The sequence below is a fragment of the Hemibagrus wyckioides genome, linkage group LG11, assembly GCF_019097595.1.
Source record: "Hemibagrus wyckioides isolate EC202008001 linkage group LG11, SWU_Hwy_1.0, whole genome shotgun sequence".
In the NCBI taxonomy this organism is placed as follows: Eukaryota; Metazoa; Chordata; class Actinopteri; order Siluriformes; family Bagridae; genus Hemibagrus; species Hemibagrus wyckioides.
The window spans coordinates 12,861,212-12,968,351 of NC_080720.1; the positions used below are offsets into that span (position 1 = coordinate 12,861,212).

Genomic DNA, 107,140 nt, shown 5'->3' on the forward strand with positions numbered 1-107,140 from the left:
AACTTTAAAACATTTAGCTGTGAAGTATTTTTTTTATTTTTATTATTGTTTAGTGGTGTAGAAACTAATTTGGTGTCAAGGAAACCATAAGAAACAAATATATAAACCTAGGAAGCCACACCTGAGGCATAATCACAAGATCATTCTTCACTTTTATAGGGCTGTTAGCAGGCATGGTTCTTGTGATTTCAGTGACTCTGAGTTGATAGGATGTTTACAGATTAGGAAAAGGAGCACCAAAATGACCATGGTGGGGGAGCCGGTGTCCACTGTAACTTCAGATTCCAGCTCTTGGCTTTACAGTTGTTACCTAACGAGCTCTTCTGCCTAAAGATTTGGCAAGCTAAGTTAAGTAGCTTTTATTTGTCACATATACATTACTGCACCATGAAATTCTTTCATCACATATCCCATCCTTGGAGGGTTGGGGTCAGAGCACATTGTCAACCATAATGCAGTGCCCCTGGAGCAGGGGGTGGGGTGGGGTATTATCAGGGCTGGGGGGCCTTGTTCAAGGGCCCAATAGTGGCAGCACTGGGTCATGAATCCTGATCTTCCAATCAACAACCCAGACGCTTAACCACTTGAGCTACCAAAGAGTGGCCAGGCAGGTTTATACCAGTGCTTTGAGCTCTGTTCTTTGTGAATTAAGCCATAATGCTAACCTATACATCTATTGGTCCTGTGTTGTGAACACTGTAAAGCTTGTCTAAGTGGGTGTTTCACTTTCAGTTCCTGTCCAGTTCATTTCTTTTTACTGGTGTATCTAGTTTGACAGAACTCCCTTTCAGGACAGCAGGATGAACTGCTTTCCTTACTTAAAATTATTTGAATAAATTATTGCCCAGTATGACACCACCACTAGGTAGTTCTGACACATGTGTTGTGTGGTTATGCACTGCATTAATATTCCTACATTAAGTCCAAAGGTTCAGCATTTTTCCTCATTACGCCACACGTGGCATTATCAACTTCCCTTAAAATTATACATCATGTTCTTTTTAAATGCATTTTAAATTGTACATAAGACAATGCTACAGTTAACCTCATAGAATCCAGAGAGAAAAGACAAAATTCCTTATTTTATACACGCCACATCCTACAGAGTTCTATCCCTGAATGTTTTATAATGATATACGTCAGATTAGGGTGAATTCTCGCATCTATTGCTGCCATTATGATTGCACTGGAGGGTTTATGTACAGAGAACAAAGTCAAAGTGCCATAAATGACTGCTGTTTGCAGGGAAACGCCTAATCTCACCACCTGATCCTCACTGGGAGTACAAGGTAACAACCAGAGGCTTTTTCCCCCTTGGATAATCTGTCAGTAAATACAGGTAAAGTGGCTTTTTAAAAAAAAAAAAAGTTTATTATAAGAATATGTATAGACCAAGATTCTGAATTGTAAGTATTTGGACCAGTATGTGAGAATTAATGTATATGTGTCATTTTTAGCTCTATTCTGCTTTGGATGTTTATGACAGGAGTGGTTCTGGTTAGGTGAAAATATTGTCTATGCCGTGTAAATAAATATCTAATGATTTCTATGGGATTTGTCAGTATGGATACAACAGATTTCAGATTGATGATTTGTCTTAATGTCCTTGTTTAAAAGCCTTTTTTTGTTATTTGTTCTTGTATATCACTTAGCCAGGGGGAAAAGAACTCAGTCATGGTGGTCTTAAGACAGGTAATTATTTCAACACAACTGCTTTTAAATGTAATTATTTGGAAATGTAAGTTTGTCAATGAGTACTATTAATATTAATTAAAGTAATATGTTTATATACATTTTCAAAATTACAATTTTATGTCCTTATTGTTTAGGATAACTATAAGAAGTTTTGCTTGATAGAATATTTTGTAGTAGTAAGCTAGTCAACTCAACATTTCGGCCTTGAATGAATGGTGAAAAATGTTTAACATTACACCACATGTCCTGTTGCTTCCACTGCTACTTACTTTTACATCATTTGGTTAAAATGACCAAATGATGTAAAACCTTCACATATACTGTGCATAATATGTATGACATTTTACGTTTTCTTTTCTATTTCCAATTTTGCTTCAGGGAGATTATGTGTGGGTGGACACCAGCATAGGTGTGCCGATCGGTGCTGAGGTCAGAATCTCAGAATCGGGCCAAATTCAGCTGATAGATGATGAAGGAAAGGTAATATCACCCAACAGACCTCTATTGATTCAAAGTGTCAGATGTGTGATAAAGCTGAACATTTTATATTATAATGTAAATCTTAGGAGCACAAGGTCAAGAAACAGGACAGCTCCCTGAAGCACATGCACGCCTCGTCCATTAATGGCGTAGATGACATGATTCGGCTGGGCGACCTCAACGAGGCTGGTCTGCTCAGGAACCTTCTGATTCGCCACAGGGAAGGAATCATCTATGTGAGTGACTCTGACGTGTACAAATGTAGCAAGACAGTATATTAAAAGCAGTGTGCAGCTCAACTGATAACTGAATGAAAGTTTCTGTTGGACCAGAGCCCTGCTTGTCACAGACTTTGCCCTTAGTGGTTAATAGCAGGTCTTTTTATCTCCATAGGAACGAATATGCCTCTGTTTGTTCAGAGGCTGACCCTGGTTACGTGAGCACTGCAGGATATATCTGTGTAGCCACCGGTCATATTTCTATAAAGTTAATTTCCCAGCAAGAGAGGGAGTGTCATATCAGTTTCATATCAGAGGAAGTGTTTGTTGAGTTTATTCAGGATTCACTGCAATAAAAAAAAAAATTCTGATGAATATGACTTCTTAAAACACACTTTCACAAAATTATGGTAAAGATTTTGGCATTTTCTTTCTGTCATAATGGAATCTAAAGACATTTGGAAAACACACACACACACACACACACAAACCTGACCCCTACAATGAAAAACACAATGGTTCAAACAAATCAAATTACCTGACATAACTACACAAATTTAGTCTGGGCTACAAAGAAATCAGCCCAAACACCACTTCAAACCATAATGTGTATTTTTTTTAAGACCATTGGTGGTGCTCTTGTGCATGGTTTCACAAAAAATCCAAAACAATCTGCTTTAAAACTTTTATCAATAACAAATAATCAAACATTGAGGCCAGAAACATTAAACCTAACGCTGATGTGACTTAATCTATGAAATGCAAGACGGGTTTGTCCGGCAGTTTATAATACTAACGTCCCCTGTGTATAGGTGATAATATGCTTTTGTGACATTCTGGCTTCACTTTCTCTTTTCTCAGACATACACAGGGTCAATTCTGGTGGCAGTAAACCCATACCAGCTGCTGCCCATCTACACTCCAGAGCAGGTGCAGATGTACACAAACCGTCGTCTAGGTGAATTGCCCCCTCATGTGTTCGCCATTGCAGACAGCTGCTTCTTTAACATGCGCCGCAGTCGCCAAGACCAGTGCTGCATCATCAGGTCAGTCAAACACAATCGTATCTCTGTGCATAGTCTGAAAGGTGCATCCTCAAAAGTGCTTGGGTGCCAGGGGGCAGTTTGTTTCTGCTTATTCACTATGTAGTAAATTGGTAATGCAATAGTTCTCTTTTACACCTATATCCACCAGGTGTGATATCACCCACCTGTAGTGTATCTGCACTTGCATGTATAGACCTTCGCCAATTCATGAAATGACAGTAATATGACATTTGCTATAAATATGTTCACATCTCTTCACTGTGTATTTTGTTATTGACAAAGTTTTTTTTTTGTTATTTTACTCTAACAGTATATAGAAATGAAATAATGAATATAAGGTCAAAGTGCATGTGAACAGTGTAGGAATTACAGCGCTTTTATATGCCCTTTTAGAGAGAGAACAAAAAATAGGTGTGACCAAATCAACTATTTAGTACATTCTTTAAAAGCAATAATGTACTAGTGAACTTAGGAACAACAAAAGACCGAAATTGTTCCAGAAAACATCTGTTGTGAATGACAGGGGAATTCTTTCCCTGCTGAAGACAAACCCTTTCACAACACTTATCCGTGTCAAAGTCAACAATCAAGAGAAGTCTTTACCAGAGTAAATACAGAAGGTTTTCCAAAAGATATATGCCATCGGTAACATTGGATTGTGTACTAGAACAACATCCTATGGACTGATGAGACAAATATGGACTTGTACCAGAATATTAGGAAGAGAAGAGTATGGACAAAGCAAGCTGCAGTGGCATACAACTGGCCTACTCCTACATCCATTTTTACTGCGATGTACTATTTTACAAGGTATGCTTAGTTCTCACAGGCACGATTACAAGGTGTGCCAATGCAGGAATATGCACTGTAGCAATGTGCATCTGGGCATAACCATGTTCCTCACACATCCTAGTGGTCTGAGCATAGTAATCAAATCTGAACACCGTTCCAGTTAGCCGTAGGTGAGTCAGTTATTCCTTACTGACCTTGTGGCATAGGTGAGAGATACCCCTATGGATCCTTTCAGAGTTAAGAAAACCATAGCAAGATCCCTAACTAGCGTTTAGTGCTGTTCAGCTGTGCAAATAAGCTGGTTGAACTTGAGTCTCTACATTTCAGACTTTAAATGTAAGGTATCTTGCATATTTATGTTCTATTCTCAGTATGTGTTCTGTGTATTTGTGTATGTCAGTGGGGAGTCTGGTGCAGGGAAGACAGAGAGCACCAAACTGATGCTGCAGTTCCTGGCAGCAGTAAGTGGACAGCGATCGTGGATAGAGCAACAGATCCTTGAAGCCAATCCCATCCTGGAAGGTAGCTCAGTCAAACCTTTACACTGGATTTAGTGTTAAAAAGGGAGAAATTATATTATGTATCATAATTATATTATGTATAGTGAATTTTTTTTAATTGCAGTGTAAATTCTGGACTAAAAATGATCATTTGTGTGTCTAGCCTTTGGTAATGCAAAGACCATTCGCAATGATAACTCAAGCCGCTTTGGGAAGTACATCGATATCCAGTTCAGTAAGGGGGGAGTGATTGAAGGAGCCCGCATTGATCAGTATCTGCTGGAGAAATCACGTGTCTGTCGACAGGTAGACCATGACAGTTTAACACGAGGTTTAAAGAAGTTGTTTGTTGTTAAATTGAGAGATGTCTAAATAACACTGAAATCCTTCCCAGGCTGAAGAGGAGAGGAACTACCATATTTTCTACTACATGCTAATGGGCATGCAGGCTGAACAGAAGAAGATTTTGTCTTTGGGTAATGCCGTGGAGTACAATTACCTGACCATGGTATGGTTCTATCATACCTCAGTTTTCATATCTCCAATGACAATAGTTTGAATAATGGCTTACCAAGACATTGTAAATTTTATATCAGGGCAAATGCACTTCCTGCGAAGGGCGGGATGATATAAAGGAATACGCCCACTTCCGCTCAGCCATGAAGATCTTAACATTCACAGAGAATGATTCCTGGGAAATTCACAAGCTGCTTGCTGCCATCCTCCATCTAGGCAACATGGATTTTGAAGGTGAGGAGGCGTTTAGTGGTTAAGTGGTGGTTAAGTAGTAGTAGTGGATCATCATGTCATCGGTTATTCGCTGTGATAAAACATTACAGTAGCGTTTATATTCAGGATTTCTGTTTTCATTTCTTTTTAAGGCACCATTTCAAATAATTTGGAAGGCTGTGATATTATCTCCTCTAAGCATTTCAACATGGCTGCTCAGTTGTTGGAGGTATTTTTTTTTTTTTGAAAGAACTTTTATTAGCAGTATTCATTGTAGTGAAAAGACTTTGTCATAAAGAACCTAACTGATTTTTATATGTTTCTATGCAGGTGGACCTTAAGACTCTAGATGTAAGTTTGACTCAGAGGTCCTTCATGACTAACAAAGAGAGTGTATCTAAACCTCTTTCCTCAGACCAAGCAAGTGATGGCAGGGATGCCTTTGTAAAGGTAACCTTTAAAACCTTAATATACAATACATTTAAAAAGAGAAGTCCCTATATTACTGATAGCCTTAAATGAAATCTTTTAGCTCTGCTAAGCATGAGGGTAATGTTTCTGCACAGGCTATCTATGGAAGACTGTTTGTGTGGATTGTGGAGAAAATCAACAGTGCCATATTCAAGCCACCATCTGAAGGTTCCAGTGATACCCGTCACTCAATAGGCTTGCTGGACATCTTTGGATTTGAAAACTTCACACAAAACAGGTTCTGTGAAAATTTTAGACATGCACTGATGATATCTGACCGTTATTATATTCTTCAATTCTTATTTGTGTGGTTCTTTCTTTCAGCTTTGAACAGCTGTGCATTAACTATGCCAATGAGCAGCTACAGCAGTTCTTTGTGAAGCATGTCTTTAAGATGGAGCAGGAGGAGTACACCCATGAGAACATTGTCTGGAAACACATCGACTACATCGACAACCAGGGAACCCTCGATGTGCTGGCCAGCAAACCTCTCAACATTCTTTCTCTTATTGATGAGGAGAGTCACTTCCCTAAGGTGCAAATATACATTATCTTATGTGTACAATACAGACACCATCTTCTACTCTAGGCATGAATGGTTAAGCTAGTTAAGAAAAGGAACAAAGACATAAGTTCAGCATATAACTTTACAAAGAAAGCAGAATGCATCAGGTATCCATATGACAGAAAATTTACAATGAGTGCTACACAGCATTGAAATCCAAGTCTCTGACCATTAAATTTAAATAATGTAATAATTTCCATTAAAAACATAATCACATCAATAATCACATGTTAAAATATGACTTTTTTCAATCCTTCTATTATTAGATTATACAGATCATATGTCATATAAGTCCCTGTAGATGAGCTGTTAATATAGAAATGATAGCATTAGAACAAGTTCATTAATAGAAACTCAATATCAATTACAGCTATAGCTGCTATGGGAGCTTCTGCTTGACACATTTTAATCAACGTCCGAGAAATCAAATTTCAGAGTTAAAGTACTGTGGTATCACTAGAATATAGAGTATAATTAAATGTTATGTAATGACATTAAACAGAGTTTGCTTTGCAGTTATAAAGTATGTGTAATCTCAATATGTGTACTGGTGTGATTTTCTTTAATGCCAGGGCACAGACACCACCTTGCTGCAAAAGATGCAGAAGTATCATGAGAAAAGCAAAGTCTACATCCCTCCAAGGAACAGTCATGTTACAAATTTTGGAATCGAACATTTTGCCGGGGCAGTTTATTATGACTCAAAAGGTAAATGGAAATCAGTAATCCATTACAAATAATAAATAAATAAATCTTTGGCAGGAAGTGTTGAGAATGATTTAATTCTGCTCCTTTGTTAGGTTTTCTGGAAAAGAACCGGGATGCTCTTAGTTCAGATCTCATCATATTGGTGGAAAGTTCTACCAATAAGCTCCTAAAACAGATCTTCCAGAGTGATCTCTCCACTAATGGGAAGAGCAGTGCCAACCCCAAAATGATGATGTCTTCAACGAGCTCTATGAGGGTAACTTTAGATTAGATCTTGTGTGTTAAGTGTATGAATATATTGATAGAAGCTTTGGTACTAATGGTATTACACTTACAGCAAGTGACAGACACTAAGAAGCGAGTGCCCACTTTATGTGGACAGTTTCGTCAGTCCTTGGACTCCTTGATGAAAACTCTGACTGCATGCCAGCCTTACTTCATTCGCTGCATCAAACCGAATGACTTTAAGAAACCCATGGTAACGTCACTGCAAAATCATCCAGTTATTCCTCTGTGTTCACTAATGAAATAATTTTGTTTTGCTGGAGATATGGGATCAATCCATTATTATCTCTGTCAATTTCTGTATAATCCAGCTGTTCGACAGAGAGCTGTGTCTGCGTCAGCTGCGCTATTCGGGTATGATGGAGACCATTCGCATCAGGAAAGCTGGCTACCCCATCCGTCACACCTTCCAACAATTTCTGGATCGATATCGTGTCCTGCTCAACTCTGTCATCTGTGACCCAAAAACTGTGAGAAATACTTCTTTTAAATCTAGAGAACAGTCCTTGTTAAAGTTTAATGAGTCCAGCAAAGATCTATTGTTTTTAATAGCAATGTTGATTTTTGTTCATTTAAAAAACACTGTTCTCTGTTCTAGGAGAGTGCCAAGGCATGCTGTGAGAGTATCTGTAAGAATACACTTGGTGCTGGTGATGACTGGAAAATTGGCAAAACCAAAGTGTTTTTGAAGGTAAGGTATTGTAACATGTCATGACTGATAACTGTAGAATGTGAATTATTACCCAATTCTTGAATAATCCAAACCCTATTTTTTATAGGATTTCCATGATACCATGTTGGAGCTGAAACGAGACAAGGCCTTGAACGAGAAAGCACTTATCATCCAGAAAGTTCTAAGAGGATGCAAGCACAGGTTAGCTATGCTTATAATGATGAGTACGTATACATTTTTATTGTCTTATTCATATTATGTTAACCTCCCTGATTGCAGGAAACAGTTTCTTAAACAAAGGTCTGCTGCTGTGGTTGTGCAGAAGTACTGGCGCGGACACCAAGGCAGAAAACTCTATAAAGTGGTGAGTCAGGAGATGGGTTAAAAATTTGGCTTGAAAGGTTCTTAGACATTCATATTTTTTTAGTCTTTGGATAGGCATGCAATTATACAGTGTAGTGATTCTCCCGGTGATCTTATGCACAGGTCCAGTTGGGATATGCTCGTCTTCAGGCTATTGTCCACTCTCGGCAGTTAGCTCGACAGTATGAACTAGAGCGCAAGGCAGCCTTGCTACTGCAGGCACAGATCCACACCTACTTTGCTAGGAAGGAGTGGAAACGAAAGAGAGCTGCTGTCATCCTTCTACAGGCTCACGTCAGAGGCATGCGTGCCCGGAAAATTGTTCAGAAGATGAAGAATGATGTATGTCATTAACTTTATTGCTATGCACTAGAGATCTATCCATAAGTATTATTTACACTGTATGTTCGGTATTCATTACCTTTCTATACATGGTATGCAGACATCTTCCTGTGTCTTAATGATGTTATGCTGGCTTTTATGATGAAAAAATCATACTCATCATCACTGTGGTTTGTAGGAATTTTTGTCACTGCAAGAGCGCAGGGCAGAAGAGCTAGCTGCTCTGGAGAGACAGAGGAAGTTAGAGGAAATTCTCCGTCAGAAAAGAGAAAAAGAGGCTGCTGAACAGTCTGAGTTAATCAATGATCAGGAAATGGTGGATACGATCTTTGGCTTCCTGCCCAACATGGTGGGAGGGCAAGAGGGCCAGGCACCTTCAGGCTTTGAGGTCAGAAGCAAATATTTTCGATTGAACTGTATCTCAATGTTATCTATAGTTAATCACATTTTTATAAGCAAAATAATATTTTATAGTAAAATAATCAATATGTTCGTTCCTAGGATTTGGATAGAAAGCGGACTGTGATGGAGGAAGTAGACCTGGATGATGCACCTATGGTGGAAGAGCTTCCTGAGGAAGATTATGATGATCTAGATGAATACTCATTCTCCAAGTTTGCATCGATGTACTTCCAGGGTGCTGCAACCCCCACCCACATCCGCCAGAGACTGCGCCAACCACTGTTGTACCATGAAGAGGAAAATGATGTGTTGGTAAATCAAGCTTTTGGTTCATGAACCATGCAGCAGTTTGGAAGTGTTGCTGAACTTGCTGTAGCACAACACTAAAAATAAAATATATACTAAATTGAGATGTTCTTTTTAGGCTTCTCTAACAGTATGGTGGCTCATCCTGAGGTTTATGGGAGATCTTCCTGAACCAAAAGCTCAGAAAGTCCCTACAAGCAGATCAGCATTTGCTGATTACTCTCTACAGCAGGATGTGGCATCCAGGCAAGACAGACGTCTCAGCCATATGGTTGGCCTGGACCAGGTATGTTGAAGCTCTAAATGTGACCAGGGGACTTGTTTTCAGACTAAACAATTTAATTGTTATTTAATATTGTATTCAATTAAACTTCATTCTATTTGATTTGTATAGTTCTTTTAACTAACAAGCATCCCCTCAAAGTAGCTTTCCAGAAATGTGGATGTAGCTTTTAGATTCCTAGATAACACATTGTATTTTTCTTTCTTTTTCTTTTTCATTCATTCATTCTTTTTTTTTTTTTTTAACAGAAAGTGTTGAGGAGCAAAAACTTAAGGAAAGATTCTTCAGTCCCAGAAGTGCAGTCTCAGAGAAAGTCCTCAACATTTACAGACCTGCTGTCAGGAAAAAGAAAAACATCATCCATGACAGAGGACGCTGTACTACCTCGGAAAGCTTCAGCCATACCATTGGAAGGTGGCAAAAACAGGAAGTCATCTACCTTTGTTGATCTGCTGACCCGGAACAGAAAGACGTCCACAATTCCTGAGGAAGGGTCATCAATTAGGAAGACTTCCCGGAAACCATCCATCATTGAGGAAGAGGTAATGCATATAAAACTGGGTAACTGACCTCTTAGTGTGCAATACCTAGTTTTTTTAAGTATGTTATAAAAGTATTGAATGTGTCCTAACTGACTTATTTCTGCATAAACAGCCAGAGGATGGCTCTGAGGTTTCCAGACCACCCACTGTACAAACTATTAGTGAGGAAGATGAGAATAGAATTGATGAAGGTCTCACCCTGGACCGTCCACTCTCAGCTCTTGAAAAGTTGCAGATCATTGTAGGATATGGCATTGTAAGACGAGACCTTAGGTGGGAGACTTCAAAGAATAGTCTAATAGTTAGAAACGAGCCAAATTTTTGGTTTATACACATTTATAAATATTGGGTTTCTATTTCTTAGAGATGAGATCTTCTGTCAGATTTGTAAGCAGCTCCAAGAGAATGGGAATCGCAGCAGCTTCTACCGAGGGTGGATCCTTCTTTCTCTGTGCCTGGGCATCTTCCCTCCCACTGAGCGCTTCATTAAGGTGAGGCAAGCATTCCCACCTCATGACTGTAACTTTGTTATGTTACAAGCTCCTCATTCGATAATTTTCCTCCTTTTAGTACCTGCAAAGCTTTATTCGTCTTGGCCCAGTTGGATATGCTCCATACTGTGCAGAAAGACTGAGGCGCACTGTGGCCAATGGTGTACGTGGAGAGCCTCCCAGCTGGCTTGAGCTACAGGTAAATAGAGTTACCAGTAAATCACTTTTTATTAATTTATTTTTAAAATTAAAATATGTACTCTTAAAGAACCTTACTAAGTCCTTGAAAAGTTACACTTTCTTAGCATTACCTAAATGTCTCACTTGGACCTTTAAAACTACTTGGATCTTTAAAAAGGAAACTCTTTTGTATGACACTACATCATATCATATCCTGAATAACAGTTTGTATACAGTCAGTATTTAGTTTATTCTGAGTGCCACAAAAACATTGTCCTATCATCAGAAGATTTTGTGAGTTTAAATCCTGAACACTGCTAGAATCCTGGGTTTGTCCAAAACATAATTTGCAGTGACTAGGGAGGCATTACACTCTTCTGTCTATTCGAGTACCACTAGCCAATCATGGACATCTGTAAGTACATATATATGAACAAGAGGGGTTACTGCTTTCTTCAGTTTGTGTGTTTAGTTGCGGTGGCAAACCTATGAATGTCTTTGAGGAAAAAACTAATCTAATAAAATTTACTGCTATAGATTATATAATTATTGGAATTTCTTGTGTGATTATTGATTTTAATATCCCATCGTGTTTAGTGTTATGCCTCTAAATAATCTCACAATTAACTTATGATTATTTTTGGCATCTGAAAATTTCTAAAAGATTTTCTTTTAGGTTCCAAACATTTGAGTACTGTAATGACTCAGACCCTGTAATGACTTGTGTTCAATTAGGCAACTAAAACTAAAAAACCCATGGTCATCTCTGTGACTCTTATGGATGGGCGAACCCTCAGTCTGCCTGTGGACTCAGCATCAACTTCTAAAGAGGTCTGCCAGATTCTCTCACAAAAAGTTAAACTACAAGACACATTTGGCTTCTCTCTTTATGTAGCAGTTTTTGACAAGGTATGTTTTCTCTTCTGGTCCTTAGTATTAAGTATTAGAACTAATCTTATCCTGACCAGGCTGCTCATAAAAAGTATAATCTTGTATGCCCCAAGGTTTGGTCTCTCGGTAGTGGACGTGAGCATGTGATGGATGCTATATCACAGTGTGAGCAGGAGGTGAAGAGGAAGGGTGGGCAGGAGCAGCATGCCCCCTGGCGTCTCTACTTCCGCAAAGAGATATTCACACCCTGGCATGACTGCAGCCTGGACAGCACCAGCACAGATCTCATCTACAGACAGGTCATTAGAGGACTGAAGAATGGCGAGTTCCAGGGTGAGAAGGTAATTGAGCAAGCCACTGACACTGTTTGATGAAGCACAGATGGCTAGGACAAGTTTAGTTAGTGTGACATCATTGTTCCTTGACCTAAATGTGTTCATTTTTAAGATTTTCTTTCTGCATTATTACTTCATCCAAGAGCTTTGTTGATGTGAAATATTGCAATAAGACTATAAAAGATGATGCATTTTCTTAGCAGTCATTTTGGAACATCGAATTATTCTTAGTAGAACAGATCTATGAAATTAATCAAACTGTAGCAAATGCAATAATAGGGACTAATTACTGTGTTTTACTATCTTTCACAGGAGGATGTAATTGTCCAGCTGGCAGCGAAGCATTTCTTTGTGCAGCATCGCTCAGACGACAGTATGGAGAGGGCAAAGAGTGTTGTTCAGGATTGTGTTACCTCCAAACTACTGGAAGACAAATCAGAGGACAAATGGATTCAGATGGTCCACACTGCACATGTCAAGGTATGGCCAATATGTGCTCATAGTTTTCAAGTTAAGTTGTCCTAAAGCAAAACTTTGCCTGAAAAATAGGAAGTTGCACAGTCACTGCTTAGATTTTCCTCTTCTCTATCAGGGTCCATATATAAATTCAGAGATCAAAGTTGATCACGTGAAAGCAGAGGTGGTGGAATATGTACGGCAGAAGTGGCCATTGTTCTTCTCAAGGTTCTTTGAAGTTTCCAGGATTTCAGGTAAAAAAAAGTCTTGTAAATAATGTTTTGTTGTGAAGAAAATTGTGGAAAGGTTATTTGAATCACATTTGATATTAAACATTACCAGGTCCTTCCCTACCCAAGAACAAATTTATCTTGGCTATCAACTGGACTGGAATAACCTTCCTGGATGAACGTGAGAGGAAGCTTCTAGAACTCTCCTACCCAATGGTGAATGCCATAAACACAAAGAGGTAGCTTGCTCTCCAAATAATTTAAGACTGTGTCTTTAACAATTACAAAAAATTACTCTGCTCAATTAACAGCTCCTTCTCTTCCTCATCCTAGAAGCCAGACAGTATGTCTGCTTTCTCTGAAAGGAGATTTCATGCTAAGCGCAGGTAATGCTGAAGAAATTGTTGAGCTGATAGTTCTCTTCCAGGCTGGCCTAACAGAGCGCTCTCAGTATGCTGTGGCTTTGCAGGAGGTCAACAGACAAGGTCAGCCACCTCTAAGGTCCCAGAACCTCATTAGAAAGCTTTTAGGACTGTTAAAATGATGTCTGAATGCCAAACCATGCAGAATATGTCCAGAATATGAAGCACAGCTTCAAGTAGTTCTCATTCTCAGATACGCCTTCATATTGTAGTGGTGCCTAGCATTTAAAAGGGTATATGAACTAACTGTCTGACTAGATTTCCTTGGTTCCACAAAGTTACACTCTTGTGTCTTTGTATTACCCCTAAGACAGAACCTGCAAGAATTAGTTAGGGAATTATTATCACCTAATTTCTTGAATCAAAATGCTTTTTAATTTTTTTTTAAAGCAGCAGTATTTTTGTAGCAATAATTCCAGGGGATTGTTTTTTAATTAAAAGGGTTTTTTCCTCTTTCAGATGATCCTACTTTTCTCAGTTTCAAAAAAGCAGAACTTATCCTCCTCATTAAGGACAATGAATTTTCTTCCAACCGTGGCTGGGTGAAGGGACAGAATGAGCGAACTGGACAAAAAGGGGCAGTACCTATGGATGCCATCTACATTATACCTACTTTGACCAAACCTTCTGATGAAGTTTTGGTAAGGATGTTAACTATACCACAAAGACACCAAACAAATGATTTTCTTTTTGGGTTTCAACATCCTACATGATGACCTGTGTATTATTATTATAACCTTTTTTAATAACCGTTTCTAAAACTGGGATGCTGTTCCAATGAATTGAATAGAATCAGCAGACCATGAATGCTTGTAAACATGTAAACAATTTATTGGACATTATTCAGTGATTGTAGCTTATTTGTGTGTCCAGTCTTTGCTCAGCATGTCCCCAGATCAGAGAAAGAATATCGTTAATGACACTATAAAAGGAACCATTACAGACAGAGTACCTCTTGCGACGCTTAAAGAGTTCTCCATTGAGTACTTCAGGTATCTCCAGAAACTACTCTCTATTATTCATTATTTTTTGGTAAAGGGTTAATTCGCTTGTAATTAGATTATTATTTATTATTATTATTAACATGCTGCTTTTTATATTAACAGACAATTTTGTTACAATAATCATACACATAAATTGTTTCTTTTTCTACAGACCTCCCACTAAAGATGTGAACAGGCAGGTGATTTCTAAAAATGTGGCACCTGAAAGGCTATGGGCAAACTCCAGGGAGCCCATAAGACAGCCCCTACTTAAGAGATTGCTGGGAAACCCAGAGCTCAGCCATCAGGCCTGCCAGGCCTTCATTGATATCCTTTACTTATCAAAGATGTACACATTCTGGACCTTAGATTAAAAAAAAAACTGTATGGCATAATGGCCTAGGTGCTATTCAGAAACATTGTCACCATTTTTAAACTTAGAAATGAAAGTTCACCTGCTGCTTTAAAAACATAAGTAAACTCAACTTGAAGATAACTTTTCATTCAACTCACAAGTAGTTCAAATTAGTTCACATAACTTAAATTAATTAGGGAATGCCTAAATTCTGTCTAAATAGCTGAGTGACTCCATCTCAACCATCTCAGTTTGTAGTTAAAATGCCATCCCTTTAAACAGTAGTGAAGCAGTGAGTTAAATTCTTTTTGATTTGCTTCGGTTACACAATATATGAATAATAATCTGCATTTAAACAGCTATTGATATGTACATGCCTAGAGTTAGGATGATAAGCCAGACATCAGTAGCATTATTTATGCTTTGGTAGGAGTAATAGTACATTTCTGCAGTTGTTAAAAGTTCCTTTACGGATCCTGTGTGTACCAATCTTAAAGTACATGGGCGACTATCCCACCAGACAAATTCAGAGTCCGTTGGAGCTCACAGACCAAATCTTTGAACCTGCCACTCAGAATGAAGCACTCAGAGATGAGATCTACTGCCAGATCATGAAGCAGATGACAAGCAACAACAACCGGTAAGAAAAACTACATGTTCATGGAGAACAGATGTAATGTCTGGCTCTTTTAATGTTCTAAAATGTTGGTATACAAACTGAATGAAAACCTTGGAACATGCTCTGTTTAAATTGCACATTTGCTGTTATGAAAGGGCAGTTGCACAAGATTAAGCTCTGTCACAGCCAGCCTGGTGAACTTGTATCAGGAATCTTGCTTGGTACAAACAGTCTTTAAACTTTAGCCTGGTTCAAATCTATCTACAGCTCTTTGTGACACATTTCTTCATTATTAGAAATTATTAAAGTTTTTTTTTTTTTTCTGAAGCAGTGGTGAATACATATACTTGTCAGTTTGCAATGTCAGTCAAACTGCCTCTTCCTTTATAAGATGGCTGGTTCATGGCCTTGTACAGTGATGAAAAGGCACGTTATATCACTTTATAGTTAATATTATACCAGTTAATGGATTTTAATTTGAGTATATGTTGTATGTTTTGATTCTCAGACACAGCCTGGATCAGGGTTGGCAGCTGCTGTGGCTGTGTTGTGGTTTGTTTTCCCCCAGTAATTCACTGCTGAAACATGCACAGCGCTTTCTGGAAACCCGGCGGCGTGAGCCACTGGCTTCTGAATGCCTGCGACGGCTGCAGGGTGCTCTGAGGTACACACACCTTCCTGTCACACCTTGCACAGTGTAGGAGAACAAACTGAGACCTGTTTGTGTTTACGTTGAAGTCATGATTAAATCACTTTGACTGTGTCTATAGCTGAATAGCTGACTATTCGACTAAATACACATATCAGAGAAAATATATAGAAGACATGATTGTGATAAAACCCTACAAACGTTGTTAAATTCCACACTAGGAAGTTTAGAATGCTTTTTTCAGGCTGTGAACTCTGACAAAGTGTCCTTAGACCTCTGGGCTACATCCCTAAGAGCATGTTTGTTATGTTCCTCAGCCACTGCCTATTAAAAAGGTGAACAAATAGTTTCGCAATTTTAGCCTGAACACATTAATTCAGCTGAAATAAAAATCGAGAACAATGTAAAAATAATTTGTGCTTCCACAGAATTATCTGTCAGAGACTATAACACTATTATTAACCTCAAACTGGTCAGTCTTTAAACATGACATCATTGTAATGACATATAAACATATTGGTGTAACATTCAGAACTTGTGTGAGTACCAGGAAAATGTCAATGGGGCATGATATCCAATGTTAAGTGCTTGACATGCAGCCCAACCCAACACTCCAGTCATGCAAGGCTAAATATAATGAGACATGAATTAAATGTTTGATATTTATATATTTGATATTATGTACACACTATCTATAATGCATATCTTATGATCACTGTGTGTGTGTGTGTGTGTGTGTGTGTGTGTTTGTGTGTGTATTCTTTCTCTAGAATGGAACCCAGGAAGCTTCCTCCTCACCAGGTTGAGCTGGATGCCATTCAACACAACCGTGTTAAAATCTTCCACAATGTCTTTTTCCCTAATGACACAGCGGAGGTAATACAACACAAACTCTCACATTATTACATAAACTAACGAATGGAAACTTGGCACTGTGTGTAAATCTGACACCCACTGATGTCGAACTCCCTCTTTTCTACACAGACATTTGAAGTCGCAACTAATACTAAGATCCGAGATCTGATCAAATCTATTGCTGATAAACTCGGGCTGATCTCAGATGTTGGCTTCAGCATCTTTGTCAAAACACCAGACAAGGTGTGTGCCAAGACCACTACAATGATGAGCTACTTCCATAAAGTTTAATAATCACCTTGCATGTTAACTGGTAGTTGGTTTCCTTTTTTTTGGGTCAGGTTCTGAGTTTGAATGAGGTAGACTACTTCTTTGACAGTCTGAGACAGATCACTAACTGGTCCAGAAAAAATAAGATGGCGAAGGATGGTGAGTTCATGGTAGTATAAGCTCTGCTATAAGTTATTCAACTAAAATTTGGAGGTGAAGGTGAAGTTTCTTTAAATATCTTTTTACTTTTTTCCTTAGCCAAAGCTCTGGAGAACATGACTGAATGAACACAACTGTTACTTATTAATGCTGAACCATTAGTGATCAGTTCATGGCTATAAATAAGACTCACAAATTTGAAGTAGTATTTTTTCCCTTGGCTTCATGTTACTGCAATTTACCAGTGCCATGGACTCTGTTATTGAATAAGCTGAAACAGAGGATCTGCTACACATCCATGCTGGCTCATGTTTGGAGTTACTTGAATCGCTAAATTAAGGCCAATTTTTCATACATCGAATGCTCTTCCACATATTATTTTCATTTGATCCCCTAGAACACATTCAGATCGTAGTGCACCAGTTGCTGAACCCAGTTTAGGTTACAGTGGATCATTTGAATGGATTTATTATGCATAGTGTTTGATTCTTCTTCATTTGCTGTACAAAGTCAACCGGCAACAGTCTAATCTCAATTTTTTTTTGGATAATATTAATCGTTAACTTTTTGTACTATATTTTTTCTGTTCTGTAAAGCTGCTTTGAGACAATGTTCATTGTTAAAGGCACTATACAAATAAAATTGAATTGAATTAAATAGAAAAATAAAAGCACAATAACAAGTCATAGCTGCAGTAATTAAATGCACTGTGTTTCTATGTTTGGCTTAAACTGTAGGAGGACCGGTGAATATTTCTTATAAGGTATATTTCATGAGGAAATTGTGGTTCAATGTAATCCCTGGCAGAGATCTGGAAGCAGATTGCATTTTCCACTATCCTCAGGTGAACTCAGTTTTTTTCTTCCCCATTTTTTTCCCAACCTAGGGTATCAATCAGGTTGATTATGTTACTCATTATCTAACACAAGTCCTCTTTTCACATAGGAGTTCCCCAAGTATCTGCGTGGATACCACCGCTGCACTAAAGAGGAAATGGTGCAGCTGGCCGCTCTCCTCTTCAGGGTTAAAGTGAAAGATGATAAGACTCAGTTTGTTATGATCCCTAAGATGCTGAAAGAGCTTGTTCCAAATGATCAACTAAAAGCCATGTCAGCAGAGGACTGGAAAAAGGTAAGAACTGTTGCTTTTATGTATCTCATTATCTCGTATTATTCCACAGTGAATGATGATAAATGCTCATCACTGATTGGAGAGGGCGTTCATGTTCTTTGTTCATTTTCTGTAACATCAGCTGCAGGGCAAATCATTCCTTCAGTGTTCATTCTAATATGTAGTAGCAACTGATAAAGGGAATTGTATGGTGTACCTCATACACTGATTAAAATACGTTTATTTGTTGATATAGCGAATTTTTTTGAGCAGATGTTTATCTTTGGAAGGGGTCTTCTGTTTCAGTGTTGGAACAGTCAAGATTTCCAAGACAGGATAGGCCAAGCTGCACTTTTGTCTTAGTTACTTAAGAAAGAATAAAGCTAGGCTAGAGAGGGAACAAATGTTTATAGCTATTGTAACATAAATAATAGCAGCAACTGGTTTTGCACAACATTTAATGTAACTGTAAACAGATAAATTATGGAAATATACTGTATCAAATATTAATAGTGTTGGTTGTGCTGCTCTTACTGCATTTTATTCCTTACTTATCTACCTCATTTATCATTATTTTTAGTTCACTTTGCAATATATTTTTTATGTGTATTTCAGTAGTGCACACAAATTATATGTAATATGCTGTTCTCTAATCCCTCTACTATAGAGCATTATTGCTACGTACAACAAGCAGGCAAACATGACAGCAGAGGATGCCATGGTGGCCTTCCTGAAGGTCATCTTTAAGTGGCCCACATTTGGCTGTGCCTTCTTTGAAGTGAAGGTAATGAAACATGACCCTACTAATTCAGATGCCAGTTCTCATTTGCATGTTGTGCATTAATAGATGCTTGTGTATTTGTTTTTCTTACAATGCAGCAAACATCTGAGCCTAATTTCCCTGATATTGTGAGGCTTGCCATCAGCAAACTGGGGGTCACAATCATACATCCTAAAACCAAAGTAAATATATTTTGTATTGCTTTAATTCATGCAAGGTTAAGTTTCAATAGCCAAAAAGTTGTGTTTGTTTTCAGACATATTTTGTTTCTTTGTTTTTTCCTAAACTATCAGATAGCTACTTGAACAAAAATATATTTTTTTAATTTTTAGAAGAATGTAAACAATGTATTATTATTAATAAATAAATCTAAATATAAAACATGCACAATATATGGATCAGTGGCAACAGTGCTGTCCAGAAATTTAGCTGAGGTAAAGGTTATTGTGCAGAAAAGTCCAAGCTCCAGTTCTATGATCTAATGACTTAGATATTATGTACTTTTTGCATTTGTATTCTTTTTTTAAATAAATCTTTACTGCTCATTTTTAAGGAAGTCCTAGCAAAACACCCGTTGAATATGATTGCAAACTGGTGCAGTGGGAGCACATACTTCCACATGACTGTAGGCAATCTGGTCAAAGGAAACAAGATTCTCTGTGAAACCTCCCTGGTGAGTAAAACAAAACACTTGCTTGAATGCCTTCAGTCCCACAGCTTATATTTTTCAAATTTGAACTAATTATTCTCTCTCTCTCTCTCTCTCTCTCTCTTTTGTAAACTTCATAAGGGCTACAAAATCGATGATCTGTTGACGTCCTACGTCAACATGTATCTGAATGAAAGCAGAGCACCAAGAACCAGGAATCGGCGCTAGCTAAAACCTGAACTGAGTCGGGAAAATGATGAATTTCTTTTATTCTGCCTTAAACATACACACTTTCACTTTCCATCTTTATATTTGCAAACAAGCTTGATGTGAATGTTAAAGGATAGCTTTAGTAATTAAAAGCCTCTGATTCATGCATGACATTTTAGAGCTTTTAGATACAAACTTTTCTTCTTCTGTTTATTGATAAGATGTTTAAATTGAGTTTATTGGGGTTTTTTTCCTGATCATTTATTTATTTATTTCCAAATGTAAAGAACGAAGTATCGCTATACTTTCTTTGTCACTCCAAAAATGATTATATCATATAAATTTGCTTAGACCATGAACATATAGACCGTGAAAAAAAGTAGTGATCATTTTGTTTCTTTTGTTTTGTTTCTTTTTGCACTGTTCATTACAATGTACTTGCAATTTTATTTTAATGAAAGAGTTGCATGGTAAAAATGGCCAAATAAAAAGAACATGACTCACTGTTTATGGAGTATATTGGTGCTTATTTATAGAATCATACATCAAGTGAAGGATCATTTATGTGATGTCTGAGGAGTTTATTTAACTTCATTCATAAATAGACCTTTATTATTAAGTGTTTGGGAACATTGAGAAGTTTGTCATTTACTAAAAGTAGACTTGTCAGCACTTCTGCTTTTGTGTGACTCTTATTTATTCTGGTTTAAATGGACCCATCACACTGTTTTGCTTCAGAGCAAAAACATAGGCACAGTATACAGAGGGGGGTGTGTAAAATGTAGAGGCTTGGATCTAGCCCAATTAAGACTTGGCAGAGTATTATTAGCCAAAGCCTAGAGGCGGACAGGGAGCCTAAATAGTGGCATTATTCAGAGGAGTGAACTGTATTTGAATATCGATGAGGACACGCGTGATTAGAGCAGAAAGAGACGATGTGTGTCCTACACAGCTGTGGCGCTCCAGAATGAAAGACAGATTATTAGCACTGTCGGGCCTCTTTTACACATCTGTCTCAAGATCATGTGATGAGATTATTTTTGCTCTCTGTTGCCCCAGTCTCTGATGCTCCCCCAACACACAGCAGGCCCCAAAGCAACAAGGCCCCCAGCCTATCTATGCACACTTGTTTTCTCTCAGCCTGTAGGCATTCCTTTACCATGAAGTGAGCTCTGGGGGGCTTTCTGTCTAGTTTGAGACTTTAACAGAATGGATCATCTCATCAGCTTTATCCATATACAGACCTGTAAAATGCTGACTCTGTCTTCAGTGTATTGATATGCTCGAAGGCTAATTCGTTTTGGAAGGTTTTTTTTCAGTAGCAGCAGCAGGACTTTGGAGCATGGATCTAGTCTCTGTTGCCATGGCACTGTGTCCGACCTCACATTGTAAAGGCATGCCATTATTCTGTCTCAGCCGAAATGCATCGCATCTTCTGACTCAAGCCTTTGTGGCATGCACAAGTGGCTCTCAGAGGAGAATGGCATTGCGAAAAAAGGCTGGGGTCAGAGGTCACACCAGAGCCTTCCCATTGGGCTTGCTTTTGTGTAATCAAATTTGTTGCGGGCACAAAAAGAGCCACAGTAAAGTATCTGGAAAACATTGCAGTGCAGGGACTGTGCAGTTCATTCGTTTATTAGCCTTGTCCTCCACATGGTCTTGAGTACTCCACAAATGCTTCATGTAGAAGAAGCTGCTGGATAACCTTGTGCTCTCTCAGCAGCTGTTAACAAACCCATGTACAGAGCCAAACTACACCCTCTCTACTTCACGCTGCTACACTCATTCTAGGCTGCACTGCTCAACAGACTTGAGAGGAACTAACACGGGTGAGTGCTCATCTCTTTCTCACTGGTAGAGTGTGATACTTGATTTAGTTTTTAATTTATTTTCAGCACAGCTTTCTTGAATTTTTTAATAATATGATTAAAGTTTCCATCGCTAAACAAATTGTGACTGATCATAACAATACAAAAAAAGATTACAGAATTGAATGCAAATTTACACCTTCAGTTATTTATTCACTTTCTAAATTATGTTTTCATGAGTGTGTATACCTAAATTTGCCAATATTTCTATGATCCTAAAATCTGTTTGAAATATAATAATAAGATGTCCTGGACTACCTGTAAAATCTTTTTAAAAATGATATAAAAAAGATAGTTCTGTTTATTTTTTTCAAACTCATTTTCATATAAAGCTGAAAACCGATGATTGCATGAGTAGCATGGACACACAGAATCACAACTATCTCTTAATCTCTTAATGAATTTGAATCCAAGACTCCCTCATTCCCTTTTATTTGTGCTGACATTCTTGCACATCTGTGGCAAAGTTCTCTCTGCTTTCCTTTAATCATGTCCTTAAAAGCATTTCAACTCTGAAATTCAGAAGTCAGAGATCCGTACGGAAGGTGTTTTTTAGACAGGCAGCAGGCAGGTGGATGGCGGTCTCACTCTCGGATACTGTACTTTACCTACCATTAATGCACTTTCCCCTGAGAAAATGGCTTAGCACAGAGTCCCACAGATTGCTTTAGGACTATTTTATAATGCGCCCATGGGCAAGAACTATTTCCATGTACACAGAGCTCAGCTCACATACTCAGCCTACCCTGTTCACAAGAAGCCTTTCCGCTGAAGCAAAAAAAAAGAAAGAAAAGTAGAATCCGGTGTAACCTTTCCCCCAACAGCAGAGTTTTGTAACAGTCTGCCTTAATTTGTCTCAATTACTGAAGGGCTTGGATGGTTTAGGAGTTCGGACACCCACCCAATTACTATCGACCTACTCAACATCTTTACGTCTTTACTGCACAGACCCCAAGGACATGAACACTCCTTAACACACCCATTTCACATTTTTTTGGATGTTTTGAAAATATTGATGCTTAGTCTCCCTATTCTTTTCTTAAACCAGCAATAAATCAATTTTGAGTATTTCTTGGCAAGAGTCTTATTACTGGATGAAATTATTTTTTGCTTTACGCCTATTTGATTTATTTTCTACTTATTAGGCAAATAAAATATTTCACATGTAATTAATCTAAAATAGTTGAGCTGAATTGTGAAATGATATCAAAGCAATGATCACCTTCAATGCCAAAGTGCAGGCATTATCAGGAACTCTTGGATATAACATTTTGTCTTGTTTTCCAACTTTAACAATCCCTTCATCTTTATCAGTAAATCTGTTTTGTACTTGTTAAAGAAAATAAAATGTGCAAAATGTGTTTCCATCATTATTAAATATTACAGTTAGGTCTTGGGGAAAGTTCAGCAGCGGTAAATTCTTGCACAAATTTCTTTCACAAAATCTCAATCACTATAAATTCTACATGGGATTAGGTTGCGTGGACACATCTAATGTGGAGCTGTAAAATATAGCAGGGTGTAGCACTGGAGTCCCATGACAAAGGTGCGGCCGTCATATATAACCCACTATTTGCCAACAGCCATCTGCCTGCATCTGCACATTCTCCTGAGACCACATCTCCTGTTTCTCAGGGCTGTTGCATTGCCAAATGCCCAAACAACTCCCTAGTATACTCTGCAAAATGCACTGAACGCCAAAACTTTCACTCCTTTCAGAAACATGTTGTGAGCGCTGCTTGCACTGGCGCTGAATCTTTAAGCTTGACCTTGAAGAGGATCCTGTTGTTTTTAAGTATAAGATGTTCCCAGTGTGCCAAAAAGTGACCTTAATTTTTTTCAATGTTGAGAAAGAATGAGAACAATTCGAATGTAGTAAAATTTTAAAGTTTATTCAGACCTTGGCTTTCTATAATGATCTACTAAATGTGACATTTTAATGAAAACTAATTATTTATTACACCAAATGTCTAATTTCCAAAGCAGCATGAGGTTATTGTTAAGTTCATATATATCACATATATATATATTGGTTTAAGCAATAATTTTTCTTTATTCTCTCTCTTTTTTCCCTAGTAATGGCCATGGAGTTCTCTCCCACTGTGCTTCCCACACTGCTGCCCAATCAGACAACTGAGAGCTGTGAGCCTGTAGACAACACAGTGGAGAATCTCTTCTTTGGCCTCTACTACATTATTGTCTTTCTTCTTGCCCTGAATGGCAACAGCCTTGCCCTGTGGATCTTCTCACGTCAAAGAGGAGCCTCCTCCCCAGCTAACGTCTTCTTGATGCACCTTGCCATAGCTGACCTTTCTTATGTTATTATTTTGCCACTAAGAGCCACATACCACTTGACAGGAGGTCACTGGCCATTTGGAGAGGTTCCTTGCCGTGTAGCTGGCTTCCTTTTCTATGTTAACATGTATGCCAGTCTTTACTTCCTGGCTTGTGTAGCTGGTGATCGATACCTTGCTGTGGTGCATGCTGTTAGCTCATTGAAAGTCCGCCATGCCCGCTTTGCCCACATAACCAGCTTTGCTCTGTGGGCTCTAGTAATTGTAGCCATGGCTCCTCTGTTGGTGACCAAGCAGACTATAGAAGCCAATGGCTCCACAGTGTGCTTGCAGTTGTATAGAGAGAAAGCTTCCCGCCGAGCCTTAGTCTCCCTTATTGTTGCATTCACACCTCCTTTCCTGGCAACACTCTCGTGCTACCTGCTCATAGTGAACAGTCTGAGGAAGGGTTTGAGGATGGAGCCTGTGCTGAAGATGCGAGCATTACGTACAATCGGACTGGTCATGCTCATCTATGTGGTGTGCTTCCTGCCATACCATGTGAGCCGGGCCACGTTTATCCTGGGTTATGGGCATCCAGATCTGTCCTGCCAAACACAGCGAGGTCTAGCCCTGGCTAACCGCCTCACCTCCTCTCTTACCTGTCTGAATGGAGCTCTGGACCCATTGGTATACCTTTTTGGAGCAGAGAAATTCAGAGGTACTGTGCAAAGACTCCTGTGCAGGGATAAATCAGGTGGATCTGCAGCTACAAGTGGAGATCTTAAAGGGACACATGAGAGTTCCCTGAGCGCAAAATCAGAGCTCTGAGAATCATTTCTCAGTCACCTATAAGCCAGGCTACATGTCCTGTTTGGCCAATTGAAAACTGTGAAGGTCTTTATATAATGAAGTACACAGAGGCTGGGTTTGGGGTGTGTAGACATTCTGAACATAATTAAAAATGTTGGCTAGCTGGTGTGTGATTTTCTTAACCGGAAGTGAAAAAGGGAAGTTATGCAAATGCCAAAGACGTCAGCCAGTTGATTTAGTCTTATGGTTTATCTGAGAGTACCTGAGCCAAAAAAGGGAAATGTTTCTTTACTTATTTTACACAATTTTACACCATTCTGACAAAGCAAAAGTTACAGTTAAAGTTTTTTAAAAGTTACCATCCAGGGTACAGCATCATGCCCAGTTTTCGTGGTATAGGCTCTGGATCCACTGTGACACTGACCAGGATAAAGCTTTCTGAAAGGAAGGAATAAAAGTAACATATGTGATCAGAGGACACACTTCATCCAACTATTCATTTGTTTTACTAACAACAAATTGCTGACAAATTATATTCAAAGTTCATCTGAATCGCCTTCTTGGAGTTGACTTATACTTAAAATCTAACACATTTGATTAATGGCATAGAAATGTTTCTAATCAACAGTTGCTCAAAAACCATGTGTGGGAGAAAAAGTATATACAAGTATAGCAAAACCTATAATGTTTTTGTTTTATTAGCCAATTTTTACAGTTGTTATTATCCATTATTTTAATTTTTTGATCTGTTTGCCAATGTTTAACTCACAGTCATGTGTCATGTTAAGAAAATCATCACTAAGCAAAGGATGTTCAAATGTTATAACAGATGCTTTTAAGAATAACTAAGTGCATATACAGGTCTTCATATTTTCTGAGCTGATATGTGTTCAGAATGTTTTTTGTTTTTTTTATTTTTATTAGCAATACTGTTGTACTCCAGTAAGCCTTTTTATACTCTGCAGTACTTATGTGGCTATGCAATTCACGTATGCATTGCATTGTGTAACACTTTTTACCTCTTTTTCTTTGATATATCTAATCACCATTATGTGCTTATTTCTCACTCAGTGACTATGAAGCGAATATGAAGCTATTTATTATTCCATTTCTTTGGATGTGATGTTTGGGCACTTATATCTCTATATTTTAATATTGCTGTATAAAGTGTGCTAGATGCACCATTTTATAATCATGTGTAAATTAAACTCTTTGCTATTTTTAGTTTTTGGAGAGTTTTTTTTAATCACACTAACAAACCAGCAGTAGTTCCCTATTGTTAATACAGTCATCAATATGTACAACTCAGTACCATTAGAGGGCGGAGGCAGCGAGCACGGAATGGAGGCTGAATATTGTTTGCGTGATGCATCACATGAGCTGAAAGCACACTGCAGTTTCATTTCTTATAGAGCTTTCAAAGAACTCAAACATTTTCCATCTTTGTTTCATCAAAGGTGATGTGACTATTTTGGAGTAACAGTAGAAAGCAGTGTTACAGTGGGTGAAAGATGAACGTGAGACCGTCATTTATTAACAGCATGTGGGCTTTCACATGCACTCTCACACATTCTTATTGCTACTGTGTGCTCATGAAAGCTGAGAGAGAGAGAGAGAAGCAGTAGAAGCAGTATGGTAACCCCCATTGCAGTATGTGCATTTGGGTTCTCTTTTCATATCATGTGACTATATTGTCAGCAGAAGCTTCGTTCTTTCTTCCCTTCTTTCTCACTTTCTCACAGATTGAGGCATCCTCTGCTGTCACCACTGATAGAGTAGAAGGGGAGTAAGATTTGTGTGGGTTGCCCACTCCGGCCTATCTCATGATCCCTCATGAATAAGAGCTTGTAGACAACAGTAAGACTAATGACACTGTTGTAAGAAACAAGAAAGTGCTCAGAAAAAAGCCCAAATCTCATTTACATTCCCACTCAGTGATGACCAGTCCCAATTTTAAAATGGGTAGAAAACAAATTATACTTAATATCAGTAAAAACTATTAAGATTTTGAAAACATTATGAACAAGTCTTATAACATGAGGCCTCATCATAGGCATAAAACCTTTAGGCATACAAATTGGAATACTCTCATTTAAAGGCAGACAGGTCACTAATGATCACTATTTTAAGTCTCTCTGTGTCTGCTAAAAAGCAACTGTACTAAACAGAAAAGTCATACTTGCTTTCATTCAAATCACACAAAAATTATGGTTTTTATTTACTTTTAGTTTCTCCTTCAAAGATATTTTAACACATGAGCAATCAAGAAAATAAGGCACATCCTTCCTGTTCAAGATACCTGTTGTTTTCACATAGGATGAAATATATCAGTCCAAATGGATATCCAATCTACGGGGCACTTCAGCCTGTCTAAAACACCTGACACAACTGTCAGCAAAATTCTGCATCAATCTACAGTCTGAGCTAGAAAGAAATCAGCACATATACTATTCTGTGTATTTTCACTCATGACTGTCGGTGGCGCTGTTGTTCTTAGTTCCGCAGGAGTCCATTTACTTCAGTGACCTTTGATTTATTTATAAGTGTTTGGTATCACAGTAAATGTATAGTAGTAACCATAATGTCTGCCTCAGTTGTTACTTTTTGTTGCTGTCCATTTAAGTCAATATAATAAGATTATTTACGTTGTGTGCACATGATTAGAACTCATTCACAAGTACCGATTAGTTTTTTGGTCAATAATTTCAAAACTTTTACTAGATCCAGATTTCTTATCTGTGATTTAAGACTTGGGTTTAACATAGTTTATGCAATAAATATTATTACTTCCTCATAATGCCAGTGATACTCAAACTATACCTTCTTTCTCTAAACTACTACATGTATATATATATCATATCATTGCCTAGTGATTCACTTGCCCTTTCCCCTCATGACTCCATGAATGACTTGGATTTGACTCAATAGCAGGTTAACATTTGAGCATGATGATTTAAATGTGAGCTGCTGGTTTTAGACTTGGACTTGGATGATACAAAAATGAAAAAATCCCTAACAGCTACAGGGGAAGGTCCAGCGTAAAGCTGCTTTGAGACAATGCTCTTTGTTAAAAGCGCTATACAAATAAAATTGAATTGAATTGAATTGAATTGAAAATGTATTGGTGTTTCAGTCTGTGTATGTGGCTGTCTAGTTACTCAAGATTGCACAATATTTCCAAAAAAAGAGAAGCTTTGGAGAAATAGTGAAAGGTTGAGAATTTGTGTTGGTATATATCACTTATTTAAAAGGGGAGTACACTGATAAATGGTTTCCTGTTCCCATTGTGTATGTATTTGCATTCTTTTCTCTGTGAAGCTTATGTCTTACTATATTAACATAACGCTCATATGCATGACCTGTGCAAGTAAACACTACTGTAGGTCAGATTATATTGTCATAAATTAGTACTCTATTGCACAACCTGTATAAATAAGCACACAGCTATACAGAATGTCTTACTATATAAGTATAGACTAGCATGCTCATGCATGAGCAATGTCAGGCACACTGCTGCAGATGCAACTTTAGCTTCTTTCACTACCTTCTGCACCACCGTGTTGCGTGTATGCACTTATCACAGCTCATAACAACTGCAAGTATCAAAACCTCTGCCCTGTGCATTTCTATATAGTTTGTGTTACATTATGCTTTGATATCATGGAGACACATTCATTCAGTTTAGAGTAATATGGTTATGTAAAAGTACATGTACCCAGCATTTTCTACTAATATAGTTTATTTCTGCTGTACTGTGTCTGTCTAAACCACTCTGCTCTCTGGCCCTTCTCTCTCTCACTTGTGCACACAGAATGAGGAAGTTCACCATTGCGTTTGTGATAGCTTCCTTTTTGCAGCTTTCGCCTCTTTAACAGGAAGAGAGACAGAAAGAGCCAGTGTGTGTGTGTGTGTGTGTGTCTATGTGTGTGTGTGAAAGAGAGAGAAAGAACAAGCGGCACTCTGACGCAAATAACGCCATGAAACAGGCCTTGGAGGGACGCTGAATCTGACCTCAAGTTTTGCTTAGCAAGATTGCAAGTTTTGCTAATCCAGTGATCTGAGGAGTAAGTGCTGAGGGAAGGGGTCACTGGACAGGATGTCGTCCCATCAGCCTTGGTACCACGGCAATATCACTCGTTCTAGGGCAGAGGACTTGCTCTCCAAAAGTGCCAAGGATGGGAGCTTCCTCCTTAGAGACAGCGAGTCCATACAAGGAGCTTATGCCCTCTGCGTGCTGTGAGTACACAACTCTGGTCAACAAGCTTGGTCATTTCTGCTGGGCCGGCTAAACATGCCACAATTCTAATGTGTACCAAAATACTATCCCAAATCAAGCTAGTAAATCTAGGTGGATTAGTTTGTGGTTAAATCTTAAAGTTGTGTTACATTTTGCGTTTTATATCGAAGTGTTTCTTTGTTCTGGTTTTCAGTCTGTTTGCGGAATGTACTGGGATTTTGCTGTGTTTTCATTTGAAGACTTAGTCACCTCAATTTCCATTGCTGTCATGTGTGGAATACAACTCATAAAAAGCTTTGGGGGGAAAAAAGACAGTATTATATCACAAGTCATGTATGATACCTTTCAACACTGGAAAAGAAAACAAACCATTATTATTGACAGAGTGCTTATGCTTTTTGCATGCAGTGACATTTATGTAAAGCGGTGTATGACAGCTAACAAGGGCTGTTCTGTGCCTTTTGTCCACTACCTGAGTTTTGCTAAGGCGTAAAGGATTTGTCACGAACCTAATAGCTACTGGTATAACTAATTACTACTTCTTATGTGAAAAAATGACTAAACTATGTAGAAGTTGTTTCCAAGAAATGATGCATGACAGCAATGATCTTCAGAGGCATTGAAACAAACAAAATGTTTGATTGCAAGTTGCTTGATTGTGAAGGTCCACACTGGGTATAGAATCAGTCGTAGCTAGCACACTGAACTGAAAAACTCTTTCAGTGTTGTAGTTTTGTAAGCCACACAAAAATATGCTTGTGCTGCAACCTGGTCTGCTAAATATGTTCATGCAAAATGTGTATACTAATAGAGACCAGGAAGCATTAAAATAAAAAAGAGCTTATTTTCTTCGTACCTGGGAAATGGCAATGTAACTGTTGAAAAGTTTGAAAAACAAATTGAAAAGTAGACTTTAATAGAGAACTCTATATATAGAAGTGACTGGTTAAACTGCTAATGCTTGCACATATACAAAAGTGCACCATTTCCTGTTCCTTTCAGCCCAAATCATGCACAAATTATAAACTCATTACATTCGGATTTTAGATTAATAACTTGAATTATCACTGCCATTCATAAGTTTGTGCACCTTAACTGAAACCGCATTATGTTTGTGCATGTGCAGGTACCAGAACTGTGTATATACCTATAGAATCCTACCCAATGAAGAGAAAAAGCTTTCTGTGCAGGTAAGAGAGACATTACCCTAACAAGTCTGAGTTCAGGTCTTAAAATGAGCTGAACTGAAACCAAAAATTATGCGAGTAAAATGCTGTTTTAAGAACTGAATCTGATGCATCACAACTATTTGAGGATATTTTTCTTTTTTTTCCATTAACACGGAGTGTTCCATCCTGATAGATAGATAGATAGATAGATAGATAGATAGATAGATAGATAGATAGATAGATAGATAGATAGATAGATAGATAGATAGATAGATAGATAGATAGATGTATATTTATGAATTCATTCTAATACACTATCGTTTCTATAGTAACCATTAAATCACAGGACTTGCATGGCAGGTTATACACACACATACACAGTGTCTCAACTTTGTAAGTTCTCCACCAAACAGGGTTAAATAGTATGACATGACATTTACTAAAAATTGAATAGTTGGCAAATTGCTGTGATCATTCAGGATGTACTGTTAATAGAAACTAACACTACTGAGGTGGTAACATATCACACCAGCATGTCGTTGATTATTTTCCTGTCACAGCATACACTGGTGTTTTATTCCTTACTAAACAAATTGCCCTGTGTTTATCTAAAGTGTATTATAAGTCAGATAGGATAAAATATTGGTGAATGGTTATATCAAATACAGCAGACATTTCTAATAGACTTAATATGATGATGATGTCTGATGTAGTATTCTGAGTTATGCCTATATTATTTTGTGGATTGTTCTAGAAACAGCCAAAGAAAAAGACTATTGTTTACTTATTGTTTTTACATCAGTAACTGGAATGTTATGAGTTTGAGACGCTGGAGGTTTCCTATCGCTACTTTGGGCAACACCTTTAAACCTGAATGCTCAACTCTGTGTTTGGGTCAGATTTCACCTCATTTCAAAGTTCATTTTTGTTTTTTGCTGCTGGATGTAATACTCTTAAACATTATGAATCTGTCAGTGCCACATCTGTGATTAATATTTAATATTTAACTTTAGTATTTTTAGCATGTCACCTGCTGTAGACTCACAAGTTGCTTGTTAACGCTGCTCAGTTTCACAGCAAGTATCTACAGACATCTAACATTTAACATCTAAACTTTTGAGGGTTTGGTTAATGGTGTTTTTAGTTTTTCTCTGAACATGTGGCCTCATGGCAGCTGTCTGCTCAGCTGCTGTGGACACCCTGCCTCTGGTGTGTGGGTGTCTTGTCTCGTAAGGCAACTTCTATTCTTGCCTCTACACTGCAGACACTGGGCTAACAGCACTCCACTGCAGCTGCAACACCACTTGTTGCTTTTATTGTGTGTTGGGTGATACAGTGCAAAACTGTACTGACCAAGAAAGGTCCATTTAGTGCCAACAAGACACAAAAGAATCATATTAAAATGGACATTTTTTTTAATACTTAGCTCCCAGAAACATGCTTGTGTTCTTGTAGAACTTGGCATTGCATACAATAGGTGCTCTCTCATGTGCAAAACTGTAGAATAATCTTTAATATCTGTCTGTGTCGTGTTTCTTCCTCTTTTAAAACTATAGCGAAGCTACAGTTTTAAATTATCCTTTAGTGTGGGCGTAAAGCAAGCCACAATGTTCCTCTTGCACTGGGCCCTGAATGGAAAGTTTCTGAAATGCAAGTTTTTCATCTCTCATTAGAGTTGATAAGAAGTGGTTTGCAGGGCATGTTGAAATGTATGAAATGTGTGTAGGAGACTCTCTTCTACTACAGATAGCATTTCTCCTGATGGCCATGTTGTGACCAAAAACACTAAAATATTCCCTCACTTAGTGTTTTGATAATGACGGTGTTGGTTGAGAGCAACGTCTTAATATGCCGTTCCAAAATCTCCCATAGGTGTTCAATCTGGTTGAAATCTGTTGACTGAGAAGGCCATAGCATATGATCGTTTTCATCATCAGTACACCATTAAGGTCCTTCTCTTGGGCTAAGGTTGAAATCCTTTGCTATAATGGGGCAAGTGGATCCAATCCATGCCAGAATAATCCTCTACACAGCATATCAGAGTTACCAGTTTATAATTAAATTTGTCACCTTGCTCTATATATTTCTCTGCTATAGTTTAATGTTTAGTTCCGATCTTCATACCAGATTACTCATAACCCCTTGAGAGAACTGTTCATGCTTTGAGGCCAGGTACCACACCCTAACACTGTTTTTTTTTTTTTCCATTACTCATTGCAGAATGAAACTGAATCGTAAAATTACACAGTAAAACAAAAAATAACGTTTTATTTATAAGCTGTATATAAAGAAATAAAGCAATAGATATAAAGTTATTTAAAATTATATTAAATATTTTTAATATAAATAAATAAATAAATATATTTAATCACTTTTATTGAATCAGTTTTTTTTTTTTCAGGTAGGACTTTTTAGTTTTATGGTGATAACCAACATATAATAGTTTATTGCCCAATTAGCAAATATTTTATTAAATGACATTTAAATTCAGCCAACGTAATCTTAAAAGGCCCTTTACATTAAGATTCCCTTAACAAGCATTTACTTGATTTAGTTAAGCTAATAATGTTCGCTAAACACAAAGTAAGATAACATGTCATTTGACAATTGTTCATATGTTAACAAAATATGTTTATCCAACTTTTGACTTAAAATAAGCCTACATAAATCAGGTAAAATAAATTACAGCATGAACTCGGATCTCTAGCTGTAAATGTTGGAAGTTTCAGCCGCAAAACTGTTCATTTGGGTGTTGTTCATACTGATCATTAGGAACTTAATTTTACTCACTGATGTAATTTATCTTATTTGACTTTATTTTTGGAAAAAGAGGAAATAACTATACAGTACATGAACTATAAAACATTTTGTTTTGGATATACATTCATTTCACATTCAGATGTTTTAAAACACTTGGTGAACTTCTGCCTAAGTGAACTGTCGCTTTCAGTTATTGGAGTTGAAGTATAAAAGTCAGTTAGAGCTTTTACATTCAATTTCATTTTAAGTATTTGAAACCAAAGAAGATAAAAACTTTTGCATTTAGCTGTATGTGCTGAAAATGCACTAAAATGCCTTTGCTCTCCTTCCCCTGTGTTTTCAGGCATCAGAAGGTGTCCCCATTCGGTTCTTCTCTGTGCTCTCAGACCTGGTAGAAGCATACTATAAGGAGAACATGGGTTTAGTTACACATCTGCAGTATCCTGTACAGAAGGAGGAGGAGCAAGATGATGAACCAGGTAGGAAACAGGATTGCTAAGAAGCGCTTGATGAGATTGCCTTGTCATACATTGAAAAGCTTGAAAAAAGGTACTAAAGTGTAGTATTGCTTAATAGTGAGGTGGCACCCTCTTTCTTACTTCCTGTAACTTCAGGCATGGTGTAGCTTTAAAGCTCACTAATGATACAACAGTGGATGTTTAGACCTAATTAGCATGTTGTTTTAAATCTAAATCTAATCTTCATCTGATCTGTTGCTTTACATATAGTAATAAAGATACAAAATACCAGCAAAGGTCTGACTTCAGACTTTGCATGAACTGGAGCTTAGAGTTACAGTTTAATTCATGCATGCAAGAACCATGTGTGCATAACCAGAGGTGGATGCTTTATAATTTGGTTCTGTTCATTTCAATTCCCACAGAGCATTTCATTTCACCTCCTCAGCTACCACCACGAAACATCACAGCCGATTCCCACGCTGAGCCTGTAAAGACGATAGAGCAAAGCCGCGTGTCAGTCATAGACACTTACCTTCAGCGGCTGCAGCTTGTCGACATGTCACAGTATGCATGACTTATACCATAAAATGATTTATAATGCATGATCTTTTCTAACAGTACTTTAAGATATTACTTATAACAATTATGATTATCTGTTAAATATGTTTGTAAAAACAATTTCTGATTTAAAACTTTTTGCTTGTCTGGTGTAGTGTTATTCTGCTATCAGTTACCAACTGACTTGTTTAACATGCAGCATCGCTGAAGAACATCAAAAGGCAATCCAGGATTACTTCAGTTCAGCTGTGGGTCTGGATGTGGAGCAGGTACACAATGGGAACCCCACTCTCCCTAACCTAAAGAAGCTGTTCAAGACCATCTGCAAGAGCCTCAACAGGTAGAGATTTCTTCAAACAGCTTGATGCTAAAGGAAATGAAAACACAAATAACTTCATGGGCAAATTCCTATTAAATTCATTTGATATTTCAATCAACATTTCTGATATTTTTTGCTTTTTGTAGTGAGATCTCACGTACACTCCCAACTATGGAGGCCTTACAGAAAATTGTAGATCAGCCTATGTCACCTGGAGCTGGGAGACTCAGAGGACAGGTTACTGTGCTTTACTGACTAAATTTTTTTTACGTGTAAAAAAGAAACTCAAATCTCTGTCTCTGGTGATTTCTACTCACTAACTACATATATGTTTTAGCTTTCACTTGATGCCAGCCAGTCTGTGGGTTTTAGGCTTGAGCAACTGACCAAGCTTTTGTATTCAATTGAAGACAAGGTATTATTTTTTTCTGTTCTGTATGATTCATGCTAAATGTCGTTTTTTTTTTTTTCCTTTTTTTTCTTGATAGTACAAAAACTCTGTTTTTATGATATCTTTGCAAGGTTTTACTGACAAACAAGTTTTCTTCTGTATTTCCCAGGCTAAAAATACAGTATTTGAATCTGCTGGATATGATGGAGGCCACAGGAAGTCACTTATTCCACCTGTAACATTCGAAGTAAGCATTTAATGTTATGAAACAGTCCCTGTTATCAAATACGTCATAGTATTAATTACATTATTACATTAAGCCTCCCGTTTTCTCTCTCGTGAAGTTAATAAGACACGACAAATGCAGCTTGTCTCGTCCACTGTCCCATATATTTTTTTCCATGCTAAATTTTTTTTTTTACAACTGATTAATACTCTAACGATCTATCAAAAAATGCTAAATACATAGATATCTCCTCGGGCAAATCTTCACCATATCAACAATTATGTACATATGTTTCATATATCATTAATTGCCTTGCAGCCAGAACTATTAGAACTAGCTGCTGTTGTAGAAAATTAATCAACACCTACTTAATCTAACCAGTCAGAATAGAGAATTCAACATCTCTGTAGTAAAAGCGTTTACCACAGTTTACATTACAAGCATTTTAAGATTGGCCTTATAGCTGACGTATCATATTATGTTACAGCGGTGAAAATGTTCCATATATTCCTCTAGTAGTTTGCCTTTGACAACCACATGCAAATTAGGGAGAGTCATGTTTGCCTATTCACTAGGTTTTTGTAACGTTTCATCCGAGCGGTTGTGAATTTAGCTCTGTTTCTCTACAGAATTGTTTCAAAACATTTCATAAGACAAACTATTTATATTCTGTGTTTCCTGTTTTCTGTTCTATAACAGGTCAAATCTGACTCCCTTGGCATTTCAAACAAAATGTTCCTAAAGGTTGATGTAGAAAGTGGGAAAGTTTACTTCAAGAAGTCCAAAGATGGACCTGAGGACAAATACTATGTGCACAATAAAAGTATGTCTTTGCTCTTTTATGAAAAGGATGAAAGGTGTGAAAGGGCTCACTGGTTTAGTAACCATAAAGAGGAAATGACTTTTCATTGGCCTATGTAGTTCTCTCATTAACAGCAACATGTTAATGTGTGCAAGATGTCGTTTTTTTTATTCAGAGGATCTTTCAAAAGACTTTTCTGATCTGCAGACATGCTGTATACAGTCACAATTTCCTTAAGAGTATTTAGGGAAGTCTTATGCATAAAAATGACTTAACTTGGAACTTAAGTAAGAAGAAATGACTATGAATCTGTTTGTCATCGTATAGTCTTACAGTTGGTGAAGTCCAAGAAAATGCACACCAAACTGGAAATAATGGTGGAGACCGAGAAGGAGAAGATCCAGCGTAAAGAATTTGTCTTTAATGACAGAAAGGTGAAGCTGCACTATGAATACATTTGTTTCATCAGAATGTCCCAGCACATCTGGGTCTTTTTTGCTTTGAACATACAAATTACAAATATGGATATCAAAGTCAAGAAATCAGGGGATTCAGGTCTCACATGCATCTATGTATCTGTGTTTTCAGAAGAGAGAAGGTTTCTGTCAATTACTTCAGCAGATGAAAAACAAACATTCAGATAAGCCTGAGCCGGATATGATCAGCTTGTTTGTTGGAACGTGGAACATGGGTAAGTGTGTCATCAGCACTGTTCTCAGGGTTGCACCACTAATTGCTCCAGACCAAGTTTCTACTTGAACAGCCTTTACCCAATGTTATACCCAACCGAGAAAGTCTCACCCTTGCTTCAATTAATAATCTCATCTGGATACTGGAAACTGGATCAGAACTGCTGTTGTAATCATAACCCTGTCTTAGGCTCATCCTTGTCCCATTCACAATTTGTAAAAAAAATTTTTTTAACATATTTAGTACTGTCGAATGATAATGATTTTAATCTCATAATGCTGGTTTACCCACAAGTTTTGAGTTCCTCCAATGGTTTCTTGAAACCTCAACCTATATCCAGATTTCTTTAAAGCCAATAAAACCATGTATTACATGTGTACAGTTTGATCTCAGTGCATTGAATTTAGTGTTCTTTTGTTTCCAGGAAATGCCAGCCCACCATCCCATATTACCTCATGGTTTCAATCCAAGGGGCTTGGGAAGACCCGGGATGACACAGCCAGTCAGATCCCACATGATATCTATGTCATTGGAACACAGGAAGACCCACAGGGAGAGAAGGATTGGATAGATATAGTGAGGGGAACCCTCAGGGATATCACAAACATCAGCTTTAAACAGGTACAACAACATTTAAATATTCCATATATCAATATTCCATACTGACTTTATCTGTATCCCGGCTTAATTTAATTTGTTGCTTAATTTGTTGCTAGCATGTAAAATGTCTAAATTCATTCAAATTCACATCTGAAGTTCATGGGTCTTTCTTGTAAGGGTTAATATTTTATCATTCTACAAGAACATGCCCTAAATAATACACTAAAAACAGGGGTCATTTTACTGAAAGTGCCAAAAATGATTCATAATGCAACAAAGACTGAGAAAGTGAGTCACAATCATCAGTTACTCACTTGACATTTGTTAGAAGTGTCAGAATGAAATATATAGTGTTACCCTAATTGTAAAAATAAGGTGTGAAACTATACTCAGCTATGCCATTTTAGTTTCCTCCAAAGTACCTCTCGCCATTGCGTTATGCAATAATTATAATGCACTGTCACACACGTTTGGAACAGAAGAGACAGAATGCAAATGCATAACTGCAATATATTTTATATTGGGAGAAATCCAAGAAACATAACCAATGGCCATAGCAGAGGTCAAAACACAGGCAGATGTTGTCAAATAAGGACATATCTTAATCAGAATAGTGGTACTAAAGCTTGGATCAAAACAAAGCAAACTGCAGAACTAGGATAGACTTAACAACACTGAAAACTACAGGGCTACAAGAACAGAGCAGGGTATCCATAGAGAACCTAGTCAAGGACTAACACAGAACAGGTGAACCCAGCTGGACAACAAACCAGTGTCAATAAAGAGTGTGATATTAATACAAGCATGTGGCATTTGTCACCATGGGAATTAGGAAAATGTAAAGGGGCACCCACTCACTAATCAAACATTCATACATATAAAATAATCCTTCCTAAAGGCTAGGTTTGATTTAAAAAGGGATAAAGAAGAGGCATATTTGTTGTCTTCTAGTAAAATGATTCAGGTAGAATTCAGAGTGACAGCAAACGCAAAATCACTCTCATTCAGTTTTAGCTAAGATCATGAAAAAGTCAGCAATAACTGTGGGGAGGCACTCAAAGAACTAATTTCACATGAAATACCACATAAATGTTAGAATAAGGTGCATCACTTCCCTTTAGTAAAAAAAAATGTTAAGTCTTCTGATGAGTACTGATTTTTGATTGTAATTTCCTAATTTCTCACCAGATAGCTACTCAGACACTGTGGAATATAAGAATCGTTGTTCTCGCCAAGCCAGAACACGAGAACCGCATATCCCACGTCTTCTGCGACAGTGTTAAGACTGGAATAGCTAATGCCCTGGGTCAGTTCATCTCCACACTAACAAATAAGACACACAAATTCACAAGGGAACATTTGACTTCCATCTTTAATTGTGTGTTTGTGTTTGCATTGTTCAGGAAATAAAGGAGCAGTGGGAGTATCGTTTATGTTTAATGACACTTCATTTGGGTTTGTTAACAGCCATTTGACCTCAGGGAGTGAAAAGAAGATCAGGTAAAGCTGCGTTCATTTCAGTTCATGAAACAAAAATCCTGTATTATAATATACTGTAATATAACCAAAGATTTTAAAAGATAAGTAAAAGTTTGATAGAACATTTGCTATTTTATTAACTTTTTTCTTGCTATATCAATTTTATTAACTTTTTATATTCTTGCCAGACGGAATCAGAACTATGTCAGCATCCTGCGCTTTTTGAACCTAGGAGATAAGAAACTTAATCTGTTCGACATTACACATCGCTTCACACACCTCTTTTGGTTGGGGGATCTGAACTACCGTATTGACCTTCCACCAACGGTATATATACTGTGTATAATTTTAATTATAACACACACACACGTGTATAAATCATGTATATATATGTATGCAGTTAAATACAGCAAGCTAACATTAGCAGACAGGAAGAGACACTGCCTATTGTACTGTTGTTTTGCATTTTCCAGGAAGCAGAGAACATTGTGATGAAGATCAAACAGCAGCAGTATCAGGAACTGTTAAGCAGAGATCAGCTCAACATGGAAAGGGCAGATGAAAAGGTTTTTCTGTACTATGGTGAGACCCAAGCCTTTTCTTACTTTTCTAATCTCACTCGGCACCATACACAAGAAATTCGGTTCTGATCCAAACTTACTCAAACTTTCTCTGGTCTACACCACAAATGAAATCCAGTTCTGTACCAGACTTACTCATTAGTGCACTACATACATACACAGTATACACTATACAAAAATAATACAAATTCTAGTCCTTCTACACTCGATCAAAAAAAAAAATTCACTTCTGGCCAAAACTTCCTTTAGACTAGACAACATGAATAATTCAGTTCTGGCCCAAACTCCCTCTATACATTTAGGGTATTTGGCAGACACCCTTATCCAGAGCAACTTCCAAATTTCTCATTTTATAGAAGTGAGCAATTGAGGGTTAAGGGCCTTGCTCAGGAGCCCAATAACAGCAGCTTTGTGGACCTGAGACTCAAACTCACAACCTTCCAATCAGTAGCCCAACACCTTAGCCACTAAGCTACCACATCCCACTAGAAAGTAACTAGGAGTTCAGTTCTGGTCTAAAGTTACTCATAATTATATGATTTATAAGTATTGGCCCAGATTCCTTCTACATTGACTAAACTACTTATTCACTTATGGCCTGACCAAGGTGTGAAAGTCAGTTATGTCCCAATCTCACTCATAACACTGCAGCTTAAAAATCAACTTTTGACCCAAAATCCCTCCACAAAAGATAAAAAATTCAGTTTTGGCCCTAATCACAAATCACTATGCATTTTGAAAAGAAAATCAAACTTCTGAGCCAAACGCCCTCTACATCAGGCCCCATGAGAAGTTCTGTATGAAACTCACTGTGCATAGTACAGTATGAGAAGTTAAGCTCTGGCCCAAATTCCATCTCCATTGCAAAATCTGAAAAGTCAACACTCTCCAATACTGTTCAGAGGTCCAGTTTGCTCAAAAGCCTTCTGAAAACTGATTACCTTTGAGTCCTTTGCATGACCCTCATTAATGTGTATGCCTCGTGGACAAAAGTATTCAAATTATACAGATAAAAAGGCTATATTAAAAACTTAAACCTATTTTTTTATGTGCATGTAGCATATATTGCAGTGTTTGTGAGTGAACTTTGGCCTATAACTGAACGGTCTGTAAATTCAATATTTTATAAGCCTTAATATGTTTTTCAATTAAACTTTACTCATGACCATTCTTGAAAAGCAAAATAAAGTGTCAGCTTTTTGTTGACATGGATGTGTTATGTCACTTTCCGGGTTGATTATGCAGTTTATTAATTAATCATTTATGTCCTGACTTGGTGTTTGACAAATTAATAACAAAATTAACAAGTGACAAAGTCAGTCCTTATGACAGCTAAAGCCTGTTGTATTAGACATTTCTAAATACTTTATGTAGGTTCATGTCAGTTTTCCTAATCAAAGATTGCCATAAAATTCGCACTATTTCTCATTCTATCTACATTTCCTTTTACATTTACAGAAGAAGAAGAAATCACGTTTCCCCCAACATATCGTTTGGAGAAAGATACACATGAAAAATATGTCTACACCAAAGCCAAAGCAACAGGGGTACTTTTTTTTACATTTGTTGTCATTGATTCTGAAATGGTTTAAAGGAAAAATAGTTATCTATTTTTTGCTAACTAATTTCAGTTTTGAGTTATCTATTAAGATGGACCTAGGTGTTAGAAAGTCTGAATGGTATTTTTTCTTTCTCACACAAAATCATTTTAGGTTTTCTTTTCTAGGGTATGGTTTTAAATGACCTTGGTTAAAATATTCTAGGCCACTTGCTTTACATCTCTTTATCTCACCAACAGACTAAATATAACTTGCCTTCCTGGTGTGACCGTGTGCTTCGCAAATCCTACCCTCATGTTCATGTGGCATGCCACTCATATGGTTAGTAATTAAAAGATTGAAAGTTGATGATTTTGTACCGTGGAAACATACAGCTTGGTGCAACAGTACATTTTAACAATTATAATATTGTTTAACTTGCATTTTTCCTATCCATTTCAGGATGCACAAATGACATCACAACAAGCGATCACTGTCCTGTATTTGCTACATTTGATGTTGGAGTGACTTCACAGTTTGTCTCTAAGAATGGTATGCTGTTTTTGCTATGCACTCTATGACCAAAAAGATTTGTCAGATGCTCTTCTCCAGAGCAATTTACGTTTATCTCATTTTATTCAACTGGGTAAATTGAGGCCCAGCAGTGGCAGATTGGTGGTCCTGGGATTTTAACTCACAACCTCTGATCAGTAGACTGACACTTGACACACCCACATGTGCCTTTTGAACGTCCCACTACAGATATAGTCGCTTTCTAATAACCTCCTCTGTTATAACAAGGTCTACTCTTTGGGGAAGGCTTTTCACTAGATTTTGGAGAGCGGCTATGGAGATTTGTTTTACTAAAATGGTAATGAAATAATGGGCATTAAGAGCTACAACAAAGTCCGTGACTGTAGCGTTTATTTTCACTGATTAGTGAAAATAAAGTGAAGTGCTAGGATAAAATCGATCACTCCATATCAGATGCACATTTCTAGTCAGTTAAGAAATTAAGCAATACCAGCATTGTAACTCATCTGAAATTCACACAGTTAAAACCCAGGGGATTATAAGTATCTTGACATTATACCATCCGTATCTCTCCCCTCTATATGGTATGATATAAATAGCTGTATATCAAACCATATAAAGAGCAGAGATAAGGACGGATTGGTATGACCTGGAAACCAATTCTGGACAGAGCACAATAATCAACCGACTTTTAGTAATACTGCTGTCTTGCCTTTTTTTTTTTTTTTTTTATCTTGATCATGCTCCAGCCATTGAATTTTATCTCTGCAACTTAATGGATGCTGAATTTTGTCTTTGATTTCTTGTAGATCCAACAAAGGAGTCTCAGGGTGCAATTAAGTTTATGAACTGTGTTGCCACTCTTAGGACTAAGTCCAAGACAAGGTTTTTCATTGAATACCACTCAAGCTGCTTGGAAAGTAAGTGCACTTCTGTTTTAGAGAGAGTCTCTTTGTCATCGAATCGACACATCTTAATGACAGTGTTTTTTCTTCTGTGAAACGTTATATTCATAGAATTTGTCAAGAGTTCTGAAATAGATAATCAAGAGAGTGCAGAGGGTACCATAAAGGTTCGCTTTACAGCACATGTAGAGGTAATCTGCTTTGTATTATTTATAACATGTGAAACTAAACCCTGGAACAATATAATAAATGTTTTTTTATCCATTCTACAGCTTACACCCATCATTTCAGACCCAGAATACTTACTAGATCAGCATATACTCATCAGTATAACATCCACAGACAGCGATGAGTCCTACGGTACGTGTGTTTATAATATGTACATGGTTTGACCATATACTAATTTGGGATATTCTTTTATACTAACAGCACTGTTGAATACTCAGAACTGGTTATAAGGTATTGGTTAAATTCTATAGCAGAAGATCTGACAGTAGCTTTGTTTGTAATTCAAATCGCAGTTATATTAAAGCACCCGTTATAATACTTTATTATTTTCTGTAGTAATATAGACACTTCACATAATCTAAGGCTAATAATACATAAATTAAAAAAAAAAACATTTTTAAATAAAGAAAAATATAGATAAAGTGAATGCTTGTGTAAATGTTGTATTTAACATTTACAGGGTGATTGTGTGTGTCAGGACTATATGTATATCGTTTCTGAGTGACATCAATTTGCTTTATTTTTTGGTTTATTGCCTTATTAACAAAAAAGAAAGAAACAAAGACAGGCTGATGAAGGAATGAATGTTTATAGCTGCTATAGTTTAAGTGTTAACAGGAACTAACTTTTCTCATTATTAAATGTAACTATAATTGGTTAGAACTGTGATGTGCAGTTTAATATTATAATTGTTGGCAAACTGCTTAAGAAATAAAATAGTGTTTAACATCGTGTTCAGCTGTCTACTGTAGGTTGAGAACAGTAACTCCTCTTGTGTCAGGCTGCATCACCCCACCCTGTTGTTGATTATTTTCTTATAACAATTTAATCCTTTGTGTTTTACTACTTACAAAAAGTTGCACCATTTGATGAAGTCAGGTAATGGTTTTTCAGCTTTTAGCTTTGAAAACCCAACCAGGTTTGCTAAGTTGCTTAAATCCATTGCAGTCTCTTGTGCTCGATGTAGTTTAGGTCCATTTTAAATTAAGAAGGTAGAGAATCGAGGGAGCTTAAAGAGTCTATTTAAACAGGATGGACCATTAAACATGTAATTTTGAACATTTGTATTTGTAAATGAAATTACTTATGAATGCACTTTTTTTTTGCCTAATTTGCATGCAGGTGAGACATGTGTGGCTCTGCGGGCTGCAGAGACAGATTACACAGAGTTTGCTGTCCCACTTACACATCATGGAGAGCAGACAGGTATGCTATCAGGAGGCATACAACTACGCACATCAGAGGGGAAACTGACAGAGAAACTGTATGGTAAGTGAAGCCACAAATGTTTGCACAACTTTTACAAAGTATGAATGTGTATGCTTAGACCCCTACACTCTTTTAGCTCCTGCAATTTTATATTAAATACTCTTAATTATTATTACTATTAATACTAAACACTGCCAGTTTTTTTTATAACAATTACTGACAATAGCTCATTACACCTTCCATACAATGAGAATATTAATAATGAAAAATATTTATATACATTTATTTACGTCACATATAAATTCTTATATTTATACTTGCTGGATTAAATGAATGTGGCAATAGATTGTACGTGAGCCTTTTAATATTAGTTTTAAGCCAACAAATTTAATTTAACAAAAATTTGTTTTGCTTTTTTTCTCTGCAGATTTCATTAAGGTTGGTGATGACTCAGGAACTGGTAAAGCCAAGTCAGGAGATCATAGCAACAAGTAAGGCCTTTTATTTTAGTTTCAAATTCCCATATTTAGTAGATGGTTCAATAAAATGTAACTAACAACAGCCTGGAAGATTGTCTGCCAAAAGGTTTTAGAGCATTTCCTAATGTCTAACCTGCTCAATCTTTGAATACCCAAGCTTATTATTCTGCTTTTGATGTTAAAGCTTATTCTTTATTATAATGAAGTAATTAATAATTAATTGTTTACTGTGGATTATTTAGAAAACTACAGTGAGATTTTGTATAACCTGCAGGTCTTTGGCCCTTCCCACTGATATTACCAATCCTAATTATATGGATGTCGGCTACAAAAATAACAGTCAGACAGGTTGGAGCTATACAATGCAGTCTAGCAGACCAGGAGCTAAAGACACAGCTACTGGCAACACCTCACCAAAAAAGGCTGCATATGATCATTCTGTGTGCAGTCCCACAGGAAAAATGTCCAGTCCAACGTGAGTACAACAGGACATTTCCTTAACCTATACATTTGCATGTTTTACAGAAATGTTCAAACATTTACTATTGAATCTTCTACCAAGAACTTGAAGAATGAAAAACAACTACACCTACAGGATTTAGTAGAGATATAAAGTATGTTATAGGCAAAAAAGTGCGTTTTTGTTAAAAACCACTTCATGCAGGTTTTCCCAGGCTACCAGAAAGGTTTTTATTTTAAATACTGTGTGAACAGGATTTTACATGTATCTCAAATTTTATTAAAGCTTTCTCAAACAGCTCTTATAAAATTAAATCTTGTTTGTTGACTTTCAAAAACAGTGACTCTGTTTTATAAATAGAAATAAAAAAGATTCTGTTTTAAATAAAAGAAAAGGTTCATCAGACATTGTATCAAGCCACCAATAATGTATTACGTTTGTGTTTTAAAAAATAACCTTGTCAGATCTGAAGATGGGAAACCAGCTGAGATGTTTGACAATCCACTTTATGGATCCATGGGGATGTCACGATCTGGCAAGGATCAAGAAACATCCAGAAAAGAGCATTTGGTAATCCCTGAGATTTTTGCCTTTCCAAAAGGCTGTGAGTCTGACAGTGATCGTGCACCTCCAGTCCCGACCCCTCGCGCTCGCTCCTTCACCTGCTCAGAAAGCAAAGGCCAGAATCCTTCTTCCACTTCCAGCAGCAACACAAACAGCAGCAACCAAAGCAGCAATAGCAGTCTACAGCCACAGTCCTACAGCAAGAAGCCTGTGGTGCCCTCTCGTTCTGATGGAGGAGGGATGATGTCTGGAAAGCCACCACTGCCTATAAAATCTCGCCCAGGTCCAATACCAGAGTCCCAGTCAAAGCCCAGAGACTACAGAGACTCTTCAGAGTTACCAGGCAAATTGCGCCCTCATGTCAGACCATCCCAGCCACTCCCCAAAGATGGTATGACATGTAACACAACTGGTGGTGAAACATATAATTTATTTCATAATTACTGACTGCTGTTGATTTGAATGTTCTAAAAAAGAAATGTTTTCTCTGTTCCCAGTGCATCCTGAGACAGCACCAAGTCCAAAGGCAGGTCGCCCTTTGAAATGAGCCTACATTTAAGTTCTCCAGAGACACACCAGTTGTGATCAGAGACAATTTTAAGGCGCATTAAAAAGCAAGACAATCTTTCGCCTTGTGTGTAGCATTCTTCAAGATGGAAAAAAAATGGAAAGATACAGCAGCAGTGCCATGATCTTGCACAAATGAACTCTTGCGTTCCAACACAAATGAATGTACAGTGCACAAGTTTTAGCAGCATTTAGAGACTATGCATAACGATCATTCAGCAGAAGAAATTCAACATTACAAATCTTATCACAATTTCATTCTTTTCTTATGTGGATGGCTGATATTTACTCATCTACATACACCTCCTAGTGCTTTTTCGTTTCTTTGCTACATTTTCTGGTCATTTCTGGCTAACCTGATCCAAAATTCAGTACGATTGACACTGTAATTTCCCCGGATGCTGTGCTGAGATAACTGGAGAGTAATTTATGAAGCATAATAAGAATAATAAATAATTGAATAATATGAATAATAAATGAATGAATGTAAAGCTATAAGAATAGCAATTTGCAATGCTCGTATGATTTTTGAGTTTCGGTAATCCATGCAGTTAGGCAGCCATTTACATTTATGGGTGTAAGAAAAGCATCTGTATATGATGAGCTGTGATCAGCCAATCATCAGTTACATTTTGTGCATTTACCCCATTGCATTAAACTCATCTCAGATGTGTCTTTGACCATGCTGTTTCAATTTCTCTTTTTCATCCAGCTTTCTGCTTATGCCAGCTGTTGTCACTGAAGAAGAGAGAAACACATAAACACCTGTTCAAATCTGTGTACACTGACCAGGCTTAAAATGATGACCACCTGCCTAATATTGTGTTGGTCCCCCTTTTGCTGCCAAAACAGCCTTAACCGTCATGCACTGTGTATTCTGACACCTTTGTATCAGACCCAGCATTAACTTATTCAGCAATTTGAGCAACAGTAGCTCGTCTGTTGGATCGGATCACACGGGCCAGCCTTCACACCCCACGTGCATCAATGAGTCTTGGCCGCCTATGACCCTGTTCACCACTGTTCCTTCCTTGGCCCACTTTTTATAAATACTGACCACTGCAGAACGGGAACACCCCACAAGAGCTGCAGTTTTGGAGATTCAAATTCTGATCCAGTCATCTAGCCATCACACTTTGGCTCTTGTCAAACTCACTCAAATCCTTACTCTTGCCCATTTTTCCTGCTTCTTACACATCAACGTCGAGGACAAAATGTTCACTTGCTGCCTAATATATCCCACCCACTAACAGGTGCCATGAAGAGGAGATAATCAGTGTTATTCACTTCACCTGACAGTGCTCATAATGTTATGCCTGATCAGTGTAGTCTCAGCAGCTTATTTAGCATATCTCAAATCTAGGAGGATGAAAATCTATGGAGGTAAAGCAGAGATTCTTTGAGGTTGTTGAATGTACCTAAAATTGATGAAAATTGCATTAATGCAGCAAATCACTAATTATTAGAGTTAAAAGGATGAGATGTTATCCAGCTCTACAGATGTATGGATCCATGCAACTGAATACACTTGAGTTAGTATTACTATAAGCTACTACAAAAATGTGTAGCTGGAGATACAGTAATATTATCATTTTGAGGTCTTCTACAGCAAAATGTTTTATTTGTCTTACTGTACAGTGGGCAGGGGTGGCTCAAGTGTTTAAGGCTCTGGGTTGTTTATTGGAAGATCGGGGTTCAAGCCCAGGGGTGCTGTATCATAGCTGCCCCTGTGCTCTGACCCCAACTCAGCTGGGATATGTGAAGGAAAGAATTACACTGTGCTGTAATGTATGTGTGGTGATAAAGGCTTCTTACTGATTCAAACTGTAGATATCAGTTCAGCTCATCCTGTTTTTCCCCCTACATGAATGAAAAAAAGGAAAGATGTGGTAAGTTGATTGATCATCAGTGCAATGTCTTCCTCTGTGTTTACCATTTTAATGAAACTGTTGTTATGATGCAAAATAATATAATACCTACACAAATGTTATAACTATCTAATGCCAAACAAAGAGATGCATGGATATGCAACTATTTAATTGTGGGAACAAATTGGAAACATTCAAATACGTAATTCCCCCTATTGACACTATTTTATTTGGTATGCTTTCGCTTTCCTTTTGAATAAAACCTAGCCTGTGGGTGCGCGAGCTCTCGAGCATGAGCCCTAACGTTTTTTTGAGCGCTTTTCTCTTCCGAGACATAGCATCACCTCTGAAGTAATTGTGACATTTACAACCACATACTATTTTATAGCTACATAAAAGTGTTTCTTTCTTCATGATTTTAAGATAGTTTGTTTGTCTTCATTTAAAAAAAAACAAACAAAAAAAAAAACCCACGAAGTCTTCAGTTTATTTGTCAACGCTGCCATCTAGTGTTCAGGGTGCTAATGCGTTTCCGGCACTATAGACTTTTATTTTGAAATGCACTATAATACATGTAATTTGTAGTACAATAAAACTAAATCAATTTTTAAATCGCTTGCAGCACAACGTTTACAATTATAATAATATATATAATAATATAATATATGTTTTTTTTTTTTTTTTTTAAAGTTTGAAATGCAAGGCTGTGGACATGAAACAGAACCATAATCAAGTTGAATTAAAAATCGTTAACGTTTTAAACCATGTGTCTCACATTCATGACGACTTCAAAACAAAACCAATCGGTAGGACGAATAAAGTAGCACTGACCAATGGGAAAGTGGTTTGGTTGCTCTCCGTCCGTATTTGATGACGTAAGCTTGTTCACAAAACAGCGCGTGAAAATGGTGAGTTCGTGTATTTATATATGTTCACGTCTTTGTTTTCGGGCTTCTCGTCGTAGGGTGTTGGCTGTTCACAAAATCTTTAGAATTGGGAAAACGCACACCTTGTTTAAATTGCATTAGTTTTCTTTCATGCTTAAACTTGGTGCGTGAGCTAGCTTAGCTCGTTAGCTTACCCTTAATACGCTACATAAGCTGGCTTGCTCCTTAATACACATAACTATGTAGGAATGCGCGAATAAATAGAAACCCTTATCAGATATGGGTCCGTTTGAGATATTTGTGGGTTTTAGTTGAAATTAAATGAAATATTCGGTCATGGAGGAACTTGATCTTTACTGTTATTCGCCTGATTCATTTACTCCGTCAGTGTGCTGCAGATGGATGATGTTGGTAGCATCTTCTTTCATGCACTATCTTCCTCCAGTACAACCATTTAACCCCACATAAAGCTGTCAGTGTGAGCGAGAACAGAACAGAACAGAAAAGAAATACTTAACTCTTTAGTACTGAGAAAAAAAAACAATAGAAGCACCCAAGAAGCAGTGATGTTTATCTAGGGGGATTCTGATAGTCACAAAACAGTGATGGAGATTACTATCTAGTAATATCATGTCACTTTATGCCTTGCAGTAATACAAATTGGTGGCATGGTGGTGCCTCACCGCTCCTGAGCAATCCTGATCTCAGGTTATAGCCGGTTAAACGTATTTTCATCCCATGCAGCATGGGTTTCTTCCAGGTTCGCCAGTTTCCTCCCATCACTTGACAACAAGCGAGCAGGTGGCTTGGCTACTCTAAAATGTAAATTTGTGTTGCTTGTGTCCAGTGTTTCCAGGATAAGGTCCGGATCCACTGCAGTCTTGACCAGGATAATATACTGATTAATACAGTATACAGAGCTGCAGGATAATATATAAAATGAATGAAAAATAGTATTATTATTATCCCTGTTGAGAGCTTTATAATAAAAAAAAATCACAATCATATATCTTCAGCTTTATAATAAAAAAGGTCTACAGAACCTGTGCTATAGATTATTAGGCTTAATTTAAGTCTGCTGGCATGAATACCATATCCATGTCTAATTGTATGCTGTTGTTATAATTGTTCTACAGCTTTTTTACTCATTCTTCAAGTCCTTGGTGGGTAAAGACGTGGTGGTGGAGTTAAAAAATGACTTGAGGTGGGTTGGGTTTTTTTCTTCTATTAGTAAATCATGTTGTTTATAACTATTGTGATTGTACTGAGAAGCTGTATTAACTACATGTACACATACAGCTGTTTTAAGAATCTGCCACAGGGTGTACACTAACGTCAGTCTTTTTATATTGCAGCATATGCGGAACCCTACACTCGGTAGATCAGGTTTGTTTCTAGAATGTCTTTCATATCTCTTTCTGTGTTGCCTATTGGTTTCTGTAGGCATCTATATTTAATGCTATGTTTTCTTCTCACAGTATCTGAACATCAAACTCACAGATATCAGCGTCACCGACCCTGAAAAGTATCCTCACATGGTTAGTAAGAGTTCAAATGCACCCCAGAAATGTCTCTTATAAAGTGAATCCTACTTAATCTGACCCTGTCCTTACCATCATTAGTTGTCTGTGAAGAACTGCTTCATCCGGGGGTCAGTGGTGCGGTACGTGCAGCTCCCGGCCGACGAGGTGGACACGCAGCTACTACAGGATGCAGCACGCAAAGAAGCCATGCAGCAGAAACAATGATTCATCTTGTTTTGTTCTTTTGCTTTTTGGTGGACTTTTGAAGAGCATTGGTTTACCTTTTTGTTTTAAGCTCAAATTTTGTACAATTTTCATGATCTAAGGGAATGTTGTATGTTTCTCAGTACAAGTTCAGATACGAGTGACAGATACTCAGACAATGAGGGTTCCCTCCTCACGTTTCTGGCTTTATTAACGTTATTGAAATACACATGGGGTTACCTGGGTTTTGACTTTTTCTGATTATTGTTGTACTTAGACTGTACATGCATAATGTTTATATGTTAAACATTTTATTACATTTAGGTTTTGTTTTTTGTTTTTTCTGAATCAGAAAACAAGAACCCCAAAACAATTAGTCATATTCAGACACAGTAGTGTCCCCCTTCTGTTTTGTTAAAATGACAATAAACCCAATACAAGATTGAATATTTGTGGTAATGCTTATGATGTTTTATTTCTGGCTTCCCTTCAAATTGCTAACCTTTTTAGATATCTACCATGGCACTCTGCATGTGCACTTTTCCACAGCAGACTGTGGAAGCTCTAGAAGTCTTTCAGAACAGAGTTTCTCTTATGAAATGTTTAGGATTATCATTATAATATGTTTCATAAATATGTGTCCATGTGGGTTATCGTCCATTTACCAGAAACATGTCAGCAGGTGAATAGAAATTGTGCCTTGGAGTGAATAAATGTGTGTGCATTTGCATGGTGCTTTGTGATAGACCGGTGTCCCATCTAAGGTGTAGTCTGTGTTTCTACCTGCTGTTTGCAGTAAATGCTCTAGATTTGATTAGGGTTGAATAAATCAATGAATAGTGTTTTGGGAGCCACAATGCAACACAAAACCTGGTATAACTTGTTTCTAGCGTTGTCTCTGGTTCAGGGAAAACCACTCTCCTACAATTTTTATATCAGATGTTTAAATCAGACTTTATTGTGAGATTCAGAAGACTTATTACAGGTATTTGTTCACATTTTACAGCATGGAAGTACATGTATTTCAGCTGGACAAAAAGACTGCAGTTTATGGTTCACTTACTCATGTCCATACATTTACACAATTTTACCCATCAACAAAATTTGTTTCCTTCTTCCTATTTGTTTCTTATTTTCCTTTGTCTTTTTAGTTCACATACAATCTGTTGATAGAGATTCATTTTGCGTGCCGTTTTCTAATTAACATTTTTATCTCACTAAGATTTCATAATTACCAATACTTATAATGAACCAGTTAAATTTCTTCAGGTTTTTTTTGGCAGATTTATGGCAGGGTTTTCTTTTCCAGAAAAAAAAGCCATATTATTATTGACTTTTCATTCATGGTTATATCTAAACATAACCTTTTCATTTTGTGCCATATTTCTACCAAGTTAAGTGGTTTTACATGCCTTCAACATATCTGATTTGAATAATCAGCTAATTAATAGTCCTTGTTAAGTTGAAGTGGGTGTGTTAGAACGGAAAATGCTAAAATATGCAGGACAAGGGATAACTCAAGGACCAGGGCTTTGAGGCTGTTTTGCTTAATCCTGGTCCTGGAGCTGCCAGTGCACATTTTCATGTTTTCCCTAATTTAACACACCAGACTTGACTTATTCATCAAATCCTTTCTTCATTACATCCTTTATGAGTTTCGTATGGATTTGTTAAAGCAGTAAAACAACCACACAACTGATGATTATATCAAACTTGCTTATCTTTACAATTTTTGTGGCTAATCATTTGGAATATTAATGGTGGATGCTGAGAAGCTGATTTCTTTGTAGTGAAACATACGTGTGTGTGAGTAATATATCCTAGTAATGAATAAATGATGTCATGTTAGTGCCATTTTGGAGAGAAGTGACCTCTCATTAACAGCTCACGTCCAAGAGTACTTGTTTTCCAGTGGTGTCAGTGTTATTGTTTAGGAGTAAAAGGTTTAAAGCTAGCTGTTACTGATGTTGTATGTTGAATCCTTGTTCAGAAATAAATCTTTCTGTTTAGAGTTGCCCTGTCTGGAAACAAATGTTTCAATTTTTCACTTCAGGTTTCAGTAACACTGCCATTATAAACAGAAAGTGTTGGGTGAATTTCTCACAGATAATCTCTCCCACAGGCTGCTGTAGAAATCCAGCTAACTGAGCCTTAGACTTTGTTCTTAATGAAATGGAAGAGAAATGATTGGTCTATTTGTGGTAATTCACCTACATTACACAATTGTGTAGACCAAGGGTTAAAGTTCTCTGCTAGATGTGTCAAACCAGCATGCCCTGGTCTGGCTATAGCTATTTAAGAGTGTTTAACATTTTTGTTCTCCGTATGAAATTTTATCCTAAACTTATAATGTGCTTTATATCTGCAAGGTGTGTGGGTGTGTGTGTGTTTATTTATTTATTTGTATACATAGCCTTCAGCTAGTTTGCACACAATACTGATTCTGTGGCTTAAGGTTCATATGATGACTTTTTTATAATTTGATATGGTTTTCAGTGTACAAGGGAATTCATTGTGTCCTTTTTTTTTCTTCACCTTGTAGGAAAGATATCCTCATGGAGTGCATTATCCAAAATCCACAGTATGTTCCAGAAACCAGTGTGAATGAAGACCAGGTGAGTGCTGTGCATATTTATATACTTGTACTTCCATACTGATGATTATTCTACTTTAAACTAAATTTTGTTATTGATGTTAGCCATTGGTTTTGACTTCTTTAGATGGAAGGATATTTCAGTGACATCCCTATGTTCAATTCCTCCGTCTGTGACTTCTCAGATGAAGAGGTATGAATAATATCATCTGGACATTCATGAGCTTGTATGTTTTGTGGCTGTTTGCTGGTAACGTGTGTGTGTGTGTGTGTGTGTGTGTGTGTGTGTGTTAAGATTTCTACAAAGAAAGAGGAGCACTTGAGGCTTGGCCCTGAAGACCTCAGTGACACCCTTCCCTATGACTGAATTATAGTGTCCTGTCAGTAAGGGTGCATGTACTGGACTTTTAGTGTTAAAAATGCTATGGATTGTTTTTATTTAACCTCATTAAATTAAATATTTATAATAAAATGTTATGGTGATATTCAGGCTTGGGGATTTTTGTGGACATTATTATGCTAAAGAATTGTAGCCCTTTTTTTGGTTTCCAGTGAGGACTTCAGACAAGAATGGTGATGCCCTAAAGGGGGAAATGTAAACCATCACAACTACCCTTACAGTAAACCTAAAGGGATATGGTGCCTTTTGTGGTATTGGGCATACAATATCTTTCTGAAAAGGCTCTTACTGAAATGCTCCACTGACTTCAATTCAAGCTGTTATCACAGGGCTACTTTGTCATGTGCCAGCACTTTCTCTCTCCCCCCCCACCCATCATTTGAATGCAGTGTTTATTGTATAATCATTAAACTTCATTTTAAGGCACAAATAAAATAATGGAAATTTGCATTTTAAGCTCTTGGGCTTATGGTTTAATTCACTGCATCATTTTATTTAGCAGCTGATTTTATTCATTGAAGTTGAATTTGAAAGTGAAGCAAGATTGAAACATGAAGCAGAAGACTCCTTGTAGGTGAAAGCTTTTAGAATTTGAGGAGCAGTTTATGTAATCTTTTTCGTTTCCTTATAACATGCAGTGCAACATCTTTTTGTTCACAATACAAAAAATATCTACCTCTGTGTGTATGATTGACACAACTGGCTGCAGGTGTACTCTTGCTGTCTGTATTTATTCATAGTTAACCCCTATACACCATATTGCAGTTGAATTCATACAATTGATTGTTGATTTTTAATTTTCTATAAAGTCAGTTCTGCTTAGATTAATGTGCATGTTCTAATGTGTTATGTTTCCATACTAACCAATGCAGTGAAGCCTTTCTCCAACATAACTGTCTATAGCTGCTAACATGCAAGTAATAAACAGGACTTGGTGTTCTGTGGCTGTTCCGCATAATTAAATATAATGGATGTAAATGGCTGAAAGCAACAATTCATTCTTTAATAAATAAATTGTTGGTGAGTGGCTGTGGTGTAAGAGGAATAAACCTCTTCAGGTCATTGGAAAATGATTACACCACACTGCTGTTGATTATTTTCCTATAACTACAGTGTTCGTAAAAGGGAAATGAGAAGTTGGTGGTACATAGTTTCTCTTATGGGTTTTCACTACCTCCTGGATGTGCAGGTTTAGTTCCTTACTCTCATCTTTTTTTGTTGCGACTCTCTAACAACTCCACTATTGTTGCTGCTTGCATGTGGCTTTTCCATTGCATGTACTTTCATGACCATTCAGTCCTGGTTCCTCAAAATCCAGTCCTGGAAGACCACACCTATGTCATGCCTCTATTCAGTGTCACATGAAGTGTTTTTGAGCCATACAGTATATAAAAAGGCTGGGAACTCTGACACTTTTGTTATAATAATGTCCTGTATATGATTACAAAAACAGTGAGTGAATTATTTTTCTTGTGTGGAGAAATGAAGACATTTTTTTCCCCTATAAAAGAATAGGAGAGCACTGAGTTCATGATAGTGAGAATGTACTTTTAGGGAAATGCAGTCCTCGACATCATTCGGTGTGTTCCTCTTTTTCTAAAGCTTTTCTCTGTGACCATTTACATTTATTTTAAAAATGCATTTAAACACAGGTAATCAAAGATTTTCAAAAAAGAAAAAATCCCAGTCATGAAAGTGAGATGGGAAAAATCCAAATCCGACTAACCATTAAATGATTTTAATGATTCCATTTTTTCCCCCCTATAAACCTCTGTTTCTTTTCTGTTCTGTGAGGTTTTTCCCATTAAGAAATCCCATATAGTCACTTTAACCATTTTTTTTATTAAAGTGAGAATGAAAGATTTTTGTAAGTATTTATTCCCAATTTAATTGTAAATATTCTGTAATGGTGTGCAAAAAAAAATTGTGTCTATTACCTCCACTGATACAGACTCCAAAACACTTTTGTATGTGACTCTGGATAAGGGCAGATGTAAATCTAATACATTTACCAAGCTTGTGTGAGAGAATACTATCCTTTTAAAAACGAGTATCTAAATGAACTCATTGCTTGTTGGTTTCATGGGTTTTTTTTATTGATTGTTTTATTTATGTTTTTATACAAGGACCCCAGTAAGAGAATAACTTTTAAATACTTTACTGGGGTCCTTGTATAAATTAATATTTTTGTTTTAAAGACTAAGCTTGCTTAGTCTGTGCTTTTTGACCACACTGATCACAGGCTTTGTGTTGATGATGAAAAAAAAACAAGAGTGAGGGTGGTAGTGTAGTTTCTCTACTCCCACATGTTCTCTCAGCTTTTTTAACAGTAAAATGGTCCTGCAATACTGCTTCTGATTTAGTTTCAGGCTTGCTTTCTGTCCTACTCAAGCTGACTACACCTGAAACAGGCTGTGTGTACCTTCACCCTCCTATGGGACATGATGCAGAATAGTCTTCACTTTCAAAATCATGATTTGTTACATGCTGTAATTGGCTACACTTCAGTTTAACTGACCTCTAAACCTCTTTCTGACCGCTCATTTAACACGCTGCAACTTTGTGCATGTTCTCGTTATTCGTTCAGCGTTTTGTGTTTTGTATTTTGGCCCTTGACAGTTTTCACAAACTTCAAACACTAATACTTGTATTATCCCAGAAATTTTGATTCCTCTCAACAAAAGCAATGTCCGTAAATCTTACTGGTAATTTTTCTATTGCTATTAGACTATTCCGTGATAACCAGATGAAGAGGGAATCCATTTTGAATCTCAATTCCCCTCAGGATTTTTTTGTTTTATGTTCTTATTGCCTTTGACTTGCTGGGTAGAGATGTAAAGCAGTGTTGTGACATATGTTAAAACTGTAATGAAAGTAAGAAAGAACTGGAAAATAAACTCTTGTGCACATCATTTAACTCTGAAGGCCTTGCTTCTAGTAAATGCAAATGGGTTCATAACAAAATTTGGGATCTCTATTATTTAAATATCTGAATTCTTCATATTGTCAAACATCTGAGCTTAATTATACATGGGAAATGCAAATGTACAATCTAATAAGGGGTATTTATGTGAGAATGGTGTCAGAATTGTGGAAATCGTAGGGGTGTTAAAACAATGAGGCATTGCGCCAGAGTTGTACATAGAAATTCAATACTTTTATTTTACATTCATACACATATACAGTTAGCTTAATGCATTTTAGAAAAAGCCCAATCCCAAAGAGTCCTAAAGATGCACAGCTCAAGCAATAATGATTTTTTTTCCTCTTTGAAAGTTGAACTGGTGAAAAGCATGTAAAAAACATTTACACACATGAAATGGGATGGGGGGGTGCTGGACAAGTGCTGTCTTTCAATTGTACCTTAGCAGAGTAACAGAAAGCAATTCAGTCACCACTGAGAAAGGCACCTTAAATACACAGTGTGTATACATAAAGAGGGCAAAAAGCGCAGTAATACCTTTTACTGTAGCTTCTAGAACAATGACAAAAATGTAAACCTTCACTTGCTAACAAAGTCACATTTCTATACAAACACAACTGAAGTGAAATAACTGTCGTACCATAGCAGTATCTGTTTTTAATGCATATTTTAATATTTAATCAAAGATTGGTTCTGCCAGCAGAGTGCAATCTTGGGGGAAAAAAAAAACAAAACTATGCATCATGTCCTTCTTTTGCGGTTTCTTACGTTAATGAATGTCGACCAGTAGCAACCCACCTCATGCAATGCTTATACTTTGAGAGCAACCATTATTCTCATATACAAATAAACCCAATTATAGGCACAGCCAAGATGTAATTTTTTTTTGTAAAGGATGCCATTCTAGTGTGGTGTATCCTGTACACAAAATCTCTGGACACAAGTCTTTACACTGCCATAAAATATACCGACCTTCAATTAAAATTCCAATACTTTCCAAAAAGTAACTTCTTGTTATAAAATACTGTAATCTCAAAAACTGGATTTAATTTTTTTTTTTTTTTTTTTTTTTTACATTCCATCCTCATTTTTCTCAACAAAATAAAGCTTTTTTTTGAATAACTGAAAGCTTAAAAACACTCAACATTACTGTATATTTCTATGCAAATATAAACAATAAAGTGACAAGAGACCTTATGTGGTTCTATGTTCACATATAGAGGAAACCCGTAGAACGGCATTAAATGCCTCGATTTTTTTTTTTTTCTTCTTCTTCTTCTTCTTCTTGTCTGATCAACACAGTGTGGCACTACAGTTTCAAATGATTGTCCAAGTAGGGCTCAGAGAATGCTGTGGTTTGGCCCTTGTGTGTTTGTGTCTTTTCAGCAGGCCTTGGTCAAATCCGGCAGATCTGCTGTGGACACACGGTACTGGATCTTGGTGTTGGTGATGGCACCGTGCTTCTGTCGCAAGTGCAGCCGAAGCTGGCTCTTATGGCGAAAGTGCAAGTTACATTTCTCACACTGCAAAACAAAAATAAATAAATAAATAAATAAATAAATAAATAAATAAATAAATGTCAAGCCATCAGAATTCTGAAACTTATTCATAATGCAATTTCACTCTAGTTTGAGGCGTGCTTTTCCCCTGTACTCACATGGTAAGGTTTTTCTCCTGTGTGTATGCGCAGATGACTCTTGAGCGTCTGCAGGTGCCGGAATCGTGTGCCACAGATTTCGCAGGGATATGGCTTCTCTCCCGTGTGGATCAGGACATGGGCACGCAGGTGAGCCACCTGGACATAAAATATATAAATAGGTTCTGAAATCTGATTGACGTTGTAAAATCCTTGATACGTGCGTACCTTTGACCCAGTCACAATAATTAAAACCTGTATTTAATGCACTATTTTAACACAAGTAATGAAGTTCTTAGATACGTCATTTCTAATGATGTCACTTAAACTTAGAGGCTTTTTGCTTAACTTTAGATTTTACGCCAGCACTGAGTGAATTAACACAACTGCTAGACCTTTATTGCCACCCTAACCTGACTATCAGATTATTTCTACAAATTACATCTGAATACAAGTGGTATTATGAAGTACCTGAACGAATCGAGCCCCGCAGGTCTCACACTTGTATGGCTTTTCTCCAGAGTGGATGCGCGTGTGGGTCTTGAGGTTAGCTGGTCGATTGAACTGTGCGCCGCAGATGTTGCATCGATACGGCTTCTCTCCTGTAACGTGAACAGGAGCATTAGAGGGATGGATCTATAAAAATGCAGGAGAAAGCCATTGAGATTAGTGCTTCTCTCTCCCCCTTCCTATTCCTTACCTGTGTGTACCGTCTTGTGGCTAGCGAGATTTCCCTTGTAGCGGAATGCTGCTTGGCAACGGTCACATTTGTATGGCTTGTCGCTGTGCACCTGAAGCATGTGCCGTTTTAAGCCTTCCTCTTCTGCAAATTTGGAGTCGCATTCGTTACAAAAGTAGGTACCATTTTCTGTGGATTAAATGAAAAGATACAGAGCTCAAGCAAACAGATTAGCAATGTCTAAATGTTTGGAAAAAAAATATAATGAGGAAAGTTTATAGTTTCTAAATATTGGAAAAATTGTATGGAGTGTTGTGGCTGAACTGTTCCTTTATTCAATGAATAAACAGACAAAAAGAAAGACGTACCACAGCTGGAGTCGGAATACTCAGAGTGCAGCTCGGCCATCTCCTCATTAAGGTGCGAGCCAGGAGTGTTGGGACAAACATCTGAGTGTTGTGGGGACTGTGAGCCACAGGATGTGCACTTTAAGTGGCTCATATAAAGAGAAGAGTGGCAGTCACTGTTCCTCTGTGAACCCTCCAGACTTCTGCCAAAAGAATAATGTGAAGTTTTACTTTAGATTTTTTTTTTTTTTCCTCCCCCCTCTTTTTTTTGCTTTTCACACAGCCACTTCTGGCACAGTCACACACTCTTAGATATGTAATGCTGACAAATCCTGGCTACGGAGGTAAACAGTCATTGGGTGTGCTGTAAAATGAATGAAAGTAAATTCATTCTGTGTTTGTAGAAAGGCAGTGAGGATAAAAGGGTCTCAAAACACTGCTGAAGACTTTTACACAGTTGGTCCCATTGTTATTCATCCAAAATCCTAAGAAATAGTACAGAATGTACTAACTTTGCTTAATGATTTCACTAAACCCATAGAGCTTATTAGTAACGTCATCAATTGTTCACAATGACATGCACTATAGTGTTGTGTGCATGTCAAGATATTCAGTAGATACAATAAGATTTTACATGCACCGATTTAGTTCTCTCTCATTGTATGGTTCATGTACTAGATGCTTTGAATTGTGCCACTGTGTAAATAAGAAAGCTAATGCACTTACCTGTTAATGATATTGTTGAGGCGGCTGGCTTGGGGCACAGTAAAGTCATCTCCGTGATCGGTGATCTTTGTGCTGGCAGGCTGCATGTCTGGCTGCTCGGATTCAGACGAGGGATGAAACGCCAGCCTCTGAGGCGAGCGCATCTCAGGCTCATGAGTGCCACTCTCTTCCTCCTTGGTGCTCTGATTGAGCACAATGAATTTATATTTTTTCCAGTTGCGAGCCTTTGGGTCCTGCATGCCCTGTGGAGTCAGAGGCTGAGAGGTGTGCGAGAGTGCAGCGTTCTTGCTGCTGCTCGACTCTGTGGGTGAATTGGGCTGGCAGTCGGATTTTAAAGGGCTCTGAGGGCTGCCAATGAGAGCCTTGCGCCCACTGGAGGCCATACCCACAGAATAGGGCCGCTGGCTCAGCTCGTCTCCAGCCAGAGGAGCCTGCTCTTTGCCCACATCTCTCTGATGCTCCTGGGCCAGGCCAGCGAGTCCATGTTTTCTAGAACTTGTACCAATGGACTGAGCCATACCTTGCAGGTTGTCCCTTTTCATGTCATCGTTTCTTCCCAGCACCCGGGAAGAGTAGGCGTCAGTGTGGCATAAGCTGGAGAGGCTGGCATTGGAGCTACGAGTGAAGTCTTCGCCTGGCGGGCAGTGTTTGTGTTGGAGGACGCCTCCTTTGGCAAAGTCAGGGAAAGGGTTTTTGGCGTCTGTCAGCTTACAGATAGGGAAAGGGAAAGCCTGCATGGGGAGCTGGCTATAAACATGATATGCACTGCTGGGAGGGTTCACGACATTAAACATGCCACTACATGACCTTCCATCACGGAAAGAGCCAGACCGTGCTGCCATGTTCTCCACAACCTCATGTGGTCTGTAACCATGAACATCTTGAGGTATAAGCAAAGGGCTGATCAAGAAATCCTCTCTGGGCAGTTTGATAGAAGAGTCACTGTAAAGAAATTTATACACATGATATAAAAAAATAAAATCTAGACGTCATAAAATAAAAATAAATAAAATAAAATCTAGAATGTCATATACTTAACAGTTTACAGTATACATTTCATCAGAAACAATGCCAAAAATCAATGGCTAGAATGGTAAAGGCATCACTAACAAGACTACTGAGGGGAAGTTTTCCAGCCCTATATACACACTCGAAACAGATGAACCTACATTCAGGTTCTAAAACACATGTGAAGGACATACCTGGATTTAATAAATCTGTGGCAGGTGTCGACAACGTGATCCATCTGCAGGTAGATGGCTGTATTCATGACGGACACGATGAGGCTTTCCTTCAGAGTGAGACGAGAGGTGTACATGAAGTCCAGGAGGACTGCAAAGCCTTCTGGGTCAACCTTCGGGTCCAGATTGATGGCGTTCATGTTGCATTTTAGAGAGTCAGTGAATATTGAATAAAAGAGCCCACTGGAAAAAGGTGACAGATGTACACAGCTTTAGAAGAGAGTTTCCATCAAGTCTTATGTTAATATTTAATATAGAATTTAAATAGTTTGTATTAAATCTGCAGTTGAAAAAACAACAACTATGTATCAGCGTACCTGCATGCCATAAGGACAGTCTTGTGAGCACGAAACTGCTGTCTGTTTACCAGAATGGTTACGTCTGTGAGGATGTCTCTGCTGCGCAGCCGGTTCAGGTTGAGCAGGACGTCGCTGGCATGGCGTGTGAACTGGATGCAGCTGTCTGCTGCGCAAGACATTTTGTCAAAATCTGTAACAAAATATCGGACGATGAGTTTTGGTGTCCCTTTCACATATGCACACTACCTACTGGAAAGTGAAACACTGGAATGTGGGCTCCACGTCATAACACGTGTGAAATTAACAATGAAGGAAGTGTGACAGACTCATCACTATGAAGGTCTTGTAGAGCTTGATAAAAATTAAAATCTTAAAATTCATTCATAATTTCATTTCACAAACACTTCATTTGCATTAGAGAATCGTAGTAAACAATGGGTTATCACCACAAATTTTACTTTCCACAAGTAATAACATTAAAATTCAAGTTCATAGCTAGCTGAAGATTGTAACCTCAAATATCGAGAGTCAGCTTACGTTAACTCACTACTTTATTTATCAAGTTAATAAACAGATAATAACCGATTTATTACCATTTAATATTTAAGCGATGCTGTAGTTCGCACTCAGCACCACTGGGTGGCGCCACAGACCGGATAAAGAGGAACAGCTTGTCGCTGAGAACGCTGCTTCTCGCGCACAGTAAGAAACGTTTCGTCCAAGTAACTTTATGATGTTTAAGTATATAAAAGCTTTGTATGCGAATTCTGTATTTTAGGAATTGAAATTAAATCAGGAATAAGTGCTCCAACATCACAATAAACCAGCGAAACCAAGCGCTGAGACCCGTTTCACAACGTCAAGTTGCTACTGAGAAGTTTACAGACATGAAAGTTGACGTTTTAAATAAACAATTACATTAGATGTTGTCTCCCCTGTAGCACTGTTTGGGCTAAACAGTGAGAAATAAATAGAGCTAGTCTTTATTTTCTGCTGTTACGTGGTTAAAGACATTGTGTATCCGCTTCATGAGAAATTCCGCTTCAGTGTCCTAGCAACACTCAAACTCAGAAGAGGTGCGCGCGCGCCCGTGTGTAAAGAGAGAGAAGATGAACAAAAATAAGACAGGTCTTTAATGCCATTATCAAAACATACAGAATTGCTTAAGTATATGTAACATTCTACATGCCAGACTTTCTCAAACATGTACACACAAAAAGCACAGATAGATAGATAGATAGATAGATAGATAGATAGATAGATAGATAGATAGATAGATAGATAGATAGATAGATAGATACTTTATTCATCCCAAAGGGAAATTCACAAAAGGACGACTGACCTCAAGATTTTCATTATACAGCTACCAAAACACAAGCTAAAGTGATCAACAAATGAGATTTCCTGATTGCTTATGTGTTGTGCCATTTTATTTAATCTGTTGCATTAGTACAAGTAATTTAGTAACAGTTTCCATGCCCCAGGTGGCACAGACGGTCTACCAGCTTGACCCGTCCTCTGGCAGCTGCTCAGACTAAGCTGGATTGTTCAGCAGAGAAGTGTTTAGGCACATTGATGTACACACTATACACTAGTTGCTGCATCCAAGAGGTTATCATGGCACTTGTATAAAAAATAATAATCTTCACATTTGCACATTTAATGCACAGTCTCACACGTGCACCTTGTCCAATTCACTACTTTCAGTGCAGTCTGTGTTAATGCAGCAATTTGCCAAGTTTTTTGGCAAATTTCTTGCCATTAAAACTTTGATTTGTGTCTAAGGAGAAAACGACACCGTGGATGATCAAAACAGAACTGGACCACGCGTTACCATGGTTTCCACAGGCGGCATTCTATTCCGACAGACCGTGCACTTTGGGTTGCATGCGGTTTGGGACGCAGCCAAAGGCGAGATGAAGTCATGGCGCTTTCAGTCCAAAACTCACCGTGCTTTGGTCAAAGCCACTGCACACAGTCTGTCCCAAATCAGCACACTCACTTTTCTGTCGTTTCTAATTCACGTTCTGCTGTTTTGCGACCACAAGATGTCACCAAGTGTTTAATATCGAACTAACCGCTTAGTAACGAACCACCGACAATTAACTCCCAGCTTCCCGACCCTGATCCTGGAGTACCTACCCCAAGTCCCGCACATCAGTGTGTTTATTTCCCCTGCTCCAACACACCCACTTTGAACTGATTTGCTGAAGTAATCTGTTCAGCGGAGTAAACATTAAAATCTACAAGTCAGGGGATCCGCCAGAACCTGGGCTGGGAACCTGTCAATTAACTCACTAAATACAATAAAAAAAAACTTTAATGGGAATGCAGCCAGATGGCTTACTAATGTTGAACTGTTTCGCGAGATATTCATATTTATTCATTCATACATCATGCATTTATACAACAACTCTGCGCGCGTGCGTGTATAGCAGATTTCTACACCGGAATTATTCCAAACTCTACATATAAATATATTAGTGCCCAAGTGTTTGCTGAACACAAGCCGCAGGTTTGCTAGTTCTGCTCCAGAAATAGCAAGCATGTGCGGCGCCTTCACCAACACTGATTTATGACCCCCATGCTAAATGCCAAAGTCTAGTGCACGACCTGTTTGCAAACGATTCAATCCCACGCTAAAGAACGATACAGCCCCAAAACACAAATCTCCACCTTATGCTTTTGTCAATGGAGTAAAAAAAAAATCTAAGATTCTCCGAGTAATACACATATGTAATCGAATAAGCAATACAGAACGCATGCTTCTTACTTAGCATAAAGCGCGCTACTTAAAGTCCATTATCTAACAGACAAGCGCAGCCTAAGTGGGGAGCGCGAGACGTTCGGATTGCGACCAAGTGAACTTAAAAACAGTTGTGGAACACCGCGCGAGCCGAGCAGTGTCAGGGGACCGGCTCCGCTCCTTCAGACAAACCCGTTACCTCTATAACTTTTTTTTTTAGACGTGTTCACTTCGGCAACAGGTTGAGCTAAAGAGTTTTATGAAAGGCGTGTTTGCGGCGCGTGAGGTGGAAACTGGCAAAGTGGAGTGTTAAAAAAAAACAAAGAAAAGCTCAACCGTGTGGTTGCGACGGCTAAACGGCGCTGTTAGCTGTGTGAGCGCTGAGCTCGCTACCAAATTAGTAACGTGAATCGTCTGCTTCGGACAACATTGACAGCTCCACTGTGAGCCATTATTTAACCCAAAACAGATGTACAGAAAAGTAAAAACAAAAACACCACAAACGCACTGACTGTAAAATCTCCAACAGGATCAGAAAGAGAGAGAGAGAGAGAGAGAAAAACAGCCGTCAAACTGCCCGAAAAGGCAGAGCGCGAGACTGACACGGCCCTAATTCAAACATTTAATAAAAAAAACACACACACACACACACACACACACACACACACACATTTCAGCGACTTTTAAGTTCTGGCGTTACTTTAGTTAGCTAAGCCTCCTGGCCGTCAACATTTTCCCCCCATGTTCAAACACAGAGACACAAACGCGCGCGCGCACACACACACACACACACACACACACACACACACACACTCTCTCGCGCGCACTCGCGCCGCAGCCCACGACACAGCGCGAGCTCAAGCCGTAACAGTGTCTCGTGCTGCCTGCTGAATCGGTCAAGGGCAAATACCACTATAGCGTCCTGACAAAACCTTAACACTGACCCGCACTTCAACTACTTCACAACAGCCATGGCAATAAAACACGAAATAAGGTTTTTAGAAGAAGGAAAAAACAACACTATCCTACAGAACATATTTAACAAACACCAGCGTGGATGAACAGTAGCACAGAACAAGCGGCACATTACTGAGAGAAAAAAAATAATTTAAAAAAATCATCACCTGGTAGTGCTTTCCTAGAAACTTCTTGCATCACCACTTCTAAGAACCCCTGTTCTAAGAATCAGCAGAGCTCAATTCTCGGAATTTGAGCTTGTGACCGTACCATTTTTACAGGGCGGGGGTGTGCGTGATTTTAACATACCTCGCGATTTCGTGAACAATGACCGTAAGTTTTCACTCCTACCACGAATTGAGGTGAATTAACTCCGTTGACGTTTAAACGGCATTGTAAATGTTCCGAAAAATGAAGAAAATCCCTCCAATTTAGTGGGACAAAGTGGTCTGGAGTGTATGTTGCCACCTCTGACATGGACTCTTCCAGACTCAGACAGTCATGTGATCCAAGGAGAGAAAAAAACCTGGCAACGTAAGCCGTGGAGGCTACGTCCAAAGCGGCATACTACCGTACTAAGTAGTATGCCTAACGCTATGGAGACACACTGTTTAGTATGGTAGCACAGCCCGCGTGTTTAAGCCCAGCCTCAAAATTCTCAGAACTAATTTGCTATTCCGAGTCCATTCGCTGCCGTGTTAAAACCTCAACAGCCATATCCACTATACCCGAGTGTACACGGAGCTCCTATTCACCCGGACCGAGGTGTTTCAGCCTGTCGCTATACATATATTTACTTTACTTTCTTTTTCTTTATTTTTTTTTAGAAATACTTTCGGTGCGGACTGCGGCTAAAGAATGAGCAGGGCTTTATTTGTGTTTTTGTTTTGAGCAGGATTAGACATTATATATTTGACAAAAACTGATCTTTTTTTTTCCGCTCACGTCTTGGATCTTATTATACTGAATCCGTGTGGTTTCTCTCTGCCTGCTTTTGTCCTTGTCGAGCTTTATGTGTCAGAAACGTGCATGGCATTGCTGTAAGTAACGGGTTAATATGCTGGTGTACATGTTAAATGTGTGAAAGTTTTCTGTTTCAACATAATTTACCTTCTACAGCAACTAGAGGAAATGTGTATTGTTCATCTGACTGCATTAGTTTTTGCTCCTGTTGTGTTTAATGACACTGTTTCCATGTGAGCTGTGCAACATTAACGCGACGAATTAAATTAAACCGCTGTGGAAATAATCCAGGTGTACTTTTATTCACCACGTAAATAGGTTTAAGTGTTGGTTGTACTCTTTAATATTTAAAAAAGTGTATATATATATATATATATATATATATATATATATATATATACATATATGCCTTTTTGCTTTCTGACGAAAGTTTGTAATATTCAGCAGTTAAAGCCTTGTTTATATATATATATATATATATATATATATATATATATATATATATATATATATATTATTATAGTCTTATACTGTTACACATTCAAAATACGTGTATGTAACACATACACACATAGATCACTTCGCATACTGAATGCAACCAACTAAACAAAGTAAAATGTACAGCCTGACTTGTACCAGACGTCTAAAGTGACACAGTGGCTGTGTCTTTAAGAGAATCGCCCAACAACGAGGTAAAATCTGCAGCCATTTTGGTGTGATTTTACTCTAAAGACAGTAATACTTCCTCTCACACCGTGCACTGAGCAGGCAGTAAGTGACAGGTTAGCTCGTGCAGCCTGTAGGGTGAGTGTGTGTGTGTGTGTGAGAGAGAGCAACGTGTGTCAGCAACAGCAGCTGATAATGCATGCAGGAAAACTTTTAGAATAATTGACGGGGGAGGGGGTGGATTTTAAAATCTTTTGGGCTTTTAATCAGAGAATTAAACTGAATTCATTTCCACTTGTTTCCACTTAGTGATGGAGGAACTGGTTTTAAAGTGGCTGCATGGAGAAACACCGTTGTTTAAGAAACACAGATGAAAAAAGAACAGGTGGCCTGTTGGAGAAAGTGGCCTAACTGTGTCCAAACTAAACACGCTGTCCTGTGGGGTAAAGGGCAAGCACGTCTTATCTGTAACACTGCTAAAGCAGTTACACTACAGACAGCTTTAGTTCACATAGGGTGCCTTATTATTATTATTATTTATTTTTTATTTTGTTGTTGTTGTATAATAATGTTGTTAATATGATATTAAATGTACACAACGTTTTAGTAAGATAGATGATATTAGTCTCCTTTTCCTTCCAGGTGTTAATGCATAATTCAGATTCCTGGAGCTTCATTATTGTGTTTCATGAAAAGATACTACATTTTCTTGCCAGCCCCATTCTACATGCATCACTGTCACTGAACTGGAAAGGTCTAAACAAGTGTGCTAAGGCACAAAATGTTCTAGATAAACCTGGCCCAGCATTTAACCCACAATAGAGCATGTTTAGCTTGGTGACCGAGTTGGGCGAGATTCTGCCACACAACAGCATGTTCACCTGTCCTTATTTGATTTGTGTTTCTGTATTACTTATCTATGCAGTCAATTTGAAATATGTCACCGAAAAATGTAATCGATCTAAGTTGACTGTGAATTTGATTTGATTTGAATATTTAGCTCTGTTCAGTTTGTAGAGTCTGTGGGAAAAGAGCACACCATATGCCTGCATGCTTTCACAGCGCAGCGAGTGTGTGCTGTTTGGGCAGGCTTGCATATTTTTCAACCTGAGACCTGTTGCTGACATGGCAGAGCAGCAACGTCTGATATGAACAGTATGTCATTTTTGCCCGTAGGTTTGCACGTATTTGTGTATGCATGCACCGTGTGCTGCTACAGGTCCATTTCATGTAATCCTCAGGCTGTGAGTATTTTACAAAACAAGCTTTTTTTATTTTATTTTTTTTTACATTTTCAGTAATGAAAAGGCCTTGACCAATGACAGCTTATTTCCCCAAATGTCCCAAAGTGCAGCTTGTTTATGTACTTCTGTGTTTTGTACTTGTTTGCATAGAATTGAATGTGAATTTCTTATCTTTGTTGTGTAAATATAACTTGTGCAAGTGCAATAAAAAGAGAGATTCAGTGCGTAACTCTGATTTCAGCTCTTTAATTTACATGCTGTCACAGAACAAGGATATTTCAAGGGAGACATATGTTACATTTGAAATGTATTGCCTTTCAGGGAAAATGTAAAGTCTAGTTAATACTTGTAATCTATAATGTGACATTTAACACACTAATAATTACACATATATACATATACATATAGATATATATATATATATATATGTATGTATATATATATATATATATATGTATGTATATATATATATATATATATATATATATATATATATATATATATATATATATATATATATATATATCTATCATGTGTATTCACGATCAAGCTTTATTTAAGAAAAATCAGTGTTATTATCATTTTTGTTAGAATTTTAAAATTAAACTAATTTTATTTTGTTTGCAAATAAGGTATTAAAATAACTTTTCTATGTGTGTGTATATCTGTGTATAATATGAGTAAAACAGGATACTAGTGGGTTATCGTCATCTCGCTGTGTGTAGGAGCTACTGTATTAAAGCAGCTTGAGGTACGACAGTGTCCTTGGTGGCTTGATGGTGAGTAACCACTTAGAATTGAGTTTTGCCTCGGACATACGCAATTTATCTTTACATTACCTCTTATTCGTCACATGTAGAAAATAGGTATATGACAATAATCCATTATACGGCAAGATGTTGAACAAGGTACAGCAGTTTCTAAGCAATGAATAAGTTTTGCCTAATCTGTGCATAGAGAAGCATTCCCAGGAAGAATTCTCTTCACTTCCATGGAATTGACTGGTGTTATATAATATCAATACACATGATGTCAATATGGCTATGGATGAATTTCATGGGATCCAGTCAGAGCCACCTGAGGACTTGTGATAGAGATCTGATGGTTGCTGTGAGCTGATAGTTTAGCAGAGAAACTAGTGATTAGAAGAATAGGTAACATGTCGTTACTACATACCATGGATACTTTTATTTTCAAATCAAATCTCTAGTAATTAGGGGAAAAGTCAGCTGTTTTGACATGTAGTAGTATTCTGTCTGTGCTCATGCACTTTTGTGAGAAAAAAATGTCCTGTGGGAAAGTACAAGAGTTCTGTTCTGTTTTCTTTCACTCGAAATAAGACCTCAGTATTAAGCAGAGCCCGATGCCGTACTGAGCAATAAATATCTTTAAATATCAAAATGACACACACATTCAATCAATTACACACATCACACTCCACCCTGTAGGCATTTCATAACACAAATATAAAAGACACGTTTCCCAAAAAAAAAAAAAAAAACAATTACAAAAGAACTGTAGCAAACACACACACATACACACACACACACACACAAAACTACTACTAAACCTACTAAACTAAATTTAGTGTGCTGTAGTAGACTTTCGATGGCTGACGACGATGATGGTGGTGGTCTTGGTGCTCCAGCTGAATTATTACTTTGACCCTTATTGATGTTGATTTGCTTCCATCACCTCTTGTATTTTTAAACTAGAGCTATTTCAACTATTAGTATTTAAAATTATTTACATTTTTAAGCCATATTGTATTATACACCATGCCAAGCCAGCATAAAAAAAATTCAAATTGCAAGGAAATAAACAACATACTGTAATTGACTAAAACCACAATTAGGAATCATTCTGCTGTGAAGTAATGATGTAAAAAATACTTTCTGTAAAACATTTCTTTTACTATTGCTTAACAATGTATTTTTGAAGGTGACATATTGTCACCTATCATAGTTTAAAGGCCTGGGCAGGTAGGAAAGTAAACATGTAGTTTAATTACTTTTTATTACTGTTTTCGGATATCATAAACAACGATAAAAGCAATTATTGTGAGGTGAAAATGTAATATGACTATATGCTCTATAATAAAATAGAGGGACAACCTGTTAGATCTCTGACTAGTCTTCTGTCCCGGCTTTTCCTTTCATTCATGCTGTTTCTGATTCAAGTTTCTCAGGAGAGTCAGGCTAAACGAGACAATGTGAAGAAATTGACGTAGATAGCACAGTTTGGGGCTCACATTTAGCTCATTTTGGAAAATTAAAAAGCGAGCATTGCTTAAAAGGCCTCCATAGGCTTAAATGATCTCTTTCTAATCTGCCACTACTTATCTTATTCTCTGAGTGTCTATTTACAAAGAGGATCATATATTTAACTTGGGTTAAATGATTTGTGGACAGACGTTGTTTGAACAGTCTGGTGTATCTCACAATCTACTGCATGGTTTGCCGAGTTTTGTCTAGGAAGTCAGGGAAATCAGTCAGTAAATAATTTGTGCTTCTCTGTATGCAGCTGCTTTGCTATGAGCAGGATGTCCCTTCAGTCTGTGAGCGTGTCACAGCGACACAGGAGCCTCGAGTGTGTAGTGTGAGTGGTGTCTTTGAGTTTAGTGTGTTGCAACATGTAGTAAATATCCCCAGGGTAAACATGGCGATCATGTATGTGGCACCATCTGGGGAAGAGACTTTGATGCTTTTCATACATTAAGTGCTTTTTTCCCTGCTTACACATCCACAACTACTCTGAAAGGCTCATTTTTCAGTTTAAATAAACAACATTAAAATTGCCAATACTACTGAGGACCTATGGTTAGTTTGGGAAAAATATCTGTTCTTGTGAAGATACAGAGCATGACTCAGTCATGCATAGAGACTTGAAGAGAACAATGTAGAGAACTAAAAAGAGTCTCTTATGTTTAATATATTTTGAAGGTCACTATATTAAGAATATATTTAAATTGAGTATATATATACACACAGTATGTATATAAACATTCATACACTCACACACGGTCATTTATAAAATGTGCTTAATTCAGATGGTTTTTAATTTTTTGAATTATAATTAATATGTAGATATTAATCATTCACTTTTTAAAACTAATTTGAATAACTTTTTGTCTATCTTATCTCTCCTTATGCCTCTAAATGGTATATGCTGTTTTTGCTCGTGTATTAGTCATCTCATCTTTGCGCTGTCACAGGGCTATTAAGGGAAGAATGTGTGAAACTTTTGTACAGCATCTGAACTTTTATAACCCCACAAGATAAGAAGTTGAAGATCAAACCAGCCATGTGGGAAATTCAGCCTTCGCAAAACTGCCAAACTTTATGTGGCTTTTTTTTTTCACTTCTTACTCAGGTCTTCTTTTCTTGTCGGTCTAAAACGCGATATTCTGAAACAGACAAAAATATTGTTGCCCAGTTCGAGGAATTTTTTCGAGTCTCTGAAACTGAAATTTTTACAGTTCCATCGTGAGATCAGGAAAGAAAAGGGCATGCATGCTCTAGTCAGATTTATGAGGCAGTTACTTTATAATATTGCACTTGCTTTCCCTCCTGTTTATTGAATTGGCACACACACCCACACTCTTGCAAATTAGGACTTCATTACCTCAACATTGATCCTCTGACCTTAAATTGATAACTTTTTGGATCAGATAACTGAACCATGGGGATGATTCATGCTATTTGATTCCAGAACATTTCTTCACATGCACGTGTCCTTTTTTATACAATCCTAGACCAATAAAAAGTAAAACAACATTTCTCATGCTGTATGCTGCACGTTTTTTATGCTATGATATTGCTTGAACTTCATTTTCATTTGGCATACCAGAGTACACATGTTGCCAGCATTGAGGTAAGAAAGACAGGAAGACGTGTTCCAAAAATAGTATGCTTCTGTGCTACCTTGGCTAGCTGCACCTCAGATTGTGTGGGTTGATATACAGCGGCGTTAAAGCAGACGTGCGCAATACCACTCTCGAGTCCTTTCTTTTTCCCATCATTGTTCGGTGTGTTACAGCAGAAGCACTGTTTGACATGTTGAATATCAGCGATGACAGTACACCGTGTGCACGGTAATTTTACCAGAAAACCACACAAAATGCTATGAGCATTGTGAAGTTAAAGAACTTACTCACAATCTTCCGCCTTTACACCAACTGACCTACTTTGTGAAAAAAAAAAGTGTCTTGCCTGAAGGGGGAAACTGATTCAACTTTATAAATTGACTGAAATATGTTTTGTGTGTTTTCAGTGATCGCTTTGAGTATTTCATTATGGAGACAAGAGTGTTAAAATGTCAATATAAATGGTGTCATCTCACTATTAAACTCGAAACATTCAAATAAAAGTATTTTCATTGCCATATTATAAAATGTAAAGCCATCAAAACATTGCATTGACAAGTAAAACAGTATAATAAAAATGTATAGTAACAGAATACTTAATAATCCTTCTAAACACATATTTCATCAGGTGCGGCAAACATATCACATGCTACACATATTACAGAGTGTTAATATCTATTATTAATTATTGCTTGTTTTTTTTTCTACACATATATATGTGTCTGATCGATCTATCTCTCTCTCTTTATGTATATAGATAGATAGATAGATAGATAGATAGATAGATAGATAGATAGATAGATAGATAGATAGATAGATAGATAGATAGATAGATAGACTATAAGTATGCAAATGAAAAATCTTGACATCTAAATCAATATTATAAAATACTGTAAAAAAAACTATATAGGGAAAATTACTCTAAATTCCTTAATAATGGAAATTAAATTGAATGAGATAAATTGTACATGAGATATATTTCATGGGTTTAATGAGTATAAAGTTGTTCCTGTCATTTGATTGGACTCACTTTAACCTTGCTTTTCATGTCCCTTGTAAAGCAGGAAACGTTTTTCTCTCTGCTATCTGCCTGCTTAGATCCGGCAACCTGGATAAACCCACCCCAGGTATTCTCAAACCAGCAGGGAGAAGCATCTCTGAAATAATTAAGGCTCTGATTCAGCACTGCCAAATAAAGAGCTTGTTGAGCTCCAAAACAAAGAGCGGCGTCAACTTTATCTCAACACACTCGGGGGATGTTTTAGGGCACAGCGATGAGGCTGTGCATAATACCCGGCTGTAAAGCATCCAAGAGATTTAGTGGGGAAACGTGTAATTTACGGCAGCCCCCTACAGTGCCCAGCAACATCCGAATAAGATAATTACTGCGAAACCTTGGCAAACTTCTTCACAAAAATAAGTGACCCACTTAGATAAAAAAAAGAAAAAAAAGGGAGGGTACAGTGATAAAGGAGCCTCGATCAATGCTTAGTGAAATTTCGTCTCATTAGACACGGTCTGATTGGTACCTCTGGGTCAGATTTGCCACGTGGCAAAAATGCTCCATCCTGAGGGCAACAGGGTGATTCCTTTTTTATTTCGACTCCTTCTTGTGCCATTTATCATTACGTTCCTGTTTGAATAAAATACTCCTTATATAAAAGCAGACGAGCTTCACACACAGTGCTGCTGTTTGAGTTGTTAATACAGACCCAAATGTGTGTCAGGACTCATGAAACAAGAGTCTGTTTGTGCTAAATTGGTTGCTGTTTTGCACGGTTAACAAAAGCTTTAGCACTGGGAGCTTCTCCACGCTTTTTTTCGTACATGAATGGCAAAAATTTCCCCCGTCTCAGAGCAAAAATTTTTCGCCAGCTTCAGCTCTCGTTGTCAGCGAAGACTGGAGCCGGCCTGGTTGTCAGTGGAATGATGCAACTATGCTGTAACATCTGCTGCTAGCGCGTACGGCAAGACCCTCTCAGTTCCTCTTTAAAAAAAAAAAGCCACTTTTTTGTGTTATGAAGTTTGCAGGAGGTTTTGCCTCCTTCTGTGTCCGTGGAGGACTAAGCTCTTAGCTCCTTTTTTCATGTCAGCAATTTACTGCTCATTTTGAACTAGAACTGTTGTCCCTTTATTGCTGAGCTCCTTGCATGGATAGCTGCCTTTTGTGGTTTAATGTTTGGGTTAGACATTTTGAAAAGCCGGCTGTTACAGCTGAAATGTTGCTTTTGGATGATGCGAGTCCTATTAACCTGATCAAAATAGGCTTGGAAAAGAACAACATGTGAGCATGAACTAAGAAACATTAAAGGATGCCTAATTCAAGGATGGATTTATTATTAACATAACGTCACAGAGGATAGAAAGATGGTTGTCTTAGATGTAAGGTGGGAATGAGAATGAAGTTTTAATGTGGTGTTATTGTACTACATTGAAATGATCATGAGCTTTAAACTGAAGCATATAAATTTATAATACCACAGAGTTGTAGCTGAGCTTATTGTATCTGACATTGTATATGTATCTTATACAAAATACACTTACATATATTAAAACTTCTTATCATTTCGAACAGCTCACTCACAGAGACGTGTGACAGATGCTCCTTGTCATTCTAAGGCTAATAATAGTAATAATAATAATAATAATAGAAATGTGTAATTAATTGTTGGAATAAAAGATGGTGGTGTAAAGCGTGGTATAAGACGAATAAAAACACATTGTTTTGTGTTGTTATTGGTATACAAGAGTAGTATCATATCACACCACCCCACACCACACTACATCATATCACATCACATCTTCGTGGATTTTTCTATAGCAACAGACCCTGTTGTGTTTTATTCCTCACTAATTAATATGTGCTTACTATATAATCTCCACAATTTCTAAAATGACCACAATGATCGAGGCATTTTCAGCAGATTTTTTGTCGGTTCATATCTGAGCTTTTTGACCACTTGTGTTGAAATTATGAAGTCAGTCCCTTCTAGATGAAATTGTGTTCAAATTTTCAAAAAAACATGTGCTGACATGAAGCATTCTCAGCACCCTGATCGATAAAATCTATTTCCCCGATAGCGAAAGTGCACTTTGTACACTCATAGAAGGGCAGATTGCTTTCAGTGATGAAAGGAAGCTGCGAGTGTCAGTATTGTTATCAGTCAGGTTTGAGCCTGTTTTTGTCACAGTGGCATGACTTGATGCATGTGTAGTAGAGGTGGGGGGGCTATTTCAGTGCTTCTTACTTCTCTATTCATCACATCATGGTTTTTCTTTCTTTTCTGAGCAGATTAATACACAGCATCTACTTGAATGCAATTCCCACCCGTGGAGATTTAGTAGATCTGTGGCTTAGTATCAAGTAAATGTCAGCATATTGTCTTTTCTATTTTGTAATAAATGATATTTAAAAAAAAATAAATAAAAAAAAAACAAACAGCAAGAGAGACTATTTATTTATTTTAGACATGAAAATGTGCATAGTATGCATAGAATGTGTCTAGAGAGCATCGACTCTGGAAAGAGCCGTAGGAGTGTCAGCATGAGTCATGGTCAGACGACTGAAGAGACACAATCTCACCCATGCACTTCTCACCTCTACACAGTGTTCTTAGGGTTAAAGTTTCTATTGACATCAATGTTATTTTTTTTATATTGACTTTTTTTTATCTAATACACAAATTCCTTATATATACGTATAAGGAATTCATCTGTTTTTGTATGTATCTTTCACCAGTATATTACTATCACTGTCCAATATGTAACCAATATTGCTGTAACATTTTTTTTTTTTGTGCCAGTGCTGTTATTTACAATCAGATTTCAACGTTCACAGTATGCAGTGTTTTAATTTCATCCCTAAAACCCTTGTCAGACAGCAGATTGTGGTGGGGGGGTGCTAGCAGTTGGAGACTCGGCGAGACCACACTGCAATTCTTCAAATCAGACAAAGCTTTGACAAGGAGGTAAAGCTGGTGTGTTCCAGCCACCTACAGTGTAGCAGTCATGACACTCCGTTTCTGTGGTGAGATCGCGAGGCTCTCTGCGGTTTGGCTCTGCATTTTTCTCCATCTCAATGTATCAGTTCAGCCATTTAGTTTTTTTCTTCTTCTTCTTCTTCTTCTTCTTCTTTTCACACGCAAGCAATTGCTTGAATGAAAACACAACTTGAGATTTCATTAATCAACCTCTGTAAAGGTTACTGCAGGATGCTCCAGTTTGAAGTGGAATTAGATCGGGACCGTAGTGTGGGCCACTCGGTGTCAGGGTGCATGTGCACACAACAGCACAGGATGTCACAGGTTCGAGGTGCACTGCTGGGGAGTGTTGCAAGTATGAGCATTGTGACATTATAGAGGAGTGGGAACATTGATGCTGAACCCTGAGAGTGGGTGGTGTGTATGTGTGCATGTGTGAGGAGGGGGGTGTCAGTGCACACAGCTGTCCTGCTGACGTTAAAAGCATCACACGACTTCCTCAAGCAAACAGCTATAACCATACTTCTGACATATTTTATCAGGAAGTCTTTAGTTGTATACTTGTGGAACAGGTTGGATATTTTAATGCATGCTCAGAGCAACAAAACATGTCTAACATAAACTTCTTTATTAATTAATTGCAAGACAAGACAAAGGTTTCTTGCATTTCTATTAAGCAGTTTACTATGAGATCCACAAAGAAGAATATATTCATAGGCAACTAACTAATGCTGATGAACTAAGATGAGCTAATCCGTAACATATCAGGCTATAACAAAGCACATATATTGCCTTGCATAAATATTCACCTCCCCTTGAAATTTAAATTCTATTGAAACTCCCTGCAAGTGACATGAACTAATTGTTTAGGAACATTTTCTAATATATTCCAAGGATTTATAAGGTATTTATATCGACACTATATATATAATGTGACACTTTAATTGCTCACTTTGTCAGCTTCAAGTGTTCAAGTAAATATGTGAATTCTGATCCCATCTGGCTACACCAGTACGACTCATTTAGGGCTTTCACAGCAATCTGGGTGAAAGCTTATTTCATCACAAACACTTTTTTTTTTCCTTTTACCAAATTATAGTGATTCCTCCTAGTAATATTATAGGCCATTTTGTGTGCAAACATGACAAATAATTCCAAATAAATCGATCACAGTTCCAGTTTGTAACACTACAAAATGTGTGACTGTGCATTATTAATAAATATCTTTTTCCGTTATAAGGATGTCACATAACCTGACTGCCTAAGCTTTAGGCTATTATAAAAGTAATATTATTTATTTATTTATTTATTTATTTATTTTTTTTATAGCTAAATGAAACCCTAAACCTCCCTGGTTGCTAGATCAGTACTAATTTACCCCAGGTTTAGCCCAATGGTTTCCTACTTTCTAGTTTCAGTGAGTCTGTGCCCACTGTAGCCTCAGATTCCTGTTCTTGGCTGAGATGAGTGGAACTTCTGTTGTTGTAGCCCATCAGCCTCAATGTGTGACATGTTGTGTGTTCTAAGGTGCTTTCTGCTCACCACAATTGTAAAGACTGGTTATTTGAGCCACTATAGCCTTCCTCTCAGCTTTAACCTGTCAGGCCATTCTCCCCTAACTGCTCTCATCAACAAAATGTTTCTGCCCACAGAATTTCTCCACACTGGATGTTTTTTGTTTTTCACACTATTCTGTGCAAACTCTAGAGACTCTTCTATGAAATACAGTAAATGCCAGGAGATCAGCAGTTCCGAAAATATTCAAACCAACCCAATCCTTCACAGACACTCGAAGTTAGGGGCTTAAAAACAACATTTATTTTTATATAGCACAATCCATACTGTGTGCTTAATGGATCAGCTTCCTGTGAGAGCTTTGCCACCTCTATTTACATAGCATTTCTTTGGATTTGATTCTGTTGTCTCAAAGCAACTTGTTAGCAGAGCTGGCTTTTAAGTGTGAATTGTGTGTGAGAAGTAATTACACTAAATTTATCCCATCCCAAATTACCTGAACTCACTCTACAGTAGAGTAGTTACCGTATTAAGTCACAGTATTAATTAACACAATGAGTTAACATGATTGCCATTAGTAATATTTAGATATACGACTCACTTGGCATGTATACGTTTCATTACTTCCTGATGCGCTGAGGATTAGTGCTTGAATAAGGAAGTCGTGTAACAGTTCTGTTCAGGCATAGTAGCCTCTTGTTTCAAGGTGGAATGAAACTGAGATTAAGAGGTTAGGCTGCCTAGCAGTTTTGCTGTTTTGTTTGCAGAGGATCTTATCATACAGGATGACCTAATGTGCTGCAGCTTATCTTCTTGTCCTCGAATGCAAACTCATAAATGCGTACAGCCCGGGCCATCACTAATGAACAGAAAGTAGCAAGGGGTTCACAGCAGGAGGGAGGGCACAAAATTCACTGTCTGATATTCTGATAACCTGATAATTATATTATATTTAATATTATCCAATAATATTCAAAATTCACATTTCATTTTGATATTTATTCGAAATTCCGATGGTTTCACTCACTGTTGTTGAATCTTTTGTGTTTTCAATACAGTACATCATACAGTGCCAAGCCTCAGTGTTGATCTCTTGAACAAGGTCCATGGATCACATGGTTCTAAGTATGTACGTATGCAAGTATGTAAGTGTTTTTAACTTAAACTCAAGCTACCCAAGATTCTTTTCAAATCACAGTGGAATTGAAAGAGAGTTTGTTTAGCCCAATCTCATTTAATCTTCCTCCACTGCTGTTGTGGCATATCTGCCTGAACACCTTCCGAGGAATCAGCCAGGGCTTTTGAGGAAAATGTACTGTGACAACTTGTTTGCTGACCCCTCACAACTTTGTGAAAAAATAACTCATGGAGTAGGAGTAGGGAAATAGGTATAAACATCCAATCCATTTTTCTGGTCTTGGAATAGGTGCAGTTCGGATAATCAGAATAAGATAATCAGGAATTTCAGTGGCGCAAAACATTTGGCTGACTATTATGTATGACTGACAGAAAGAGAGAGAGATAAACAGACAGACAGACAGACAGGGGGTGTGGAGAGGTGTGTTTGGAAATTACCCAGGAATGTAGTCAGAGGGCTGGGTGTTTGAGAATTTTGTCCTTTTTTTCCCAGAAGTTCCCATCAAAACTGTGCCACCTGGTGGATAGCAGGCAACTGTGAGTATCACAATTCTATGCTCAATTCTCAAATCACACTTCAGCTCAAGACAGTGATTTTCCCAAATCAAGTTGGTTTTTTTGTAATATATCACATGCTTAAATTGCACCTCTCATGTGTCTTCATTACTCAGCTATGATTCATACTGAACTTTTGAAGAGGTGGCTTTGGGTTCTCTGAAACTTTCCATACTCCCCTACTTTGCTGTGTTATGGGTGCAGATGAGAGATTAGCATGCAGGTGGCAGAAAAGTGACTGTATACAAACTAGTGTCTCCTTTTCGTGCCATTTCTGTATACAGTACTCACTACTCACATATGCTAATAGTAGAAGATTGGGTGTACAATATGTCTGTGTGTGTGTGTGTGTGTGTGTTGTTTGCATATATAAATCAACAATATTTAATTACTATCAACAAAAAATGTGAACAGTAATGGGTTTCACCTACTAAACTTCCTACTAAAGCATGACTTAAAGTACGACTTCCATTTGAATCCTGCTGTTGCTGCTGTTATTTATTAACAGGATATTAACACTATTTAACTGTAGATATACTAGCAATATTTGTGCAAAAATGACTAACAAGTCACTATCAAAACCAAATGAGTAGATATGGCTTTCTGATTGCGTTTGGAAGTGAAAATGCTTTAATCTGTTGACATATCTGACAAACAAGTGCTCATCAAACTCCCCAAAATTGACTACTTAGAAATTGTTTTCAGGTGGAAAAGATAGCAAAAGTTATACAACTGGCAAACAAATCCTTAAGCAAGATTACAGTCACAAAACAGAGAAGGTTTGGTCAGTATACAAACGTACTAAATTAGGCAAGGCAGGAGAATTGAAAACCAGAAAACCAGAAACCAGAACAAAAACTCAAATAACAGCACATGGCATATAAGGCTTGGTAACATCAGGCAAGAACACACTGAGCAGAAAACTGTGGATTTGAGTCCAGGTTTGTGTTATTTGTATGAGAATGTGTGTATTGGGTAGTCCACAACACCCATCTTTGTAGGCCATGATGCATAAGAGTAGCTGGCAAAAATTAGGGGATTTGATTGGCTAATTCCCTGTTTACTTGAGCAGTTTGTTCTAGTTATTAAAGCAGGGTGACTGAATGGTGGAGAGAGTTATGGTTTACTCAGCCCAGGGTAGGAACCGGGCCCAGTCTTCTTGGTTCTCAGTGCAGACAGTGTATAATTTTTTTTTATTCATCATTGCTATCTCTACTTGCCTGTTAGATGAACAGATGGTTCTCTCTACTTGTCTGTTAGATGGATACCCCCAGCTTTTCCATGAAGCTCCTCCAAACTCGTCATATGAATTGGACCCCCATCACACACACAATATGGTCAGTGTAGTGTGGGCACTGAGAGTAGTTTTCAGGCTGGCAAAGTGTTGCAAACTTTGGCTTGAGCACAGGCTGTACATGCGGGCCATGAGTTTATAAATATCAGAGAACATGTGGGAACACCAGTATTTACACTGTAGAAGCTGAGGAGTTCTGTTGGTGCCTGGATCTCCAGGAGCTGCAGAAGTGTTTGTACATGTCTGTGAGTTTGTCTCTGAAATGGGCTGGACAGTAAGTGGGGATTCTCGGTTAGTTGTCGAATTCGAATTCCCAGGTCAAATCCCTCACAAAGCATGACTATGACAAGATGATTTCTTCGTGTTCACTTTGGAAGGGGCAAGAGATAAGTGTGAGAATGAATATGATTTGGTGTTCTTTGATAAAATTCAAGGTATTATGGTCAGTATACATTATGAATGGGTGAAGTGCTCCCTCCAATCAGCGACGCCACTCCTCCAGGACAGTGTGACAGCAAGAAGGTCCAATGTTTCTTTTATCATAGTTCTATCCTGCTGAAGATAGTTTCCTAGATGGAGGTTGGAAGGTGTCCTCTTCGACAATGGATGGGTGCTTGAGAGACTCAAAGGCTTGGTGAAAAAAAGTGTTCCAGTGGAGTCTTTTGACCACCTTCTTAAACAGTGATGTGAGTGGTGCAGTGATGGAACTAAAGCCCTTCATGAAGCTGCTTTAAAAGTTGGCAAACCCCTTGATGGTGGGGGGACTAGGCCAGATATTGACTTCTGTGAACTTTCTTGGTCAATGACAGTTCCCTCTGGGCTGATAATGTATCCACAGATAATGTTGTCATTCCACAGAGGTTAGCCTGGCTTGTCCAAATGGCATGGGATCTAAAAATTGCATTCATCGATGGGATTCAGCTCAGTTTTGCATCCCCCTTTGTTCTTCAGCAGGTAGCCTAGGTGAACAGACAGGTCATTGAGCAAGTCTAGGGATACTTGATCATCACAGCATGCCAGCTCTGTGAGAATGTCCTGGTTTAAACCCTGAAGATAAGCTGCCTTAAGTTCTGTTTCGTTTCAGGTGCTGCCAGCGGCTAGGGTACAGAAGGTGAGTGCAAACTCAATGGCACTCTGCTTACCTTGTCGATGGGACAGGAGTCACTCTCCAAACTCTTTGCCCTCTGGAGAGTGATTGAATAGGCATTGGCTTGAGAAATACAGCAAACATTGTACCTTGCATACTGGATCACCTGAATACTTCAGGTCAAGGCGAGTGATGAGCAGACCATCACGATTAATAGTTCTCTCTTGCTGATACGTCAGCCTTGAGCTGCTATAGCCTGTCACCAGTTTAACATACCTGCTGCCTCCATGTGATGGCAAAATATTCCATCAGGCAGCAGACACGGTGGCAGCTGCAGCTTAGAATGCTTTACAAACAGACTAAATCAGACATTCTAGCATTGACTGACCTTAAGTAGTTTAAGGCAGAAAGATTGTACTGAAATTATATAAAATGTCTTTTTTTTTTTTACTACCTTTTATACTTCACACCACTAATCCAACTGACTTTATCTTCCTATCCCATACCTTTCTGTGATCCTTCATTCACCCAGGTAGAAAGTGAAGGAGGGTTCACATGTAGGGTCTTAGTCTGTGTGTATAGCTGATTAGCAGAATGATCTACAATCAGCTAAAATAAGCTGAGGAGTTTAGTGGTTTAGTGAAGAGTAGTTCGGTCCCCCGTGTGCTTTTTTCCTTGGTTCCTATGCTAGTTCTAGTCCGAGTTACTGCTCCCATTTAGATTTTGTTTTGGAGACGCTACAGTCTCTCCAGGAAATGAGGTTGTGGTAAAAATGTCTTCTGGGTTTGAAAGAGTCTCAAGAGTCTTTCCCTTGGAGACTTGGGAGGAGGTGTGGGAAATGAGACAAATAATTTCCAAGTTGAAAGTAATGAAGCAAGTGGATATGAACCAGGATATATGTTGAGCATAATGATGAAAATGTGTAAAATACATTGCTATCATAAAGATCACCACAGGGCTTAATGGCAGCGGATGCAATCGGACTTAATACCAGTAACCTAGTGCAAATATGGAGATTTGAGCGGAAACAGGAAGAGATTATTATGAACAGGCCTTATAGTGCAAGCATAATTCAATTTAAAGGACAAATTTAAATCCACTTAAATCCACAATTTTATATATCATACAGCAGAGAGTGAAGGGGAGTAGAAACCACAGCAGGTAAAGGAGATGACATACTTGAAGTTTTAATGAGAAATTAAAGTGCAAGGCTACATTTTTGTTGATGTCTGATGGATCCCCTTTGCGATGTGAACAGACCTTCCTGCCTCCTGTTTATGCCTATCTCATTAATTTGATATCGGCAAAAAGGTAGAGTAATAAAGGTAAATATTTTGCTAAGATATTCATCTGGCACATTTCACATTGCCAGGAAAAGAGAGCAGTCAGGTTCTCTACCAGAAAAAAAATTACTTTCTTATATCAGTTATTTCCTGAAGAGTGTAAGGATTGTGTGACATTACAGAATGGATTACACCACATGAGCGGAGGAAAGTGGGTGACATAGATAAAGTAAAAGGTTATCAGCATACAACCATACCCTGTGTTGAATCCTATATAATTTGGGGAAGAATTTTTTAATAAATGACAAACAGCAAAGGCAACAACAACATTGACTTGCACAGCAAATACTTTAGTGAGAATTTTCTGCTTACTGCAGAATAAGCTGATTGGTCATTATGAGGAGAGACAGGAAATTCTATTTTATTTAAGAAAGCATTCATTGCCTAATGGTTCAGATTTGTTTAGTGAACAATATAGGTCTACAAATCATCCAGCTAAAAGCATTTATCTTTTGCAAAAGCTTCTTGTTTGCTTGTGTAAGTGCTGAGTCTTATTTCCTGTTTCTGTCTTTTGTGATCCATGTTTCTTGTTAATTTATCCCCAGACTTTTTCACAATTTGTGCAGATGGAGATTATTATCCTAATACTGCCGGTCTGTGTGTTGACTCCTGATATGAACTATGGTTATAATATTTGGCTTCACACCAAGGTTCACGCTAACTAAATATTACAAGAAGAAAAATATTAATGTGTGATAATGTTTGGCCAACATGACAGAAGAAAATAAAATAAAAAACAGCAGGGAGCCACTGTTTTTCAACATGCTTAAGAAAAAAAACTTTAGCAATTATTTCGAATAAAGGCTATTACTGTTGTTAAGTAACCTCCAGAAATAAAATTTGTTTGTCTGATAAAAGACAGAACAGTAATTCTTTTTAACAAACATACACTGGTCTGATTTATCTTCTAAAGGCAAATTATTTGCAGGAATATTATATGGGCTTTAAGATTGTTCCGATGAAGAAAAACCTTACAACATACAGCCTTACAAGTCCCCCTAAAATGGCCTTATTCATTTTAATGGGAAACAGGTCCATTTGAAGCAGCATCATTCTGGAACCTGTGCCAGCTCTGTGTCAATAACCTGTGCAACTCGTGAGAATCACTTTAGTAGGATCTGAAGCATGATAAGCAGAGGTCAACCTATCAGGAGTATTCATTCAGAAAAATTTGTTTTCAACCTCTGTAAAGACACAAATCTCAGACAGATCCTGACATGTTCATGACATCCTACTGACACTTGACTTCACACTTATAAAGGATGACACTGCTGCACTACCCACATAGCTTTGATATTTCGACACCAAACATGTTTTTCCACGTTTTTTTTTTCATTCTCACTTTTTTCTCTTCCACTCTTCTCCAATCAAATATTTCACTATTTGCACAGAGAAAATGTGCACAGGACCAACTTCTCAATCTTCAGACATTCTACTGACACAGTGTTTGTGACATGGCTAACAGATTTTGAGCATTCAGCCTGACAACAGAATTCTGCAAATGGGTTATATCTAGCTACTGACACGATTTCATGGCTACATCCATGAATGAAGTAGCGCTAGGTCTTCTAAAAAATTGTCAAGTAGTTCTTTTCATAATTGACTTTGTAGTCAGGCACATCACCGACTTACTGGAGAATGCCTGTTGCAGAGGCTCTGGTAACTCACACACTTTTTATGAACACCCAAGATGCTAGAGCTAACCCAAAGCCAAGGGGACAACCCTCAGGCCTGATGTAAAAGCAAAGCAATTTTAGATCCAGAATGGGACAGATACTGTTGCTTCTTGTTTTGTTTTGTATCAGAAAATATCTTTACAAGAACCTGACAGGTGCCTTGGCCACCATTAGTAGGGAATGCACCACAGCTAGTCACAGCTAATCTTACAGTTTTTTCTGGGCCAGACCCCTGTGTTTGGTATTTTCCAGTATTTCACCACAAACAACAGTATTTTTGGACTTTATGATCAGGCGCCACATTTGGGCAAATCCAGCAACTGAACAAATCATTTAACGGACTGGAGTGAAATCCCTCGGGTTGAATAAAATGGCTCATGAATAACAACTCAAAATATGGCAGACAGGGGCTGTGATAACTGGTTGTGGTCTTGAATAGAAAAGAAAAAAAATCAACTAGCTTTCAGTCACTTTCTATTAAACCATAGGGTTAGCTTCTGTCTTGCCCTCTACAGGAAAACCCACAAATCAGACTGTAGTGGTGAAGTCACATGAATCATTAGTGAATGTGTGAAAGATGCTGGGCGTAGACGAGAGCTGAAGTGAGCTGACTGAGGATTGATAAATTGCAGTGCACTCGAATAGCGTGCTTTCTATGAATGCTCTTTTTTTTTTTTTGCAAAAACAAAGAAAAAAAATCAAGCAAATAAATAATCTTTTCTTGTCATAAACTTGTCACTTTCCACCTCACTCCATCTCTATTTCAGTGAATTTGAATGAGTTTGATTTAAAAATCTCAAACCACATACCATGGATTACTATGGTACTATGCAGCAGCATTGTACTGTCATTACTATCGATATTTAACTTATAATTATAATAGGAGATTTCATATTACATCATTTCAGTTGTCACACCTCCAGTTATACCAAGAACTTACTAATTTAAGACTAAAAATGGGAACATAATACCACTGTGTATCACAGCCTCTCCAAATCAGTCACATCATATCTTTCGACATTAATGTTTTCTGCATAATTGACATAATGGCTTTAGCCACTTCATGTTACTGCTCGTAGGTAATGTGTAATGTGGTCCAGTATATGGTAAGCCTCAGTCTGCAGTGACCCTCAAGGATAACTTAGTGCTAACAGCACAAGATGTTTCACAGGCTGACGACAGACTTGTGCCATTGCACTTCACATGCAAATGAATATATTAAACTTGACAGTAGCCAGACATATCCTTTCCATTCAGGTTGAGCTGTGGATGTTGGCATGTTTATATATATAGTGTTTAATTTAATAGACTTTTCCTCAAGCTTTTTGTGGTATCCCAAGATTCGGTTTGGTAAAATGCCCAAATATATGTGTATGTATTCAAATATTCACCAGTTTTCAAAACTCAAAAATGAGTGCAAACTTTCAGTCCAGGAATTGGAGTGAAGAAACTTATCACACCCTGCTTTGCCCATCCCTTTGAACTTCTAATATGGCTTGACTGGACCCACCATCTCTCAATACACAATGATGTATGTCAAGACTTTTCTCTGTCCTGGTACCCCAGCTTCCCCTGGCTGTTCGGAATAGCTAAATCCCTGTATATCTTTTAAGAAAGACTAAAGACCTCCCAATTCACCAAGTACGTAATTAGCGCTTATTTAATTAAAATATTTTTTGACTTGTTTATTATTGCAAACAGAGTTTGATAATGATCTATAAACCTATCAGTAGGGTGTGTTTTGAAAGATACTACCAAACCTCTCTGGTAAATGGTGTAAATGTAAATAGGCTCCTACTAAAAAGTAAAATCATGTGGACATCTGACCATTACAACAATGTGCTTGTTTCAAATGTCCACATTTGAAAGTTAGGCCATTTGTTGCTGTAAGGGCTTTCAATCATCTGGGAAGGCTTTTTACTAGATTTTAGAGCATAGCAGTGGGGGTTTCTGCCTATTCAGGCACAAGAGCAAAAGTGAGATCAGGCACTGATGGCATGCAGTCAGTTTTCCAGTTCATCTCAAAGGGCACTCAAGTTTGTCTACTCCAATCTTTGTGCACCATGTCTTCATGGAGCTTGCTTTGTGCACAGGGGCATTGTCATGCTGGAACAGGTTTGAGCATCTTTGTTCCAGTAAACAGTAATACTACAGCATACAAAGACCTTAAATACAATTGTGTGCTTTCAACTTTTGTTTGTGGGAGAACCTCATAGAGGTCTGAACATCAGGTGTCCACATATTTTTGACAATATTGTATATGTATTGCCAAGGAAGAGTTAGTATGTGTGTTCTTTTTTGAATTATGTCTAATACCTTCAAAACATGCCAGAAAAAGCAAAGGAGTTAAAACTTTTATAATTTTTTGCCATGTTTTAAGGATAGTATATTTAAACTGTTTTATTTTATTTTGTAAAAGGAACTCAGGCAGAAGGTGACAGCCGCCATTTTTTTTTACCATACAATAAATCCTTAAAATCTACAAGTCACACACGAAATTACTAATCCGCCTAAACCTAAACCCCTCAGTATCTATTTATTGTTCTCTCCTATTACATTAAGCAGTATTTCCATGATAAGTACTTTTTGTCTCTTGACCCTGGAATGCTCAGTTCTGTACCTGGATTGGAGTGTTGCTTTAGAAGCACCTGCTTTTATCTAAGTAAACAGATGTAACCTGTAAGCTATTACACTGGCATTATAAGAGATGTGGTTCTATATTAGATTTATATGGTGAAAGTACATTCATTTTTACAGACAGTGTTTAGTTTTATAGACACAATTTTGTATCATCACGCATATTCCAGCAAACCTGGAAGTCCTTTCCGCACTGTCTTACTGATTATGGGTTTAGAGAATGTACATCACATGATACAGATTTGTCTAAATTTGTGTTGACAATTTGCACTGAGGTTCCTGGAGAGATGGGGAGTTGTTGTGCTAAAGATGAAATAAAATGATCCCGCTATCAGCGTGATAATGGCTTGTCATAAACACACAGTGTGACGCTGGGACGGTGTAATCTAGTGTCGCTCTTTGTGGTAGCAGTGTTTGGTGTCAGTGCAGCACACACTGACATGCACAAGGCTGCTATCGGTTGTCGTAAAGGTCACAGTGTCCTCATACTTTAGCATTGCCTGCAATTTCATGCTTTGGAGACTGTGTAGAATGGATAGTGTCTCTGAGCATTGTATTTAAGCTGTGCAGCATGTGATCAATCAATCACAAAGCATTTATTGCATTGGATTCTGATTTGCCTAAGAAACAAGATAAATCTAAAGATTCAATAAAATGAAACTCACACATTCATGATGTTATAGCCGTTTCTGCTATTATTTCTTAAATTAATTAATGTATATCTGTCAAGATGTCACTTCAAATTTTCAAGCATTCGATTAAGTGTCAATGACCTTGTGATTTGACGAGAGGGTTTCCTGAAACTGGGTTTCCTTTCATGGCACAGTTGACTTTGCACTCACACATGCGAAGGCTGTCTATATGCCTGAGCTCGATTCAATTGTAAAGTAGTGAAAAAGATCAAAATATATACTCTGGGGAGCATGGAATAATATATATATGTATGTGGATTTTAATATTTTTTTATATAGCAGCTTTCTCGGGATTACTCTTTGACTCTCTGAATACCTTTGGAGTATAAATCCTGGAAAAGTTTCTTTAAGAGCCACAATATGTCACCCCAGGGAGACATTTTACTGCTCAAAGGTTGCTCTCTGACAGCTCAGGAAATTTAATAGTGATTGTCACTTGTATTTCATACAGGAATCAACTCTGTCACAGAAGACTGAGGTGATGGGAGGCACTTCTCTGAGTCACTCTGAATGAGTGTTTCTGCCGAATACTGACAATTTAAATGAAATAAATGAAATAAGCAAATACAGTAGATAGATAGATAGATAGATAGATAGATAGATAGATAGATAGATAGATAGATAGATAGATAGATAGATAGATAGATAGATAGGAATGTGAATGAAATGTTTACATACCTGTTTACACACCTCTCAGTCTTTATAGAACATTTCATTCATCTTTGTTTCTGTAAGCCATCAATTAAAATAGTTTTAACAACGTACAAAGGAGGTGAGAGTGTGTGCACAATACAAACCAGGCCCCTATGATCTCTGCCATTGGAACAAATGGTCGACACACATCTTCTGATATACAGACACTGTATAAGGGATGTGGTAACTTAGCGGTTAAGGTGTTGGACTATAGATCGAAGCTTGAATTCCAGGTTTACTAAAGCTGCCACTGCTGCACATCTGAACAAAGCCCTTAACCCTCAATTGCTTAGTGGTATAAAATGAGATTTAAAAAATATGCAAGTTGCTCTGGATAAGGGCATCTGCCAAATGCTGTAAGTGTATAGTTCTCCATTTGTATTTTCTTTTTGCATTGCATTCACAGTCATTCGCATTGATCTGCTTCTTTACCTTAACTTTGCACTCAGCCTTATTGTATTTACACACATACTGTATCTCTGTATTTATTTATATACACACTGCTATTTGCAATTCTGGTTAGATGCTAGCTGCATTTCATTGGCCCTTTATTTGTACTCTGCACAATGATGATAAAGTCGAATCGAATCGAATCGAATCATCTAATCTAATCTAATCTAATCTAATCTAATCTAATCTAATCTAATCTAATCTAATCTAATCTAATCTAATCTAATCTAATCTAATCTAATCTAATCTAATCTAATCTAGCCAAGCGTAAGAATCCGAATCCTGGCAAATCTGAGGAAAATGTTGAGATTGCTGAGATACTAAGATGTGTGTGACACTACCAGTGTTTGCCACAGGAAACAAATCTGACAGGTTGGGGATTGGATGAACCTTATACAAATATATAATGAGTCGTATACAGATACAAATTCAGGAGCCAATTTTTTTTAGAAAGCTTGCCAGAAAGGTTTAAGACTGGGTAGTTTTTTCCTTTTTTTCATGACAGAGGGAGCAAACAGCTATATAAAAAGCGATATATTAAGCTTGAGGGTCAAAGAAAGATCATGTTCAAGCATATACCACTGCATATTGTGTTTACACCGTTCAATACTCCATCTTTAATTGAAATTTAGGTTTTGATATGTGCATTACTTGAGAGAAAGAAAACCTTCTGGGTTAGTCCGTGTCCACTTTAGGCTTAATTCTGAACACAGAAACTGATTAAAAAAAAATTCTGAGCACTAAACAGTTATAAATACAGATATTGTCATCGTGTCACACCCTTAAATTCAGTGACGACAATAAGATTAAAGGTGTGGCGCAAAGTGCTTCACAAAATTGGAATAATGCAACAGGTCATGAAAGAGTATTCTTCAAACAATGCATGCATTAAGCAAGAATTAATAAGACAAAAACAATCAGCGATAGAAGATTCTAGATGATGTAAGTTGAATATAATCCACATGAAAGGTTATGAAGATTAAAGCTTACAGTTTACCTACACAAACTGGCTCAAATATCAGAGAACGAATATATTGTTTCTGTTGATGTATTATTCACAACCATGTGAAAAAAAGGTCAGTGAAAATGCTCCGGCTGCGTGCATGCAAGTGTAAACGTCTCAAGCCCCAGCTGCAGCGTTATCTTTCTCGAGTTTGGAGAACACTGTGACCTCTTCCTGTTTGGCTGATTGGGGGATTATTTCTCTCACACAGCGGACTTTTTTCACGAACTGTGTGGAAGTAACTGCTAGCTGTGAGTAGGTGTGATGGAATGATAAAACACTTACTGGAGTGTGTAATTACACACTGCAGTCCATGTCCAACCTTGAGACAAAACGGCTTTCAAAGTCACTACACATGTAAGATAGCACTTATTTATCATGCGCTGAAGTAACTGGAGTTTATTCTGATGGAGGATGTGACATACTGTATGTTTACAAGTACACTATACACTGAGAGTCAAAAAAATATTTTGAACATCTGGTGTTTTCTTATGTGTTTGTTGGAATAAAGCATGATGGGGCATGCTGGTATAGGAAAATAGTGAATGCCAAGCTGGTGTGATGTAATAAGCTGATTATTTTCCTAAATTCCAAAGTGTTTTATTCATCTTGTATGAGAGCAATTTGCCAAACTTTGTCATTTTTTTCATGAAAGACTGACTGTTTTTTTAAATATACACTATATTGCCAAAAGTATTCGCTCACCTGCATATGAACTTAAGTGACATCCCATTCCTAATCCATAGGGTTCAATATGACATCGGTCCACCCTTTGCAGCTATAACAGCTTCAACTCTTCTGGGAAGGCTGTCCACAAGGTTTAGGAGTGTGTTTATGGGAATTTTTGACCATTCTTCCAGAAGCGCATTTGTGAGGTCACACACTGATGTTGGACGAGAAGGCCTGGCTCTCAGTCTCCGCTCTAATTCATCCCAAAGGTGTTCTATCGGGTTGAGGTCAGGACTTGAGTCAGGACTTGGTCAGGTTGAGGTCAGCAGGCCAGTCAAGTTCATCCACACCAGACTCTGTCATCCATGTCTTTATGGACCTTGCTTTGTGCACTGGTGCACAGTCATGTTGGAAGAGGAAGGGGCCAGCTCCAAACTGTTCCCACAAAGTTGGGAGCATGGAATTGTCCAAAATGTCTTGGTATGCTGAAGCATTCAGAGTTCCTTTCACTGGGACTAAGGGGCCAAGCCCAGCTCCTGAAAAACAACCCTACACCATAATCCCCCCTCCACCAAACTTTACACTTGGCACAATGCAGTCAGACAAGTACCGTTCTCCTGGCAACCGCCAAACCCAGACTCGTCCATCAGATTGCCAGATGGAGAAGCGCGATTCGTCACTCCAGAGAACGCATCTCCACTGCTCTAGAGTCCAGTGGCGGCGTGCTTTACACCACTGCATCCGACGCTTTGCATTGCACTTGGTGATGTATGGCTTGGATGCAGCTGCTCGGCCATGGAAACCCATTCCATGAAGCTCTCTGCGCACTGTTCTTGAGCTAATCTGAAGACCACAAGAAGTTTGGAGGTCTGTAGCGATTGACTCTGCAGAAAGTTGGCAACCTCTTCGCACTATGCGCCTCAGCATCCGCTGACCCCGCTCCGTCAGTTTACGTGGCCTACCACTTCGTGGCTGAGTTGCTGTCGTTCCCAAACACTTCCACGTTCTTATAATACAGCTGACAGCTGACTGTGGAATATTTAGGAACGAGGAAATTTCACGACTGGATTTGTTGCACAGGTGGCATCCTATCACAGTTCCATGCTGGAATTCACTGAGCTCCTGAGAGCGACCCAGTCTTTCACAAATGTTTGTAAAAACAGTCTGCATGCCTAGGTGCTTGATTTTATACACCTGTGGCCATGGAAGTGATTGGAACACCTGATTCTGATTATTTGGATGGGTGAGAGAATATTTTTGGCAATATAGTGTACATTTATAGTTACTTTTAAAGTTGTGGAGCATTTGTAAAACAGGTTAGTTCTTGTTATCACTTACAGTATATTATAGCAGAAAAACACAAGCTACCATCCTGTAGAGGTTCCTGTGGCAAAGAACTCTGACTGATACAAAGCTCTGACTATGGAGACTCCTTCCTTAAATGATTATGTTCTTATAACAATATACTCTGTCATGTTTTAGTCATTACTACTCATTACGTAATATCGGCCCATTATAAATAGATTTGATCTAGATTGTTCCCGTAAAATAGTTATTTCTGACGTCTCTCAAGTCACTAAACATGGTTTATTCTGTTAAATTCAGCGTATAGTCAACACTGTGCCTGTTTTCCTTTAATCGATCTTGTGTATGTGCGCATGTTGTCCCTATGAACCAAATAACATTCATCTTATCAGGTGTAGAAGCATTTCAGCTGTGTCTAGCATTTCAGCTGTGTTTATACAATTGCATTATTGTTTTTTGTCATAACTCTGGAGAACACATTGATGTCTGAAGTCTACAATGACTGAGTGTGCTCTGTTTCAGGAATAAGTGATCTACATAAAGCTTCTGCTAGCTTACATTTCAGTTGTCGGAAAGCTGTTTTTTCTGTATATTTCTCAGCCAGCTCTGACACAAATTGAGCATTGTAAAATATTTCTTTTGTCATGGGTTAGGATTGGCAGTCATAAACAGCATTCATGTTGCATCATGTTGCATAAACAGCATTCAACTTAGTGCCATTTTCAGTCCCTCCAGGATTTTGTGATTCGCAAAACAAAAAATACCCAGAAAATCAAGCAACTTCTGCAATGTGCAGAGGAGTTTTTAGTTGTTTTTATTCTTTCAAAATTACCACAGATTTTCTGCAGATTTGGCCCAAGATGTGTTGTGTGACCTTGTCACAGCGAACATTCAGCCAAAGCTGAAGATGAGAGCAGCTATCATAGAAACTAATCACATATGTGTCTTCGCTGGTAGGAGATTAAAAGAAGAATCACAATCTCGCAATTTTACTAATTCAAGCAGTTTTCTCATTAGAAAAATGCACAAAAAACCTCTGCAAGTTGCAGCACAAATAATTTGAAAAATAAAGCTGCAGCAAAACCAAGCATTTGAGCCACAACAATCACAAAAATACTCCACAAAATCCTGGATGGACTGCATTTTGTTCAACGACAACAAAGTTCTCACGGTGTCAGTAGAGTGTGATTGCTGCTTTAACACTTGTCTAAAATCCACCAGTAGGAGGGCAGATGGGCAGGGATGTTACAAAACATACAGGAAAGCTGCAAATACAGTAGCGGCACAGGAGAATATCATTATGCTGACTGTATTCATGTTCTTTAATCCTAGGTCAATTATCATTGGATCTTTGTCATATGGAAAACAGACACATTATTGGAGATTCTATTATAGCATTCGGTCAAGATACACTATATTGCCAAAAGTATTTGCTCACCTGCCTTGACTCGCATATGAACTTAAGTGACATCCCATTCCTAATCCATAGGGTTCAATATGACGTCGGTCCGCCCTTTGCAGCTATAACAGCTTCAACTCTTCTGGGAAGGCTGTCCACAAGGTTTAGGAGTGTGTTTATGGGAATTTTTGACCATTCTTCCAGAAGCGCATTTGTGATGTTGGACGAGAAGGCCTGGCTCTCAGTCTCCGCTCTAATTCATCCCAAAGGTGTTCTATCGGGTTGAGGTCAGGACTCTGTGCAGGCCAGTCAAGTTCATCCACACCAGACTCTGTCATCCATGTCTTTATGGACCTTGCTTTGTGCACTGGTACACAGTCATGTTGGAAGAGGAAGGGGCCAGCTCCAAACTGTTCCCACAAAGTTGGGAGCATGGAATTGTCCAAAATGTCTTGGTATGCTGAAACATTCAGAGTTCCTTTCACTGGAACTAAGGGGCCAAGCCCAGCTCCTGAAAAACAACCCCACACCATAATCTCCCCTCCACCAAACTTTACACTTGGCACAATGCAGTCAGACAAGTACCGTTCTTCTGGCAACCGCCAAACCCAGACTCGTCCATCAGATTGCCAGATGGAGAAGCGCGATTCGTCACTCCAGAGAATGCGTCTCCACTGCTCAAGAGTCCAGTGGCAGTGTGCTTTACACCACTGCATCCGACGCTTTGCATTGCACTTGGTAATGTATGGCTTGGATGCAGCTGCTCGGCCATGGAAACCCATTCCATGAAGCTCTCTGCGCACTGTTCTTGAGCTAATCTGAAGGCCACATGAAGTTTGGAGGTCTGTAGCGATTGACTCTACAGAAAGTTGGCGACCTCTTCTCACTATGCGCCTCAGCATCCGCTGACCCCGCTCCATCAGTTTACGTGGCCTACCACTTCGTGGCTGAGTTGCTGTCGTTCCCAAACACTTCCACGTTCTTATAATACAGCTGACAGTTGACTGTGGAATATTTAGGAGCGAGGAAATTTCACGACTGGATTTGTTGCACAGGTGGCATCCTATCACAGTTCCACGCTGGAATTCACTGAGCTCCTGAGAGCGACCCATTCTTTCACAAATGTTTGTAAAAACAGTCTGCATGCCTAGGTGCTTGATTTTATACACCTGTGGCCATGGAAGTGATTGGAACACCTGATTCTGATTATTTGGATGGGTGACCGAATACTTTTGGCAATATAGTGTATTATTGGTATCATCTCATACGCTGTGATGATTGATAATCTTAAAAGGCAGTGGTTATCACACTGTCTAAGAAAAAGAAAGAGAGAGAGAAAAAGAGAGAGATGTCTAGGCTTCGTTGAAACCAAGATTCACTTGCTAAATCCTCACACATGATCATGTGGTTTGGCTACAAGTACATTTTTAGTACAGATGATAGTAAGGCATCACAGAAGTGATTTCTACATGGTGTACTGAGAGCAGTCGGTTCCCTGGAAAGGCTCTCTTCATTAAGAAAGACACAACAATTTCAAGGTTTTTTTTTTTTTTTTAAATTGAGCATAATTGTATACTCAAAATGCACGGTTTCAACTATGCACAAACTACTTATCAACTCACTGCATTGTGGGAACATAATTGTCTGTCTGCTGAGAACAAAGGAAGCGACACCAGAAAACATTCACCTTTCTCATTTTATGTCTTTTTTTCCCCCTCCTGCATACCATCACGTTACAAAATACATTGTGTTTTTTAATCTTGCTCCAGAGGGGTCAAACCCCTGTCAGAAGAATTAGCTGCTGATCTGTTTCTCGGTTAGTGTGTTTATTCTCCTCATCTTATCTCATCTTATGTCTTCAGAAGATGATGAAGTTCACGCTCAAGTATATATGAACTTGCTTCCAAACAACAACTTCCCTCTGCACAGAATTTATTCACAAGACATCAAGCGAATCAGCACAAGGAAGGCGATTCTACATCTAAATGCAAAGAGCTCGAAAAAACCAACAGACATCAGAACGCATCAATCAGCTCCAAGTCTCCAAACCGCGTTAAAATCTCTTACTTCTTTTGCTGACTGCCAATTTTAAAAAGCCATGGCCTTAGGGGCGGATTGTCTGCGCTTTCGATCCTGATGAATATTTACATGCCTAAACACACAAATTAGAATTCATTAGCGTAATCTTATGTCTAGATCTAGATGTGGATTTGTTTGATTAGTTGCTTAAGGACATGGGTTTTTGTGCTCGGGTTGTGCACCTTCCACCTTTTCTCTTGCTGTTTTTTAATGCCTGGGCCTGTAAAATTAGAGTCCTGCAATATAATAAATTCCGTTTCTTTTGGGGTTCATGGTGGATTTTCTATAGAACTTGAAGTAGTGCAGGCCATTTGTGTCAAAAATAAAAGCTTTTTGATGTTAGTCTTTGACCTATTCCATCAGTGACTGCTTTCAGATGGAAGAAATAACAAAAGATCACCACTCTTAGTGACAAATCCTAATATTGGACTAAAACTCGAATCATTACAACATACACTTTACAAGGGGGGAGATTTGATGGCTTAAATAGTGTCTAAAAGATGGTCCTGGTGCAGTTATGTGAATTATATACAAGGCTTCTGATTCTAATCCATGTTTTAAGATTAAATTAGAGCAAGACGTCAGGCAGTAATCCATTGTCGGTATAAAGCTGTTCTATCTTCTCTTCACAGTTGCTTGAGGTCAATTTCGAACTTCAGAGGAAGTGGTATGGAGAGACGCAAGTGCCGCTCACAACACAACAGGATATCCGACCCTCGAGACGTTAGCCTTATGCTGAGAGATGATAAAAAAAAAAGAAAGAAAGAAAGAAAAAAAATCACCCTAGATACTCACAACAACAGACATGGTTTTATCATTTCATTCATTTCGAAACTTATTGAGCTTGTACAATGGCAATAAAGGTCTTCATATTTGTATTTTGTTTTGTTTTTGTTCCCTTAACTTTGTGTGCTATCTTTAAAGTCTATGCAAAAATAGATCTCGCTAATGCGACTTTCACATGGTGCTTAAAGGCACAGAGTGTTTACACTATGTTTCCTATTGCTTACTCACCCTTGACGTGCCTTTCTGTAACATCCTACTTCACAGGCTGTAAATGTTTGCTGTAGAAGAAGAAGCATTAATTGCTGTTTGATTGATGGCTGGAGAGAAGGCTTAATGCTGCGACAAGGGTAAATTGTTTTCATGTGGGTTTAAGGGTGTTGTTTTGATCAGCTCACTGAGAGCGCGAGAGGGCAATGGGGAGACTGAAGAGGCACCACTCTCAGGGAAAATTAGAAAATTGCCAGTAAGCAAAGTTGCAAATAAGCTGTCACACAGTACAAATGAGATTACCTTTTTAGCGTGCCCTGGAACCTGAATGCAAGGGGATACAGAGCCAGCTATGGCAAAACAAGCACGATTGCCTGATTTATCTGCCTTCTTTATCTTCAAGTGGTGTTCTCGCTGCTGTTTCTCCACGCAGGATGTGCAAAGCAGTTGCCAAAGTGCTTGGAGTAAGAGTTAATCAGGTGTCAGCAACGTCTAAAGTGAGGCAGCACCTTGCTTTAAGCCAAATCTGCATCTTAATAGCCCTCATTTGTTGTTATCATGTGATTCAGACACATTTTCTCTAAATGTGATTTGTTTTTAACTGGCAAATGGAGTCTATTACATTGTTGGCCTCATGGACAGGGTTTCGTGGCACCATAGCTGTGTAATTGGCATTACATGTTAGAGCACTTGTGTAACTATTTACCCCCTTGAACTTTTCCACATTCTATCGTGTTACATGCTGGGAATGAAATTGGGATTATATCACACAAATCTACCATAATATTGAATTCAAAAGAAAATAAGAATACTTTTGCTGTCAAAAGTCACACAAGTAATTAAATGTGTCAAGTAATAACATGATGCTCATGTGATCTCAAAATAAATACACCTGTGAAGGCACCAAAGTTTAATAGAGAACATGTCTAAACAAGCAGCATCACACAGACCAAGTACCTCAGGTATCTCTAACCAAAGATCTAAACCGGACCATCCTCCAAGGAACAGAGGAGGAAAACAAAAAACTTGCTGGACAATGCAAAGTCCACCTGTCCTGCTACAAGCTGCCAATCACAGAGAACAGTTGAGAGGCTTCACTGCCACTTGCAGCCTGGCAGCCCCAAAATGATGGTCAGACAATGATGATTGGTACATGAGGAAAAAAAGCCCTATGACTTCTAGCTGTTAGCAGCTAACATGAATACATGAGTTAATGTGGTTCTGTTTCTGTTATTTAACCTGACTGTATACATCTTCAATCTGAAATCCATCCATCCATTTTCTATACCCACTTTATTCCTAATTAGGGTCACGGGGATCTGCTGGAGCCTATCCCAGCGCACACTGGGCGAAAGGCAGGGGTACACCCTGGACAGGTCGCCAGTCCATCACAGGGCCACATATAGATAGGCAACCACACACACTCACTCCTATAGGCAATTTAGAATTACCAATCAACCTAATGTACATGTTTTTGGGCTGTGGGAGGAAACCGGAGTACCTGGAGTAAACCCACACCGTGCTGCCCTCAAGCTGACATCTACTTAATTTAATATTCTTTCGTGCTCCAAAATATCCATATCTGTACTCAGACTCAAGCCTAAAGTGGGCGTGTCCTAAAATGCATAGAAAATACACATGAATCCTACCACTATACATCAAGAAACTGAAAATAAACCTAGTTTAAGAAATGGCACACTGTCCACACTGTGTGTGAATCCTGGCTCTGATATTTCCTCATACAGCTACATCACTCAAGTTCATACTTGGTCTCAAGCAGATATGTTTTTTAATCTCACTCATATAGTTATATTGTTTGTTTGCACCTGCATACAATATTTTCTATTGAAATTAATTGCCTCTGTTTCCCAAAATACAACCAAACTAGTAGCCTTTTGTAAACCATGCTATCCTGACCAGGCCGTCACTAATGATGTTGCAGCTTTGCGTTAAGGAACGCGAGTTTATTTGTTCCATAAACTTTATATCTGACACTCACTTGCTCCTGCATGAAAGTAAAAACCTCTCATTTAAGTTACACACCTCATCACCTCATGTCTCTGAGCAAGAAGGCCTGTGAGGCTTACTGGCAAGCTTTCTAAAAGAAAAAAAAGAAAGAACAGTGTGTCTCCTATCTGTATTTGTATCTTCTTAGGACATAACTGAATGATGTATTCATGTAATGATGTACATCTATACTTGTTTTTAATATTATGGTCTAATATTATGTGCTGTATGGGAATGAGTCAGAGAAAGCATTTAACTTTTCTTAGCATGAGGGAATAGAAACACACCTATCTTCCATCCATTCTGACACCATGTATATAATATAGCTTTCACCTATCACATTGGGTAGTTCTGTAGGTTTATTGGTGGTAACCGACCATGCTCAAGCTAAAAAAAGTATTGAGACTATAATAAATGTTGAAATGCATCTTTGTATGTAAGAGCAAGAGTTTCCATCTTAAATGCTCAAGGACGCCTGATCAACAGATCTCGATAAGTAAATAACAGAGTGTGAAGAAGCCTTAACCCGTTCAGATCATCTTATCATGCCCTCGAATGTTTTTTTTTTTTTTTTAAATGAGGCCGTTCTTTATTTTACATTTTTATAGACTGTTTTTCTCAGTTGTGGTCATTGGGAATGAGTGATAGGATTGGGGAAATCTCTTGTCAGATATCTACATAAGGAGTGCAGTTAAAGTACAGTTATGATCTTTGCATTGAGAACAGAAACATGCAAAGAATATGCAAATAGCAGAGTGTGGCTGAGTGCTATCTGAATGCCGTAATCCTCGTCTCTAACAGTGCTGGCTTGAAAAAAAAACAAGAGATGAATGACACTGGTGGATGGAAAGAGACTGTTTGATAGATCAGTGTCAGCACAGTTTGAATCAGTTTCATTTGTAACAAATGTCTAGAATCATTAAACGGTCTTTAAGGGTCTTTTAGGTCTTTTTTCACTTTTCACAAGTGCTAAAATATGAAAAAAAGTGTAATAATAATAATAATAATAATAAATGCCCATTTACTAAGTGATCTGTAGAAAGCTGTAATATTATATTTATATACTTATAATTGTAGCTACATGTGTTCTAGCTAGAATAAATAGTCTTTTGTAGCTACCATGTCTTCTCTTTGCTTTTTCTGGTAATGGCTGCTGGATTAAAGACACTATATTACTGGTGAAAATATACATTTGATACAGGGTTACCAGAATGTGGCTTGCAAATTGCAAAATTCTTCATTCAAGGGGTGTAATTTATGTAATGTATCATATTTAGCAGGGTTTAAACCAACATTGCAAATATTAAAGTCAACACAGCAACCCTAATATTTACTTATTACCACTTCATCATTCCCCCCCCCTTTACATCAAACCTAACTTTGATGGGTTTTTTATCGGATTATTCATACCAGATATTCATTCATCTTCACTAATCACTTCATGCTGTTTAGGGTCACAACGGAGCCAGAGTTCATTCAGGAATTATGGGAATACACCCGAGATGGAATGTCAGTCCATGCACACACACACACACACACACATTCACAAAATACTACCAGTATATTAGGGAGGTGGGAGGAACCCAATGGAACCCAGAGAACCTGAAGAAAGCAGAGACAAGTAGAACATGTGAAACGCCACACAGATACTAACCAGAGCTCAGAATCGAACCAGGGACCGTGGAGCTATAAGGTGGCAATGCTAATCACTGCCAAAAAAAACAGATATGTGGTTTTCCAAAAGCTATGACTTAAAAAATAAACTGTAAATATGCACATTTCCTGCATGCCAACATCTACAACACCACTCCTTTAAGACTGTGCACATGAAGATTAATGTGTGTACATGTGTTTGCACAATCACACTGACATGCTAATGAGGAACTGATTATTGCAGCATGGTTATTACAGACCACACACTGCCTTACATGGGCAACTTCTTTAGGGCTGGAATTTGCTCCTCTGACGTCACTGCCTGTTCCTCTCCCAGATTTGGGAAAAAAAGTTGTTTCACTTTAAGTGGGATCTGAAACCCAGATTTCATAGAAAGCGAGGTAAGAGAAACACTGCGAACTGAACCGAAGCTGTTTTCCCTGTCTTCATGTCTGTTTATGATCCTCTCGAGAATGTCACTGTGTTTCTTTCTCTGCATGAATCGCTCAGTTGAGCCGAATCGGAACCGTCGTGCTGCCGTACGTTAAAAAAAGGTGAACGGGAAGGATTAAAAATGGAGGGCGTGGGCTTTGCACGGGATAGGAGGGCATTCTTTTAGCTCTTGCATCAAAACTGCAACGTTTTACACATTTCAACAGGGAAGTGTCGCTTTATTTTTTACCTGATCTCATCCGATACAGTGTTGCTATTGAAGCTGGAGACGCCTCGCGCGTCCCTATGGAGCCTTACAGTTAAAAGTCGCAAAAATGCGGAAGTGGAGCAGCGGTGCAGATTGTGTAGACTTCACAGCAGTGTGACTCTCATGTCTCCAGTGTCCCCAGCTTGACTATTGTCTTTGCATTTTGGCGACCTTTTCTTGTGCAATCTTGAATTTGAATCTGATTATTTCATGCGAGGCAGGAATGTAGTTTGTTTGCGATGTGGCCGTCTCACTCTAGAAAGTCTATCCTAATAGATTAAGAGATGCGATTCATAAGTGAGAAATTAGTGTATAGGATGGATATACCTGATAGAAAGACTAACAAATGGACATTGGGATTGATTCAGTGAATGATTCAAGTAGCAGCTCAGCTGCTCCAAAACAGCAGCTAAATGCTAATGTTATTAGCTAACAGCCGCATGAAGCTTCAACTTAGCTATAGTGGCTGTGTTCAAGCTTGGTGTTTTGCCCATATCTGATCACACTTTAAAAAAAAAATGTTTTTAAAATGTTGCATGGAGCATCTCAAATATCCAGTCTCACACATTTTTCCCCATCTCTAAAGTTCAGTCCTGTGTGACTTTAAGAAAAAATCCACTCTCAATGACTTGCATGTGTATCATAATTAACAGCTGGCATCCAAGATTTAGTTCCAAGTTGACTTTTAAGGTTTAAACATCTTTTGTCGGCATGATGGTCTAGTTTTATTTTGCTTGACGTAGTTTTCCTACATTCTTCTTGTTTCAGCGCTACCTAAAGAGAACGATGCGGCAGGGCTTTAGTCCCCTCTATTAGTCTACACAGCTCTCTTACCTCCTCATCTGTACAAGCTGGTCTAACTTTCATGCTGTCAGAAAAGGGTGTAAGGGTGTGGCACACAGTGCAGGGGGCCCCACAGTGTGTCTGTAGCTAACATTTTAAAGAATCTGATCTGGTTGAAAAACATCTGATAACTTAATGCTTGACAAATTGGGTATCATTGTTCTTAAATCACTAACAACCAAGCCGAGTCTCTGACACAACACTCTGGAGTTTTGGGTCCAACATTCAGTGTCTCTACTGTAAAGTGTTGAGTGAGAAACGAAGCTCTTGCGCTTTTGTTTTTCGGAACTAACAACAAATTCCCTTCTCTTTAATTAAACCCCGTTGTAACTGCATTGGCTACATCCTGCTGTGATATCGGTGCATCACGTAACCCTTAGCATCTTACACTGCGAAAAAACAGCACCAACCAACGATTCAACACCAGAATTGCTAAGCAAATATTCTGGAATAAACATCTTTCAAGGTTGAGCTGGGTTCCTTGTGAGAGGTTTTTTTTTTTTTTTGTTGCAAGATTTTGCTGCATGAGGACACAGGAAGCTGTAGGTGCTGATGGTTGAGCTCATATGAGTCACACTAACCCACTGACATTTTATTCACGCATTTAATTTCACCGTTCTGCAGTTGTGGTTACGTTTATGCTGATACGTTGCATGCTTTGATCAGGCATTTATAATATTGCAAAGTAGATCAACTTTCTGAATGTTTATGTAAATATTTCTAGGGTTAGGATTAGGGTTATTGCTGAAATAAGATGCCTTCTTTGGATTATTGGATAAAGATGGAAAGGTATTCTTCAGAATTCATTCACAGCATCGTTATGATCTTCCCACTTTACAACTGCCATGTGCTTGACCAGGAAAGTGATCCTTATCTGTCATCCAGTAAGGGCGGGAACTGATGCTCTGCAATTGGCAGTTTGCATATTTGAACAGTTTTCTTTACATCCTAGAAGTTACATGCAGCCACTGTTCTTCATATTGTCATAAAAGTCAGCTTTTCTTTCTTCATGGAAGAGCAAACATTTCTGTCACAGCTTGGCAAGCGTGTCTAGACATTGTTCTTCTCTAAAGTAGCTAATGTGCTGAAATATTTATCTGTCCCCATACAGTAAGGGTATTCAGGCTTTCACTTTGATATAAATCTCAAATCGATAACATCAAGGCCCCTGCAGGGCTCAGTCATCAAACCGAATCTCTCCGTCATTCGCCACCAAATGTTTGAACTTTTTTTTTTTTTTACCGTTGCGAACGTTGACTGTCTTTAAAACCTTCATTTAGAAGCGACGTGTTTGACAGGCTCTCCGATGCTTGAGTTAAAAGTTAAGTCTTGCCTTTGAGGCTGCCTGTCTTTGTTAGCTGCTGGAAGTCCCTTTGCGATTTTAATACAGTCTTTTCTCGAATAGAAACACCATGCTCTATCACTGTACACTGACAGAATAAGCTGAAGTGCACATGTGATTGCTGGGATAGTATGAGATTTCATTTTTGTATTTTTCTTTTTAAACCAAAGGCACATGGAGCATGATGGTTCAAATGTGTTGAGTGGAATGGGGAAATAAGAAAAATGGAAGAAATCTTAATGTACTTTCCAGATATATTTAGATTAGTCAATATCCAAGTGTTGTTTGATAACGGGCCTCATTTATCAAGCTGGCTATGAACGGGTTGTATGTAAATGGTACGAGTGTTTACACAAGACATTCACTACTCATGAAAGTTTAGAAATCATTTCGAAAAAACTTTCTAATCCTAGTCATGCTCCTGAGTTTGTATAGAGTTTACATTTAGCAAATCTTAATTTGCCTGGATTACTATCAAAGTCTCTATCAGAAACACATCATTGTGCTAGTTCACAAAGTCTGCGGCAATCGAGATAAGCTTGTGAAGTTTCCATCATTGTCAATAATTTAAGAATATAAAAAGGAAAGAGGTGAGCCAACACAAACCCATAATGAATGTCAGTTTAAAAGTTTAAGGAAATGGCACTTTATAAATGGAGGATGGACAGGCCAGTTTGCGTAGAGCCGTAGGCCGTAAATGAGTGCCTCAGCTGTTGAAAGATTTAGTGCTTGCTTATTATTATTATTATTATTATTATTATTATTATTATTATTATTGTTGTTATTGTTATTACTACTACTATCCCTGTTAATTATTATTATTATTAATTTGTATTTATTTATTTAGGTAATGGAAATGTGTCATAAATAACTTCTGTCTTTCAGTCTTTACCCTTTTGTGCTTCATTTCGACAAAGTTTTGTTTCATATCTCCCAAGATGCTATGTATACTAAAACCCTGGGGTCTGGGGAGGATCAACAGCTGTACATCACAGATCCTCCACTGTATATAGCATTGGAGAGTGGGTTCTCTTCTTTGTAACCATCCCTATTTTTACAAAAAACTAGCCTTTAGTTATTGTTGTCCATCACATCTGACCATAAAACCAGCTTCTTGTCCGAGTTCCAGTATAATCTAGCAAACACCAGACTATTGTGGTTATATGAAACAAAGCTGCTTTCTTCTGCACACTTTCCAAACAGACATGGTAGAGTTAGTGTCTAATTATACATTTGGAGATTCCGTGTCTGTCTTCTGCAGACCTCCAGCAGTGATCCTTGGTGAAATGTTTGCCTCTTTAACTGTCTTCCTCACTAGATACAGAAGCACTTGTGTCCACTTCCAGACAGGTTCATTACAGTGCCGGCTCTTTAAAACTGCTTCCCTAACAGCAGATATATGGGCATTTCTAGGTGGGAAGCTGTTTATAAGGTGTTTAGAAAGGTTTATGAAAGTCAACAGACTTCTGTTGATGAATGACTAAGGCATTATTTATACCCCAGTGAAACAGGAAGTCATGGATAATCGCTTAAGAATTGCTAAACACTCAGATGAACCTAAAGTAGCATATTAAAAGAGAACAAGCCTTGGTTACATTTTCTTTATTAAGATTACTAGGGGGTGCCTATACTTAAATCCACAATCATGTCCTTAAAATAAATGTACTAACATTAAAGGCTTGATTTCTCTCATACCTTCTGTGTGAGATTAAGCAAATTAAACACAGACGGTTTTAAATAAATGTTTAAACTTGATCAGAAGTGGCAATCATTTTGGACATTTTGTATATTGTAGTTTGCTGATTTTAAAGCGTTCCAAATGTTAGCAATGAGGTCTAAGAGAGTGGCTATAAGAAAGCAAAAACGTTGTGCAAGCCGTTTAACTTTAACGTCACTTGTATTGACTTCAGTCTGACAACTGAGGAGCGAGAGCTAGAAATGAAGGCTACTTTGTGATATTAAGTAAAGCGTTTCCTCCTGGGCTTAGCCTGCCTTCCTGCCTTACTGCCTGCGTGGCTGTAATCACAAGTTGTTGTTTTTTTCGTATGTCCTGATATAAAGCTGCTTTGTCTGTGTGCTGTCTGTATTAGCTCTGTTTAAAGTAAGATAAGTTTAGAGTTTAAAATAAGTAAGAGTTAAGATACCAAAATAGAATAATAAGGAAAATAATAAGGAAAAAATGCAGTCTACTGTACAATTATTTCCAGGGTGGGACAGCATTATGCATTATTTCTATATCCATATCGGTGTCACACCTTAAACACAAACGTTTCATGTGGATGCTATTTGTATATTTACGTTTACAGCATTTGGCAAACGGTCTTTTACAACCGAGCAGTTGAGGTTGAAGGACCTTGTTCAAAGGCCGAAGAGTAGCAGCTTGGTGGTCCTGGGATTTGAAGACGCACCCTATAGATAAGTCTTAATATCTTAACCAATGAACTACCAAATCCCAAGGCTAGACATTGGCCTTTTGTGGCCCTGTGCAAGGCTAAAGTATGTGAAGAATAAAATAAATTAGCCTAAATGTCCAATTTTAACTCCAATTCACTTTAAAAAAGAATAAATGAAGTAAATACACAGATGAAAAATAAAATAAAAGTAATTAGTTGGCGGACTGGAATAACACTAATTAATCAATTTGGCAGTATAGAGTGCTTAGTGATACAGAGATGTGTCCTACAGCTAACACACAAGCTATAAGCTCACTTTAAGTCTCATAATAGTGTCTGTTAAGCAAGTAAAGGTCAGTGGAATGTGATACTATATGAATCTTGCCGTCAGTGTAAGGTAGGGTGTTGTCTGATTCTAAGTATGTGACAGCTTTACGGTATGATAACAGTGTAAATTTATCATGTTGTCATGCCGTCATGTTACTGATCAAACACACAACCCAGTGGGGAAAGGAAAGGGAAATGAAATCTTTGTACAGAAGTCTCTTTGCTCAGTAAAGGTCAAATCCTCTAAACAGTCCCTCCAGGATTTTGTGATTAACCCAACGTCATCCCAACTCCATAATATTCAGAGGAGTTTTCACAATTGTCACAGAGTTTCCACAGATTTGGGCCTAGACTTTTTGTGTGCCTTCATCACAACACACCTTGCATCAAACATGAGTACAGCTATCACAGAAAGTAATCACATACACCTACAAGGCATAACAGTGGTGGGCGGTGGGCAGTGGTGGTGTCAAGTGGTTAAGGCTGTGGATTGTTGATTGGAGGGTCTGGGTTCAAGCCCCAGTACCACCAAGCTCCACTGTTGGGCAATTGAGCAAGGCCCTTAACCCTCTCTGCTCCAGGGGTGCTGTATCATAGCTGCCCCTGCGCTCTGACCCCAGCCTCCTCAGCTGGGATATGCAAAGAAAAGAATTCAACTGTAATGTACGTGTGGTGATAATAAAGGCTTCATGCCGTCAGTTCTTCTAACATTATGACCACCTGGCTAATATTGTGTTGGTCCCCTTTTGCTGCCAAAACAGCCCTGACCTATCATGCACTTTGTATGCTGACACCTTTCTATTAGAACCAGCATTAATTTCTTCAGCAGTTTGAGCAACAGTAGCTCATCTGTTGGATCGGGTCACACGGGCCAGCCTTCGCTCCCCATGTGCATCAGTCAGCTGTGGCCACCGATGACCCTGTCGCCGGTTCACCACTGTTCCTTCCTTGGACCACTTTTGATAGATACTGACCACTGCAGACCAAACACCCCACAAGAGCTGTAGTTTTGGAGATGCTCTGATCCAGTGGTCTAGCCATCACAATTTGGCCCTTGTCAAACTCGCTCAAATCCTTACGCTTGCCCATTTTTCCTGCTTCTAACACATCAACTTTGAGGACAAAATGTTGACTTGCTGCCTAATATATCCCACCCACTAACAGGTGCCATGATGAGGAGATCATCAGTGTTATTCACTTCACCTCTCACTGCTCATAATGTTATGTGGTCCATCACTGAAGGTAGTTTAAAAGAAGAATCCTTAGCTGGCCGTTTTACCAGTTCAAGTAGTTTTCATCAAAAAAAAAAAAAGGAACATAAAAATCAAGTTGTATCGCAAATGTTGATCAAAAACAGGAAAAAGTCAGGCATTTTTGTTTGCAGTGATCACAAACACTGTGTGGAATCCAGGAGAGATTGCCTGATTTTTATTTTTTTTATTAGAAAGTTTTTTTATTAAGAAGGACGCACTAAAAAAAAATAGCTTTGAGGTAGCAAAGGAAGCAATGTCAAATGTCAGTAATTTGAAAAAGTAAGTCAGTCAGTGGTACGGTAATCAAAAGGCCTCATCATGAGCAGGCTATTTTACTAGAACTATATTTTTTATTGAAGAAACACCAAAACCAGACTGAAGTTCATTTTATTATTGTCCTTTAAATTCAGTTAAATCTAGAGTTGTTGAATAGGTAGGAGGGGTCTAAAAAGAAAAGGTTTGTTGTTTGACAAACCGCTTATATCTCAAATTAACACTTGATCATTACAAAGAAACATCACAATGATTGTTTCTTGTTTATGAATAATAATAATAATAAAAAAGTCTTAGGGTCTAGTTATTAGCTCGAGTC

General features: G+C 38.1%; 6 protein-coding genes and 1 long non-coding RNA gene across 10 annotated transcripts in view; 6 read left to right on the plus strand and 1 right to left on the minus strand.

Moving 5' to 3' along the window:
- The first annotated feature begins 847 nt into the window (after window positions 1–847).
- LOC131361154 (unconventional myosin-VIIa) lies at window positions 848–20,539 on the plus strand. Its single transcript, XM_058402086.1, has 48 exons — window positions 848–1,339; window positions 1,653–1,692; window positions 2,074–2,175; window positions 2,262–2,411; window positions 3,255–3,439; window positions 4,632–4,753; window positions 4,895–5,037; window positions 5,126–5,239; window positions 5,328–5,481; window positions 5,613–5,689; window positions 5,791–5,910; window positions 6,027–6,169; window positions 6,256–6,466; window positions 7,069–7,204; window positions 7,297–7,460; window positions 7,542–7,682; window positions 7,801–7,959; window positions 8,088–8,180; window positions 8,269–8,363; window positions 8,442–8,526; window positions 8,649–8,867; window positions 9,046–9,255; window positions 9,369–9,581; window positions 9,694–9,861; window positions 10,107–10,400; window positions 10,513–10,673; window positions 10,765–10,891; window positions 10,971–11,090; window positions 11,807–11,980; window positions 12,076–12,303; window positions 12,610–12,777; window positions 12,890–13,007; window positions 13,096–13,222; window positions 13,317–13,468; window positions 13,865–14,046; window positions 14,279–14,397; window positions 14,561–14,715; window positions 15,230–15,383; window positions 15,871–16,026; window positions 16,782–16,887; window positions 16,996–17,109; window positions 17,208–17,295; window positions 18,033–18,139; window positions 18,241–18,426; window positions 19,073–19,189; window positions 19,285–19,368; window positions 19,740–19,859; window positions 19,977–20,539. The coding sequence occupies exons 2-48, from the start codon at window positions 1,675–1,677 to the stop codon at window positions 20,061–20,063; spliced, it is 6,666 nt and encodes a 2,221-aa protein (XP_058258069.1). The 5' UTR covers window positions 848–1,339; window positions 1,653–1,674; the 3' UTR covers window positions 20,064–20,539.
- Window positions 20,540–21,638: 1,099 nt separating this feature from the next.
- On the plus strand, window positions 21,639–26,223 carry gpr17 (G protein-coupled receptor 17). The gene is made up of 2 exons (XM_058402025.1): window positions 21,639–21,874; window positions 23,990–26,223. Exon 2 carries the CDS (start codon window positions 23,992–23,994, stop codon window positions 25,015–25,017), a length of 1,026 nt encoding a protein of 341 aa, XP_058258008.1. The 5' UTR covers window positions 21,639–21,874; window positions 23,990–23,991; the 3' UTR covers window positions 25,018–26,223.
- A 2,642-nt stretch (window positions 26,224–28,865) lies between these two features.
- inpp5d (inositol polyphosphate-5-phosphatase D) lies at window positions 28,866–46,436 on the plus strand. 2 transcript variants are annotated; one of them, XM_058404035.1, is made up of 27 exons: window positions 28,866–29,235; window positions 30,363–30,426; window positions 33,509–33,644; window positions 34,049–34,190; window positions 34,384–34,524; window positions 34,650–34,740; window positions 34,841–34,918; window positions 35,064–35,141; window positions 35,820–35,943; window positions 36,250–36,356; window positions 36,511–36,613; window positions 37,037–37,233; window positions 38,401–38,518; window positions 38,616–38,712; window positions 38,880–39,018; window positions 39,165–39,273; window positions 40,731–40,819; window positions 41,071–41,152; window positions 41,273–41,362; window positions 42,154–42,264; window positions 42,361–42,440; window positions 42,522–42,609; window positions 43,600–43,746; window positions 44,114–44,177; window positions 44,440–44,640; window positions 45,090–45,580; window positions 45,687–46,436. In XM_058404035.1, the coding sequence occupies exons 1-27, from the start codon at window positions 29,096–29,098 to the stop codon at window positions 45,734–45,736; spliced, it is 3,357 nt and encodes a 1,118-aa protein (XP_058260018.1). In that variant the 5' UTR covers window positions 28,866–29,095; the 3' UTR covers window positions 45,737–46,436. The 2 variants fall into 2 exon arrangements, with proteins under 2 accessions (XP_058260018.1, XP_058260019.1); XM_058404036.1 differs by lacking the exon at window positions 30,363–30,426 and having other exon boundaries at window positions 29,097–29,235.
- Window positions 46,437–48,442: 2,006 nt separating this feature from the next.
- smx5 lies at window positions 48,443–50,685 on the plus strand. Its single transcript, XM_058401874.1, has 5 exons — window positions 48,443–48,532; window positions 49,648–49,715; window positions 49,867–49,897; window positions 49,990–50,049; window positions 50,134–50,685. Exons 1-5 carry the CDS (start codon window positions 48,458–48,460, stop codon window positions 50,257–50,259), a joined length of 360 nt encoding a protein of 119 aa, XP_058257857.1. The 5' UTR covers window positions 48,443–48,457; the 3' UTR covers window positions 50,260–50,685.
- Window positions 50,686–56,366: 5,681 nt separating this feature from the next.
- On the minus strand, window positions 56,367–65,094 carry bcl6aa (BCL6A transcription repressor a). Of its 2 annotated transcripts, none has more exons than XM_058403333.1 (9): window positions 64,953–65,094; window positions 61,101–61,272; window positions 60,745–60,966; window positions 59,543–60,484; window positions 58,838–59,016; window positions 58,491–58,658; window positions 58,262–58,392; window positions 57,812–57,949; window positions 56,367–57,677 (listed from the first exon to the last, which is right to left on the minus strand). In XM_058403333.1, exons 1-9 carry the CDS (start codon window positions 64,981–64,983, stop codon window positions 57,537–57,539), a joined length of 2,124 nt encoding a protein of 707 aa, XP_058259316.1. In that variant the 5' UTR covers window positions 64,984–65,094; the 3' UTR covers window positions 56,367–57,536. The 2 variants fall into 2 exon arrangements, with proteins under 2 accessions (XP_058259316.1, XP_058259315.1); XM_058403332.1 differs by having other exon boundaries at window positions 58,838–59,019; window positions 64,953–65,093.
- Window positions 65,095–65,238: 144 nt separating this feature from the next.
- On the plus strand, window positions 65,239–67,887 carry LOC131361784 (uncharacterized). The gene is made up of 2 exons (XR_009206081.1): window positions 65,239–66,930; window positions 67,057–67,887. It is a non-coding gene; the product is annotated as an uncharacterized LOC131361784 (long non-coding RNA).
- A 32,050-nt stretch (window positions 67,888–99,937) lies between these two features.
- lpp (LIM domain containing preferred translocation partner in lipoma) overlaps window positions 99,938–107,140 on the plus strand; it is a 217,050-nt gene continuing 209,847 nt past the window's right edge. Inside the window, exon 1 of one of the 2 annotated variants that reach the window (XM_058402435.1) lies at window positions 99,938–100,091. The gene's annotated coding sequence lies outside the window, so the exon portion shown is untranslated. The remainder of the gene's footprint in view (window positions 100,092–107,140) is intronic. The other variant, XM_058402433.1, reaches the window with a different exon arrangement.

Excerpts from the sequence above, each read along its gene's own strand:
- bcl6aa (XM_058403332.1), bottom strand. The coding sequence starts at position 64,983 with ATGCAAGAAGTTTCTAGGAAAGCACTACCAG. Across the intron at positions 59,020-59,542 it reads CTCAACAATATCATTAACAG|AAGTCTGGAGGGTTCACAGA; the intron begins GTAAGTGCATTA and ends TTCTTTTGGCAG. Across the intron at positions 57,678-57,811 it reads CAGGAGAAAAACCTTACCAT|TGTGAGAAATGTAACTTGCA; the intron begins GTGAGTACAGGG and ends TTTGTTTTGCAG.
- LOC131361154 (XM_058402086.1), top strand. Across the intron at positions 2,412-3,254 it reads ACAGGGAAGGAATCATCTAT|ACATACACAGGGTCAATTCT; the intron begins GTGAGTGACTCT and ends CTCTTTTCTCAG. Across the intron at positions 7,683-7,800 it reads ATGACTTTAAGAAACCCATG|CTGTTCGACAGAGAGCTGTG; the intron begins GTAACGTCACTG and ends TGTATAATCCAG.
- gpr17 (XM_058402025.1), top strand. The coding sequence starts at position 23,992 with ATGGCCATGGAGTTCTCTCCCACTGTGCTTCCCACACTGCTGCCCAAT.
- smx5 (XM_058401874.1), top strand. The coding sequence starts at position 48,458 with ATGGGAAAGTGGTTTGGTTGCTCTCCGTCCGTATTTGATGACGTAAGC. Across the intron at positions 48,533-49,647 it reads CAAAACAGCGCGTGAAAATG|CTTTTTTACTCATTCTTCAA; the intron begins GTGAGTTCGTGT and ends ATTGTTCTACAG. Across the intron at positions 50,050-50,133 it reads CTGAAAAGTATCCTCACATG|TTGTCTGTGAAGAACTGCTT; the intron begins GTTAGTAAGAGT and ends TACCATCATTAG.
- inpp5d (XM_058404035.1), top strand. The coding sequence starts at position 29,096 with ATGTCGTCCCATCAGCCTTGGTACCACGGCAATATCACTCGTTCTAGG. Across the intron at positions 44,178-44,439 it reads TCAGGAGATCATAGCAACAA|GTCTTTGGCCCTTCCCACTG; the intron begins GTAAGGCCTTTT and ends TATAACCTGCAG. Across the intron at positions 44,641-45,089 it reads GGAAAAATGTCCAGTCCAAC|ATCTGAAGATGGGAAACCAG; the intron begins GTGAGTACAACA and ends TAACCTTGTCAG.